The following is a 140,037-nucleotide window of genomic DNA, read 5'->3' on the forward strand; positions in this document are numbered from 1 at the left end:
GGGTCGGGGTGCTGGCCGGGGTCGGGTCGCTGCCCGGGGGTCCCATGCCCAGGGGGGTTGGGGCACTGACTGGGGGGGTCCCATGCCCAGGGTGGTCGGGGTGCTGATTGGGGATCGGGGTGTTGTCTGGGGGTCCCATGCCCAGGGGCGTTGGGGCACTGACTGGGGGGGTCCCATGCCCAGCAGGGTTGGGGTGTTGTCTGGGGGTCCCATGCCCAGGGGCGTTGGGGCACTGACTGGGGGGGTCCCATGCCCAGGGGGGGTCGGGGGGCTTACGGGGTGGGGACGCTGGCCGGGGTTGGGGCGCTGGCCGGGGGTCCCATGCCCAGGGGCGTTGGGGCACTGACTGGGGGGGTCCCATGCCCAGGGGGGTCGGGGGGCTGACGGGGTGGGGACGCTGGCCGGGGTTGGGGCGCTGGCCGGGGGTCCCATGCCCAGGGGCGTTGGGGCACTGACTGGGGGGTCCCATGCCCAGCGGGGTTGGGGTGTTGTCTGGGGGTCCCATGCCCAGGGGGGTTGGGGCACTGACTGGGGGGTCCCATGCCCAGGGGGGTCGGGGGGCTGACTGGGGGTGGGGACGCTGGCTGGGGTTGGGGCACTGGCCGGGGGTCCCATGCCCAGGGGGTCAGGCGCTGCCCCCAGCATCCCGAGTCTCGGCCTGTTTGTCCCGGCTCCCGAGCCCAGGTCGCTGCGTCCCGGGAGCCCGGCGGCCGGTGCCTGGCGGAGCGGGGTGCGGCCAGCGAGCGGCGGCCCCGGCCCGGCGGGGGGGCAGGTCCCTGGGCTGGAGCCGCCCCCCGCCCCCCCAGTGCCGCCTGGCAGCGCCGCAGCCCCCAGCCCGGCTCCCGGTAGCGCCGCGAGGCTCCGCGCAGGTGAGTGCGGGACCCGGCGCCCCGGGGTGGGGGCGCCGGACAGACCGGGGGGGGCGGATGTCCCCGGCGCTAGAACTCGGGGGAAGCGCGGGGGGCGCCCCCCAGCACGGGACACCTCGATAGGTGCGGGGGTCGGGGGCTCACCCCAGCAGCAAGGGGGGATGAGGGAGGTGGGGAGTGAACACTGGCAGTAGGGGGGGTGGGAGGAAGGGGGTGTGCCCCAGAAGCACGGGGGGGCTGGGGAAAGTGTGGGGTGAACGCTGGCAGTAGGGGGAGATTGGGGGAAGGAAGAGGAGGGGGTGTGCCCCAGAAGCACAGGTGGGGGGGGAATTTGGGGGGTGAATGCTGACAGTAGGGGGGTTAGGGGAGGGGGTGTGCCCCAGAAGCACGGGGGGCTGTGGCTGTGTGTGTGGGGTGAAAGCTGGCAGTAGGGGGGATGGAGGAAGGGAGAGGAGGGGGGTGTGCCCCAGAAGCACGGGGGGCTGGGGAATTTGGGGGGTGAACACTGGCAGTAGGGGGGTTAGGGGAGGGGGTGTGCCCCAGAAGCACGGGGGGGCTGTGGCTGTGTGTGGGGGATGAACGCTGGCAGTAGGAGGTGGGGATGGAGGACTGGGGGGTGTGCCCCAGAAGCACGGGGGCTGGGGAATTTGGGGGCTGAATGCTGGCAGTAGGGGGATTAGGGGAGGGGATGTGCCCCAGAAGCACGGGGGGGCTGTGGCTGTATGTGTGGGGTGAACGCTGGCAGTAGGAGGTGGGGATGGAGGAGAGGAGGGGAGGGGATGTGTGCCCCAGAAGCACGGGGGGACTGTGGCTGTATGTGTGGGGTGAACGCTGGCAGTAGGAGGTGGGGATGGAGGAGAGGAGGGGAGGGGGGGTGCCCCAGAAGCACGGGGGGGCTGTGGCTGTATGTGTGGGGTGAACGCTGGCAGTAGGAGGTGGGGATGGAGGAGGGGAGGGGAGGGGGTGTGTGCCCCAGAAGCACGGGGGGGCTGTGGCTGTGTGTGGGGGGTGAACGCTGGCAGTGAGGGGGATGGAGGAAGGGAGAGGAGGGGGTGTGCCCCAGCAGCCCCTCCATCTGCCCCACGGGGAAGGGTTCTCTGCCAGGGCAGCTCCTCGTGGAGCAGCTTCCTAGAAAGTCGTTCCTCCCCGCTAGCCCATGGAGGTGCTGCGGGGTCCCCCCTTGGCCGAGCAGGGAGCCCTGAGTATCCAGGCTCCCCCAGTCGGGATGTGCCAAGGGACACCCTGGGCAGACCCAGGAGCAGTGGCCGGTGCCCTCCCTGCAGCAGGAAAGGGGCAGAGCTGGCTCCTTGGGCGACCTGTGCTCGGCCCCACCTCCAGCAGCTCGGGGTAGGGCCGCTCTGCAAACCCAGGTGTGTTCTGGCCCCGCTAGCAGCACAGACCCAGCAACGCGGCCTGCAGCCTAGGGGCACAAGGCCAAGCCTGCCGGGCAGCCAGGGGTGGACTGGTGACGCTAACCCGCGTCACAAACCCAGACGCCGCGTTAGCCGCCCCGTGCCAAGAACACACCTGGCTTTAGCGAGGCCAGGCCCTGCCAGGTCAGCGTGGGCGGGCAGGCCTCTGCCCCTCGGCCTGACAACCTCGCCCTGGGAGCAGGGTGTGGCTGGGAGGCGGGGGTCACGGCGTCGATGGCACTGTGGGGCTGAGAGCCGGGACCCCGGGAGACGCTCCCTGCTGGGGGAGCTGCCAGGGGAGCCTGCTCGCCGCAGGGCTGTACAGTGCGCTGGGACCTGGGTCTGAGCCCACTGACAGGAGCTGGGCGGTCAGACTTGCCCTCCAGCTGGTGTCTTCCCCAGCGAGTGGGTTGTGCAGGTGTCTGCTGGGGCCGGCTGAGCCCCCGCACCAGTGTCCTCACCCAGCTGCTCCTCCCCCGGCCATGGCCACGGGCCAGGGGGTGCAGCCCCCTCCCCCTGCTGGGTTCCCACCTCCCGGTCGGGTTTTGTCCCGGCTGCCTGGCTCTAGGGCTGATCAGTCGGAGCTGCTGCTGCTCTGACGCCCTTCCCCTAAGGGACCCTGCCACAGCCGCCCTCTGCGGGGCCAGGGGGTCTGTCGCCATGGGGGCGCAGCGGCACCCAGACAGGTGAGTGGATGGCACACCACGGCCTGCCACAGCCACCCTCTGCAGGGCCAGGGGGTCTGTCGCCATGGGGGCGCAGCGGCACCCAGACAGGTGAGTGGATGGCACACCACGGCCTGCCACCCTCTGCGGGGCCAGGGGGTCTGTCGCCATGGGGGTGCAGCGGCACCCAGACAGGTGAGTGGATGGCATACCACGGCCTGCCACAGCCACCCTCTGCAGGGCCAGGGGGTCTGTCGCCATGGGGGCGCAGCGGCACCCAGACAGGTGAGTGGATGGCACACCACGGCCTGCCACCCTCTGCGGGGCCAGGGGGTCTGTCGCCATGGGGGTGCAGCGGCACCCAGGCAGGTGAGTGGATGGCACACCACGGCCTGCCACCCTCTGCGGGGCCAGGGGGTCTGTCGCCATGGGGGCGCAGCGGCACCCAGACAGGTGAGTGGATGGCACACCACGGCCTGCCGCCCTCCCCCCCGACACTGAGAGACAGCGAGGGCTAGTGGGCAGAGCTGGGGCCAGGGACACCTGGGTCCTCTTCCCAGCCCTGCCACTGCCTCCCTCAGCAGGGGGGGCGGCCAGTGTCTGGGAGGGCTGGGAAGGGGCCTGGTGTTCAGGGTAGTGGGCAGGGTGAAGCCACCTAACACCCCCCCCCCGGGCCCCTCTGCAGGGGGGAGACAAACCATGACACTCATTGCTTTCCCTCCAGGGGCTGGCTGCTGCACCAGGAGAAACCGGCCCGAATCCCGCGCCTTCCCAGCATTCCCTGCTCTACCCCTTCGCAGAGGCAGCACGCAGCGCTTGGCTGAGGGGGTCGGATTCTGAACCTGCTTGGCCCTGGAGAGTGAACCCAGCTTTCTTGGTGAGGCCCCCCGGCTCCCCAGGGCCCCCCAGCAGCCTGCATGGCCCCAAGCTCCAGCACGAACGGCTCTGAGCCCCTGGGTGCCGGGGCCAGTGAGTGCCTGGGGTACCTGACTGCTCAGAACCGGTCGGCCCGGAACAGCACCGCGGGGGCCCCCGTGACCCAGCCAGACCCCCGGCACCTCCTGATCAGTGCCCAGCAGCAGGAGCCCGACTACGTGGCCATCCCCGTCACCGTCTTCTACAGCCTGCTCTTCGTCTTCGGGCTCCTGGCCAACGGGCTGAGTGTGCTGACGCTGCTGCGGAGCGGACGCATGAGGGCGAGCGCCGTGCGCTTCTACCTGCTGAGCCTGGCCACGGCCGACGTGCTGATGCTGCTCACCGTGCCGGTGACCCTGTACCGCTACTTCTGGCAGTACTACCCCTGGGCTCTGAGCGACGCCGTCTGCAAGCTCTACTTCATGGCCCGCCAGCTGTGCTGCGCCACCACCAGCTGGACCATCGTCGCCTTCACCACGGAGCGCTACGTGGCCGTCTGCCACCCCATGTGGGCCATCACCGGCCTGCGGCAGTCCCGCATGGCCTACCTGCTGGCCCTCATTTGGCTGCTGGCCCTTGTGAGCTCGGTGCCCCTTACCGTGGTCTACGGGCAGGCGTCAGCCTGCATCCTGGACTACACCTCCACCCGCCGGGAGAAGAGTGTCTTCCTCTCCACCGTCTGCGAGATGCTGGAGCCCGAGCCGTACGTCATCTACAGGAGCATCATCGAAGCGCGCAGTGTCCTCTGCTTCCTGCTCCCCCTGGCTGCCATCGTCACCTTCCACCTTCTCATCTTCTGCCACCTCAGCCAGACCCGCCGGCAGCGGGAGGAGATGGGGCTGACCCACCCCTGCTCCGGGGGCTTCTCCGCGCAGGTCAACCAGCCCCCCGGGAGCCTGCCTCCGTCGGAGAGGAAGGCCCGGCACCTCATGGGTGAGCGACAGCCTCTGAACGGCGCTCAACGCTTCCCTAGCACCTTCCGTCCCAGGGCCCTGCAACATTTCCCAGGTCAGGGCAGGGTCTTCAGCCCATTTCACAGGTGGGGAGGCGGTGGGGGGAAGACCCCACGCTTCCAGACGTGGCCTCTTGTCCCCTGTGACACGTTCTAAGAGGCCAGCTCTGAACACCTGGGGCCTGATTCTCAGAGCTGCCACACACCGGCAGCCCCCGGTCAGCGTCAATGCTCAGCACCTCTGAAAGTCAGGCCCCAGCTGGCCCAGACGAGCCCCAAACTCAGAGGCCACGTTCAGAAAATCCGGGCCTAAGTGACTTGTCGAAGTCACACGAGTCAGTGGCAGAGCCGGGGCTAGATCCAATGTACCAGCGCACCCACGTACCCAGAGCAGCGTCACACCCTGTTTGTTTTATCACGTCGTGTACTGTCCCACGCACTGCACCTGGGCCGGCCTGGGGCCTGGGCCTGGGCCTGGGGTGGTCCGGTGCAGCTGGGGTAGTCCAGTGAGGCTGGGCCGGTCCGGTGGGCCTGGGGCAATGTGGGGGGCCTGGGAGGGTATCCTGCACCTCCTCCCGCCTCTTTGAAAATCTAAACTGTTTTTGAGACTCGTTTTAATCAGTAAAATAAATAATGTGTATTAACGAACTGGAGGAGTGAAAAGCTGCGTAAGTGCGACTGCCACATCCAGTATCCAGGGTGCACCCAGGAGTTAACCAGCCCCACGCGGGGAGAGAAGCCAACCCAATCCATGCTCCTAGCAGAGTCATCCTGACAGCGTCAGCCGCTGACGCACGGTCCCATCTGCCCAGCAGGAAGTGCAGTCCTGACACTGCTGTTCTTAGTGTTGTGGCATGAACGGCGCCGGTCTCAGTCGGGATCAGGCCCATTGCACCCGACTCCGTACAGAGACACAGGGAGCTGTGCTCCCTGCCCCAGGAGCTCACAGTCCACATGCGAAGCCCAATGTACCTGCGCTCTGGCGCTGTGACCAGCGCCTCCGGAACAAACAGACCGTCCTGTCTACACGGTTAGTCAGACCCCTCCAGAAGGCTGAGCAGATGTCTCTGACTCCTTCCATCCGCGCGTTGCGTTCCCGGGTTCTGCTCTGCAGGTGGCTGGCTCACTCAGCGCCCTGCCCGCTAGTGGGATTGCCAATTCCCCGGAGCTCCCTTTGCAGGCAGGAATTCCTGCAGCCACGAATGGAGTCGGGCCCGGCAGCAGCCTCTGTGCCGAGCACAGGGAACACTCTATGCAAACGCTCCCTTGTCGGTGGGCTCATCCCTCCTCGAGGCCGGAGCTGAGCCAAACCACACAGTCCAGTCCCAGCCCTGTCTACTTCCCTCATGGCCTTGCCCAGCCCCTCCATAACCACGGCCCTGGGGCCCGTGCAGCATGTTAGACCTAAATGATTCAATAGGGACCCTGGAATTACATGGCAGGAACCAGAATTAAGGGGCTCTGCTCCCCCAGCCCTCTCTCCCTTACTGCCCCTTCTGCCCAGCCCAGTACAGCAAGCCTGAGCAGCTGGTGAATCAATCCATTCATGGTACGCTGCCCCGGGATTTTCATTGTGCTGCAGGTTTCTGTGTGGTGGTGAGCAACGGCATTGAGCAACGGGGAGGGGCAGGTGGAGCTCTGGGGTATCTGGGCAAGGCTGCTGGGGCATTTGGCACCAAAGGAACGTGTGAGAGTTGATTTGGGGGGTTGGTGCACAGGAGACAGCTGAGGGTCGCAGTGCCGGGAGGGGCTGCATCTCCCCATCCCGCCCTCAGCTGGGCAGGGCACGAGGTGACGTTAAATGTGGAGGAGGAAGGCTGAATTCCTCATTCCCCATCCCAGGAAACTGACTGCAGCTCACGGCCCCTGAGCCCGTATCAGAACGGCCAGACGGGGTCAGGCCAATGGTCCATCCAGCCCAGTGTCCTGTTTCACAGTGGTCAGTGCCAGACACTTCAGAGGAAATGAACAGAACAGGCCAATTATCGAGTGATCCATCCCCTGTTGTCCACTCCCAGCTTCTAGCAGTCAGAGGCTTGGGGTTGCGTCCCTGGCCATCTTTGCTAATAGCCATTGATGGACTTATCCTCCAGGAACTTAGCTAGTTCTTTTTTGAACCTAGTTACACTTTTGGCCTTCACAACATCCCCTGGCAACGAGTTCCCCAGGCCGACTGTTCTTTGTGTGAAGAAATACTTCTTTGTGTGTGTTTGCTTTAGACCTGCTTCCTGTTAATTTCATTGGGTGATCTCTGTTCATGTTATATGAAGGGGTAAATAACACTTCCCTACTCGCTTCCTCCACACCCGTCATGATGAACACTCCCAGTCTTTTTAATCTTTTCTTGTACAGAAGCTGTTCCATCTCCCTGATCATGTTTGTTCCCCTTCTCTGTCCTTTTTTCAATTCTAATATATCTTTTTAGAGATAGAGCCACCAGAACTGCTGTGACGGAGCAGGGAGCGGGGCAGATTTGACCTGGGAATGTTGCATTCATTGGGGATGGGGGACTTCCCTTGCAGGAAGCTACCTGACCTGTAACCTGAGCCAGGAGGGGGGTGGGAGAAGTGACACCTTCTGCCCGGGGAGACTGAACAAAGGGGGCGGGGGAAGAAAGCTGCTGGAGGAGTTTTTAGTTTCAGTTTGGGTTGGGAGGTGCAACACAGGGAACCCCAAGCTGGGGTCTAAGCTCCCTGAACCCACCAGAAGGACTTGATTGAGGGGTCCTGGTTGTACGTAGGGTTGTTTTCAGAGACATCCACAGCAACTCCAAGATCTCTTTCTTGAGTGGTAACAGTTAATTTAAATTTCAGAGTAGCAGCCGTGTTAGTCTGTATCCGCAAAAAGAACAGGAGTACTTGTGGCACCTTAGAGACTAACACATTTATTAGAGCATAAGCTTTCGTGGGCTACAGCCCACTTCTTCGGATGCATATGTTCCATTCTATATGCATAGCTAAGAAGTGGGCTGTAGCCCACGAAAGCTTATGCTCTAATAAATTTGTTAGTCTCTAAGGTGCCACAAGCTAATTTAGACCCCATCATGTTGAATGTATAGTTGGGATTATGTTTTCCGATGTGTATCACTTTGCATTTATCAACACTGAATTTCATCTACTGTTTTGTTGCCCAGTCAGCCAGTTTTGTGAGATCCTTTTGTAGCTCTTCGCAGTCAGTTTAGGACTTAACTATATGAGTAATTTTGGGTACATCTATACTTACCTCCGGTCCGGCGGTAAGCAATCGATCTTCTGGGATCGATTTATCGCATCTTGTCTAGACGCGATAAATCGATCCCGGAAGTGCTCGCCGTCGACGCCAGTACTCCTGCTCCAGGAGAGGAGTACGCAGAGTCGAGGGGGGAGCCTGCCTGCCGCGTGTGGACCCGCGGTAAGTTCGAACTAAGATAGTTCGACTTCAGCTACGTGAATAATGTAGCTAAAGTTGCGTATCTTAGTTCGAAGTGGGGGGTTAGTGTGGACCAGCACTTAGTATCATCTGCAAATTTTGTCACCTCACTGTTCACCCCCTTTTCCAGATCATTTATGAACAGGTGGAACAGCTCTGGTCCCTGAACAGATCCTTGGGGACTCCTTTCCCCGCATTTTTCCATTGTGAAAACTGACCATTTATTCCTAGCCTTTGTTTCCTATCTTTTAACCAGTCACTGATCCGTGAGAGGACCATCCCACTTATCCCATGACTCCTTACTTTGCTTAAGAGCCGTTGGTGAGGGACCTTGCCAAAGGTTTTCTGAAAGTCGAAGTACACTATATCTAGGGCCCCACCAAATTCACGGTCCTAGGAGATAAAAAATCATACATTTCATCATTTCAGCTATTTACATCTGAAATGTCACGGTGTTGTAATCGTAGAGGTCCTGATCCAAAAAGGAGCTGTGGGGGGGGGGTCGCAAGGTTATTGCAGGGGGGTTGCGGTTCTACCACCCTTACTTCCGTGCTGCTGCTGGCGGTGGTGCTGCCTTCAGAGCTGGGCGGCTGGAGAGCTGTGGCTGCTGCTGGCGGTGGTGCTGCCTTCAGAGCTGGGCGGCTGGAGAGCTGTGGCTGCTGCTGGCGGTGGTGCTGCCTTCAGAGCTGGGCGGCGGGAGAGCCGTGGCTGCTGCTGGCCGGGATCCCAGATCTGAAGGCAGCGCCACCGCCAGCAGGAGCCCAGAAGTCAGGGTGGCCTGGTATGGCATTGCCCCCCTTACGTAACATAACAGTCCAGGGTCCAGTCTGCAGGCAATTGGATGGGTTTATTGGGGCTAAACAAGCAAGCATATTTCAAAGCCCGTTACACAGTCGGGCTATCGCTATATGCCGATAGTTTCCTCTTTCCCTCCCCCAACGACTATTCTATATGCCACTAGAACCCCCTCCTTCTCCTGACCCCTAGCTCCGCACGCCGACAGAGCTCCCTCTTCCGCCTCCCTCTTCTTGGCAAATTGAATTATACTTGTAGTGCCCCCACCTGGTACCACCCCTTCCAATACATGGTCATGTTCCAATCTGGGGAGCCTGGGGGTGATAAGACCACCTCTTCTGCACCTGGTGGGAGGGGTAAGGAGTGGGGTTACTTGTGGCCATGGTCACTTTGCAGACTTTGCATCTTCTCTTAACACCTTCCTGCTGCTCCATTAGCCCCTTATCTTTTCTTGTTACTGAAAGGCACGGCTACCGGGTGGAGGGCAGGGGGTCCAGCCTTGTGCTTTCACTTACATACTCTTGCTTGCTTATTTCGCTTGTTTAAAAGCAAGGCCAGAAGCAAGATTATTATTGTTTAGTTTTTATTTTATTTACTTTATATTTTTCTAACAATCCCCAGCGAGATGGTTGAATGTGGAGGCTTAAAATCTCAAGGAACCCTTCAAGATGAAATCCAGTAAACATAAAAAACATTGTAAGAGTAATCTCTCTGTCCATTAGCACTTGGCTGATTTCTGTTGCTTTACATCCCATTTTCCTACTTCTAAAATGTTTTTCTCTTCCCTGTTTCTACATGACATAGTGACACCAGCTATACAGAAAGCATTGTCACATGTACAAAAGAAATACTGAAAAAACAGGGAAATTAAACCGTCTTTCTGATCTCTCTGATATAGCAAGCTGAGGTGTTAATTGTGACAAGAGCAGGTTAAAAATATTCAAGTGGAAATGTGATTTTGAAGTTCATCGTGATGAACAAGGTGTAATTTTTCTCTTCCAGAGCTGTGGTTTCAGGCTCTTTGCAGACTCAGGCAGGTGTCACTGTCTTGGTCACAGTTGGGTCCCTTTTGAAAGTTTTCTTTTAAACCAAAAGGGCAGAGAGAGACATTTTTGTAATGAAATCTGAGTTTGGGGGTGCAATTGTGCATCAGGTTCTAAAAGAGGGACAATGCTATGGTCATTCCATGGCTGCAGAATCCCATTATGCAAGGAGCCCTGTGCCATGCGGCTGGGCATGAATCGCTCTCCTCTCTTCCATGCAGGTGCTGTGGTGGCTGCGTTTTTCTTTTGCAACTTCCCCGACACGGCGTCATCCCTGATGCACCTTTACATTCACAGCTGGAGCACCAGCGTCCTGGTGCTCTACACCTGGCTGAAGACCTACCTCTCACTGCCTCTCTGGTACCTCAACAGTGCCCTGGACCCCCTCCTCTTCTGCATCTCCTCAGCCTCCTTCCGCAACGCCTGCCGCGAGAGCCTCCCCCCACTCCTGCCCTGGATCAGCAAGAAACTGCAAGGCTCCTGTGTCAGGTCGGGAGGGCAAGCGCCCAGGGCTGGAAGATCTTTGTGGACCTTAAATTCCACCAAAGGGGAGCCAAGCAAATCCTCCAGAGACTCTCAGCCCAGTGAGCTACAGCTCCTCTCCTGTGGGAAGAGAGAGGGCCCGTGAACCTCACCCAGCGCAAACCCAGCCTGTGCACAATAGAGAAAGCCGTGCACTATTCACAATGTCCTGGCACAATCGTGTGAGATACCCTGAGGCACATGCATTCGTGCTTGCACACTTTCCCCTCCCCCCGGGTGCTAGGGGATCAAGTGGAGGCTTACTGCAGCACAGATTGCTGCTGGTGTAACAACTGACTAGCTAGCAGTTCCGCTGTTCAGTTGTTGCTCTTGTGTGGAAATCTGTTGCTGAGTTGTTTGTGGCGTGTTTGCTGTTGTGAGGTGCTTCGGTCGCTATTGTGGTGCATGGCTCAGTCTGTGTGGCACAGTGTAGGCTTTGTACCTGCTTGAACTAGTTGTGTATTCTCTTGGTGCTGGGCGGGCTAATGTTTTGGAGGGCTATTGCAACAGGAGAAAGGAACAGACTTTGTGGAAGGCTAGGGCTCCCTCCTTCTCCAGTTAGGGTGTCCCCCAATCTCAGTTTGATCAGGTTTCCTTTGTTCCAAGAACGGATGCAAGATACTGATACGAATCCCAAAATCCTTTGGGACATGGAGTCAACTCCACAAAATAGCACAGAATCCCAGAGCAAACCCTGAGCTCCTTACGCTGCTACCTCCCAGTTCTTACTCAGACACAACTCCCACTGGAGCCTGGAGCCGGTATTTCCAGGTAGGAGAGAATGGATCCCGAAGCCAAAACCCCGGGTGTACACTGGCAAGCTGGGCCTGGAGTCTCCAGCGCGGTCCCTGGATTCTGCGTGGCTCTGAGGCAGCAGGTGGGAAATGTGTCAGGAGCTTAATTTTAATTAAAAATAGAGTTTTTAAATTAAATCTGAAGGTGCACAATCCAATCAGCGGTGTCCTCTGAGTGATTCTGATATTACATTTATTCGATGCTGTCCCCCACGTTAGACGTTTGCAGTGAGAACGCGTAACTCATCGGAGGGGCCGGGGAGCCGCATGTGCGTTTGAGAGACACACAAACACTGGGGCTTTCGGCACGAGGGTAGGAAAGAGGCAGCTGGAGATGGTGAGACTGCACTTTAGCTAAACGACCGGCAGTGAAATAGTTAAAAATATTGACATTGAAATAGTCTTTGGGATTAACACCCCGCGTGAGGCTGATGGAGCAGCCTGCGTTTCTCGGAGCCGCTGCTTCTTGACCAAAACACCGCTGCACTTCACCTGGCTCATGTTTTCAACGTTACCTGTACAGCCAGAAGAGAGCTTGAGACATCATGCTTTGAAATGAAGGCTGAGACTGAGGAACACAGTTCTGTGGCAGGGATGGATCCTGTGGCAAGTCCCACGGGCACAGAATACAAGGTCATATCCACGTGACTTTTTTTTTTTTGCTTAATATTTTAGCTTACTACGGTCAGAGGTTAAACTTCAATGGGGGTTTCCCTGAGTGAGGACTGAGAAAAAACACAGGATCTAATCAGGATCTGGCCTAATAAAAGAGTTGTGTCTGTCTGTCTTGAGGGCTGTACATCAGAATACCAGCTTCTTGTTGCATGTCACGCTTCTGCTTCGGCAGCCCAAAATCAGGTTCGTTTCTTTCTGGCATAATGCATTGCAAACTGCTGCTTCATTCTCTGCCCACTCTCCTCATTCACTGCTAGATTTCTCTTTCCCAGATGGTTTTATTTTCCCAAATGCATCAGCTGCATTTATCCAAGTTGAATCTCATCTGTAAGTCCCTGCCAATATTTCTAACATATGTGACCTTTTGTATAATTTCTCTGTCCTCCATGGCGGATGCAGCTTCTCTCAGTTTTGCATCATCTGGAGATTTTATCACGACTTGCTCCCTTTTTCCGCTCATTTAATAAATAAGATAAGATGAGACCTACCACCCCGCCACGAGGCACCTCACTAGACCCACCTCCAAGTCAGTCCATTGCCACGGTCATTTTATGGCTCTATTATTGTTAGCTATTTGTCGATCAGTTTCTAGTCTATGTGACCATGCTCCTATCCAAGACAGCTGGAATTATTTATTTTAATATGATTTTGTGAATCACCATATCAGGTGCTTTATTAAGGCCAGAAACATGACACCTGCTGCGTTCTTTGTCCAAAGATTGTCCATTCTGTCAAAGACAAAAACAGGTTTTTGGCATGAATTTGTTCTTCCTACACCTCCAGTGTTGTTTATTGCTCATGTTCTGTCAGGGTCTAGGAGCCCAGTTTGCAAAGGTGGTGAGGTTTATGGATCACCGAATCCAACTGGTGATATGGGTGCACAGCACCTCTGAAAATCAGTCCTTAAATGTTGCAAGCCATTGCATACTGAAAACTGCATAGTGGGGTCTCTCCACATGCAGACCTCTGCCTGCATAGGTGTACGTTTGTATGTGTGTTGTCTCGGTGGCATGTTCCTCCCTTTCTCCTGCACTGGAGCTGTGCAGGTTGGGAGGGAGTGGATTCTGGCTGGGCAAGTCATGGAGGTAACCAACATGAGCTAAGGGAACCCCGGAGTGAAGGGCCCAGTTTCCTCAGCAGGGGAACCAAGCCACCATGGCAGGCCAGCTCCCTCTCTGCTCTCCCCTACATCACATAGGCCAGTGGTTCTCAAACTTTTTTTCCGCGGACCACTTGAAAATTGCTGAGGGTCTCGGCGGACCACTTAATGATCTTTCCAAATGTTGTTTGTACCGTTAGCTAACTGTTGTAAAATGCTTTGGATGAAAGCGCTATATAAAAACAGTAATAATAATTAAAAAAAAATTTGTCCTAAAAATAAAAGCTCACAGTCTTACCTTTCTAATGGGATGGATGTGCCCTCTCTCCCCCACCATAGCAGCCCCAGAGGGGGGGTTTCTCCAGCTCTCCCCCACAGTGGCAGCTCCTGAGCTGGGGCTGACAAGGAGCGGGGTTTCTCCCCCACCACAGCAGCCACAGAGCTGAGGCTGGGCAAAGTCGCCTCTTTCTCTGGCTGCTGGAGCCCTGCATGTCCCAAATTTCCCCCACCCCCTCTTCTCACCCCACTGCCCCCTACCCCCTATTCCCCCAAGGCCACCACCTCACCTTAAATGTGTATCTTCTCCAGGGTCCAGGCACCTAATTAGCCATGCCTGTAGGGCTCCACTCATTACGTGGGTGGCCCCTTATTCCCTTGTGTGCGCCCGCCCAGGTGCGTACCTGTCACGGAGTGTGGGGGGACACAAGGCCCTGTACCCCCCTTCCTGCGATTCACCATGACTCTCAGCCAGTCAGTAAAGCAGGTTTATTTAGAAGACAGGAATACAGTCCAAGACAGGTCTTGCAGGCACAGACAACAGGACCCCCCCCCCCCCCCCCCCGGCTAGAATCATAGAATCATAGAATATCAGGGTTGGAAGGGACCTCAGGAGGTATCTAGTCCAACCCCCTGCTCAAAGCAGGAGCAATTCCCAACTAAATCATCCCAGCCAGGGCTTTGTCAAGCCGGGCTTTAAAAACCTCCAAGGAAGGAGATTCCACCACCTCCCTAGGGAACCCATTCCAGTGCTTCACCACCCTCCTAGTGAAATAGTGTTTCCTAATATCCAACCTAAACCTCCCCCACTGCAACTTGAGACCATTGCTCCTTGTTCTGTCATCTGCCACCACTGAGAACAGCCGAGCTCCATACTCTTTGGAACCCCCCTTCAGGTAGTTGAAAGCAGCTATCAAATCCCCCCTCATTCTTCTCTTCTGGAGACTAAACAATCCCAGTTCCCAGTTAGGTCCATCTTGGGGTCCCAGGGGCACCACAGCCCCATTGGGGGAGGCAGAGCCCTGTCTGGGCTCCTTCCATTACCAGCCAGATCCTGAAAACTCTCTCCACAGCCTTTGTTCAGTTTCCTGGGCCAACGTGTCACCTGGCCTCTAATCCCTTCCTGGGTTCTCATGTTACACGCTCAGGTATTCTCCCTCAAGGCCAGTCTCCCATCCCCCAGTGCAGACCGTCCTAGCCAACCTCCCCACTCAGCATTCAAAGACCACATTAAGAACAGTCCCAGTTCATCACGGCACCTTAGAGGGAACTATCCGCAGACCCCCTGAATGGAGCTCGTGGACCACAGTTTAACATAGGCTGGGAGAATGGGTCCCACAGTGACTTCTCCTCTTACTGCTGATCCCCTGGTTTTACTCGGGTAGTCGTTATCCTCCCCAGCCAGACTCTCCTTTCAGCTACTAAGTGAACTGGGAATGAAGTCAGGCCATGCTGGGCTCCGTTACACCCGTGTAAATCTGGAATAACTGCCTTGACGTCAGTGGAACCGCTCTGCAGTTATCTGGGTGGCCCCAGGATAACGAAGGGGGGGAGGGGTTTGGCTCCCCCGGAGGCTGGGGGTACCAGCGGCATCTGAGATCTGGCTCTGACTGGGACTGGTCCCCCCTGTGGTTTGGGCAACCCCTTCCCCCTGCACCCGGCCCCTGGCTGTGCAATGGAGATGAGGACCCCGACACCCTTTGGAGGGGCCCTGGCCTGCCCCTGTGCTGAGGGGTGGGGACCTGAGGTACCCCCCTGCCCCTGGCCACACAGAGGGGCTGGCACGTCCCCACTGCCTCAGCCTGGGAAGCTGTGCAACCCCTACCCCCTTCCCCTCACTGCTGCCTTCCCCCACCCCCTCCTCACGCAGGGCTGCTCCACCCCCACACACGGGGCGTGTCCTCAGCCTGGGGGGCGGGGCCTCCTGACCCCCTCCCACCCAGGAAAACTACAACCCCCAGGATCCTTTGCGCACCCGGCGGCCCCGCCCGGCCAGCGCGCGGGTCGTCTGTTGATTATTCGAACAGGCCAATGGCGGCCCCGCCCTTGGGCGGCCCCGCCCCGGGACGGCGCTCGCTCCAGCCAATCGCTTTGCAGGGGCTGGGGTCCGGAAGGCCAATGGGGAGGCGGAGCGGCAGGTATGAGATGGCGGCGGGCAGCCGAGGGGCCGCTGCGCGGCGGGGCGGCAGGTAGGTGAGAGGCCGGGGGCGGGCGGTCCTGGGTCCGGTCCGGTCAACTCCGCCCCCCCCGGCCTGCCGCGGGGGATCTGTGGGGCCCGGGGGGGGACTCTTCTCCCCCCCTCTTTCAATGCTGGCGGGAGGGGCGGTGGCTGCTGGGGGGGGGTCTGTGGGGCGGGGGGGGGGGGAGAGACTCTTCACCCCCTTTCAATACCCGCGGGGGGGGCGGTGGCTGCTGGGGGGGTCTGTGGGGCGGGGCGGCCACCCCCTTTCAATACCCGCGGGGCCGCCTAGGCCGCTCCCCGCACGCGGGCCCGGGGGCGGGACGGACCAGCCGGTGCTGCCCCCGAGCGCGGCCTCGCGCGGGAACTCGGCGCCCGCCCGCCCGTGTCCCCGCTGGGGGCGGCTCCGCCGTGTTCCCCGGCCCGGCGCGTGGGCCTGCGCCTCGGGGCTCGACACTGACCGTGCTGGGCTGAGCCGACCCCACCCCTGGGGCGCTCTCGCCCCCCTTCCCCGCTGCCTCCCCGCCCTGACTAGGGGTGTGACCAGCCCCTTCCCCTGGCCTGGCCCCGCAGGGGGTGTGCTAACGGCTCGCACTAAACAGCTGTTCCGCCCGTCCTGAGCGCTGACACGCTGCGTGTGTCTACACCGCGGAACTGTGCACAAACCTTCGCATGGGATGTGCCTGAGGAAGCGGGCTGTAGCCCGCGAAAGCGTCTGCTCCAATACAGCTGTTGGCCTCTACGGTGCCACAAGGGCTCCTGTTCTTTTCGCGGATACAGACTGCTCTGAAACACAACACTCTTATCTTTCACAGGGACTTAGAAAAGCTCCCTCCCACACGCACAAGTTTTGCCAAGGCAAGTGGCACTCTGCTGCCGACAAAGCTAACCCTGCTCGTGGGGCGGGAAGTATTTTTGTCGGCGAAAGTGCCAACAAAGAGCGTTTACACACACTGACACAGCCTTGTTGCTAAAAGCTGTGCGGTTTAGACAAGCGCTCGGAGTCCTTTTCCCCAACCGAGGAAGAGCTCTGCGGAGCTTGAAAGCTTGTCTCTCCCGCCAGCACACGTTCATCTAATAAAACAGTGGTTCTTAACCAGGAGTCCAGAGAGGTCTTCCAAGGGGTACATCAACTCATCTAGAGATCTGCCTAGTTTTACAACAGGCTACATAAAACACTAGCAAAGTCAGTACAAACTAACATTTCATACTAACAATATCTTGTTTATACTGTTCTATGTGCTGAAATGTAAGTACAGTGTTTATATTCCATACAATGTATTGTATAATTGTGTGGTAAAAATGAGAATCATCCATTGTTCAGTAATAGTGTGCTGTGCCACTTTTGTGTTTGTGTCTGAGATTGTAAGTGAGTAGTTTTTAAGTGAGGTGACACTTTGGGTATACAGGACAAATCAGACTCCTCATATGGGTACAGTAGTCTGGAAAGGCTGAGAACCACTGCAATAAAAGATTCATTCACCCACCTGGTCTTTCTAATATCCTGAGTCAATACAGCTACACTTACCCTCTGTACAAATAGAGACAGCCCCTGTCCCAGAGAGCTCGTAGTCTAAACAGTCAAGCCAAAGGAGGGAAATACAATTGCTATCCCTATTTGAAGGGAAAACTGAGGCAAGGGGCGTTTAGGTGAGTGGCGTGTGGATCTGCTGGAGGCTTGTGGCAGAGCTCCTGGTTCAGTGCCTCTTGTCTCTCTGAAAATGCCTTCTCTGAGGGCAATCTTGATATCACTCGCCCCCCACCCTGGGCAGTGACACTTACTTAAAATCTAGTATGGAGACAGACTTACTTCAAAAAAAACCCACAACACATTCCTGTCCTGTTGGGCAACCCTCCAGAGCCAAACCCCAGCAGGGTTCTTTCTGCAGTTAATTATATGATGGCATCTAACACCCCCTCCTGTTCTTATCCAGGGCTTTGTTGGGCTTGGACAGCAGGATCCTTGTTCTTCTACACTCCACTACATTGTCTGCTCACAAGAGGGGGTGGGGGAGCATTACTTGCCCACACAATCCAAAGCAGCATCTAGGTGCCTCCATTTACCAGCCTAGATCACTTGTCCTTGTTCCCGTGATCATGTTCGTGTGTAAAATGTCACCCCACATTGTTCATGTCTTTGAAGTGGGTGTGTGTGTCCAGAGGTGCCAATCAGGAACTGAATCCTCATTGGGCTGGGCACTATGTGTGCAGGAAATAACAGGCCTCTGCCCCAAAAGCTTACAGTCTAAGCCAGAGGGTCCCCAAAGTGTGGGGTGCACCCTCTAGGGGGGTATGGAGGAATGTCTGGGGGGTGCAGTGGAGCCCAGGCAACGCTGCCCAGAGGCAGGGAGGGAGCACCACTAAGCCCTCCCTGCTCTGCTCTGGTCCTTCCCCCAGCTGCATCCCCAATTCTGGCCTTGGTGCAGTTCTGCTTCTGGTCGTGGCTCTATTGGCCTGGGACCAATGCTGGGGGCAAAGCAGGGAGTGGAGCCGGACCTGGGCGCTGCCTGGCTGCGGCTCCACTCCCACTCCTGCCCCCATCTCCAGCTTCGGCCCCTGGTTGTGGCCGGGAGCCTTGGCCACTTTACCCCTGTTCCTCCTCTTCTTTCTCCCCCCCCCTTCATCCCCCTGAGCTGCAGCCGCTGCTGTGGGGACACAGATGAGTAAGGGGCAACAGGAGTTTTTAGGGACAGCTGATCTAAGCATATAACCAGTGGGGAAAACAAATGGGGGGAGGACAGGGTAGCACTGAAATGGCTCTTTGATGTTTTAAGTAGCAGTCATACTGAAGTCCCCCAAGTCTTGGTGATGTGACACATTTGGCCTGCATTGCTCCATTCCTGGCTGTAGCTGGGTGTCAGACACTTCTCCCTCCTTAGCAAATAGCCCTGTATTATTTATTTATTTATTTTAGCGGGTTCAGGCAGTTTTCTCTTAGTTACTTTAGAACCTATTCTCATTTGGTTCCTTCTCTGCCCCCCTGGCTCTGGGACTTTGGCTTCTGGAGATGGGTCCCTTTGCTTGCGTCACTCCCATTCTGTTGCTTTCAGGCACTGTCCTTTCTGTGATGCCCTTGCATAGAGCCAGCAAGCACACATCCTGGTTAAATGGCAGAACTGGACCAAACTCGCCGAAACTGTTCACCAGGCACCTTGTGTGTTCCATAGTGTTCTGTTCTCCGGAATCCAGGCTGTCTGTAGGAATCCGCGGGGGGGAGTAACTGGGAGAAAGATGGAGGTTGTCGCAGCCCCTCCATGTGATGGGTTTCCCCAACTGTTTGTGTCAAAGGTGCTTAGCCTGACAGGATCCTCAGCCGATGTAGGTTGCAGCTTTTGTCACGATGACGTTATTTCATTATCTGCACTTGGCAAGAAAGTTGCATCCTTCTCTTCCTGATGCAGAGCCCTCACTCCACTACTCCTGGCCTTTCCCACTTCCTGCTTGGATGAGAGCAGTATGCACTACATGGGGGGCTTCCTCCTCACACCATTCCGAAACTGCAGTTCGGGCAGAATGAGGCAAGCCGCTCGCTAAGAGCACAGCACAGGTGTAATTGGCTGTCAGCCGTCTCCCAAGAGATGTTTTAATGTGTTTGCCTTTGGCTTCCCAGCAAGACCTCCCCTCTCTCCCTGTGTAATGACATGGCAGCTGTGATCCTCTGAGGCAGGAAGTTCTGAGTGGCTCTGGACCTGGCTTCTCCCCTGGGTTTGCCAGAGCTCAGATTTGATCCTGCCATGATTCTGCTTTGCGGGTGGGGTTGGTACCCTGCAGGGGACAGCTGGATTATGGGCTCGCTCATGTGCTTTAGGGTGGGAGAGGCCCTTTGAGGATGGCCCTCCTTAGACTCACTTCTGTCTGGAACTTTTTTAACATGTTTGATTTAATGTGTGTAACTTACTTTGTAAAAGTGCTGAGGGGATTAATGGTAGTGCAGGAATCTGTCAGTGCTCCCTGGGCTTGGTTGAGTGCATGGAAGAGAACTCTGATGCATCCCTCTAGTCGTGGCTCAGTCAGGAAATACATGTTTCAGGGTGGGGGAACCCCCACCAATTTCCAGATTCTGAGGACAGCTTTTTTCCCCCCTGACATCAACTGCCTTGTGTCCATACAAGTTCTTTTTTGATTTTATCTCTTGTCTTATCCTGCTTTCATCCTCTTTGCAAGCAGCATAACATTAGTGTGGAATGAGTATATATTCTGCTATGTGGTTCATGTGGATGCATCCCCATTTAGAATTAACTACATCGCTTCAAGCAGTCCTCTTACTGCTATCCCACTCTACTACTGATACCTAGACTGGCCTGTCTGTTTACCTGTGTGCCCTCCACTGCTCCGGGGTCTCTTGTCTGGATGTCACCTTCCTATTTAAATGCTGTTTGCCGTGGTGTTGAAGCCACATTGATCTCAAGAAATGAGAGATACAAGATAGGTAAGGTCATATCTTTTATTGGACCAACTTCTGTTGGTGTTTGGTTGAAGGTACAGACTTTTAGGTTCTGAAGTTTGTACTTTCCACCAACAGGAGTTGGGCCAATAAAAGATATTACCTTACCTACCTTGTGTGTCTCTCTTTAAATGCTGGTATATGGCCAGGTATGCCCCTTTGTGATTCTACCCTTTGGTAAGTTCACATACCTGGAATCCATTACAGCAGCCATGCCTGTACTTCTGTGTGCTCCTATCTGGAGGTCCTGGGTGTCTTTGCTCTCTGGGGAGAGGAGCATGTCAACTCCCATCTTAACAGCCCTTACCAGGGTGTGAATATCTACAAGTGGCTATTGGAACACATGTGGGGAAAAGGGGCACTCCTGGGACGCACCCCCATGCCCACTGAAACCAAAGCTCAAGCAGAACTATGAAAAAAATAGGGACCAAAACCAAGCCCATCAGTTATGCTCCCGCTACACATGCATACTCAGAGCTGGATTGGATTTTTGCCAGGAGGTCACTGCAGAATCCTGCTATATTGTGGCTGTTTAGAACCGACCACAGACCCTGTGAAGAAATTTCCCCAGAGTTACGATATTTTCAGCACACCTGAGCCAGAGACCCTCCCAGCGATGGTCCCTGAGACCCAGGTGGAGAGCCAGCCGCACACTACTGTGAAGGGAACCTCAACCAGTAAGTATTTCGTGTTGCGTTACAATCAACTGGGCACTGACTGTCTAGGAGGATTTAAGTAACTTTGTCTACCACTTCCCCCCATCCACAAGGCTTGTTACCCGTCAAAGAAAGCTATCAGGTTGGTTTGACATGATTTTGTTCTTATCACTTTATTAGCTTCTAGATGTTGGCAAATTGATTGCTTAAGTATTTGCTCCATTATCTTTCTGGGTACAGAAGTTAGGCTGACGGGTCTGTAATTCCCTGGGTTGGATTTATTACCTTTTTTGTAGATGGGCACTAGATTTTTCCCTTTTTCCAGTCTTTTGGAATCTCTCCCGTCCTCCATGACTTTTCAAAGATAATTGCCAAAGGCTCAGATATCTCCTCGGTCAGCTCCTTGAGTATTCTAGGATGCATTTCATCAGGTGCTGGTGACGTGAAGACATCTAATTTGTCCAAGTAATTTTTAACTTGTTCTTTCCCTATTTTAGCCTCTTCTGATCCTACCTCATTTTCACCGGCATTCACTATGTTAGACGTCCAATCGCCGCCGACCTTCTTGGTGAAAACTGAAACAAAGAAGTCTTTAAGCACCTCTGCCATTTCCATGTTTTCTGTTACTGTTTTTCCCCCTTCATTGAGTAACAGTCCTACCCTGTCCTTGGTCTTCCTCTTGCTTCTAATGTATTCGTAGGATGTTTTCTCGTTACCTTTTATGTCTCTAGCTAGTTTGATCTTGTTTTGTGCCTTGGCCTTTCCAATTTTGTCCTTACATACTTGTGTTATTTGTTTATATTCATTCTTTGTAATTTGACCTAGTTTCCACTTTCTGTAGGACTCTTTTTTGAGTTTTAGATCATTGAAGATCTCCTGGTTAAGCCAGGGTGGTCTCTTGCCATACTTCCTATCTTTCCTACGCAGTGGGATAGTTTGCTCTTGTGCCCTTAATAATGTCTCTCTGAAAAACTGCCAACTGACTTCTATTGGTTTTTCCCCTTAGACTTGCTTCCCATGGGATCTGATCTACCAACTCCCTGAGTTTGCTAACGTCTGCCGCCTTGAAATCCATTGACTTTATTGTGCGGTTCTCCCTCCTACCATTCCTTAGAATCATGAACTCGACCATTTCATGATCACTTTCTCCCAAGCTGCTTTCCACTTTCAAATTCTCAACCAGTTCCTCCCTATTTGTCAAAACCAGATCTAGAACAGCCTCCCCCCAGTAGCTTTCTTCACCTTCTAAAATAAAAAATTGTCTCCAATACAATCCAAGAACTTGTTGGAGAATCTGTGCCCTGTTATTATTTTCCCAACAGATATCTGGGGAGTTGAAGTCCCCCATCACCACCAAGTCTTGCGCTTTGGATGATTTTGTTAGTTGTTTTTAAAAAAAAAAAAAAAAAAAAAAGCCTCCCCACCTCTTCTTCCTGGTTAGGTGGTCTGTAGTAGACCCCTACCATGACATCACCCTTGTTTTTTACCCCTTTTATCTTTACCCAGAGAGTTTCAACAAATCTGTCTCCTATTTCCATCTCAACCTCAGTCCGTGTATACGTTTTTAATATCTAAGGCAACACCTCCTCCCTCTTTTCCCTGGCTGTCCTTCCTGAGCGAACTGTAGCCTTCTATCCCAATATCCCAGCCAAGTGAATTATCCCACCAAGTCTCTGTCATGCCAACTATGTCATAGTTGTGTTTATTTATTGGCATTTTGTGTTCTTCCTGCTTATTCCCCCATACTTCTTGCATTAGTATACAGACATCTAAGATACTGATTTGATTTCCCCCCGAGTTCTGTCTTCTCTCCTTTATCCCTGCTATAACAGCCCATGCTCCCCCCCAAATTGCAAACCTTCTCCCAGGTCTCCATGTTCTGGACTTAGCAGTGGGCTTTGGTCACCTGCCCCCTTCGAACCTAGTTTAAAGCCCTCCTCACGAGGTTAGCAAGTCTGTATCCAAATATGCTCTTTCCCCTTCCTCGATAGGTGGACCCCATATCTCCCCATAACAGCATCCCATGGTTAAGGAAGCTGAAGCCCTCCTGGAGACACCATCTTCACAGATAGGCATTCACCTCCAGGATGACTCTGTCTCTGCCTGGGCCCCTACCCTTGACCGGAAGGATAGAAGAGAAGACCACCTGCGCTCCGAACTCCTTCACCTGTACTCCCAGAGCCCTGTAGTCACTTCTGATCTGCTGAGGGTCACACCTCTCAGTATCATTAGTGCCCACATGGATGAGTAGCGTGGGGTAGTAGTCAGAGGGCCAGATCATTGACAGTCCCTCTGCAATGTCTCTGATACAGGCCCCTGGCAGGAAGCATACCTTCCGGGATGCCATGTCAGGGTGACCGATAGGTGCCTCTGTCCCCCTCAGAAGAGAGTCTCCAACCACCACTACCCTATGTTTCCTCGTGGGAGTGATGTCTGTGATCTTCCCAGCCTTGAGGGTACATGGCTTCTCCTCCTCCACCTTTGGAGGTGATTCCTCATCACCTGTTGCCAGGGCAGCATATTGAGATGTGAGAGGATGGAAACGTGGCCCTGGTTCTCTGCTCATTGGGCTTTTGTCACTCGCCTGCTAATGATTCAGAACAGTGTCTGCACTGACAAGTTTATGCACAAAGATCATTTCCCTGAAATATTGACTCCACTAACCATGGAACAACTGTGCTGGCCCCGACTCCCCTTCCTGTGCTGCTTGAGCCTCCCTCTCCCTCCCAGCAGATCCTCCCCTACTCCAGATGGCAGAACTGCAGTGGGTTTTATTTAATAATAATAATAATAATAATAATTAAAAAAAGCACGGCTGGCTATTTTTAGAAAGAGAAATAGCAATAGAAAACATACTCTGCATCACAGTTTGATCATTGCTCTGAACTTTTAGCTACCTGGCGTCTTCAAACATACACTGGGATGATCTAAATTGGTTAGATATGGCTATCTAGGTATTTCGGAATTGCCCAAATGAGATGTTTCATAAGCAGAGATGTGGCATTTGTGACTAGATAAGGACATGACCATCTTCCTTTGTTTGTGACAATGCACAGCACTGTTAGTCCCTTTGTAGCCAAATGGGTTCAGAGCAATCATTGCAGAAGTCTTGGTGCTAATCAGCAGGTATAAATGAGAATTTACGGCAAATGTACTGAATTTTCCCCTGTTTGTACAGTGCCTTGCACAATGGGGTCCTGGCTGGGGCTAAGGCTCCTAGGTGGTATGGTAATGCATATAATTAATTAGATAATGTGGCCTTTTTCGGGCTTCCTATATAGGCAGTGGTTTCCTTCCATTTCTACACAAGATGAAGCAGCAGCTTCCTGGTTTGTCCATTTGTTTTTGTTTGGTTTTTAAACAACAAACAGCATCCTTCTCCGACTCTTGGGGACATGCCTCAGAGTAACATAATCCAATGTAAGAATAGCCTGCAGAGGTACCCATGCAATTACCAACCTGCTGCTCTCTCCCTACTTAGCAATGGTACAGAGGTCCTGGGGAAGGGGGAAAATAAGGTGGAAAACCTCATACCATCTCTAAGCATGTCCCAGACTGGGAAGAGCATAGGGAAGGGAATTCCAAAATTGGGGTGCAGGGGAGTGACGTTTTATCACTGTTGGCATGGAAACAATACTGGGACAACAACTTGTATTGTTTGTTCTCCTGGCACCTGACACACCACAGCCCTGGTAGAGAGGAGTGTTCTCAATCTCTGAATGCCTGGCAAAAGTCCAAGGGGGGGGAGAGAGAGAGGACATGTGCCTGCCTAGTTTCTGCATACCAGCAAGACAAGAGTGGAGGGAAGCTTTCATGTTCCTGGCTCAGAAGGAGAGGAGGTCAGGAAGCAAAGAACTGCATGGCTGGACCAAGGGACATTCATGAAAACACGCCAAATGTGATACAGACCAGACCAACCTACTAGAGAACATTATTGCTCTCTGCAGCCTGTCAAGGACACTGGGACTCCCCTCTCCCTGAACTCCAAGGGACATGCCATTCCACACCCCTCGACCCCCCCCCCCCCCGAGGAAAGGAGAGCAGTATAAGGCCATGTATGTGTGTTTGTGCCCCTATTGGTGCAAAGATGTATTCTCAGCACTTTGGGCAGGTCTGCCCCTTTTCTATTGGTTTTAACTTTTGCAATGTCAATACAGGGTTTTTATTACAACTTGGCTGAAAAGAAATTTGAGGAGGTCCTGCTCTACCTAAGAACATCCACTCCTACTACCATCATTACACAAAGCATGTTAATGTCCTTGGTTACATTACATTCATTTCCCTCCCCTACACCCTGGTCTCAGAGTGGGAGTACAGCACTTCTCTGACTAGTTAGGGGATTTTGCAGAGGCAGCTTCTCTGGCTTTCACAAAATTCCACAAGTCCTTCTGCTCCCCTGTCCTCACGGAGGCTCTCACAGAGGTTGTGCAAATCATAGCACTTATAAGACAAGGCAGGTATTTCTCGGACGCCCTCTGCCCTTGATATCAGGCACCTCCATCTTCCCTTCAGTCTTCCAAATGCACTCTCCATTGTCATTCTGCAGCTGCTCAGGGGAGAGTCAAACAGCTCCTTTCTCCTAGCAAAGTGTCCACTAAAAATCTTTATCAGCCAGGGGAGCAGAGGGTAAGCAGGGTCTGCCACAATGATTGGAGGAAGCACATCTTTGTCACCACCAATGTCCATTGGTGATCATGGAAGCAAAGTTCCATTTTTCATAAAGATCCTGGTACCATGGACCTTTCCAGACCACCCCACTTTATTTTTGGTGAAGTTCATAGAATCATAGAAGATTAGGGTTGGAATAGACCTCAGGAGGTCATTTAATCCAACCCCAACTAAATCATCCCAGCAAGGGCTTTGTCAAGCTGGGCCTTAAAAACCTCTAAGGAAGGAGATTCGACTACCTCTCTAGGTAACCCATTCCAGTGCTTCACCACCCTCCTAGATTTCCTAATATCCAACCTAGACCTCCTCCACTGCAACTTGAGACCATTGCTGCTTGTTCTGTCATCTGTCTCCATTGAGAACAGCCGAGCTCCATCCCCTTTGGAACCCCACTTCAGGTAGTTGAAGGCTGCTATCAAATCCCCCCTCACTCTTCTGCAGACTAAATAACCCCAGTTCCCTCAGCCTCTTCTCATAAGTCATGTGCCCCAGCCCCTTAATAATTTTTGTTGCCCTCTGCTGGGCTCTCCAATTTGTCCACATCCTTTCTGTAGTGAGGGACCCAAAACTGGATGCATTACTCCCAATGTGGCCTCACCAGTGCCGAATAGAGGAGAATAATCACTTCCCTCGATCTGCTGGCAATGCTCCTACTAAATGCAGACCAATATGCCATTAGCCTTCTTGGTAACAAGGGCACACTGCTGACTCATATCCAGCTTCTCATCCACAGTAATCCCTAGGTCCTTTTCTGCATAACTGCTGCTTAGCCAGTCGGTCCCCAGCCTGTAGCGGTGCATGGGATTCTTCCATCCTGAGTGCAGGACTCTGCCCTTGTCCTTGTTGAACCTCATCAAATTTCTTTTGGCTCAATCCTCCAATTTGTCTAGGTCACTCTGGACCCTATCCCTACCCTCCTGTGTATCTACCTCTCCCCCCCAGTTTAGTGTCATCTGTGAACTTGCTGAGGGTGCAATCCATCCCATCATCCAGATCATGACCTTGTAAACTGGAGTAATAGTAATAGGATGAAATTTAATAGTGAAAAGTGCAAGGTCATGCATTTAGGGATTAATAACAAGAATTTTGGTTATAAATTGGGAACACATCAGTTGGAAGTAACAGAGGGGGAGAAGGACCTCGGAGTATTGGTTGATCACAGGATGACTGAGCCGCCAATGTGATATGGCCGTTAAAAAAGCTAATGCGGTCTTGGGATGCATCAGGTGAGGTATTTCTAGTAAAGATAAGGAGGTGTTAGTACCGTTATACAAGGCACTGGTGAGACCTCCTCTGGAATACTGTGTACAGTTCTGGTCTCTCTTGTTTAAGAAGGATGAATTCAAACTGGAACAGGTGCAGAGAAGGGCTACTAGGATGATCCGAGGAATGGAAAACCTGTCTTATGAAAGGAGACTCAAAGAGCTTGGCTTGTTTAGCCTAACCAAAAGAAGGCTGAGGGGAGATATGATTGCTCTTTATAAATATATCAGAGGGATAAATATCAGGGAGGGAGAAGAATTATTTAAGCTCAGTACCAATGTGGACACAAGAACAAATGGATATAAACTGGATATTAGGAAGTTTAGACTTGAAATTAGACGAAGGTTTCTAACCATCAGAGGAGTGAAGTTCTGGAACAGCCTTCCAAGGGGAGCAGTGGGGGCAAAAGACATATCTGGCTTCAAGACTAAGCTTGATAAGTTTATGGAGGGGATGATATGATGGAATAGCTTAATTTTGGCAATTAATTGATCTTTGATTATTGGCAGGTAAATCTGCCCAATGGTCCGTGATGGGATGTTAGATGGGGTGGGATCTGAGTTACTACAGAGAATTCTTTCCTGGATGCTGGCTGGTGAGTCTTGCCCACATGCTCGGGGTTCAGCTGATCGCCATATTTGGGGTCGGGAAGGAATTTTCCTCCAGGGCAGATTGGCAGAGGCCCTGGGGGTTTTTCACCTTCCTCTGCAGTGTGGGGCACGGGTCACTTGCTGGAGGATTCTCTGCACCTTGAGGTCTTTAAACCACGATTTGAGGACTTCAGTAACTCAGACATAGGTCAGGGGTTTGTTACAGGAGTGGGTGGGTGAGATTCTGTGGTCTGCGTTGTGCAGGAGGTCAGACTAGATGATCATAATGGTCCCTTCTGACCTTAAAGTCGGAGTCTATAACAAAACCAGCCCCAGGACTGACCCCCTGGAGCACTCTGCTTGATGTCGACTGCCAACTAGCCATCGAGCTGTCATGGTGATCAGTCTGTCTGCACCATTAGAGAAATACCCCTTTCTGTTGGTGAATGCCGAGGCCTGATGTGGTGTATTTGGTCTTTTTTGAGGGGGTAGGAAATTACAGGCATGTGGGTCCTATCAATAGCCCCTACATAATCTGGGAACCCTAATCCTATAAATCCATCAACTCCTGTGCATTTCTCAGCTTTGTAACTAAGGCGGCAGCACCCTCTTAGCACCAGTGCAAACCTCCGTGACAGCAGCCCCAGGAGTTGATCTACCAACTCAAAACTGTTTAGCCTACTGATCAATAGCAATTGGGGTGTGTGTGTATGTGTTTGTGCGTGTGTGTTAACATCCAGAGAATGATGGCCACACACTTCTCCATACTGATGGGAACTGGCACGTTGGTGTTCTGCGGCCTCAGCTCTGGCGTGAGCTCTGCCCAGATCTCAAGGACAATAGCATTCCAAATCCTCAAGTTCTGCCCCATTGGTGGTCATTCCAGTTCTGTAGCAATGTCCTGTCCCACCAGTTGGTGCTGGGTGGCCAAACACAAAGGTGGAGTGAAGCTGCTCTAGGACAATGTCATGCAGAAGTAACTACTCGGTTTCTTCTCCTCCAGCAATATCTGCGCAATGTTATGCAATGGCTGTCTCCCAGCTCATTCAAAGCCATCTGGCTGCATGACCGCCAATACATTGGGAGCATCCTGTTGCATCCAGCATGCCTGTCAGGATTGCAGTGCTCAGCAGTGCTTCCTACATGCTGTCTGACAAGTTTGAAAAGGGTGCTGGCCTACTAAGACCAGATGAAATATGGGGTACTAAGAAAGGAATCATGGGAGTTTGAGTGCCAGAATTCCTGTAGGTTCTGGTTGGTATCTCACAATACGCTGCAAGAAAAATCCCAGAATGCATAGAGTCTAGTGCTAGAACATTACACCATGGGATATCTGATTGGCTATTTCAGAAGCAGTGCAGAACGGTGTGGATGCAGTTATTCACATGAGAAGTTGCTTAAACCAGCATAAACAAAGTGGTGGAGGTGTAGTTTCGGGATAGTTATAGCAGAAAAACATACAATATTGTATTGGAAACGCTTTCTCTTGCAGACAAGCTCTGAGCCTGAAGGGGGAGCTGTGAGCAGTCAGTTTTCTTTCAAAGGCTATGTCTGCATAGCTGCTGGAGCCTGTCCCTGCGGCAAGGAAAGGCTCTGGCAGGGTGGAGATGGCAGGCTCTGGTAGCGGACCACCACATTACTAAAACTAGCAGTGTAGATGAGGGAGGTGCTGCTTGGATGTGTAGAAAGCTGGGTAGGGTATAGACTCATAGATTCATAGACTTTAAGGTCAGACGGGACCATTATAATCTTCTAGTCTGACCTTCTGCACAACGCAGGCCACAGAATCTCACCCACCCACTCCTGTAACAAACCCCTGACCTATGTCTGAGCTACTGAAGTCCACAACTTGTGGTTTAAAGACCTCAAGGTGCAGAGAATCCTCCAGCAAGTGACCCATGCCCCACGCTGCAGAGGAAGGTGAAAAACCCCCAGGGCCTCTGCCAATCTGCCCTGGAGGAAAATTCCTTCCCGACCCCCAATATGGGGATCAGCTAAACCAGGGATCGGCAACCTTTCAGAAGTGGTGTGCCGAGTCTTCATTTATTCACTCTGATTTAAGGTTTTGCGTGCCAGTAATCCATTTTAATGTTTTTAGAAGGTCTCTTTCTATAAGTCTATAATATATAACTAAACTATTGTATGTAAAATAAATAAGATTTTTAAAATGTTTAAGAAGCTTCATTTAAAATTAAATTAAAATGCAGAGCCCCCCGACCGGTGGCCAGGACCCAGGCAGTGTGAGTGCCACTGAAAATCAGCTCGCGTGCCGCCTTTGGCACGCGTGCCATAGGTTGCCTACATCTGAGCTAAACCCTGAGCATGTGGGCAAGACTCACCAGCCAGACACCCAGGAAAGAATTCTCTGTAGTAACTCAGATCCCACCCCATCTAACATCCCATCACAGGCCATTGGGCATATTTACCACTAGTAGTGAAAGATCAATTAATTGCCAAAATTAAGCTATCCCATCGTACCATCCCCTCCATAAACTTATCCTGTGGGTTCAGACATGTAGCGCACTCTACTTGCCTAAGCTGTGCCTCGCTGTCTACCCTGCTCTTTATACCTGTGCTTGTTGGGCACGCAGTGTCTGGACTCGATGTGCCACCACAAGTGTAGTCACACCCCGAGAGTGCTAGAACAAACATATTTTCTTTAAAAACTCACAACTTGAATTATTTGTAGAGGTTGCAGCATCGAAGCTATGGAAATCCTGTTCATCCGAGGAATGGCCTCTCTAAGGTGAGAGATTAAATCCTGTGACTGATGCAAACAGCCAGGGTTCTTATGTGCCCTGGTGTATGTGGTGTATATCCCCGTGCTCCGGCTGCCTGCCCCTCCCTTCTGAAGGAGGCAGTGTGTCTCCACATCATTTTGAGCTTGCTTGGCTACTTGCCATTCAATTAGACCAGTGGTCTCCAAACTTTTTTGATCGCGCACCTCCATCAGTAAAAAAAAAAAATTGAGCACACACCCCCTGCCGCGCCGGCTATACCATTTTTGCCAAAGCAAAAAAAAAAAAGGCCGCTCGAACTCCCGCCCTAAGTGTTGAAGCAAAAAAAGCGCTCCTCCTGCTGTGCACCCCCAAGGATCCTCTTGCGCACCCACTTTGGAGACCCCTAAATTAGACAATGAGAGGGAGTGAATGCTACTGTTCCCTGGAAAGAGCCAGTTTGGATGGATGTCTGTGAAAGCAGGATTGGGCCCAAGCCTGCCTCCCAGCTCTGCCTCTCTAAGGGTTTTAATTAGAGCCAGTTACAAAGATTGTGCAGCCCTGAAAGCTGAGGAAATTGATGCTGTTTTTCATTTTTAAATGCAAAATGTTGCACCACAGTGGTATGAAGGGTGAGACTTTCATTGCACAGCAATCTAGGGCAGGGGTCGGCAATGTTTGGCACGTGGCTCGCCAGGGTAAGCACCCTAGCGGGTCGGGCCAGTTTCTTTACCTGCTGACGCGGCAGGTTCGGCCGATCGCGGCCCCCCACTGGCCGCGGTTCGCCGTCCCGGGCCAATGGGGGCGGCAGGAAGCTGCGGCCAGCAGATCCCTCACCTGTGCTGCTTCTCGCCACCCCCATTGGCCTGGGACGGCGAACCGCGGTGAGTGGGGGCCACGATCGGCCGAACCTGCCGCATCAGCAGGTAAATAAACTGGCCCGGCCCACCAGGATGCTTACCCTGGTGAGCCACGTGCCAAACGTTGCCGACCCCTGATCCAGGGAGTCAGAGTTAAGGTTCCCCTAGTAGCATTATCTTTGCCCCATTGCATGGCTACGTTACAATCAGGTTTTTAATTATCTGATTATAGCACATGCATGTGCTGTGTGAACTACATCAGGTTACATAGAAAGGGAGAGTTTAAGCATTAAACAGATTATTCACTGTTCAGTCTGGCTGGAGGAGCAGTACAGTGCACTATGCAGTTCCCTCCCATGTTCCTGTTTTGCCCTTTTCCTTAGACTTTATTGATGTAAAGCAGCTGCCTTTTCCCTCCGGGGGCAAATGGACTTTTAGTAACGTTTTTCAAGAACTAAGTAACTTCTGGGCTCAGACCAAACCTGAGCAACTTCACTCTAAAATGTCAATTTCTTTCAGAAAGTTCTAAGCACCTGAATAGCGGAGGTCAGTGAAAATGCTATGTCAGCCGTAACCAGTCTTGCCATTGCAGTGTTAGTTGATACCCCGCGTTGCTGTAGTTAACGAGCAGATTAAAGCAACAGACAATTTGACTTTCCCAAGTAAGGGCACTTTTCTGTACGTCTCTAGATCCACAGCAGAGTGTGGTCGATGATGCTTGTCAGGTCTGTTTGCTTTAACTGATGAAACTCAATTTGATTATGACCGATTATAGCAATAACTCGACTATTCTAAATTCTGGGACTTTGTAAACTTTTGGGTATTGGCTAAGATGAGTTATTGGGGAAATCTGAAGCCTGTACAACATTTTATCTTTGAAATTAGAGTATCCTAAATAAATGTGAGGAAAGCAGGGCAAGGAAGCATTTTCCATTATGATTTTTGTATATTGTGGTAGACTCTAGAAATACAAGTCGGGGATTGGCACCCCATTGTGCAAGGCATCTGGGACACACAACAGAAAGCTTGTCCCTGTTCCAAGGAACTTATAAATATAATCTATGTAAACATTACTAAATATTTATATTTTAAATGTGTATATAGAAAAATAAGATATTCTATAGCAGGGGTGGCCAACCTGAGCTGGAGAAGGAGCCAAAATCTACCAATGTACATTGCTAAAGAGCCACAGAAATACATCAGAAACCCCCCTATCAACTTCCCCCCAGCGCCTCACGCCCACCGGGAGCCCCGCCAATCAGCGCCTCCCCTTCCCTCCCGATCAGCTGTTTCATTGTGTGCAGGAGGTTCTGGAGGGGGAGGAGTGAGGGCATGGCAGGCTGAGGGGCGGGAAGGGGTGGAGTGGGGTCCGGGCCTGTGGCAGAGCCAGGGGGTTGAGCAGTGAGCACCCCCTGGCACATTGGACAGTTGGCTCCTGTAGCTCCAGCCCCCGAGTTGGTGCCTAGACAAGGAGCTGCATATTAACTTCTGAAGAGCCGCATGTGGCTCCGGAGCCACAGGTTGGCCACCCTGCTCTATAGGAACATAGAAGCCGTGCCTGCGGATGATCAATGTAAACAAAGTGTCTTGGGCCCCGCCAGTGGATTACCCTGACGGGCTGCGTGCGGCCCATGGGCCGCAGGTTGCCCACCATTGCCTTGGACTTTGCTAGTGCACTCCCCTAGCCAGCTTTCATAGTGGCCAGTTGGGCTTTTGGCATAGGTGGTGGTTTGCACTCGTGTGGCGCCTGGCCTAGTGATCTGGCATTGTCCATAAACAACACAAGGGGAATTAACACAAACAAAGGGAGTCAATGTGAGAGAGAGAGAGAGAAGGAAATGCCTCCCTCCCAGGGGGTATCTCAAGGGCTGCGAGTTGCAGGTGGGCTCTCTTCCCAGACCTATCCCCAGCTGAGCTGCGCTTCTCGGCTCCCTGAGCATCTCTTGCAGGTGGGGCAGGGCTGGCTGAGCCCAGAGCAGCTCCTTAACCCTTTGTCCAGTGTGGGGTTTGCATACCTCATCACAGGCCTTCCCAAAACACCCTTGCAATAACTTATTACCCATTCCTATGAACCCATCTGCAGTTCTTCCATTTTCTGCTCCCCGTTCCATGTTTCCCTGGATGCCTGTCCATCTCTGACTGGCACAGCTGGAAACCGCCTCCAATTTCCTATTCCTGGACTTCAATGGGCCTTTTAATTTATAAAGGTCACTTTATTAGTGACCCTTCCTCGCACACACAGATGCCTGGGTATCGTTATTGCTAATCAAAATGCAAATGTAAAGCAGGACCCCATTTCTGCACAGAAATAAAGCCCCCATAGGCATTGCACACAATAAATCTGTTAATCTGCAACACCGCAGAGTGGGTAACCTTCAGACAAAGCCCAGTGCTCCTGCCTGCTATACCCAGGGTAAACAGGGCGACTGGATGTGCCCCACCTACACACAGTTCACAGAACAGCAGCAAAGGGGAGACAGGCATTTGCTCAGACATGTTGTTTCTATTTTCTGCCTTGTTTGCAATTAGGTTTTCTTTCATCTCTGCTTTTATAGACCACTCATCACCATGGTATCTGAGTGCCTTACATCATCTCAAAGTACACAATACAGGAACAAATGGCTTGTTCTCCTTTCCTACTCTCCTCCCCCTAATTACCCCAAGGTTTTAATGTTTGGTTGGGGGGTGGTTTTGTTGTTATGGAGAAAGCTTGGACAAAGCAGTAGGCTCTAATTTTGCTCAGAAGATTCATGGTGAGCCCAGCACCTCCTGGGAGTGAGTCCCACAATTATGGACAAGTTGCAGAAAAAGCTATCAGGCACACAAGTCTCACTCTAGGGGTTAACGGTTCCATTATTTCAGTGGAGAGCAGCTGTTGTCAGAGGTCACAATCATGCAGGGTGAGTTGATCCCTGAGTCAATCCTATGGAGGTCTTTGAAGATCAGGACTAAAGTGAGACCTAAACTATGGTTACTGAGTTTGTGGAAAGAAAGTTTGGGAAGCAAACAAATGGGATAATGTCTCCAGGAAAGAGATGGGATGTGCGACTGAGCATTGCCATTATAGTGGGATACACGAGAAGTAAGTGCTATTGAAGTGCTATTGACTTAATGGAGTTACATGAGTGTAAAATCTGTGTTTGTGAAGTTAGAAGCAAGCCCAGACAATGTAAAGCCAGAGCAGAACGTCAACATGGGTAAATCAGGAATTGAGTGAGAGGAACCATTTGCAAGCAGTGATGGAAGGCATGGAGCACAGACCCTCCTGGCTAGGAGAGGGGTAAAAACTGGGATGCTGGAAGGCCAGAAGGAAGTTAACCACTTGAGTGCTATCTGATGTACCTGGCAGATGGGGAAAAGTTCATCTCCAGTGCTATGCTGTGTACCTCCTACCTAGGTTCTTAATGAAGTGCCAAGGTTCCATCAGAGTCATTGCACAGTGGGAATGCCATAACATTCAGCAGTAAAAGGGTTAAAGTTTGACACAATTAGGCAGAAAATGGAAGAAAGACTCCACATGTAATAAATTAGAAATGTTTAGAACATAGAAGACAAAGGCTAATGAAGGAAACGGTGAAGTCACTAGGAGATATCAAGGGTTGAGAGAGACGCAGACAATACTAAATAGAAAAATGTAATGGATTCTTTGCCTGGGTCCTCACAAAGGAAGATGGGGACACAGACGCCACAAAGGCATATTTTTCTTCAGGGAGGAAGAAGAAATATCTCAGAAAACTGAGATTGTGCCAGAACAAGAATCAAGGAACGAGAATGTCCGGAGACAAAGTTCCAGGGTCAGACAGGTTTCATACCAGATTTCGGGACATGGGGAAGAGGGACAAAAAAAAATGGAAGAACCTGTAGTGGAATGAATCTGTTAGTCTCAAAGGTGCCACAGGACCCTCTGTTGCTTTTTGTAGTGGAATGACTAGAAGATGATGTATTTCACATCCTTTGGTACCTAAATGTGTCTCCTGTATTTAAGAAAGTTCATTAGGGCTTCCCTAAATCAATTTATTATGGCGACATTAGAAATTACTCTAATTTTCATCGGGCATTAACATTATTAATATTGAATTAACAGAGTTAACATGCGTCAGCATGGAAGCATGTCCTCTGGAATGGTGGCCGAAGCATGAAGGGGCATACGGATGTTTAGCATATTTGGCACATAAATACCTTGCAATGCCAGCTACAAAAGTGCCATGCAAATGCCTGATCTCACCCTCTGGTGACATTGTAAATAAGAAGAAGGCAGCATTATCTCACGTAAATGTAAGCAAACTTGTTTGTCTTAGCGATTGGCTGAACAAGAAGTAGGACTGAGTAGATTTGTAGGCTCTAAAGTTTTACATTGTTTTGTTTTTGAGAGCAGTTCTGTAACAAAACAAAACAAATCTACATTTGTAAGTGGCGAACCGCGGCCACTTGGAGTTGCGAGCGGCCGTGCCTGCGGACGGTCAATGTAAACAAACTGTCTCGTGCCCCACCTGCAGATTACCTGACGGGCCGCATGCGGCCCGCAGGTTGTCCATCACTGGTCCAAGGATATGGCTTTAGCATGATTGAGAGACATGGTGACGGCTCTGTAATCACTACAAAATGGAACCATGCTTCAACCCAGACAGGGGACCTAGTGACATGGCTTCACTTGTCGTATAGATGGGTTAAACTGGGGACCATTTGGTAGGTTCCTGTTAGTTACATTACTTAAGCCCAAAGTATCCCTAATTCATATCCCTAGTTTCCGTGCAGATAGAATTGTTTGCCATGAGACTCTGGCTACACTGACCTTTGGGAAGTGACATAATCAGTTTGTCCAGCTTTTCTTTTCACTTTTGTCTCTGCATGACGGCTGATGCCCAGTGTGTGCCTAGGGGGCCCTTCAGACCAAATAATGCGCCCTTGTGTCTTGTAGCATGCGTGGAATTTGCATAGGCTGTGCTGGGGCAGGCGGGTGTCTTTGTTGTTGGAAACAAGGAGCAAGTTCTTTTCTCAGTGTCTTTGCTTCCCAATGCCTCTCCAAAAGCTCTCAGCATTCATGTAAGAGATTTGGTTTTCTATCTGTTTTTGCTTTAGGCATTATTGAATTTACTGAAACTAACCTCTGGAATATGCCTGGTGATCCTGTCGATGGTTCTAGGTTGGAGAGATTTGATTTTAGTGCAGTGGGTTTTCTCTCTGTGAATCTAGAGACGTAATTAGCAGTGAAGGGAGCAGATAGTTTGTGTGGCTTGATGTAGCTGTTAGAAAGTATTTGCATATCTACTGTGTGGGGAACAAAAACTGCTAGTGAGTGAATAACAGAGCAAGGATCATTGCAGGCAGGATAGCTGGGTCTAAATAATAAACCACCTCATAAGGATGGCCGGACTGGGTCAGATCAATGGTCCAGTTAGCACAACATCCTGTCTTCCAACGGTTGCTAGTGCCAGACACTTCAGAGGGAATGAACAAAACAGGACATTGGAATTATCTATCCCCTGTCATCCAGTCCCATCTTCTGATAGCCATAGATTTAAGGAAACCCAGAGCGTGGATTTGCATCCCTGACCATCTTGGCTAATAGCAATTGATGGATCTATCCTCCATTAACTTATCTAATTCTTTTTTGAACCCACTTACCCTTTTGGTCTTTAACATCCCTTGGTAATGAGTTCCTCAGGTTGACTGTGTGTTATGTGAAGAAGTACTTCCTTATGTTTGTTTTTAAACCTGCTGCCTATTAATTTCATTGGTTGATTCCCAGTTCTTGTGTTATGTGATGGGGTAAAAAACATTTTTTTTCTCCACCTCATTCATGATTTTATAGACCACTATCATATCCCCCCTCAGTCGTCTCTTTTCCAAATTTAACAGTCCCAATCTTTTTAATCTCTCCTCCTATGGAAGCTGTTCCATACCCTGATCATTTTTGTTACCTTTTTCTGTACTTTTTCCAATTCTAATATTTTTTGAGATGGGGTGACCAGAACTGCATGCAGTATTCAAGATGTGGGCATACCGTGGATTTATATAGTGGCATTGACATTTTCTGTCTTATTATCTATCTTTTTCCTAATGGTTCCTACCATTCTCTTAGCTTTTTTGACTGCCGCTGCACATGGAGTAGATGTTTTCAGAGAACAATCCATGATGATTCCAAGATCTTTCTCAAGTGGGAACAGCTAATTTAGAGCCCACCATTTCGTATGTATAGTTGGGATTGTGTTTTCCAATGTGCCTTACTTTGCATTTCTCAACATCGAATTTCCTCTGCCGTTTTGTTGCCCAGTCACCTAGTTTTGTGAGATCTCTTTGTAACTCTTCACAGTCAGCAGGAGGACTTGTGTTGGATCAAAGTGGGTTGTTACGGATTTCAGGACAGAGCTCTGGCTCCACATTGTTGGGAAGAATTGGCACTTGTGTGAGGTTTTTAAACCCTTGTAACATTGTGAGTATGGGGAGCTCAATCAGCAGGTGTCTTTGGCAGTTGGTACTGAATTGCTCCATCTTGGTCTTAAGTCCTTGGGTCTCTCAGCCGTTTGTTGCACCTATCAAGTGATACTGGAATCAGTAGCACGCTGCCTAGGCTACCCTACAGAATGCAGCTGTGAACCTCTCACAGCTTGTTACTGAGATGATTCTGCCAGTCTCATCTGCCTTGCATCCTTTCAGTCTCCACTATTCTCTCAAAATAGCCCCCATCACACCTGTGTAGTAGTGACAGCAGAGAGGGTTTCTGTTGGGATTCTCACTCAGCACAAATTGCAGAGTGCTGGCTGCAAGTCCGTGGTTTACAGTGATTCCAGCAAGTGTTTTCCACTGTGGAGTCTAAGTCCCAAGTTCTCTTGTCACTTATTCAGGTCACGTATCCTAGTTATGACACCAGTCCTCCTTCGAGTGCTTGCTCATGTCGATTCCATTCTAGGTGTGCGCGGCCATCGGAGATTTTTGCCTCTAGTGGTATTCATAGGACCTGCTGTGACGACCCTTTGAGTGCCATGCTCATGTGCCAGTATATCAGGCCCGCCAGCCCTACACCCTCTCAGTTCTTTCTTACCGCCCATGGTGGTTGGTTAGAGCGCCTTTCCTTGCTTACCAAGGGCTAGCAGTTTTCATCTTCTGACTTCGTGCCTTTGGGCCTTGTAAATAGTTAATTCTTTAGTAGTTAGTGTTCAGTAGCTGTTGCATGTTCATAGTTGGTAGTAGAGTCCCAGTGGGGACTTTGCCCCGGAGAGAGCATGCCTCAGTCTCCCAGGTTTAAGCCCTACGCAGACTGTAACAGGTCTCTGCCTGTGAGTGACCCCCACAGCAGCTGTCTCAAGTGCTTGGAGGAGGCACACACGAAAGACAAGTGCTATGCATCCGAAGAAGTGAGGTTTTTACTCACGAAAGCTTATGCCCAAATAAATCTGTTAGTCTTTAAGGTGCCACCAGACTCCTTGTTGTTTTTGTATCTGTAAGAACTTTCAGCTCCGCACACAGAAGGAGCAGGATATTCAATTATGGGCTCTCCTCATAGAGTCCAGCCTCCGTCTGGCCGCCAAGCCATCCCGGCAGGATTTGCTGAGCACCTCAGCATCGGTGCGAAGTGCACTGCCAGCACCGACCTCTGCCCAGCACCGTGCCTAAAAAGAAGGTGAGGAAGCATGGCTCCCCGACGCCAGGAAAGAAGAGCCAGGTTTCATTGGGCAAAGGATCCACCTCGGGCCTCCCAGCTACCCTGGAGCCACGCAGTCGGCCTTCTCCCGTCAGAGCCGTTATCCCCATGAAAGGTTCTCCTCCGACTCCTGTGAATGATATCGGACCAACACTCCTGCTGACAACAATGTCCTGGTGTGCTCCCGCACCGCCGACACAGCAAGTGCCGCAGGTTTCGGCAAAGGCTCCCCAAGAGCCAGCTGCTAAAGCTCCTCTGGGAGCGGTGGAGTGCCGCCGATCCCCTGAGACAATGACTTGCTCTCCACCTCCGCGCCACAGGTAACTGGAGCCACTGCCCAGATTGTCTGGGGCTCACCCTTGATCACTGGCACCACGATCACAGTCCCCGTCTTGATGTGGACTGCATAGAGGGAGGCGCCCGCCTCCTTACTACCGGTACCAGTTACCCTCCTGCCAGTCGCCCTCTCTTGATCCCAGTCGCCTACGACGTGGAAGCACTCTCCATTCCATCTCCAGTCCCCCCGGCTCTGACATCGGTCCCCTCGTTCTGGGCACCAGGCTCCAATGACAGTGGTCTCTAAACAGACCCAGGCATTCACAGCCCCACCGTGGTCTCTGAAAGGCAGTTCCTCTGGCACAGAAGGGAGAGTTAGCCCCTCACCTAGACCCCAACGGCGTAAATGGGCGCCCGAGGCCGCATCGGTGCAGTAGCAGCCCGGCCAGTGGCCTTGTTGGAACATGTGGGGAGTGCCGGTCATGGCAATGCCCCTTCGCTCCGCTTGTCTGCCTCCGCCTCGGAGCAGCAGGTGATGGCACCGATGGCACCAAGCTCGATGCAAGAGGCGTGCCCGGAGGCAGAGGAGGCAGTACCCACTCTTAAGAGTTTGATACTCTGATGGAGGAGGGCACCGCGATGGCCAGGTGCTCCTTCCAGATGGCGTGGGATGCGGCGGACTCCCCAGCCAGGGTGGTAGCGTCCGCGGTGGTAATGAGGTGCAGCTCCTGGCTTCAGACCACCGGAGTCTCCCAGGAGATGCAGACCTCCATGCAAGACCTCCCATTCGATGGGAATGGTCTCTTTTCTGACCAGACAGATGTGAGACTCCATGGGCTGAAAGACACCAGGTCCACCCTTTGCTCACTGGGCATGCATACGCCACAGTCGGTGCGCAAGCAGTTCCGGCCACCTCCGCCGCCAAGGTCTTGGCAGCCTTGTCTGGGTTTGGTTGTCGCTGCCTTTCCACCTCCCGCTCACCTGAGCAGCGTGGCCCGGCAAACCATTCTGGAGGTCAGAAGCGAGCACACGAGGCCCCAGTCAATTCCCCAGCTCCACCGTTTTCTTTCTTCAACTGCCTTCACCCCTACCATTCGGCCTGGTTGCGGGTCACCTCGGACTGTTGGGTACTGGACATTAGTATCTCAGGGCTATACCTTGCTGATGTACACCTTCCTGCCAGTGCCATTGATTCACAGGGTCCTTGTGAAAGTCAAGCAAGACAGAGCAAAGATTATCCTGGTGGCCCCTGGGTCAGCACTGGTTCGGCATGTTGCTGAGCCTTTCAGCAGCTGCCCCACTACAACTGCCACATCGGCCGGATCTGCTGTCCCAGAGCCACGGCAGTCTGTTGCACCTGAACCTGGCAGCGCTGCACTTGACAGCTTGGCTACTGCGTGGCTAAGCACGGATGAACGGACACGCTCGACCCGTGTTCAGCAGGTCTTGCTAGGCAGCAGGAAACCCTCCACCAGGACAACCTACCTGGCGAAGTGGAAAAGGTTCACATGTTGGACCTTGGAGTGGTGTATTCGGGCCTCGGAGGCCCCGCTGCAGGATATCCTGGATTATTTGCTGCACCTCAAGGTCCTCCTGGCTGCCATTTCAGCGTTCCATCCTCCGTTCCAAGGCCGGTCTATCTTCGCCCACCATAGGACGGCGTGGGGGTTTTGAAGGGTCTGGAGTGGCTCTATCCTCACTTCCTGGGGCCTGAATCTTGTGCTGTCAAGGCTCATGGGATCTCCCTTTGAGCCTTTGGCTCCCTGCTCTCTCCTGCTTCTCTCCTGGAAGGTTTCATTCCTGGTCACGATAACGTCGGCCCGTAGGGTGTCTGAGATCAGGGCGCTTGCCTCAGAGCCACCCTGTATGGTTTTCTACAAGGACAAGGTCCAGCTGTGCCCACACCTGGCGTTTCTGCCCAAGGTCATTTCCCAATTTCATACTGGCCAGGACATATACTTACCAGTCTTAATTCCAATGCCTCATGCCTCAGATGAGGCATGCAAGCTACACACCTGGGACATCCGGAGGGCGCTGGCCTTCTACATAGCTAGAACAAGCCGTTTCATAAGTCAACGCAGTTGTTCGTTGCAGTGGCAGACAGGATGAAGGGTTGCCCAATGTCTGCTCAGAGGATCTCATCCTGGATCACAGGTTTCAGCCTGCATCCGCCAGCGATAGTGACGGCACGCTCAACTAGGGCACAGGCATCATTGGCAGCCTTCCTGGCACAGGTACCGAGCCAGGAAATCTGTCGAGACGCTACCTGATCGTCCGTCCACACACTCGCGTCTCATTATGCACTGACCCAGCAAGCTCGAGATGACGCTAACTTTGGCAGAGCAGTGCTGCAAGCTGCAAGACTGAACTCTGAGCCCACCTTGATTGATGCTGCTTGTGAGTCGCCTAGAATGGAATCAACATGAGCAAGCACTCGGGGAAAAAACCCAGTTACCTACCTTTTCATAACTGTTGTTCTTCGAGATGTTGCTCACGTCCATTCCATTACCCACTCTCTTGCCCCTCTGTCAGATTTGTCAGCAAGAAGGAACCGAAAAGGCATAGGGTGCCTGATACACCAGCACATGAGAGCGGCACTCAGGGGGGTGCCATGGCTGGCCCTACAGATATCGCTAAGGCAAAAATCTCTGCTGACCACACACGTGGGCGCGTGCACACCTAGAATGGAATGGACATGAGCAACACATCTTGAAGAACAACAGTTATTGAAAAGGTGGGTAACTGTTTTTTCTGCCTTTTAGGTCAAAAATGCTGTAACGAGAAACTGCCTTTGGCAGAAACAACAAGGAGTCTGGTGGCACCTTAAAGACTAACAGATTTATTTGGGCATAAGCTTTCGTGAGTAAAAACCTCACTTCTTCTTTGGCAGGACACTACTGAGAGTATCAATTCAGGACAAATTGCTTAGAGCAGGGCAGTTACATCTCAAGGCTGGGGTTCCTTTACTAGCTGAGGCACACCAAACCAGCCAAACAGAGAGGACTTCAGTTTTACCCCACTGGCTAACCAGAAGTCATACATGCAATTCCATTAGACACTCCAGTTTCCCAGTATCACCACCAGCACTGCTCCTTATGGGGATGGATAGTTATGAAAACCAATACCCCAGTAAAAGAAAAAAGGTTCTCCTGATCACAAAGGACCAAGCCCCAGACCCAGGTCAATATACCAGTCAGATCTTGCCCACAAATCATGCTGTTGCCAATCCTTTAGAATCTAAAACTTAAAGGTTTATTTATAAAAAGAAAGAAATATAGATGAGTTAAAACTGGTTAAATGGAATCAAATACATACAACAATTGCAAAGTTCTTAGTTCAGGCTTGATGGGATTACTGCTGATTTTAAACCAATTAAGTCTCTGGAGTACAAACATCCCAGCTTGGATGGGTCGTTCAGTCCTTTGTTCAGAGCTTCAGTTTCAAGCATAGTTCCTCTAGAGGTCAGAAGCAGGATTGAAGACAAAATGGAGAAGATGCAGCTGCCTTTTATAGTCTCTTGTCATGTGGCCTGTGCTTCCTTTGTTTCAAACACAAGCTGCCCAGCATATGGCTTGAAAGCTTCAGAGTTCTGTCCATAGGCATGTCCCTGCCTGCCTGGCTGAGTCATAAGGTGTATCTGCCTTCTCTCAGGTTTCAGAGTAGCAGCCGTGTTAGTCTGTATCCGCAAAAAGAAGAACAGGAGGACTTGTGTACTTCTGCATCCGAAGAAGTGGGCTGTAGTCCACGAAAGCTTATGCTCTAATACATTTGTTAGTCTCTAAGGTGCCACAAGTACTCCTGTTCTTCTTTCTGCCTTCTCTCAGTAGGTCAGTTGTGTAGCTGATGGTTCTTAATGGGCCGTCAAGCAGGCGAGGCCGTACTGATAACAACCTGTCTGGGGTGTCGCCCAGAAGTATAGCACAAGTTTGAAATACAGGATAGAGCTGTGACAATGCGGTTCTGGCGGAACCCAACTGAGAGTGCCAACTCAGGACAAATTGCTCAAATAGGGCAGTTACAGCCCAAGGCTGGGGTTTTTTCCACCTCTAAGGCAAACCAAACCAGCCAGACTAAGAGGACTTCAGTCTCACCCCACTGGCTAACTGCAAGTCTCACAAGCAATCTCCTTAGACACTCCAGTTTCCCAGTATTACCACCAGTACCACTCGTTATGGGGACAAATGGTTATGAAAACCAATACCCCAGTAAAAGAAAAAGGTTCTCCTGATCCCAAAGGACCAAGCCCCAGACCCAGGTCAATATACAAATCAGATCTTACCCACAAATCACGCTGTTGCCAATCCTTTAGAATCTAAAATCTAAAGGTTTATTCATAAAAGGAAAAAGATAGAGATGAGAGTTAGAATTGGTTAAATGGAATCAATTACATACAGTAATGGCAAAGTTCTTGGTTCAGGCTTGCAGCAGCGATGGAATAAACTGCAGGTTCAAATCAAGTCTCTGGAATACATCCCCCGCTGGGATGGGTCCTCAGTCCTTTGTTCAAAGCTTCAGCTTGTAGCAAAGTTCCTCCAGAGGTATGAAGCAGGATTGAAGACAAGATGGAGATGAGGCATCAGCCTTATATAGTCTTTTCCAGGTGTAAGAACACCTCTTTGTTCTTACTGTGGAAAATTACAACAAAATGGAGTCTGGAGTCACATGGGCCAGTCCCTGCATACTTTGCTGAGTTACAAGGCGTATCTGCCTTCTCTCAATGGGTCCATTGTATAGCTGATGGTCCTTAATGGGCCATCAAGCAGGCTAGGCAGAGCTAACACCAGTTTGTCTGGGATGTCACCCAGCAGCATAGCCTAAGTTTGAAATACAGACAGTATAGAGCCAATATTCATAACTTCAACTACAAAAGTGATACACACATATAGACAGCATAATCATAACCAGTAAACCAGAACCTTGTCTTAGACACCCCATTTGATCCCCTTTATACAAGATTTGCGTGCCACTACAGGACCTTGGTTGCAACAGTGATCTATATGGTCCCAGATTATATCAATAACGTCACAAGAGCCAATACTTATAACATTAGATACAAAATGATACCTGTATACAGATATCATAATCATAACCAGCAAATCATAACCTTTCCATAGACACCCCACTTGACCTCCTTTGTACAAGATTTGGTGCCACTATAGGACCTTGCTTGTAACAATGATCTATACGGTCACAGTTCATGTCAATAACGTCACAGATGCATATAGTTCACATAGTTATTGAAGCTCACAAATAACAGGGAGACAATAGATTGTAGATTGAGGTTACCTTTCTGTGTGTAGTATGGGATTTTTTTTCTGTCTTCTCCATTCGTTGCTATTTGTAATTATTGGTTTACAGCAGAAAAAAATATGTTTAACACTCCCCACTGGGGAATTAAATGTCTGTGCACATTTGGTGCTGTGCTACCAGTTTGAACCTTTGTGAAAGCTAGAGGAAAGTCTTGATATTTGTCTGGATGCTGACTGTCAGAGGTGTATGTGTACCTTGCAGACACCCCGCCTTTGCCTAAATGTAGGGCCCCTCTAGTAATTTGCCATGAGCATGTAGGCAGCGCCTGAGATAAAATCAAGCCAATTCCAACTGCCCTTGTCTTTGGTAAGAGGTGCAGCTAGTGGAGAATCCAGTCCCAGTGTTTAGTCCCTAATCTTGATCTGAGTACATTTGGGCACGCGGTTTCTGTGGGCCTTGCTTTGTATTAAAGATAAAGGTAGTTGCAGGCTGCATTGTAGCATTCCATGCGTGGCTGTGCTTTTGTTACCTGGTGTATATTCTTTGGGGATATGCTCACTGTCACAAGTGACAGTTGCTCTGGTAGTGTGACTAGAGCCTTCAGGTTTAAAGTTTGGTTAATGATTAAAATAGCTGCTTTTGGGGCTTTTTCCCTTTCTCTGAGATTTCTACCCTGAGGCATTTAGTGATCTGAAATCTTGCTGGCAAGGTTCATTAGACAGAGTTGTGAGACAGTTGTACTGTTTTGTGCATCTTGTCTTGGGTACAGTTGTTAATTATAATGTTAAAAAACAAAACCAAGAAGAGCTGTTGTCCCAGCTTCGCTGACGCTACGCATGCTGTTGATTAATAGCAAGCATGGGATAGGCAGTGGTTTTGAAGAACACACTGGCAGCTCCAGTGCGAGTTGATGTCTTTTCCAGCGTGAGGTTGCTCAGGAGGCCTGGGATTTGGGGGGACATTGGCTGTACGAGTGAATTCTGGAGGAAATGTTTTACCACCTGTCTTTTCTTTCCCAGTGATGCCATCTGCAGGTTTGTCATCTGCAATGACTCCTCCCTCCGTGGGCAAACAGTCATCTTCAACCCTGACTTCTTTGTGGAGAAGTTGCGGCATGAGAAGCCTGAAGTCTTCACAGAGCTGGTGGTCAGCAACATCACCAGGCTCATCGACCTGCCAGGAGCAGAGTTGGCCCAGCTGATGGGGGAGGAGGAGCCCAAGCTGCCCGGTGGCATTGGCACAGCCTCTGGATTCTTTCGGTCCCTAATGTCTCTGAAGCGTAAAGGTAGGTAGGCGCTGTGCTCTGCCTGGCAGCTGTCTCCATAGTTTGATGTGGACCATGAAGGTCCTGAATCAGATTCCATTAGCTATACCACATACCACACACTCTCTCTAAGCACTCTTGGGAGCCAGGCATGTTGCATGTGCTCCTTGTTGCATCCACCTGTTGTCGCCTCTTCTGATTGTAAGCTCTTCAGGACTGGGCCTGTCTCTCTGTGTTTATTCATTGCCTGGCATCCTGGGGCTGTCATCCCAGACTAGGAGCCAAACCAAGAGTGCATCTAATTAGCAGTCAGTGAATACAAGGTCGCCCCTTTTATTTCTGCTTGATTTGTGGTGTCTGACCCCCAGGGTAGCTGAAGGGAGATTGTTGCATCTGTTCTCGTCATTCCCAAAGCATCAGCCTTTCTTGAAAAAAGAACAGGAGTACTTGTGGCACCTTAGAGACTAACACATTTATTAGAGCATAAGCTTTCGTGGGCTACAGCCCACTTCTTAGCTATGCATCCGAAGAAGTGGGCAGTAGCCCACGAAAGCTTATGCTCTAATAAATGTGTTAGTCTCTAAGGTGCCACGAGTACTCCTGTTCTTCTTTTTGCGGATACAGACTAACACGGCTGCTACTCTGCAACCAGCCTTTCTTGGGGAAGTCGTCTTATTGAGTATTCAGATTCCTGTTGCTCCCCCAAGTCCCCATGAGAAGGCAGCCCCATTGTGTCAGAGTCAGTACAAACATGTGTGACGACATGCTCCCTGCCCTGAAGAGCTGGCAGTCTGAGAATGAATGAGGTCAGTCTCTAACTGGATGGGTTATATCAGACTTGCACAGGTCTATGCAATCAGTCAAATTGAAGGGGTCCAAGCGCCTTGCTTCTGCCTCTCAGGGTTCTGAGCTTCCATTCAGAACTTGCAGAGTTTTCCTTGGTTTAGTTTTCCAGGCCCAGTAGGCCTTTCATATTAACAACCGGGCGTTACTAAAGGTTGAGAAAATAGAAAGCCAGAGGACCAGTGTGGTGTTGTGTATCTCGGGAGAATACCCTGCAACCCCATGTTCATCTTTATAATATGATTGTGTGGTGTCTAATGCAAAGTTTGTCACGTCGGGTGTCTTCGGAAGGCTCGTGATGCACTGAGCATTGATGTTATAGTAATTCTTGTTACAGCAATGTGTTAGTAAGGTTATAGGTTATTCCTATATATAGTTATGAGGCTGAAAATGTGTCCTCATGGCTTAAAACCAGCCCAGGCAAAAACTCTCCAAGAGCAGAGGGCCAGTCCACACCTCATCAGGGCATGTATGGGACAAACCCAGCCCAGCCTCACAGGAACAAAGGCCACTGGCCTAGGGCTTGTCTACACTGGCAATTAACAGCCAGGGGTATGAACCCCCCCCCCAAGCTCAGCAAGTTGCAGCGCAGTAAAGCGCCAGTGTAAACAGTGCCCCAGCGCTGGGAGCGACCCCCCTTGTTGAGGTGGCACTGTGACCACACAAGGCATGTTAGCGCTGCCATGGCAGACTAGCCGGCAGGCAGCAACAAAGGATCTGTTGGACTCTCGAGTGAGTCACTCCCCTTCCCTTGGCCAGTTTGGGACTACGATGAGGTAATGCTCACCTGACCCTGAAGGGGGGAGTGGGGAGCAAAGCCAAGAGGGAAGAAAGAACATGATAAAAGGGAGAGACGTTTGCCAGGCTCTTCCTCTCTCTTCCACCTCCATCTATAGACACCACCACCAAGCGACTAAAGCGCTGATCAAAGGGCAGAGCCTGGCTGAAGAGTAACCAGCCAGCCTGTGGTGAGAAGCATCTAAGTTTGTAAGGGCACTGAAAGTGTTAAGAGCAGCTTAGAATGTGTTTTGCTTTTATTTCATTTGACCAAATCCGACTTGTTGTGCTTTGACTTATAATCACTAAATCTATCTTTGTCGTTAATAAATCTGTTGGTTTATTCTACCTGAAGCAGTGCGTTTGGTTTGAAGCTTGTCAGACTCCCCTTGGGATAACATGCCTGGCACATATCCATTTCCTTGTTAAATTGACAAACTCATATAAGCTTGCAGCGTCCAGCGGGCACAACTGGACACTGCAAGATGGAGGTTCCTAGGGTTGTGTCTGGGACTGGAGATATCGGCTAGTGTCATTCGGTCGCACAATCCAAAGAGCAGTTTACACGCCAGAGGCTGTGCGTGAACAGCCCAGGGGTGAGGGTTCTCACAGCAGAGCAGGGTAAGGCTGGCTCCCAGAGTCGAGGCTTGGAGTGACCTAGCAGATCACCGGTCTAGATAACACCAGAGGGGAACGTCACAGTGGCATTCTGAGAATGAGGTCAGTCTAACTGGATGGGTTATATCAGACTTGGACAGGTCTATGCAATCAGTCAAATTGAAGGGGTCCAAGCGCCTTGCTTCTGCCTCTCAGGGTTCTGAGCTTCCATTCAGAACTTGCAGTTTTCCTTGGTTTAGTTTCCCAGGCGCGGTAGGCCTTTCATATTAACAACCGGGCGTTACTAAAGGCTGAGAAAATAGAAAGCCAGAGGACCAGCTTTGTTGAGAAACAATAATGCTCAGACTCACCAGGCCTTTACCCAGGTGCCAAACTCTGGGCTGAAGGGAAGAGCCCGTTTCCACTCAGGATTCCTGGAGTTAGGCGCCTAAGCCAGATCAGGGCTTTCTGGCAGAACACAACCAACCAGCGTGAAAGAGAGACCATCCCTTTATAACCAGTAGCTGCAGGGACTTGAACCCAGCTCTTTCACACCCCAGGAAAGGGTCCTAACCATCTGGCTAGTGAGCATTCCGGGCTGGAGCTCTCCTGCTGACGGTGTTTGTACATGTAATTAAACATTCGTTGGGTGAGCAAGAAAGTGAGAGAGATTGACCGCATATACCACGGTCTGGGGACCGACTGCCCCGGGGTGGGGATAAGGCAGGTTTGAGTCCCTGCTCCAAGTCCGGCAGAGTGGAGATAACAAACCTGGGGGTATTACATCTGAGGTGAGTGCCCTAACCACTGTACAGTTGAGTAAAGGGGGAAAATACATGCCTGCTCCCCAAACTCTCGTCCCTGCTGTCTTTTGGGTGGGTTAGTCATGCTCAGCTCATACCTTTTGGATCAGGCCCACAGATGGGGGAATGTCTACTTTGAGAATCCCATCACAGCTTAGGTGTGAGCTAGGGCTTCGGGCAGCTCGGCAGCATCAGGACTTAGGTGGTTTTGCTCGTACCCAGCAGTGGAAACTCAAGCATGTAGGGGACTTGACTGGCAGAAACATAGGTGCCTGGGAAATAGAGGGACCTACAGGTTAAGTGGCAGCTGAGCTGGGGTTCTGTGAATGCCAGTAGGGCCAAAATGTTGGACTTACACGCCTAAGAGGCTGGTAGATGCCCAAGTGCCTTTGTGAATCTAGCCCTTAGTCTTCAAATGTTCTGAGATCTATTTAAATGCTCTGCCTTTTCTCATTGCTAGTTGGCACCCACAGCACAGTCTTGGCACTATGCCCTACTGGACTTGCCAGCCTTTCCAGAAGTATTTCTCTGTTGCCCACGTCACCCACCCACGCGTCAAGGCAGGCCCAGACATTCCTCATAAGTTTTCTCTCTCCCCCCAGCTGGGCAGAAACTAATTAACTCAATCTGTGCACCCCTGATACCCACTTGCCATCAGCCATGGCGTCCCATTTAGACCAGCTGCCTACCGAACCGGCATAGCTGTGGGCTGCTGCTCGCAAGTAGCTGCAGCTGTATCTGTGCCTCATTGCTCTGAATTAACCTTCCTTTGAAGGCAGCGCTGCCTCTTTAAAGCTCTTATGATGATCTCTTGAGAGGAGAGTCGTCAGCCTTTTAAGGAGGTCTTATGAGGCTTCTTCCTTCATTTGTTTGGTGGTTTTATTCATTGGATTCACCTAGAGCAGGAGTGGCCAAACTTACTGACCCTCTGAGCCGCATACAATAATCTTCAGATGTTTGAGAGCCGCAAGACGCACACAACCTGCCCCGTAGGGTGGTGCCTGCTGGGGTGTGGGGCTTCTGCCCCGATGCCCACCTGCTGGTCTAAAGCCCTGAGGCCCCCCTACCTGCAGTGCAGAAGCCTCTAGTCCCATCATCCCACTGCAGGGCAGAAGCCCCGAGCTCCCCCCGGCCAGTCCTGTAAGTGGAGAATGGGGGGGGGGGATTCGTGGGGGGCTCTGGGAGCTGCACTTTAACTGTAAAAGAGCCACATGTGCCTCATGAGCCACAGCTTGGCCATGCCTGGTCTGGAGCATTGATTCTTCTTCGAGTGATTGCTAATGTCTGTTCCAGCTCGGCGTGCGTGTGCCGCGTGCATGGCAGCCGGAAGGGTTTCCCCTAGCAGTACCCGTCGGGTCGGTCCAGGTGCCCCCTGGAGACGCGCTGCTGAATATAGGCCCTGCCGACCCGCCGCCACCTCAGGTCCTGCTTGCCACCTGTGACGGTTAGCCGGAACGCTCGTTCTCTCTTGCTTCGGCAAGCGCTTCTTTAGCAGTCTTGAACTTTTTCTGTAAATAGTTAGTGTTAGTTGTAGTAGTTTTTGTTTGGGGGTACGCCCCCCTCTCCCCGGGGTTTGAACCCTGTGCAGCATGTGGCAAGTCTATGCCCAGGAGTGACCCACACACTTCCTGCTTGAAATGTTTGGGGGAGAGCCACCAAAAGGAACGCCGCAAGATCTGCAGGGGATTTCGTCCTAGGACTCAGAAGGAGAGGGATCAGGGCCTCAAGATCCTTCTGATGGAGGCTGCCTTCCGTCCCCACTTGGGCCCCAGGTCAGGCAAGCCAACGCTGAGCACCTCAACATTGGTGCGCAGTGTGCTGGCACCACCGATACATGAGTTGGCATCGAGGTAGGACTCTGCCAGAGACCCTCGGCACCAGCACAGTTCCCCACATAGGGGATCCATGCAGGGCAGTGGGCAGCACCGTTCGCAATCCCCGGTGCCCCACAAGAAGAGGATACCCAAAAGGGGCCGCTCCCCCATGCCCAAACCGGCACAGAAGTCCGCCACCATGAGAACCATGGCAGGCCATGTGAGTTTGAGTCCTCCAACTAGGGTCCCATCTACTCCTGCCCCAGCATAGGACCAGTCGAGTCTGGGCCCCCAACACTCCCCTCTCCGAGAAGGCCGCAATCTACAGTTACCTTCCGCGCTGGAGGCATTCGAGGCTGCCAAGGACCTCATTGGCTTCACGTCACCGCCTTCCCCTCCTAGGCGAGACAGGACACTGAGCTCCGTCTCAGCAGCACCTGTGAGACCCTCAGTGCCAAGCCAGTGATTGTGCTACGCCAGTCACCATCCCCATGGCACCAATCAGTGGTACCATCCACCAGTGGACGGATGGGGAGCCGCACTGGTCCCCGAGTTCCAGGCACCACTCTCCGGCACCGCTGGGCACCGCTTCTCCATGGTCATCTTACAGTGAGTCCTCGGAGTCAGAAGTGGAGTCCTATAGGTCCAGGAGAAGTAGGCGGTCCAGCTGCTTCATCCAGAGCTGGAGCCTGGTCAGTGGCAGGCTCCCGCCCAGTGGCCTTTCTGGATCCCCTGGGTGTTCCGTCAGAGCCAGAGGTCCCATTCGAGGTCAGTCGGTGGCCTCAGCATCATATGTGCCTCTGACACTTCACCCGGGACAGGACCAATAATTTGCCACGCCAGCACGATCGCGCTGGAAGACCAGGCACTGCGGGATCCCCTGGGTGCTGAGGGCAGAGAACAGGACCTGCTCCCAGCTAGGCCCTTGTCCTCATCTTTTTACATTCCTAATATCCAACCTAGACCTCCCCCACTGCAACTTGAGACCATTGCTCCTTGTTCTGTCATCTGGTACCACTGAGAACAGCCGAGCTCCATCCTCTTTGGAACCCCCTTTCAGGTAGTTGAAAGCAACTATCAAATCCCCCCCTCATTCTTCTCTTCTGCAGACTAAACAATCCCAGTTCCCTCAGCCTCTCCTCATAAGTCATGTGCTCCAGCCCCTTAATCATTTTTGTTGCCCTCCGCTGGACTCTTTCCAATTTTTTCCCACATCCTTCTTGTAGTGTGGGGTACAAAACTGGACACAGTACTCCAGATGAGGCCTCACCAATGTCGAATAGAGGGGAACGATCACATCCCTCGATCTGCTGGCAATGCCCCTACTTATACAGCGACATGTGATGGTCACATAAACACCACCCTATACCGGAAACCTACTGACCGCTATACGTACCTACATGCCTCCAGCTTCCATCCAAGACACATCACACGATCCATTGTCTACAGCCAAGCCCTAAGATACAACCGAATTTGCTCCAACCCCTCAGACAGAGACAAACACCTACAAGATCTTTATCAAGCATTCGTAAAACTACAATACCCACCTGGGGAAGTGAGGAAACAGATTGACAGAGCAAGACGGGTACCCAGAAATCACCTACTGCAGGACAGGCCCAACAAGGACAATAACAGAACACCACTGGCCATCACATACAGCCCCCAGCTAAAACCTCTCCAGCGCATTATCCACGATCTACAACCTATCCTGGAAAATGATCCCTCACTCTCACAGACCTTGGGAGGCAGGCCAGTCCTCGCTTACAGACAACCCCCCAACCTGAAGCAAATACTCACCAACAACTACACACCACACCACAGAAACACCAACCCAGGAACCTATCCCTGTAGCAAACCTCGTTGCCTACTCTGTCCCCATATCTACTCTGGCAACCGCATCAGAGGACCCAACCACATCAGCCACACCATCAGGGGCTCATTCACCTGCACATCCACTAATGTCATATATGCCATCATGTGCCAGCAATGCCCCTCTGCCATGTACATTGGCCAAACGGGACAGTCCCTCCGCAAAAGAATAAATGGACACAAATCGGACATCAGGAATGGTAACATACATAAGCCAGTAAGTGAACACTTCAGTCTCCCTGGTCATTCTATTACAGATTTAAAAGTCACTATCATTGAACAAAAAAACTTCAGAAACAGACTTCAAAGAGAAACAGCAGAACTAAAATTCATTTGCAAATTCAACACCATTAATCTGGGCTTGAATAGGGACTGGGAGTGGCTGGCTCACTACAGAAGCAGCTTTTCCTCTCCTGGAATTGACACCTCCTCATCTATTATTGGGAGTGGACTACATCCACCCTGATTGAATTGGCCCTGTCAACACTGGTTCTCCACTTGTGAAGTAACTCCCTGCTCTCCATGTGTCATTATATAATGCCTGCATCTGGAACTTTCACTCTATGCATCTGAAGAAGTGAGGTTTTTACCCACGAAAGCTTATGCCCAAATAAATCTGTTAGTCTTTAAGGTGCCACCAGACTCCTTGTTGTTTTTATTAATTTCATTAGTTAGGTGACCCCTAATTCTTGAGTTATATAAATAGGACAGTAACACTTCTTTAGTAGCTTTCTCCACACCATTCATGGTTTTTATAGACCTCTACCATCTCAACACCCTTAGTCGTCTCTTTTCCAAGCTGAACAGTCGCAGCCTTTTTAATCTCTCAGATGGCAGCTGGTCCATCCCCTAATCTACCTTTTCCAGTTCTAATGTCTTTTGAGAGAGGGCGACCAGAACTGCAGTATTCAAGGTGTGGGCATACCAGGGATTTATACAGTGGCATTATGATATTTTCTGTTTTATTATTTATCCCTTTCCTAATGGTTTCTAACATTCTGTTAGGTTTTTTTGGACTGAAACTGCACACTGAGCAGATGGTTTTCAGAGAACTATCCACAATGACGCCAAGATCTCTTTCTTGAATGGTAACAGCTGATTTAGACCCCATCATTTTGCATGTAGAGTTGGGATTATGTTTTCCAGTGTGCATTACTTTGCACTTATACAATGCATGGGGAGATTGAAGTGCCTAAGAATGGGATTCTCAGACACCAGCAAGCTGAGGACCTCAGCCTACCCTAGCCAGTAGGGAATGCTAAGGAGACGGGTGAAGCCTCAGTTCCATCCTGACAAGGTAATTAGGTTCCTAACTCAGGGCTGGAGGGAGGCATTTATCTCTGCTTGGGATTCACAGCTGTGAATTTGCCTTCATTTCTTACCCCTCATCAGGGGCAAATCTGTCAGGCTCATGACTGACAATATGGCCTGCATGTTCTGTATCAGCAAACAAGAAGAAGCAAGATTCCCCTCCCTGTGCACCAAAGCAATAATGTTGTGAATCTGGTGTATAGTCCATCAGATCCAAATTTCAGCCATCTACCTCCCTGGTGTTCAGAGCCCCACAGCCGATACTCTCAGCAGGCGCTTCTCCCAGGATTATGAATGGGAGCTGGACTCTCAAATTCTCCATGGTATATTCCAAAATTGGGAATTTCCAAAAATGAACCTCTGCTCTAACTCCAGGACAAGAAATGTCATCAGTTGTGGTCAAGAGGAGGTCTAGGCCGTCACTTTCTGGGAGACGCCTTTCTCCTATTTTGGATGAAGGGACTATTTTGTGCATTTCCTCTAACACTGCTAGTATTGAGTGACACACAAGATCAGACACAACAAAGTCAGGGTTAGTCTTATAGTACCAACCTGGCCGAGACAAGCTTGGTATCCTGACCTGCTTCACCTGTGTCCACCCGATGATCAAGCTTCTGATCATTCCTCAGCTCTTCCAAGATCCAGATCATTTACTTCGCATCAGGGCACGGTTCCTCGATGGGGTTAGAATCTACCTGCTCTGTGAAAGTACAAGTGTTACTCAACAGGAGAAGGAAGTAAAACTGAATTCTTTACCTGCAGAAGTGGAACAGATTCAGTCATTGGTGTCAACGCCACTGGCTCGTGTCTGAATCTTCATCACTTTCAGCTATCCTGGACTTAACTGTTAGACCTAAAGAAACCAGGGTTATCAATTAGCTCGATGAAGGTTCACTTGGCTACAGTATCAGCTTTTCATCCTCTAGTAGAAGGGTTTTCTATATTTGCTAACCCTATGTCTTCATGATTTATTAAGGGTTTGGGGAACCTCTACACTCAAGTTAAGGATCCCTACTGCAACTTGGGACCTCAGCCTAGTACTTAGATGTCTCATGAGACTTGCCCAGTGTTTCAAGACTTATTAAAAATCAGCATTAGCAGTCCAGAGTGCTCCTTGGCCAGCGCTTTTAAAACTCTTGATTGCAGCTCTTGATCTGAACCTGCTTTTTTACAAATATCAAACTTTAGTAGCTGCCTTTTAAAATCCTTTTTAGTTATTGTTGGAATGGAAAGTATTTTATCCATCATCATCATCGTTTATGAATATATCTGGCTTTTTCCCAAAAACAGAACAGAAATATTTATTGAATGTTTGTGCCATTCTTTCATTATTCAATACCATTGTTAGGATTTCTTTTGCTCCTAATATACTTTAAAAAGTCCTCCTTATCATTCTGAATTCTGCTGACCGTAGGTTTCTTCTTGTGTCTTTTTGATTCCCTTTTCAATTTTCTACCTTTCCTAGCTTCCAATTTATATTCATTACTATGAACCTCTCCTTTTTTCCATTTGTTTGTTTTTTAAAAAATATATACTTGCTTTCACTTCCCCTTTAACTCAAATTGTTCACTTGTTTAACTAATTCAGCTTCTTTATCAGTGTTGCTTTTTGAACATGTAATAAAATGTTCTTAGAGTGCCCAGGTAGTCACATTCTTTTATTTAATTTTTTTCTCCCAGTTGATTTGGCTCAATTGTTTTCAGCTTTGTGAAATTGTCCCTTTTAAAGCACCGTGTGTGTGTGTGTGTGTGTCTGTGTCTGTGTGTATATATATAATTTATTTTTTTTACTGGTTAGGACTTTTTTGTTTGCACATTATAAATGTGATCAAGTCACGATCACTTGCACCTAAGCAACCACTAACTTTTAGTTCTGTGATCAATTCCCTTTGATCTATTACTGTCCTTGTTCACCAAGGACCTGATCCAGTTGCTGCGATAGCCAATGGGAGTTGGATCAAGCCCTCAGAGAACAGAGCATTCTTGTTATCTGTAGATGTATTTCTCTGATGAACAAGGTTATTCACCAGCAGCTCTCCCTTTGTTTGAAATTCTAGGCAGATTTCTGTCTTGTCTGTTGACACTGTCCCGTGCTGGAAAGTCTCTCTTCAGATGGAACAATTTTCTGTATTGGTTAAGCAAGAGTGTTTCACTTGAATTTGCTTCTCATCTAAGACTTTCCTTCCATCCAGGCGTCTCCCTGTTCAATCTGTGCGCATCGCTTTTCCTGACTTGCTGAGCGAGGCTTGGGTATTCAGGTTGGCATCTTACACCTGCATTTTGGCTAGTGGCTCCAAGTGAGTGAGATGAGAGCCTCACTGTGGAGACGCCACCCCTCCTTATGGACCTACCTCCGAGCTCCCCACTTCTCCTGGTGATGTCCTTGTCTGCCTTTTGGCACTTTTCACTTCTGTTTACACACGTAGGAGGCCAGGATTGGTTTTCTTTTGGCCACCCTGAAATGGAGCTTATAGAATGCCGGCAATGGGAGTTCTCCAGTCAGGCCACAGCTCCCCTCACCTTCAGTGTTTGTTCCCTGCCCCCCACCTCTCACGACTGCCCCCTGCACGTGCACCAGCCTCACCCTCCCCAGGCACCCAGCAGCATTCTCCTCTGCACTGTCCAATCAGCCCCCGGCGGGGAGGGTGTGTGTGTGTGTGTGTTGTGTTGCTTACACAATGAGAGTCCGCGACACCATCAGGAGCTGTGTTTTAGCAGTGCCCCCTGCCTGTTACAGCCTTGGGCTCTAGCACAGGGGCACTGCCTGGGGGTACCGTGATCCTAGCCACACGGCAAAACAAACTGGGGGACTGCTGCATTGTAACTGAGTCCCAAAGGGTTAATGAGCTCACCGTGTCGAGTTAAACAAGCCACAGTTGGGCCTAATCTAGTCCCCATGGAATTGGAGGGGAAGCTGTGTCTTGTTTAACTTTCCCGCTCCACTAGGGAGCCGGCTCCCAATGGGTCTGGGCTGTAGCTCGCACATCCTGTAAGGTGGAAGTGTCCCTGGTCTGACATGGCTTTCCTTATGGGGGCTCAGGAATACATTGTATTTAGAACATTGGTGAGAATTAATCTGCAGTTGCATTGATATAAACAGCAAATTGATGAAAGCCCCTTGGAGCACAGCCATTGGTTGGGGGTACTTGTGATGTCAGAGCAGTAGGGTTCTCCTCTGACCTTTACCCCAACTCTCTTGGCCACTAATTTCCCAGCAACAGAACCTGCTGCTGGAAATCCTGCTCTCACAGTAGGAAAATGCCTGCTAAGCTCTGTGGCTCCTGCACCCAGAGGTGCCATGCCTGAGTTGCTCCTGTCCCATGTGTGCTGACTGGATCGCTTTGTTCCCCAGATAAAGGGGTGGTGTTTGGCTCCCCGCTGACCGAGGAGGGCATCGCCCAGGTCTCGCAGCTCATCGAATACCTGCACAAGCGTAAGTGACTCTCCGCTCTCATGCCAGCTTGTCATTCCCAGGGTGCATCCTGTTGGGGCCTCTGGGGTTGCTTTGTAGCACAGGGCAGAACACTGGGCTCCAAACTTGAGTGTTTTGCTTGGATTGTGGGCTGGTGCTGTGACCCAGAGTCACCTGTGGCAGCTCCTAGCCCTTCTCTCACCTCTCTGATTTTGCAAGCATTCCTTCTGCCAGAGCTGTAGGGCACATCCTGGGGCCTGGGGGTTGTATATAGCCCACTGAGTAAGGTTTTCTCTATGGGATCCCATACAGGTGGCTAGAAGGGAAATTGGGAGAGGGCTCCTTGTGTCAAAGGTCGGGAGCCCCCTCCTCGTGATGAGTGATCTCTCTCCTACTCCCTGCCGAGCAGATCTGCGAATGGAGGGCTTGTTTCGCGTGCCGGGGAACAGTCTCCGGCAGCAGATCCTGAAGGATGCCCTGAACAGTGGGGTGGATATTGACCTGGAATCGGGGGAGTTTCACCCCAACGATGTGGCCTCTCTGCTGAAGATGTTCCTGGGTGAATTACCAGAGCCCCTGCTGACACACAAGCACTTCCAAGCCCACCTCAAAATTGCAGGTGAGTAGACAAGAGGGGCAGCGATAGACACAAGGGATGGGAGCTGAGCGAGCCTCCTCCAGGGCAGTGTATGTCAACTGGCCACACCCTGGGATGTTCGTCTCTTTCAGCACCTGGGTCTTGTGCCGGGGAGGGAATGACCCCGAGGATGTTTCGGCCCCGGGGGCAGGAGTTAACCATACCCACCTGGGGGATGGGGAGGGTTCCCGGGGGTGATGGAGCCAGGGTAGGCATGTCTGTGGGGGAGGGTTGGGTAACTGGCCAGTATGGACCTAGCTTCCTGGTTACGGAGACCTGTGGGGCTCCAAGTGGCTTCAGCTCCTGCGCCCTGGCTTGCAGGCCTGATGCAGTTTGATGACCAGGGGAACAAGACCAGCGCGCCGGATAAGGAGCGGCAGATCGAAGCCCTGCAGCTGCTCTTCCTGATCCTCCCCCCGCCCAATCGCAGCCTGCTCAAGCTCTTGCTGGACCTGCTCTACCAAACGGCCAAGAAACAGGACAAGAACAAGATGTCTGCCCACAACCTGGCGCTCATGTTCGCACCCCACGTCCTGTGGCCCCGAAATGTAAGCAACTGCAGGGCAGAACAGTGCAGCTGGGAGGGACTCTGGATTACAACAGTAGATGGGCCGTGGGCCAGGACGGGAGGGTGCTGGCCAGGCTGTGTGGGGGGGATAGGAGTGGGAGAGTGGGCGGGGCTGACAGTCAAGCCAGGGGCCTTGGCAGAGCTGTGTTGGGGGACGCTGGTGCCATGGCTGCTGCCTGCCATCTGAGTGACAGCCGTGTATATTGCTTCCTCTTTTTCAATACGTCTGAGAAGTCACCAAACTCCTGCTGTATCTAAGAATTGCCTTGTGAGCGATGCACGTGGCCTGGGGGATGCACCGCAGCCCTTTCTCTGCAGGGCTGAGAGCTTGGGCTGTCCTGGCGCAGGCTTTGGCCCTTGTGCAGTCTGCCGATGGGCATGCTGTGTGTCCAGTGCAATAGAGGGACAGGAACGTCCCCGGGGAGTCTGGCAGCACCGCCTGCCCCCTCCCCTTCTAATGCTCGTGCTTGGCCTTCGTCCCCTCGCCAGGTGACCGCAAATGACCTGCAGGAGAATATCACAAAGCTGAATGACGGCGTGGCCTTCATGATCAAACACTCGCAGAAACTCTTCAAGGTCAGTGCGCCCCACGGGGGCCTCTACCCCTGCTCTCCCTGTCGCTTCCACATGCCCTTCCTGGAGGGGCTCACAGGGTGCTGTGGCTGGCTGGTGACGCTGCCTGTGCTCTCCTGAGAGGGGGTAGCTGAGAAGTGCCAAGCCAGTGACCCAGCAGAAGCGAAGTGCACAGGTGTGCGATGCCCGAACTTGGCCTCTTCCTCCTTTGCTGGTTGACAGCACCCTCTGCAGGCCAGTTCAGGCACTGGCTTTGGCAGGCTCTGAAGCATGTTTGTTTCATAGGGGACGTTCACAAAGGCCATTTCTGGGGATCTTAGGGTCCCTGTGTACAGGAGAATATCTCCTGGGGCTCTCCCATGGTGAGTGCTGGTAGGAGTTGAATCTGTATGCAGGTGGGATGCCCTCGGTCTCCTAGATACTCATGCCCATGGCGAAGCCTCTCCCAGGGCTGCGGCTGAGCTGGTAGGCTGTGAGCGGAGGAGAGGCCCAGCACTGCACGCTCCAGGTGCAGGGTGGGTTAGTGGGACATTGCTGAGGGGCTCTCTGTCCCAGTCCAGGTTCTCTCGGGGAGGATCGAGTTCATTTGCAGGGTAGCCTGTGTCTTGGCCATGCAGCACACTTGCCAGTCACGCTAAGGGTCTCCAAGGCCTGGAGCTGCCGCTTTCAGGAAAGCAGTTCTCAGCATGCCCACTTTCTCTCTGCAAGGCCCCACCATCTCTAGGTGAGCATTTCCTCCTCTCTTAGTCAGGCTCCGGCTCGGGGTGCCCATGGCTGGGGGAGTTGTTTGCAAATGGAGAAAGCACTTGAGACCCTTTTCAGGGTACGTTGGGCTGGCCGTACTCTGTGTTCCACTGGGGTTGGTTTCGTGTCCCAGCAGAAGTGCATTGTACCACAATCACTGTCCCTGCATGGACAGAGAAAAGCGCTAGTGAAGCCACTGGCTCCTTGAGTGCGGAGGGGCCGGTGGGGTGTGCAGCGTGGTGCAGGGCCCATGGGAAATGCCAGCTCTCGTCTGTGCTCACTGTCTGCCTTCCCTTCCTGCCCAGGCTCCGGCATACGTTCGAGAGTGTGCCAGGCTGCACTACCTGGGGTCCAGAGTGCACGCTTCAAAGGTGAGGACAGCAGATGAGTGGCTGCCCACGGGGAAGGGGCAGGTGCTGGGAGGAAAGTGTCACTCTGGTGCTGTGCAGAGGGCTTTACAAGTGAGAGAAGCTGAAAACTGAAACCGTGCCAAGAACAGGCTCTGCCCAGAGACGGGAGGGGGAGCTGCCATGGGACCATGACTCAGGATCACCCGGGTGATGGCACTGGAGGGAGGAGCTGGAGCATAGACACCATGGCAGCCCCCAGATCTAACACCAGGCCTATTCTCTGTCCCCAGGCACCGTATGTGTAGTGACTAGGTACTACTTCACTGGGCTGCTGCGTTCAAACCAACCTGAGCCGTTCACATTAACCACCGGGCTCCGGCCATTCTTGGTCCGGGACCTGCACACGCTGCTGCAGCAGCGAGGGGGGCTTGAAGATCAGACCCTCCACTAGATGGGGGAAGAGAATTTCTCCTCTCGCTCTCCAGCAAACCAGTCCTTCCCCTCTAGCTGAAGGAACTGGAATGATGCACTGGAGGGAGAGCTGCACCAAGCCCATCTCAGCCTGGGGGAGCTGCTGCCCTGTGGTGTCCAGGGGACGGGAGGAGCCAGTGGAAGTCACCTTCTCACTGCCGCCCCTGTGTTTGGCACAGCTCGGACCGTTGCTGCACAGCAGTGGGAATGGAGTGGGACCAAGTCTTGCACGGGAGCTGGCACAGCTCTTCCTGCGGGCCCTCAGACACTGGCTGGCTTGGGTTTTGTAACGAGTCGCGTCGCTCCCTGGGATCGAGCATGCCCACTCTGTGGAGCGCAGCAGGCTGGCACTAGGGCAGGGAGTGACGTGGGAACATGACCGTGCCCCTCTGAACTTTCCCAGGACGACCTGGATTTGCTGACATCGGCTGGGTCCAAGGAACTCCAGCCCCTGAAGTCTCAGAAGCGGAGCAGGCTGGATCCTTCCCACCGGGAGGAGACGCAGCAGCGCACGGAGGAGGCGCTGAAGGAGCTCTTCCACCACATCCACAGCATGCCAGACTCTGCGAAGAAGAAAAAGCTCATCCGGCAGGTAGTGTTCAGGGACCGGGGGCTCGTCCGCGGGAGCACACCACTGGCTGCAGGCTCCCAGAGGCAGGGCTCGCCCACAAAGCCACCCACAGATCCTGAGCATGTGTGGGGGTTGGAGTGCTGTGGCCTGGAGCTGAGCCGGATAGCTGGGGGGTGACTGGAAGATAGTGTAGTTGTTGGTTTAACGCCTGACATGGTGCCCTGCGTGTTCTCTCTAGTTCCATAAGCATCCTGGCACTCTCACTCCTGGGCCCGATGCGCCGACACCCCCGGTCCAGAGGCGTACCCGCTCCCGCTCCTTCAGCGGCCTCATTAAGGTAACTGCAGCTCCCCGTCAGAGCGCTGTCTGCTGTGGGTCTCTGGTCACAGTCCCTCTCTGGCCCTGCCCACTGCCCTTTCCTATGCTTTGGGGAGCTCCCAAGTCTTCTCTCAGGCCTGGCTCTTTGCAGCATGTTGGGATGGTCCGGCTTAGTGAAGCCCCCTGCTCAGGTGCAGCGGTCGGAAGAGTAAACCAAGTGTTGAGGTGCCTGAGGAAAGGGGTAGAAAACAAAACTGAGACTGTTCCAATCCTCTGCATCAGCCCCGGGGCGTACGCGTGTGCGTACAGGTCACCTGGCTCCAGAACAGCTTAGAGGGGCCCAGGAACAGGCGACAAGCTCTGGAGGGACTGAAAAGCCTGGGACCGTTTACTAGAGAGAGGGGCCAGGAGAGGGATATGAAATACTGAATGGTGCAGAGAAAACAGCCTGTGCTCTAGTTACCCTGCGTAATGGCAGGGCAATGCTATCCGGAGACAACACATGTAAATCATAGGGTTAGAAGGGACGGCAAGGGTCATCTAGTCCAGTGGTTCTCAACCTTTGTGATACCAGGGACTGGCTTGCTGCCTTCCCAACCTGTGTCAGGGAGATCTCCGGGACCGGCGCCGGTCCACAGACTGGTCGTTGAGAAACACTGAGCTGGTCTAACACCTAGCTGAGATTCAGGATTTGTTGTGTCTAACCCATCCCAGAGAGATGGCTGTCTAGCCTCCTTCGGAAACCTCCAGCGAAGCAGCTTCTACGACCTCCCTAGGCAGGCTGTGCCATTGGTCTACTGCTCTTATCGTTTCTGAGATTTAATTTAAATGTAAAACTGCTAAGACCTTTCTACACCGTGCATAACCAGTTGGGGAACTCACTGCCCCAGGCTGTCATAGCTAGTAAGAGATGGGACTAGCTGCTTCTCCAGATAATCAGCACGTCTGCAGGTATGTTAGAAAGAGTAACAATAATGTCGCTGTGAGGATAGAAACATCCTGCACCAGGGCATGAGGCAGCCACCACTTGACAGCTGGGGAAAGAAACTTCCCTCGTGGTGGGTAACTCCCCAGTTCCCTCCGGGGTGTTTCACACCTTCCTCTGGACAGCTTGTGTCAGTCACTGTCAGAGACAGGATGTCGGGCGAAATGGGCCCATTCTGGTCTCAGGCCCAGTGTTTGTGCCCAGGCAAAGTGAAGCGAGTGTCTTTCATCCTTCTGTGACAATCAGTCTGATGACTGCCAGAGAGATATGTTAGCCCTAGAATGATAAAGACCCTTTTTCTTACCAGCTGAGAAGGGGTTACCTCAGGTCAGTTCAGGACACCAGAGTCCAATTAAGGGCTGCTGGAGACCTTTACAAACCCCTCCTCTGGTGAGAGAGGGAGTGGAGAGCTGAATGCCTGTTTAGGGGAAGAACTGACATCCCAGGGCCTATAACAGGACAACACCCCCCAGCAAGGGGGCAGGGGAAGGTTTGTTTGTGTTTGTAAATTGGTTTCTCTTTGTTCGGTGGAGGAGCGCTCCTAGGGCCTGCCCCGAGGCCTATCTCCAAAATCCTGATAAGTAAACCCCAGGGGGAAGAGAAACACTGTCCCAAGTGTGGCTGCTTTACCCCAGGCCCCGCCACCGCCAGAGGGGGAAGTGCTGGGAGGAGGTGCCCTGCCACACCTTTCTTTGAGCAAACCTTGTTGGGTCGGATTTCAGGTTGGTCCTGTTTGCGGGGAGTCTTTTGCTTCTTCCAGCTGCTGGCCATGAGGCTGTGATTTCAACCCAGAATCCGCATCCTGTCCCAGCGCTCCCTTCCCCGCTTAAGGCCTCTCTCAGCACTTACCAACAACCCTCTCTTCTTTCTAACTCAGAGGAGGATGCTGGGGAACCCACTGATCTTGGAAAGGAAAAGCAGAGATTCCACACCGGAATCAGAGCGAGCCAGCAAAGAGAACCTCCACCTGGTAAGAGCTGTGCCTGGGGCTGCGTGTGCTGCCTGGAGGGGAGGTGGTACATGGGACTTCGCTTCACCGAGGGAGTGTTGGCTGCGCTCTGCCGGAGTCTGGGCCTGTGGATGATCTGTCTGCAATCAGACACGAGGCCAGAAGATGCCATTCTGGGGACAGCCCTTTGTGCAACCCAAGGCTTGGAATGGAGACAGCCCTGGAGTTCAGTGCTGGTTCTCACCTGGGCGGTGCGCCTCTGGCTCCAGTCGTGCTGTGGAAGTTCTCTCCTGGCTTCTCTGCCCTCCATAGTTTATCCCATTATATCAGCCTCGCTCTCTCACTCCTCCTAAAGCTGCTTCTCCCACTTCCCCCGGACCTTGCCATAGTGCTCTCTGAGAGACTGAGCTGAAGATTCATGTTAGGAGCACAGGACCTCCTGGCCATGGAGTCCAGTCCCTGATATCGCAGGGAAGCCCTGTCAGATTGTCCCCATCATTGACTTATCAAGCTCCATCTTCAAACTAGTAGGTTGTTTGCTCCACTGCTCCTACTGGGAGGTTGCTCCAGATTGCTTCCCTGTGAGGGTTAGAAACCACCTTCTCATTTCAGCCTTAGCTCCATTTGTTCTGGTGCCAGCAGTGTCCTTTAGCTGTAGCAGCTCTTCTCCCTCCCAGGGTATTTATAGAGAGCAACTGATCCCCTCTCAGCCTGCACTGTGCTAGGCTGAACAAGCCACCGTCTTCCAGTCTCCTCTCGGAAGCTCGCTCTCCGTTCCCTGATCATCCTAGGAGCCCTTCTCTGCACCGTTCCAATTTGAATTCAGATTATTTTCATATTGGCCTCCAGGCCAGCCCTGCATCTTTCCTCTCACTCCGTCAGTGCCAGGCCCAGGTCGGTTTGATGGGTTAATCTAGACTAACCAGCAGCTAAAGGCAAAGGCATCTGCTCCCTGTACAGGAGATCATTGTCCTTTGGGCGGTAACACCATGTCCAGTGCCAGTCAGGGTGAATTTGGACTTGGGTAAGAGACCAACCATCTACTTAGCATGGTCTGCTTGCAAGGAAGAACTCGGAGTGTCAGTTCATCCCCAGCCTGTCCCTGCTCCCTCTGAGCCTTCTGCCTCTCACCATTTAAACTGTGTCCAGTTACAGAGACCGCCTGAATCTCCAGCAAGTCATGGCACCCGAGCAAAGTTGAAATTGTCTGAGGGCAGGAAAGAGGTGAGAAATTCTGCACACATGTCCTCCACACCACTCCAGCACATGTAAACCCCTGCAGCCCATTGCATTCTAAATTGTGGTCTGTGCCTGCCTTCATCTTGAATATGGGCACGAGGCCTGCAGGATGACAGATCCCAGCACGCAATGCTCCATCTCGGTTTAAGTGGCCGGATCATTGCGTCCCAGGAGCTGCAGTGCCCTGGGTCTTTCTCTCTGTGTCAAAGATGAGGGTTGCTGCGGCCTGCTGTGTGCTTGGCCTCTTTGGAAGTCAGGGAGGGGGTGTCTCGCGCTGGGCTTCCAAACGTCGTCACCCAGAATGAGAGGGGAGGAGTGAACATCTTGACTAGGTGCAGCTGTCAGGCTGCCTGCGAGCAGCTGGTGTGGTGCTTTGGAATGTGCTGGGCCTGCTCTAGGGCCTGGTTAAAAGCCCCCTGGGAAGGGAGTTCATCCCAGGGCTGAATGGCAGTCCCAGCCAGGCACTTCCCAGGACTGTGCTGTCAGGAAACACACGCTGTCTGAAACTTGCTGGGCTGGCAGCGGGTGTCCGAGGGAGGGACAGAGTGACAGGAGCAGCAGCATGGTGATGGTAGAGATGAGGCCTGCTAGGAGATAGGTGCTGGCTTGGCGGGTCCTAGAGGAGGAGAAAGGAGGGCGACCAGTTACTGACCCTGTAGGGATTGTTCATACAGTGTGCCAGCTCGTAGGAGACGCTGAATAGCTGAGAGACCCACCACTGGGGCTGCCCCGAGACCTGGGCTTGCGGGGAGAGAAACACGACTCCTTCACGCTCAGTTATACTCCGCGTTTCGGTCATATTAACTGCTGTAATTCCTCTGGCCCAGGACTCCCGTAAACATCTGCAGGCCCTTGCGCCTTCCACCAAGGAGCCGTCCGTCTGAGCAGCCAGGCACCAGCCCGTGTGTGCGGCAGACGTCTGGACTTGTAAGCTGTGAATAATGCCTGCTGCATCTCAAGCTGTGAGAGGACCGAGTGCCGCAGCCTCCAGCGATCCCTCTAACCCAGCTCACCGGGGCTTGGCTTGCAACGGGGCCTGCTGCGAGCATAGTGAGGACTCTGACTTCTTTCTGTTAATATGGGCAAACCACTATCTAACCAAGCACCTGCAGGGTGTCTGACCCTGGGTCTGAGGAAGGGCCGGAGAGCCCGTTGGAAGAAGGCAGGAGCTTTGTATTCACTGGTTTTGTTCAGTGCTCCGGGTTCTCGCTCTCTGAGCTTTTAACACGTTTGTCTTGTTTTTACCCCCTGCCTCCCATCAACAACCAGAAAGGTCAGCCACGTCCCGGCAGCTAACTCTGTCTTGCTAGCTCTTGTGCAGTGGTCTCTCCTTGCGGGTATCGATGAGGGGGGATCCCCAACCCCAGGGGTCATTTCCGCCTTCCTGACAGGCTGCATGCTGGCTTGGCCATGTCAGCCCCTGGGCAGCTGCAGGGATGTGGGGAATGGCAGCGGGAGGAGGGGAAGTGGGGGGTGACATCTTCATGTCAAATGGCGAAGAAGCAGATTCCAGAATAAACTCTCGTCATCTTGATGTTAACAGAGCCCCTTAGCCACAGTCCCTGCTACTTACAGGATAGTCTGTAGAAAGCGCACCGTGAAACCAGCCCCGGGAACAGACTGCGTGGTCTCTAACTAAAGGTCAGACATAATTATAGAGGGATACTTTAAAGTGCTTGTTTAAGCAAGGGCCGTGTCTCGTGCTGGAAGGCAGGTTTCACTGCGGCTGGAGTGGATTGTGTTTCCATGTACCTGTCACCCCCCTTTGCTGTGCTTCCTCTCCCATCATGGCTGATTGCCAAGACCGTTGAGGCATCGGAAGGTCTGTCTCCTTTCTAATCAGCTGCCGGCTGCCTGACGCATTCAGCATTGCTTGTCACCTCCTGGCTGTTTCCATGGTCGAGGTCTCTGGAGGACAAGTAGGGGACAGCTCTATCGAGGAGGTGCTGAGCCAGGCAGAAGCTCTCGACTGTGAAATGGGGTTGGAGGGGGGCAGACAGGTTGTCTGGGGCTAACATGGCGGTGTGACCTCCCATGGTTCAGAAGCAGGTGGCCATGGCAGCCAGGCAGAGCCCACATGGGAGCTGTGCAGGGGCGAGGGTGTTGCTTGGTGGGTGCTGGAAGCTGGCGGCAGCTTTCCAAGTGATGGCTGGAGGTAGGTTTGCCAGGCCCAGTGCCCGGGGATACGTATCTCCCTCTGCCAGTGGTACCGAAGACTGGCCTGCAGGCTGTGTTTTGTAACCAGTATGCTGATCACATACACCTTTAAGACTGGCAGGGACTTCAGACTGCCTGAACAATCCGTTAGCAAGCTGTCCCCTGAGGTGCGGGAGGAGACTGGATCTCGGCTCAGAGCCGCAGAAACGGGATGAAATCACCTCGGCGCAGAATAAGCCCCAGTCGCAGCTGGTCACTGGCAGCTGTCTGGCTCATTAAGCTGAAGTGCTCTGCTAAGCCGATACCTCGGCCACATGTCTGTTTGCGAGCACTGTGGTAGATGGAGATACACAAGATCACCACTGTGAAGTAAAGATTTAATCAGTAGGGGAGCCAGCTAAACACTTCTCAGCCCTCCTAGATGGAGCAAATAATCACTGCAATCCAATTATAATTGTCTCCTAATCTTCAAGAGTCAGCAGGGGTAGAACTCCATCCATGGCAGATTCTCCATGTCTGAGGAGTAGTGACATGAGGTGTGAACAGAGACCTGGGCACTGATGTGAGTCCAGCTCTAGGCAAGGGGCAGAGCTGTGCGTGCAGGTCCCTAACCCCGGTTTGTCCAGTGTCCGAGAAGTAGCATGCCCAGTGGGAAAGGCACTGCTAGTGGAGGTCGGGGACTGAGCTGGAGTTCTGTTCCTGGTGCTGCCACGCAACGGGCACGTGACTTGCCTAGGACACCCCACACAGTGGCAGAGGTGGGTATGGCCAGACTCCCAGTCCCCTCTTTGGATCCCTAAACCCTGCCAACAGAGTGTCAATTGGAGGTACTGGATTTGTGTGTTAATCTAAAATAACTCCACCCCTCCACCCCCCCCCCCCCCCTTTAATGAAGCAGTGAGTCACTTTACTGATAAAGGCTCAAAACTGCTTCACGTTCACAGGCAGCTACGAGGAAAAGTGGGTTTTTAGCTCCCCTTCAAATGTTCCCGAAGCGGTGCCACGCATGGGGCTCTGTCTGGCATACAGAGAGGAGCAGCCTCTCCTTACCTGGCTCAAGGACATGCTGTGTCTTTGTGTTTAGCCTCGTTTTCCAGCTAGGAGAGGTTTGTCTCTGTCCTTCCCAGCTGAACAGCATTAGCCCTGCATTCTGCATGGCTCACATACCCCCCACCCTTTGGCTGCAGTACCGAAGTGGGGGGGCTTGAAGGTCCTGGGGAAGGATGAGGCCCATGCCTGCCCTCATTTCTAATCAATGAATACTGGGGTCCCAGCATGCTCTCCTCCATCGGATCCTTCATCCTCCATGGCCCGCCCCTCCCAGAGACAGCTGACACATGGCCTTGGGGCTCTGGACAGTCTGGGCACTTGCCAGGTAACCCTTTGGGATCCCGACTGGCCTGGCTCAGTTCCACCAGGGGCTGCTTGGCATTGCTGTGGGGGCCAGGCTTGCCCCAGCCCTGCCGTGGGCTGCCTCTGTCCCGTGACGTTATTTGGAACAGCTCAGTCACAGGAAGGGGTTTCTCGACCAGCGCTCTGGCCGGGGAGAGTCCAGAGAGGGAGTAAGGACATGGCTTGTGTGTCCAGTGCGGTGTCCACCAGCACGTAGAGCCGGGGCTCGTATTGCTGCGAGGCCGTGCCGGGGTAAATGGGACCCGTACAGACCCCCACCAGGAGCCCTTTTGTAAATAGCCTGTATCCAAATACACGGCTGGGCGGACGGATACCTCCGCCTATCAGCAGATGAGCTGACAGTTATTGCACCAAGCAAGCAGCATTGTGTGCGTGGGGCCCTGGAGCGAGCACTAGGAGGTGCTGCTGGCAGGTGAGCTCCCCCAGAGAACGAGAGCAGCAGTGATGCTGGAAAGCCTGATGGGGCGCTAGGGCCTGTGAGGAGACGTGTGCGTGCCCCTGCCCTGAATGGTGACCCTGGGAAAGCACAACCCTCCTGAATGCGCCCCCCAGCCCCCATTCAAACACTCCACGGAGCCAGAGACCCACTGAACAGCCAGCGTGGTCCTTGTGCGGGGGCAGCCCCTTCACTGGAGCCTGGTGCTATTCCGGTCCAGGTCATTGGCCACTCCCCTCTACCCAGTGAGACAGGCCAGGTGCCCGGTTAGTGCCTCCCTCCAGCCTCTGCTCCTAGCCTCAGTCCTTGCGCAGGGGCACTGCCTGTCTCCTAGCTCCCCAGGGAAGGAGGGCAGAGTTCAGGCTCCTGACAGATCCCAGCTTGGCCTGGCTATTAACTGGGTTACTTCTCGCTGGCCCCAGTGCAGGGTTTCTGGATTCCACAGAAATACTGTTAGTTCTACCGGGACTTTGTCGGTGGGGATTTCAGTGCAGGACACAAGGGATCAGAGCCCCGCTGGCAGCACCCTCTGTCCTGTGGGCAGAGGGGGTTAGTGGTGTGTCTCTGGGCGTTGCCAGCCCAGCTGCAGAGGCCACAGGAGCTGCCAGAAACCACTGGGTGCCAACTCGTCACTTATGGGCACAGGGGCTGGAGTAGCTACGGAGCACCCCCAGCCTGGGCTGAGCTGGGAGTGGCTCCGCTGTTGAAGCGGCCTCGCGAGCCCGGCCCCGGAGCCCAGGCATTCGGTGTCATTTTTAATCTCTGTCCTTATTTATACGTGCGTGTATGATCAGTCTGGTGTCTCCTCTCCATGCCTTAACGGGGAGTTCCCATATTAAAGGCTTGTTAGCGCTCTACACTCAGTGGCTTATTCTCGGCTTCACTAGGTCACCTCCTGCTGTTCAGTGAGGATTTGGGGGTGGGTTTGTTTGCTGCGGGGTGGGGGCATAGCTGTTTACCAAGCCAGTCCCTTCATCTGGTCTTGTCAGCTGGGCATGGGCGGGGTGACTCGGGCAGCACTGACCCTGCGGGATGGTGGAGGGGAGGAGGCGTATCAGAATGGCCAGACTGGGTCAGACCAAAGGTCCATCTAGCCCAGTATCTTGTCTTCCAACAGTGGCCAGTGCCAGGTGCCCCAGAGGGAATGAACAGAACAGGGAATCATCAAGTGATCCATCCCCTGCCACCCATTCCCAGCCTCTGGCAAACAGAGGCTAGGGACACCATCCCTAGAGGCACTGTGAAGCCACGCTCCTACCCATTTGGGGTCTTTAAAGGTTTCCTGCAAGCAGCAGGGGTCCCCCACACATGCTGATGGAGTGTTCCTTCAGCTGGCCTCCATAAGCACCCCGCCACTTTTAATCCGGGTGGATGAAAATCAGAGTTTTTAATTTAAATCTTTTTTTTAAAAATGTAAACTATTTTTTTTAAATGTGTACTCTGCTCATTCTTTGCTTTCTGCCCATTTCATCGTCTTAAATAGCTGAAGTGGATGTTTTGTGCTTGTTTAATTCGTTTCCTGATTCTTAGTAGAATTTTGGATTCTAGAGTCTTTTTTTCTGCCAAGAACCTTCACACTTAAAATGTTCCTCTGGGCTGTAAAAGACCAACCCAGGGCCTCATTAATGTCCTTGTTGTGAGAAGAGCTCGGACACAAACTGGAGAAGCAGACAGCCTGTGTACCATTTGCAACCACCACTCCCTTCCCGTACCGTGAGCCTCTACCAGGCAAGAGAGCTGTAATGCTTCGCCCAGGCTGCCCTCCGTCATTGGAGCTGGCGGTCTGGAACCAGGGGTCCTGTGCTCCTAAATCTGAAACGTCTACCCCCTGCTACCCAAAGATGGCCTGTGTTGAAAAACAGGCCCCCGGGACTTTATTTGTGTATTGGAAATGGAACTCCCTTCGCAGTGTTAACCCTGACGCATCTGGGTTCGAAGTGACAGCGATTTTATGCCACAAAGAGGTTTTTCATAAAAATACAGATTGAGCTGCTGATACTGCAAACACTTAGGCCCGTGCTTCCGCTTACCCAGCCGAGCCGGGGCACTGAAGTCCTGGGCCTGGGCGTGAGGAAAGGTACAGGAATTGCGGCCTTCGTTTCCAATATTTTGGTTTTTGCCAATAGTAGTTTTGTAAATTCAGATGAGATACCCAGCCCGTACTTGCACTGGGGGGAAAAACCCACTTCATAATACACTTTTAACAGCACAAATTGTCAAATTAGTTTTACGAAACCGCAACCTCATTGAAATCAATGATTAAAATCGCCTTGAATCACTTCACCCTGGTTTCAATTTGACGTGTGGTTTTCATTTAATCTCTTCTACGGTCATGTGGTGTTGCTGGGAGCTGTCAAACAGCTGCTATGTTTCACCCCAGCACTGGCTGCATTGCGTGGATTGGAGACAGGATTATATCTATAAAATCATTTTTACAGCGTAGTTTGCCTGGAACAAATGATAATTTTGGCTGGGTGAATCTCATCCCCTTGGTAATGGGCATTGGATTTTGTGCTGGGGCTGCTAAATGGTGTATGAAGATAGATGCAGACAGCTCTGGGCTGTGTTCCCATGGAATTCGGAGCCTGGTCTGGGATTCCGATGTCTGGCTGGCAGCTCGTCTGCGGGACCCCATCTCTGAGGCTGCATGGGACTCCATCCTGCTTTGATCCTCTCTTAGCTGGAGGGGGTGTTCCGGGGTTCTGGGAGTTTAATTCCGGGGCTAGTCTCTGTGCGGAGGCCAGCTGGAAGCTGTGCCCAGCATTACGCTCAGCCGGTGCTGGGCTCCATGGTGGCACCTCTCAGCGGGAACTTCGCAGGGGCTGAGTTTAGTGCAAACCATTAATATCAAATGCAGACTGGGGAGCAGTGTGGGCTGAGACGCTTAGCCAGCCAGTCAGGGCCTCCTCCTCCCAGACGCTCAGGCATTGGGCCTACCTCGAGTGCTCAGGTCTCTCCTCCCCGCCTGGGGGCCCAGGGCCATGCTGGGGATGGGGAGAAGGGGGACTCGGAGCCCCTCGCTGTTTGGCAGTAGGCAGAGCTGCAGCTGGCTGGGCCTGGCCCGATGTTCGCTTTGCCACTGGCGTCAATGGGAACAGGCGCAGGCTTGTCATGAGGATAGAGTTCTGGCCTTGCTGGTTAATTTCTCTTTCTCTTCCATGGCTCGGGACTGTCTCCCTCCAGTGTCAGAGACTGGTCTGTGCCTTGCTGGGGGAGGAGGAAGCCGCCTGGCAGCCTGAGGCTGGCATTGCCCCAGCCGGGTGCATCTGAATCATGGAGCAACTTGCAAAGGACTTTGCCCCGGCCTATTTCGCACGGTGCCCCAGGAGCTGGCTGTGTGAGCGGCGTTTTCCAACCTCCCACTGCCAGATGTCCAGGGAGAGTGTCTGTGATTCTGCTTCTCCCAGGGCTTTCAGTTAACAGCGAAGACACTGCTTGTGCTGCCCCTTAGCCCTGCGAAGCCCAGCCAGTCCCAGCAGGGCGCAGATGGAGGGGGAATAAGGGGGGGAAACGGGGACAAGATCCAGTTAAAAAGTAATGTACAGGGGGTGGTGCTGTGCCTATCCCACTAATACCCTCCCGCATGAAAAGGGAAGAATTAAAACCCACCGTTCCTGCCCCCTCTGGGGGCAGCTTGTTCCAGCCTGGCCTGGCCTGGCTCATCTCAGGAGTCAGCCTCCCTCCATGTGTCACGGCATAAAGTTCCCTTCCTGGGGCTCGTTGCCGTGTTTGGAGTTGTGATGCTGGGAGGGAAGGTGGAGTTCTTCGAGTGATTGCTCATATCGATTCCAAGGAGTGCGTGTTGTGTGCACGGTCGTTGGAACGTTTTCCCTTAGCAGCTCCTGTCGGTCGGCTGTGGAGCCCTCTGGAGTGGCGCCTTCATGGCGCTGAATATACGACCCTGCCGCCCTGGCCCCTCCTCAGTTCCTTCGTACGGCCAGTGACAGTCGTTGGAACCGCGGCCGCATGCCTAGCAAGTGCTTCCCTTCGCGTACTTTCTGATACTGGTAGTTTAGTTCTTAGTTAGTGGCTATAGTGATAGACAAGGTTGGGGAGTGGGTTTTTTTCCTCCAATCCCTAGCCCCTTCCCCCTTGGGCTCTGGGACATGCCGCGAGCCCAGGGGTTCAAACCCTGCGGAGTCTGCAGCAAACCTATGCCAACGAGCGACCCCCCACAACTCGTGTCTGAAGTGCCTGGGGGAAGCGCACCAATCAGACAAGTGCAAAATCTGCAGAGCTTCCCGCCCCAGGACGAAAACGGAGCGAGACTTCCGACTGAAGCAATTGCGGATGGAATCTGCTCTTCTTCGGCCCCAGCCTGCCGCGGACCGTCAGGACCCGGCACCGAGCGCGTCTGTACGGAGCGCCCTGGCCTGTGACGTGGTGCCGAGGAAGGACTCTAACCTAAGACATCCTCGGCACTGGTGCTCCCCGGCACTGCTCCCACTCACCAGTGCCTCACAAGCGGCATAGGAAGACCGAGGGGGCGCTCCCTGGTGCCAAAGACAGCGGGACCAGCAGACACATCACTAGTGCGTCCCGCAAAGGAGCACTCGGCACCAAAACAGCAGGAGTTGGCACCGTTGAGTTCGGTTCCCCTGAGGGGACCGGCGAGTCCAGTGCCTGGCGACTCCCCGGAGCAGTGCCAGGTGGAGAAGCTAGAACTGCCCTTCACCCCGGACACTTTTGAGGCTGCCAGGGATCTTGTTGCCATGATGGCACCACAGCCCCCAGCGGTCAGGGACAATTCTCCGGCTCCGTCTAGAGGCAAGCCGGCCATGCTGAGGAGGTCACCATCGCCAGTCCAGCACCGTTCGCGCCGACGCTGCTCCCGATCACTGTTGGCAAGACACCGTTCTCCGGCACTGGGTTCTGGGCATGGCACCAGCAGGGCGACGCTCCCCTTCCCCGGCACCGCGGGAGGAGCAGCACTAGACCCTCGGCACTGGCACCGGATTCCCGGCACGGTCACCTCAGCTCTGGTCCCCCGTATCATCACTTCGACACTGGTCCCCAGCACAATACCCTTCAGCACCACCGTGGTCATCATGGTCAAGATCGGTCTCGTCTGACTCTGATGGAGATTTCTCTTCCCGCCGCAGCGGTTTTCCACAGGGATAAGGTGCAGCTCAGGCCTGGCCCGGCCTTTCTTCCTAGGGTTGTCACTTTTCCAGACTAGCCAAGACATTTTCCTGCCTGTTTTTATCCTAAGCCCCTGTGACGAACTGGGACTGTTCTTGCTGGGGTGTGTGAATGCTGACAGGGGAGTGTGACTAGGATGGTCTGCATCGGGGGATGGGAGCCGGCCCAAGGGAACATACCTGAGCTTGTAACATGAGAACCCAGGAGGGGGTTGGAGGTCAGATGACTCCGGGGCCCGGGAAACTGAACAAAGGCTGTGGGAGGGGTCGCTGAAGGCAGAGTGCTGGAAGCAGGCTGGAAGGAGGCTGGAGAGATGGCTGGGAGGCAGAGATGGCTCTGACCCCCCCCCCCCCAAGGGGGTGGGCTGGCATGCCCTGGGACCCCAAGCTGGACCTAACTGAGGGGGGCCCTGTTGTCTGTGCCTGCAAGACCTGTCTTGGACTGTATTCCTGTCATCCAAATAAACCTTCTGCTTTACTGGCTGGCTGAGAGTCATGGTGAATCGCAGGAAGCCGGGGGTGCAGGGCCCTGAGTTCCCCAATACTCCGTGACAACTGGTGGCAGCGGTGGGATCTACTGCACCCCGTGGACGGCGCTTCCTGCAGTAAGTGACTGGGGAGCAGTAAAACGAAGGGGGATTGACGGGGACCAGGCGTGCTGGAGAGTGAGAGAGAGACAGTCATTACCCCTGGGAGTGTGTGACCAGCGAGAAGGACTTTTGCAGTAACAGGGTCCCCCGGGGGGATCGCAGCGAGTGGTCCCAGGGGCGGAGGAGTCTGCAGCTCGACCCTGGCAGAGAGGTGGTGACCTCGAGAAGGGCTGGCACACTAGGGGTCTCCCTGGGAACTGTGGGGAGCTGTGAGCACACAGGCCGGTTAGTGGCCAGCAGGAAGATGTATGCCAAGCGGCTTAAGAGCGACCTGGTGGAGCTGTGCAAGCAGAGGCGGCTGCGCGTTGGGAGGCTCACCAAAGAACAGCTCATTGCCCAGCTGGAGGCGGAAGATCGCGGGAATGAACTGCTCCCTGTGTCTCAGGGAAGCAGCCTGGCAAATGCAGCGCAGGCACCAGTGTCTGTCCCAGCTGGGAGTGGTCAGCCGGCTGCTGAGGGCTTCCCGAGACCCCTCCTTCCTATGCCTAGGGGAAGGGTGGGGAGGAGCCCAGCAAATACCGAAGGCGCCGTGACCCCCCCAGCCAGCAGGGGGTCCCCCCGGCGAAGCCCGCCGGCCAGCAGAGGAGCCTCCCGGCGACGTTCGGCATCCGGGGAGCGGAATTGGCTGGAATGGGAGAAAGAGCTAAAACTGAGGGAGCTGGAGGATCGTGAACAACAGAGACAGCATGAAGAGAAACAGCATCAGCGTGAACGGGAGGAGAATGAGAGACAAAGACAGCATGAACTGGAACTGGCGAGACTGAGGGGCAGCGAACCCCCGGCTGCGGTGAGTGAGGGGGGACCCAGGACTGCACGGAGCTTTGATAAGTGCATCATGGCCCCATACAAGGAGGGGGAGGACATGGATGACTTCCTGGAGGCCTTTGAGACGGCCTGCGAGCTGCACCGGGTGGATCCCGCGGACAGACTCCGGGTCCTTACCCCCTTACTGGACCCCAAATCCGTGGCATTGTACCGCCAACTGGGAGAGGCAGAGAAAGGGGACTACGAACTATTCAAAAAGGCCCTGCTACGTGAGTTTGGGCTGACTCCTGAGATGTACCGGGGAAGGTTCCGGAGTCAAGATAAAACCCCTGAGATCTCATATCTGCAACTAGCCGTCCGCATGGAAAGATACGCCAGCAAGTGGGCTGGTGGGGCCCAGACGAAGGAGGACCTGATTAAACTGCTGGTACTGGAGCAACTGTATGAGCGGTGCCCATCCGACCTGAGGCTGTGGTTGGTGGACAGAAAGCCAGAGAACCCGCGACACGCCGGGCAGCTGGCTGATGAGTTTGTAAAGAGCCGGTCAGGGGGTGGCAGGGAGGAGCCCCAAAGGAACAGGCCCGCCGTGATGCAGAGAGAGAGTCACCCTGGGACCTCCCAAAGAGGGAATATGGGGAATCCCCTCCCACGGGGAATGCCCAGCGTCAGGGACAACCGACCGGCTCGAGGGGACCCACAGGACATGAGCTGCTATTACTGCGGCCGAAGAGGCCACGTTCGGGCCCAGTGCCCCAAGCTCAAGGACAGACTGAGCAGACCGAACCCGCATAGGGTTAACTTGGTAGAGGCCCAGACGGACGAGGGGCAGGCTTCTCACGCAAGAGGGGCTGGCAGCTTATCAACTGCTCAAGAGAGAGAAGGGCCCCAGGCCAGCTCCTCTAGGGGGCTGGATGCCCCAGACTCAGGGTTTTTGGTTTATACGGTGGGCGCGGGGCTGTCCCTCCGGAGAGAGTACCTTGTTCCCCTGGAGGTGGATGGGAGGAAGGTCAAGGGATACTGGGATACGGGCGCAGAGGTGACGCTGGCCCGGCCCGAGGTGGTGGCCCCAGATCAGGTGGTGCCCAACTCCTACCTGACCCTGACGGGGGTGGGCGGAACACCAGTCAAAGTGCCCGTGGCAAGGGTACACCTGAAGTGGGGGGCCAAGGAGGGCCCCAAGGATGTGGGGGTACACCCGTATCTGCCCACTGAGGTATTGATGGGGGGGGACCTGGAGAACTGGCCAAGCAACCCCCAAAAGGCACTGGTTGTGACCCGCAGTCAGAGCCGGCGAGGGGCCCTGCGCCCTGGCCTTGGGGGGGGTGCCTTGCCTGAGGCGCAGGACCCTAACCTGGTGGGGAGGGAACGCCCAGGGACGCGGCTCAGGGAGGCTGCAGCTTCGGACCCAGCGGGCGAGAAAGAGCAGGTGGCCATCCCTGTCCCAGCTGCTGAGTTCCAGGCCGAGTTACAGAGAGACCCCTCCTTGCGGAAGATAAGGGACCTGGCCGACCTCAATGCGGTACAGACCATGGAACGAGGTGGCCGGAAAAGGTTCCTGTGGGAGAAGGGGTTCCTGTACCGAGAATGGGCTCCCCCAGGGAAAATGGAGTCAGGGGGGATCAGGAGGCAGCTGGTGGTACCCCAGAAGTATCGCCGCCAGCTGCTGTGCCGGGCCCATGACATTCCCCTCTCAGGGCACCAGGGAACCTGGCGTACCCAGCAGAGGCTGCTACGGAGCTTTTACTGGCCTGGGGTCTTTGTTACTGTCCGACAGTACTGCGGATCCTGTGACCCCTGTCAGAGGGGGAGGAAGGCCTGGGACAAGGGGAAAACAGCCTTAGGACCCTTGCCCAGCATAGAGGAGCCTTTCCGGAGGGTGGCCAAGGTTAAAAGGGCGGCTCTAAACCAAGAGAGCCCAAAGCACAGACCTCCAGACTGGAGCGCTGGGAGAAGACCACAGCCCAGTTGGAACCCCAGAGGTATGGGGGTGGGAAAAGGGCACAGGCCGCATAAACCTTCCCACATGCGAACTGCGAGTGCCATCAAGCACCCCCGACCTAAGGGGGGGCGTGGAACGGAAGGGGCCTGGTGTAATTCTCACCAAGGAACTGGAGGGATGCGGGGGCATCCATGGGAACGGGGGTAGGTTCGAACTTCCCCGGGTCACTGGCTAAAGTGACCCTGCTCAGTTCGGTCTCGAAGGGGGGAGAGATGTGACGAACTGGGACTGTTCTTGCTGGGGTGTGTGAATGCTGACAGGGGAGTGTGACTAGGATGGTCTGCATCGGGGGATGGGAGCCGGCCCAAGGGAACATACCTGAGCTTGTAACATGAGAACCCAGGAGGGGGTTGGAGGTCAGATGACTCCGGGGCCCGGGAAACTGAACAAAGGCTGTGGGAGGGGTCGCTGAAGGCAGAGTGCTGGAAGCAGGCTGGAAGGAGGCTGGAGAGATGGCTGGGAGGCAGAGATGGCTCTGACCCCCCCCCCCCCAAGGGGGTGGGCTGGCATGCCCTGGGACCCCAAGCTGGACCTAACTGAGGGGGGCCCTGTTGTCTGTGCCTGCAAGACCTGTCTTGGACTGTATTCCTGTCATCCAAATAAACCTTCTGCTTTACTGGCTGGCTGAGAGTCATGGTGAATCGCAGGAAGCCGGGGGTGCAGGGCCCTGAGTTCCCCAATACTCCGTGACAGCCCCATGCAAGGAGCCAGGAGCAGAGGCTGCGTTCCCTGGATGGTTGACGGGCACTCGCCTTCTCCATCGAGCGCACTAGGCCGTTCCGGAAGTCGAACCGGCTGTTCGTAGCGGTGGCGGGTCGGATGAAAGGGCTCCCGGTCTCATCTCAAAGAATATCCTCCTGGATCCCGTCCTGCATCCGCACGTGCTACGAGCTGGCCAAGGGCCCAGCCCCGGCTCTTACTGCGCACGCCACGAGTGCCCAGGCCTCAGCGGCGTTCCTGGCCCAGGCCCCAGTACGAGAAATCTGCAGGGCAGCGACCTGGCCCTCAGTGCGTACGTTCCGGACGATGGCGGAGTGAGAGGTGCACGCCAGAGACGCCGCGGCTTTCAGCAGAGCGGTGCTGCAATCAGCGATTCCATAACTCCGACCCCACCGCCTGCGTCAGGCGTGGGAGTCACTTAATTGGAATCGATATGAACAATCCCTCGAAGAAGAGAAAACAGTTCCTCCCCTCTCATAACTCTTGTTCTTCGAGGTGTGTTGCTCCCCCTTCCCCTCGTCAGAGTAGCCGGCAAGGAGGGAGTGAGGTGGGACCGGGTCGGCAGGGGCCTATGTTCAGTGCCGTGAAGGTGCCACTCCAGGGGCTCCACGGCCGACCCGAGGGAGCTGCTAAGGGAAACGTTCCAACGAGTGTGCACATGGCGCAGACAGCTCATTGGACTGGACGTGAGCAACGCGTCTTGTTGAGTAACCGTTTCTTCCCGTCACCCTGAATCGGGCTGGGTGTGCGATTGTACGTGTGTATGCGGGTGTGACAGAGTGAGCGAGACCCCACACACTTCCCTATGGGGATGGGCCTGACTTTCTGCAAAATGCTGCCTTACGAAATTGAAATTCAGAGCCGGTTCTTCACCATGCCCCGGGGAGGGAGCAGCCAGGGGCCCTCCTCTGGAGGGTACCTGTGTAAAATCCATCTGCTCCCGGCTGGACCACACCGCTCCATCACACGGCCTTTCTACCGCGGGGCCACCAGGGGGAGCTAGAGCAGAGCAAACGAGCCCCCCGGGCCCAGAGGGTCGTCCCCATGTGGGGCAGGCTGGGGGGATACGAGGGGCAGGGCTCAGGCCCTAGCCGCTCGCTCTGACGTGGGTTAGTGTCTGGGGGCCCGGCAGGGCAGGGAGGGAGGGAGTTTGGGCTGTGAATAAAACAGAAATGCAAAGAGCACGTGGAGGCGAGGACCCCTGCTTTCCCCTGCACGGGCCGTGCGGCTGGGCGCGGATCGCTGCCCCCGAGGGCACAGTCCCTTTAGCCGCCCCTTGCAGTAAAGCAGCCTGGCGATTCTCCCCCCGACGGGCCTGCTGCTCCCGGCAGGGAGAGCGGCTGCAGCCTGGATCCTCCCTGATCTTAGCAAAGGGCTCGCCCCGGAGCCGTGGACTCTGGGCTACTGTAGCACCAGCCTGAGGGGTGGGGGCCATGGCAGGACCTTTTGTTGGACAACGGGGCTGGAGACAATCCCAACACTTCACTCCCTGGCTCAGAGCCCGCTGGTGTGAACCTGCAGACTCCACTTGAGCCCAGGTGCTTGGCTGATTTCCAGCAGCCGAGGGTCAGGCCCGTCCCCCGGATCTCAGGGCTTTGCAAAGGCAGCTGAACAGCGCTGGCCTCACTCACTCCAGGACAGTGGGACGCTGGAAATCGGGTCAGGTTCCAGGAGGGGACCAGTTCAGCAACCCCTGGAGCTCACGAGTGCCCTGGGCCAGGCTGCTGCTGGACGAACAGGACCCTGCATGTAACCCCAGCCTCTCTGCTGCAGTCTGCCTGGCCCGTCTGTAACTGGTGAGTCCCTGATGCTCCTAGCGACCGCAGCGGAGCTCCCCGGGACCCTGGCTCCGCCTGGAGCCAAATGACCTGGGTCCAGGCCGGTTTGCTCCGTAGCTCAGTGTGCCTGGAGGTCACTAAGCACAGGCCAGCTTGGCTTAACGACTGAGCTGTGGGGCATCTCTGGGTAGGGGGCCCCAGGGGATGGCCGCTGCCCCCCTGGTCTGAGGGGATACCCGAGGTTGCTAGGAGCTACGTTGAGGTCCAAGGCAAAGACACCCTCGCAGGATTGCAAGCGACAGGCTCGTGGCTGGCTGGGCCATGCAGCTTGTAGAACGGGATGTAGGCAGTCAGGCCAGTGGGTCAGAACAGGAGGGTCGGAGACGGCGTCCGTAGGCAGGGGTGGGGTGTAGGAGCAGGGATCCGGACAAGGCAGGGCCTGAGAGTCAGGCAGGAACGCAGGGTCTAATGGAGCAGCCGGCCAAGGAGTCACATGGGTGTCAAGACAACTTCCTGTGCCTCCTTCTGGCTTAAATAGTGAGCCGTGGCCAGACCTCCCCTCCCACTGGGAGCTTCCTGGGTGGCTCTGGGGGTCCACCAGCCCACACTCCCTGCTGGTACCCGGGGTCCCTTGCATGGTGTCCCATGGCGAGCAGGGAAATCCTGACCCTTGCCCTGTGGCGGGTTCGAGGTGACCGTCCACGGGTGACAGCAGCAGCTCCGTGCTGCTGGCTCCAGCCTGGGCGCTTTGCTCCCTGTTCACCCTGCACTGGCCTCCCCTCTAGCCTTCCCCTGGCTGGTGCCCTGCTCACCCTTCCTGACTCCTGCAAAGACACAGGCTGGCATGGTCCGTGCCCACTGCCCGTGCGGTGCAGAGCCCAGCTCCCACGGGCCCGGGGCTCTGCAGTTCCTCCGTCTGGACCCCCGAATCGAATCTCTCTTCAACGGCCATCAGCTCTGCCCCTTGGCGATGCAGACGCCTGCAGAGCTCCAGCCCTGGGCTCCCGGCGGCAGGGCCTGACACAGGCTAGCGGAGCTCAGCACAGCAGCCTGTCCGCGCCTGGCTCCCCTCCACGGGATCTCTGGGGACAACGGGAGCCGGCGTCAGCGGTGACGCTACCGCCTCACCTGCTGCCAAGAGGAGTCCCAAGGCCGCTCCGCGGTGGCAGGCTCGGCCCGTGAGCAGATCCTCACACGGGGAGGGGGCTCCAGTGATGGGGCCGCTGGCTGGTCCCCGGGGCTCTGCAGGGAGCCCAGGTGTTAGATCTTTGTCGGCTCCCTCCAGCGCCGCCTGGTAGAACCCCGAGCCAGGGTGCTGCCGACAGGGCAGCTCCTGTCCACCCCCGTTGCATCCCTTTGGGGGGCACGGGACCTGCCTTCTGCACAGCTGGGGCCCTGTTGGGTTGGTTGCAGGAGCCTCCGGTCCTGGGCACCACAGCCCCCAGCCACCCCCGCAAGCGAAGAGCCCTTGGCCCTAGTGGCCTGGTCCAGGTCTGAGTGGACAATGACGTCCACGTCTAAAGCTCTCCCAGAGCGTCCATGGGGTGCTGAGCAGCTGGGGACGCTGCTGTCTCCCTCCAGAGGGACCTGCCGGGGCCGAGCTCGCTGCCTGTCCAGCGTGGGGCTCGCTCTGCAGAGCCCTGGGGAACTCGGGACGGGGGACACGGCATCAGTGGCCGTTACGGGGGCAAGAAGCCGCCTCGGGACCCGCGTGAGAACTCCATACCGCTGGCGGCTGGGCGAGGAACTGGGCCCCTCCAGAGCGAAGCAGGGGCCGTGCAGCACCCGCTGGCTGGCTGGCGGCTTCCAGACCTTCCCGTGGGAACAGGGCTTGGCTGGCTTCCTAGAGCTCCTGCCCTTTGGGCCCCCACGGGGCCGGGAAGCCCCCTTTGGCCCCTGCACTGAGACTCCACCTCCGGCTCTGTCATGTTGTGGGGGTTCAGAGCAGCGAGGGGTTGTGTCACCACCTGCCCTGTAGCCCTGGGTGCCTAAGATGGTCTGCGACTGTGGCTCACAGCCCAGACCTCAGCAGCCAAGGGCCAAGGCCCAGCACGGCTCCCCCCTGCCTGGGAGCATGAGCCGGGAGGAACACATCAGCCACTAGATGCCACTGGTGCTCTCCTTGTTACTCAGCAGCGGGGACATTTCTGGGGGACCCCCTGGCTGCTCCCCTCGTTTGGTATGAGCCAGATCCAGCCATGTCAGGGAACGACAGGGCCCCCCCCGGGACACAGCACCCTGCCGGACCCATCCCTTTGGCAGGGCACCCTTCCTGCTCCGTGGTGCCCATCCCTCCCGCTGGGCGTGGAGAGCCCTTCCCAGGACGGAGCAGACGCACGGGGCTGGCTCCTGGTGCTTCCACAGGCACCCAGGAAACAAAGGGCCTGGATTCCTGTGATGGCAGCTGGCGACGAGGGCAGGGAGCCGGGCAGGCTGGTTGTGCCAGGGCCTGTGCTGCACCAGAGGTTTAGCACATGGGAACCCCCTTCAGGGATTGGAGCCACTTGTGGCGGTTGAGATGCCAGCCCTTGGCAGAACGGCACCCAGGAGGGGCCCGTGACGGTGACGGAGGGGTGCCCAGGGCAGGGACTGACATGGAGACATTTCCAGCAAACTCTCAAAAACACTCAAGGAATATTTCCAGTAAGTTTCACTAAACTTAAAAATGCCCCCACGGCATCCAGGCCAGCAGCTGGGCAGAGCCGATCAGGCTGGGACGTTGTGGGGAGGGGGAGAGGGACCCAGCCCCATTAAGCACCTGCTTTTGTAACATCAGAGCCTGCCACTGCTGTGAGAAAGGAAATTGTCCCCCTCGCCGCTGCCCCAGGAGGCGGAGATCTGCTGCGATCCCTTGTAGAATGTCCCTGGCGAGCGGCTCGGGGCAGGAGGCTGGGATGCTGGCCAGACCCATCAATGGGGCCGGGTTCCGGGTGGAGGGACTGTGACGTTCTCCTGGGGCTGCCGGGCCCAGGTCTTGCCATCCCAACGCCAGTCGCAAGCTCACAACCGTCGCTTGGGGGTAAGTGCAGAGTAAGCACAACTGGCACACGATTTATCGGTTCCCTCCCAGCGCTGGACCAGCCTCCAGATAGCAATAAATACGGAGCAAAGACGGGCTCTTGTATCTGGTGCATCTTCATGAATAAAGCCACGGCAGCCCCTCTGTGTCCCTGGGCCGAGTGGCTCTTTGTTGTTAAAACAAATAAAAGGAAGTTCTTCGTCACACAGTCAACTTGTGGAACTCCTTGCCTGAGGAAGTTATGAAGGCTCGGACTAGAACAGTGTTTAAAAGAGAACTGGATAAATTCATGGAGGTGAAGTCCATTAATGGCTATTAGCCAGGAGGGGTAAGGAATGGTGTCCCTAGCCTCTGTTTGTCAGAGGGTGGAGATGGATGGCAGGAGAGAGATCACTTGATCATTGCCTGTTAGGTTCATTCCCTCTGGGGCACCTGGCATTGCCCACTGTCGGCAGACAGGATACTGGGCTAGATGGACCTTTGGTCTGACCCGGTACGGCCGTTCTTATGTTCATGTTAGATGGGTTCCCAGCTCAGGGATGCTGGCACAAACGGGAATCGAAATGAGGCTAACAGGCTCCCAGACAAACTCCTTTCAAAGCAGAGCAGAATGTGTCTGCTCGTCCCAGGGCCTGGGTCATCAGCGGAACCCACCGGGCGGCATGGTGTGACTGCAGAGAGGCTGCTGTTTATGGCACTGCAGAGAAATGCATTGACTGCACTTGCCAGCAGCAAATGGAGAGTTTAGTCTATTAAACGGTAAATTATCCTTCTAACATGTCTTCATTGAAGAGGATTAATGCATGGCTGCAGGGGTCCCTTCGCCTGGACGTAGTGACCTCAATCTTCCATCAGTGGGGCTTTCCCCAGATAGACCTGTTCGCCACGCGATGCAAGAGGAAGTGTCAGTGATTCTGTTCCTTCCTGACTCACAGCCCGGGCTCCATCGCGGACCCGTTCCTCCTCCCACGGGGAGGCCATCTCCTAGATGCGTTCCTGCCTGTCCCTCTCATTCACAAGGCGCTCCAAGATTCTCAGGGACCGAGCTTTGGTGATACTGATAGTGCCAGCCTGGCCCTGCCAGCACTGGTTCACATCACTCCTGGAAATGTCCATGGAAACCCCGTCACCCTGCTGCTCTTCCAGGACCTAATCACGCAGGACCGAACCTCGAATCGCTCCACCTCATGGCATGGAAGCTCCATGGCTGAATGCACGGGAGCTCTCCTGCTCTGATCAAGTCAGACACATCCTCCTTGGCAGCAGGAAACCCTCCACAAGAGCCACCTACCTTGCCAAATGGAAGAGATTTTCAATCTGGTCGGAGCAGCTCCTCCCGTCTCCGACGCTTGCCTCGGTGCCCCTTAGACTGGACTATCTCCTGCACCTCAAGCAGCAGGGACCGTCCATGTCATCAGTAAGCGTTCACGTGGCCGCCATCTTGGGCGCAGAGGGACGCTCGGTCTTTGCTAACCCAATGGTCATCCGCTTCCTTAAAGGTCTCTACAGGCTATATCCGCAGGTCCGGCAGCCGGTCCCGGCTTGGGACTCCAAGCTGGTCCTTTCCAGACTCATGGGACCGCCCTTTGACCGTTTGGCGATGTGCTCCCTGCTCTCTCTCATACAAGGTTCCTGGTGGCGATAACCTCGGCCAGGAGGTGTCTGAGTTCAGGGCTCTAACATTACAGCCCCCTTACACGGTGTTCCATAAGGACAAGGTTCGGCTCAGGCCACACCCGGCTTTCCTCCCAAAGGTTGTCTCCCAGTTTCACGTCAACGAGGACATCTTTCTCCCGATATTCGACCCGAAGCCGCACTCCAGCACCAGGGAGCAGAGGTTCCGCTCATTGGATGTCTGCAGCGTGCTAGCCTTCTACAGCGAGAGGCTGAAGCCATTCTGAAACTCGGTGCGGTTATTCGTGGCAGTGGTGGACAGGATGGATCACGTCCTGCATCCGTGAGTGCTACAACCTGGTGACAGTGCCCGCTGCTCCGATCGCCATGCACTCCACCAGGGCGCAGGCCTCAGCAGCGTTCCTGGCATCTGCAGGGCGGCGACGTGGTCCTCCATCCACACTTTCACCACGCGCTGTGCCGTCACCCAGCAGGCCAGAGACGATGCAGCCTTCGGACGAGCTGTGCTCCAATCAGTGGACGACTCCGACCCCACCTCCTGAACTTGGGCTTGGGAGTCATCTGGTTGGAATCGACATGAACAAGCACTCGAAGAAAAAAATGGTTACTCACCGTCTCGTAACATGAGTTCGAGTTGTGGTGTTCACGTTCATTCCAATATCCACCATCCCACCCCTCTGTTGGAGCAGCCGGTTAGAAGGAACTGAGGGGGTGGCGGGTTGGCAGAGCTCTATATTGGGCACCATGAAGGCGCAACTCCAGGGGAGCCCAAGCCGACCCTACAGTTGCTGCTAAGAGAAAAATCTTCCAGCTCATGTGCACATGCTCTCGCGCGCACACATACACACCTGATTGGAATGGACGTGAACAGCACGTATCGAAGAACAACAGTTACGAGAAGGCGAGAACCGTTTTTTCCACTATCCCCTCGGCCAGACCCCACCCCCCCCTTAGAGGTCCCTCTTTATACCCCAATACAAACACGTTACGTATTATCCCCTGCCGTGGCGAGGTGCCACCCATCGCCTTGTGCCTGTTGGTTCAATCAAAACACCTCTACCCATCGTACTGTCACCTTGACATTTTGAAGCTGGGTCAGCAGGTCCCTCTTGTCTCTGGGGAGCGCCCTTGTATCATTCCTGGTCTCGGGGCGGGCTGGTCCTGCCTTTCTGGAACGTGTTTGCGTGAATGTTCTGTACCTAGCAATTCGTAGCCACCTGTGTTTCTGCCCCGTTCCTTACAAGCAGGCAGAGCCTGACTTCTGCTCACTTTAAAATTGAGATAATAGAATATCAGGGTTGGAAGAGACCTCAGGAGGTTTCTAATCTAACCCCCTGTTTAAAGTAGGGTTACCATACGTCCTCTTTTTCCCAGACATGTCCGGCTTTTCGGCACTCAAACCCCCGTCCGGGGGGAATTGCCAAAAAGCCGAACATGTCCGGGAAAATGGCAGCTCTGCTCCTCCCCGACTCTTCGGCTCTGTTTAAGAGCCGGGCTGCCCGAGCGCTACCGGCTTCGGGCAGCCCCGTGCCTCCAGACCCTGCGCCGCCGGAACCCGGGAGGGGAAGTGCCCGGCTGGGGGCGCAGGGTCCAGAGGCATAGGGGCTGCCCAAAGCCCGAGCGCTACAGGCTTCACGGTTTGCCGGGCAGCCCCCAGACCCTGCGCTTCCCCTCCCGGGCGCTTCCCCTCCCGGGCTCCAGCTGCACTGGGGAAGCGCCGGCTGGGGGCACAGGGTCTGGGGGCTACCCAGCAAACCCTGAAGCCAGTAGCACTGGGGCAGCCCTTTCCCCCTGGCTGGGAGTGGAAGGGAGGAGGGGGCGGAGTTAGGGTGGGGAAGGGGCGGGGCTAGGGGTGGAGAAATGGGCGGGGCCAGGGCCCGTGGAGGGTCCTCTTTTTTTATTTTTGAGATATGGTAACCCTAGTTTAAAGCAGGACCAATCCCCAGACAGATTTTTACCCCAGTTCCCTAAATGGGCCCCCACAAAGATTGAACTCACAACTCTGGGTTAAGCAGGCCAATGCTCAAACCACTGAGCTACACCTTTGCTTTACATCAGCAAAGCATGACCACTACTTTAGTTCAGGCCTCACACCAGGCCTCTGAGACGAGGGCTTATGTCTCAGGCTCGCTTTCTACTACAGTTCCCAGCTCCCAGACCAGGCCCTTCCTGTGTTCGCTCTTCTCAAAATAACCAGCTGTAGCAACACACTCCTACTTGTGTAGTGTCTGTCCACATAGGATAACAGCCTTCTACCCCTCCTAGCTATGGAGTCTCTCCTTCAGCCCCCTCAGCACACCTGCCCTCCAGAGGGCGAGGTAGCAGCTGCCAATGGATGCCAGCCCTACGTAAGTCGGTTCTTACAGGGGTGCCATCACCGGAGCCTCTGGGCGCCTGCGCAAACCGTGCATTTACCCTCCCAGCGTCGGTGAGCCCAGGTTCCAGCGGGGAGCTGAGGCCCAGAGATTAAGTGACTCACCCAAGGACACCCAGGAGTCTGTCACAGAGCTGGGAACACGAGGCCCAGCCCAGCGCCTGACCCCTTCTTCCCCAGCCGCTCCTGCCCTGCTGAGCGGCTCCCTGGGCGGTTGCTGCAGCCCCGGTGCTTTCCTGAGCTCCTGGCATGGCAGCGTCTGGACCCATGTGCCAGGTCTCGCTCTGTTGCTGCAGGGACAGACTGGCCGGGGGCCCATTCACCCACACATCGGGAGGGCGCTCCCTGGCTGAGTGACTCTGGCAATGGCTCTGCCCCCACCCTGGTCCTGCTGCCAGGTTCACCTGGACAGGGAACCCCGAATGGCTGGGGGAGCTGGCTTCCCTCTCTCACCTGCTGGGCCAGGACCCCTCTGTCTGAGCAAGGGCTGGCCCAGGCAGGATGGCCCTAGGCCAGGGGCTCTGGGGCGTGGAGGATACATTCAGCAGCGAGAGACGGTAGAGCCCATGGGGCTCCCACAGCACCCGGCCCTCCTTGAGGTCCCCTTCTGTGCCAGCTGGGACACTTCCTTGAGCGACCGCTCGGCTTTCCTCCTCCCTGGGGCCAGCTCAGCCTGGGGCCCTGCCAGCGCCGGAGCAGCTCCCAGAGGCTGGGAACAAGCGCTGCTTCCCTAAGGTCATGGCTTCTGAGTAGCAACAAGAAACCCCCCTTTCATGCGTCTGGGCCTCGGCTCCCTTCCAGCGCTGGGGCCAGAGGAAGGAGATGTCACAGACAGACGGATGAGGAGCCTGTAACCGAGGCCTGGGGGGAGGATGCTGTGGTGGGCCAAGCGTGTGTCCCGGCTGCCCTCCCCGGAGCTGGCGCAGATGTGTGTCTGGAGGAGCGCTGGCTTGGGGAGCTACGTGGGGAGCACCCGCCGCTCAGCCTCTGCGGAGTATCCGCTTTGCCACCCCCCAGCCCAAGGAGCAGGGGCAAAGGAACAGCAGGGGGGGCGGGAGGGAAGAGATGCAGGAAGAAAGAGGAGCCCCTTTCAGGGCTCCATCCTGCGCCCCTGGAGTTAATGGCACGACTCCAATGGGACCAGGATCAGGCCCATCTTGGGGCAGGGACTGTGTGTTGGTAAAAGGCCGAGCTCTCATGGGGTCTGGAGGGAAGGAGATTTGGGGGGGGAGGTTGGCATGGTGCCTCTGACACACACTAGGTGCTGCCCAGACTGCTGGGAAGAGCCGGTCCTGGGGGTTAGCATTATGCAGCAGCCAGGAAATAACCACTGACTGCAGAGTCCCGCGAGGCAGCGCCCTGACCTAGGTAAGAAACCAGAGGGGAAGGAAGCCCCCCCGCAGGGGAGCGAGGAAAGGGATGGTACAGGGGGAGGGTTAATGTACCGCCCCTCCTAGGGTGACCAGACACCAAATGTGAAAAATCAGGACAGAGGGTGGGGGGGGTAATAGGAGCCTATATAGGAAAAAGACCCAAACATTGGGACTGTCCCTATAAAATCAGGACATCTGGTCACCCTAGCCCCTCTGTCACTGTAACTCTCCCTCTACACTGTCAGAGCCCTGCTCCGAATCCACATCTGGCCCCAGGCGCTTGCATGGAGACTAATGGGGCCCCAGCCTTGTCTCTTCAGCGGCATCTGTTTTCTGGGGCGATACGCTTAGAATGGAGCGGATCATTCACGGCAGCTGCTCTCGTTCTGTCAGCAAACACTCCTGATTTTATCCTGAACCTCACAATGTTGGGTGTTTTTCTTACAGCCCCAGCTTCGGGAGTCCTGGGGTTCTGAGAGACTCTCAGCTTTCACTGAAATAATGGACGTTTCCAGCCCTTCTGCTGGAGGAGAAAAGCTTGGAAGTGACATCCCCGAGGCTGTAAGAGCAGCAGGTGAACAGAAAGAACCCCATTGCTTACTGTGTAAGATCGCATGAGTTTGAAGCCAGTCTTTTGGGAGGGTCGGCAGCAGTCAAAAAAGCGAACAGAATGTTGGGAACCATTAAGAAAGGGAGAGATGAGAAGACAGAGAATATCAGATTGCCTCTATATAAATCCATGGTACACCCACACCTCAAATGCTGCGTGCAGATGTGGTTGTCCCATCTCAGAAAGGATAGATTGGAATTGGAAAAGGTTCAGAAATGGGCAACAAAAATGATGAGAGGTCTGGCGCGGCTTCTGTATGAGGAGAAATTAACAAGGCTGGGCCTATTCAGCTTGGAAAAGAGACGACTAAGGGGGGATATGATCGAGGTCTATAAAATCATGACTGGTGTGGAGAAAGTGAACAGGGAAGTGTTATTTACTCCTTCTCATAACACAAGAACTAGGGGTCACCAAATGAAATTAATAGGCAGCAGGGTTAAAACAAACAAAAGGAAGTATTTCTTCACACAACACCCAGTCAAGCTGGGGAACTCCTTGCCAGAGGATGTTGTGAAGGCCGAGACTATAACAGGTTTCAAAAAAGAACTAGATTAGTTCATGGAGGCTTGGTCCATCAATGGCTATTAACCAGGATGGACAGGGATGGCGTCCCTAGTCTCTGTTTGCCAGAGGCTGGGAATGGGCGACAGGGGATGGATCACTTGATGATTCCCTGTTCTGTTCATTCCCTCTGGGGCACCTGGCATTGGCCGCTGTCAGAAGACAGGACACTGGGCTGGATGGACCTTTGGCCTGACCCAGTCTGGCCGTTCTTATGACTCAGGATTACTGGCACTGGCCACACTGGCATTGGGTGGTTTTTGCCTCCTTTCTTGTGAACTGAGAGTTTTTCGTTTGTTGAAATCATTCCCCAGGTAACCGCATCAGGAAATACTGTGTGTGTGGATGGTGCCGCTGCATAGATTCGAAACTCAGTCCCCGGGCACCAGGCATGTGACACTGTTTCTGTTCCCTGATTGGAGGAGACAGGCTTTTGGTTCAGTTTATTGAGGCCAGCTGCAGAGCTGAGATTCAGCCCTGAGTCTCCCCAAAGTTGGGGTGGTCAGATCTGGGGTTCCAGCATGGACTTAATGTGATCCCCCTCTGGGAGCTGCATCCCCCCCCCCCCCGGACTAATTTCTACATCCAGACACTAACCAGAGACCCGGATTCGTTCCCTGCTCCACCACAGACTTCCTGTGTAGCTTCGGGGGAGTGAACAGAGCTAACGGAACGGGCAGAAAGGGCTAGATCATTAGTGAATATCCTAATGCCAGTGTAGGAATCCCTGGTACACCCATGCCGTGAACGCGGCCTGCAGCTCTGCTCACCCCATCTCAAAAAAGATCTATTAGAATTGGGAAAGACACACAGAAGGGCAACAAAGATGATGAGGGGGATGGAACAGCTTCTGTACAAGGAGAGATTAAAAAGACTAGTACAGGTCAGCTGGGAAAAGAGACACCTAAGGAGGGGTGGGGGGATTTGATAGAGGGCTATAAAATCATGACTGGTGTGGAGAAAGTGAATAGGGAAGTGTTATTTACCCCTTCACATAACACAGGAACCAGGGTCATCCAATGAAATTAATAGGCAGCAGGGTTAAAACAAACAAAAGGAAGTATTTTTTCACACAAGGCACAGTCAACCTGTGGAACTCCTTGCCAGAGGATGTTGTGAAGGCCGAGACTATAACAGCGTTCAAAAAAAGAACTAGATTAGTTCAGGGAGGTTAGGTCCATCAATGGCTATTAGCCAGGATGGACAGGGATGGTGTCCCTAGCCTCTGTTTGCCAGAAGCTGGGAATGGGCGACAGGGGATGGATCACTGGATGATTTCCTGTTCTGTTCATTCCCTCTGGGGCACCTGGCATTGGCCACAGTCAGAGATGGGATACGGAGCTCGATGGACCTTTGGTCTGACCCAGCCTGGCCGCTCTTATGAGCCTCTGAACCTGTGTGCGCCTTGGTGCCATCTGTACGGTGAGGATCACAGCCGGGGCCATGGGGCTAGATCCATTAATGGTTGGGCGTTGGGCAGTGCTCAGATACCGAGCTGATAGGGGCTAGAAAAGGACTTGAGCCGGCTAGTTCAGGGGCCGGAGTCCAGGGTGGCAGCTCTGTCCCTTTGTCCCAAGCAGGCTGGACTCGTCTCCCCGCTGGAGCCCGTCCAAGTCCAACTGCTTCTGAAGTGACTTGAGCTCCCTTTGCTCTTCCCGCGGAGGAACTTGACTTCGTGGACCCGGAGCCGTGGGCTGGGCCGGGCGGACGCCGGAGCCACCAGAGGGACACAGCCCAGCCCTCCCGGAGCCCCCCGGAGCCGCTCTGCTCAGCAGCTGCGGGGCCACGCCAGGCGCTTTGCCAGGTGGCTCCTGGCAGAGCTGATGCTGTTCCCAGGCCAGGCCATGACCTTTGGCACCCGGCACCCTGGCCCCAGCAGGGCCAGGCTCTGCACACACCATGACCCCCCATGTGGTGGGGCGGGGGGGCTGAACCCCCTGCTCCGACTAGAGCCTCGGGGGTGCCCCCTCCCCTCCTGCAGCCCCTCAGCCGCATGTGCCCCAGGCCGGGCCCGATCCGGCGGAGGGGGCCGTTCCTTTGTGTGCGCGCCGGGGCGCTGCGCCCCGCGGCGAGGGGCCGGCGCTGGGGGAGGAGCCGGCCGGGGCTGGGGGTTGTGTCTGCGATTGATGGATGGGGAGTGGGGGGGCGCGGAGCTCTGCGCTCAGACGCAGCCGGCTGCTGGCTGGGGAGGGCGCTCGGCGGCGGCGCAGCTCCGAGCCCGGTCCCGGTTCCCGGTCCCCGGCATGGCCCCGCAGGGCAGGTGGCTGCGAGCCGGCGTCTGGCTGCTGGCCTGGGCGGCTGCGTGCGGGGTGCGGGCCACCGGCTGCCCCGCGCTCTGCACCTGCAGCGGCACCACCGTGGACTGTCACGGCACCGGGCTCCGGGGCGTCCCCAAAAACATCCCCCGCAACACGGAGCGATTGTGAGTACGGACCCCCCCCCCCGCCCAGCAGAGACCCCCGCGCTGCCCCTTGCCCCCAGGCAGCCCCGGGGCGGGGGGCCTGGGCTCCTGCTTTGGTAGCTGGCGTCACAGCTACTCACCCGGCCCCCCATGTGTGGGGTAGGGCCGGGCTTGACCACCCCCCATGTGTGGGGTAGGGCCGGGGCCGGGCTCCCCCCCGTGTGTGGGGTAGGGCTGGGATCGACCTCCCGCCCCATGTGTGGGGTAGAGCCGGGGCCGGGCTCCCCCCCATGGGTGGCGTAGGTCTGGGATCGACCCCCCCCCATTTGTGGGGTAGGGCCGGGCTCGACCTCCCCCCCATGTGTGGGGTAGGGCCGGGGCCGGGCTCGACCCCCCTCATGTGTGGGATAGGGCTGGGATCGACCTCCCCCCCCGTGTGTGGGGTAGGGCCGGGCTCCCCCCATGGGTGGGGCGGGGCGGGGGCCGGTTGCCGGGAGGGCCGGGGAAGGCGCCGTGCAGCGGGTTTGCAGGGACCCCCGCGGGGTGACAGTCCCGGCGCGGGGCGCACAAAAGGGGGCGGGGGGGGGCAGACAGGGATTTTTGTCTTGAAGCTCTTGAGCCAGCCTCCAATTGTCTTTGTTACGGAGCTGGGGGGGGGGGGGGCTGCGTCTGTGGCTCCGCGCGTGGGGCTGTGGGATGGAATCGGAGCGGGACCCCTCCGCGCACACGCGTGGATCTCCGCACTCTCTCCAGCCGGGCCGCTGTGTCATGCGGAGCCCGCCTGGGACGTCTGGCTTTCGGGGCTCCCGCCGGTGTCCGTCCCACGGGGCTGGCTGGGGGACGGGGTCACGGGCTCCCCACAGACCCACGCGGCTCCGATTAAACTTTCCTCCTATTAAATCCCCGCGGCCCAGCGCGGGGCGCATTGTCCGCTCCGGGGCGCACGGCCGAGGCGGGGCTTCGCCAGGGACCCCCAGCCCCAGCCGGGCGGCTCCGCCTGGGACATGGGGACCCCCCGGTGACAGGGCAGCCGGGCGGAGCAGTGGCTGGGGCCGCCCCCCAGTCTAGACGAGCCCGGAGCCGGGGGCGAGGGGGATGCCCGGTCTGAAACGGCAAAGCCCGGCCGGGAGCGTCCCCGAGAGCCGGGCCCGGCTCCGCGGGGCAGGACGTGGGGCTCGTGTCCGGAGGGAGCGGGGCGAGCCCCAGCGAGCCAGCGTCGCCCTTTGTCCTCGGGGAGTTTCCCCGGCACCTCCGGAGGACGCCCCCCGGCGGTCCGGCCTGCCCCCCCCCTTCTCCAGCACAGCGCTGGGTTCTCTGGAGGGGTGTTCGCTGGGCAAGCCACGGCAGAGAAGGGGCAGGGCTGGGTCTGCTGAGGGTTGTGAGTCTGCACCCCAGTCACCTGCTGTCTCCCCCCCCACCCCAGCTCTCTGGGACCCCCCCCCCCATCCTGACCGGTGGCTCCGGTGCAAATTCCACCCTGGGCTCCTGCAGCTCTGCTGGTCTGTTTGAGGGTCCAGCCCTGGGCCCCTAGCCAGGATCTGAACCCCAGTGGGAGGGAGGCGGCGGCTGGAGCATGAATTCTCTGCTTGGCCAGTTACCATCCTAGACCTGGTGTGCTGCAGGGTTACGCTGCGGACTGCCTCCGGCTGGCGGCCGGCTCAGCTGCTCCCACTTAGCCAGGTGGCCGGGCAACCCCACCAGGGGACCCAAGTCTGTTCCAGGCGGAGATGAGGTGTCATTTGTATTGAATGCACCAGGGTAAGCCCTGCCCTGGGGTGAGCCAATGGAGCTCTGCTGGGGATGACTCTGGCAAGCGTGGCAGGAGAGTTGTAAAGTGGGTGAAACATAAGAACCGCCAGACTAGGTCAGCCGAAAGGTCCATCCAGCCCAGTGTCCTGTCTTCCGACAGCGGCCAGTGCCAGGTGCCCCAGAGGGAATGAACAGAACAGGGCAGTTATCAAGTGATCCATCCCCTGTCACCCATTCCCAGCCTCTGGCAAACAGAGGCTAGGGCCACCATCCCTGCCCCTCCTGGCTAATAGCCATTGATGGACCTGTCCTCCAGGAACTGATCTAGTTCTTTTTTGAACCCTGTTATAGTCTTTGCCTCACAACATCCTCTGGCAGAGCTCTGTAGGCTGACGGTGAGTGCGCTGGGTGAAGAAATACTTCCTTGTGTTCGTTTTAAACCTGCTGCTTTCATTTGGTGACCCCTAGTTTCTTGTGCATCAGCTCCGGGTGCCAGGCTCCCAGGAAATGGGTGTCTTGGGGCATCTCAACGGCTCCACAGCTCCTCTGGGCAGTCCCTCTGCTCCTTGGCCACCTGTGGCTGACCCAGTGACGGGAGACATGGCTGCTTTAGTTAATCTTCTCTGCATTGCACAAGGCAGACACCACCCTGGCCTATCAGCTCTCTCTGTCTCCATGCACAGCCAGTCCTGCCGCATTGGCACAGAGTCTGGGCTGGGGGGGGGGTGCACGTTTCTGGCCCCAGAATTACAGCTTTGGTGTAAGAGTCGTATTACATGTCTAGCCTTGGCACTTGATCCCAATACAGGGGTGGGCCATGGTGTCTGCAGGCCGTGGGAAAGAGCAGCTCTGGGAGCTACCTCCACACCTTAGAATGGAGTGATAACCCTGGAACCTAATGATGGCAGTGGCATAAGTGTCATGGTTGTTAACATTTTAGCAGGAATGTCTAGTTACTCTTTCAGGTGTGCGTGGCCCCTATGAGTCCTTGCTGGGGTGTGTGCTCTTCCCGTGACTTCCCACCTGTCTGCAGAGGCAGCACCTGTCTGGGAACTCACCAGCTCAGGTGCAGAGCCAGCTCCCCGGGGCATCACAGGCTGGCTCTGTCACTGGGTGCAGGGCTTTGTTGTTAACGGGCTCAGATCTGCAGCAGGAACAAAGGAAGGGCTGTGTGCGGAGGGGCTTGGAGTGTGAATGGCTGCAGAGAGATGCCCCAGCATGCCCTGGGTGGCTACAGGACCTTTTTATCAAAGGCTCCAGAGGTGATCCCAGCAATTACAGGCCAGTAAGTCTAACTTCAGTGACAGGAAAACTGGTTGAAACAAAATCATCAGATACATAGATGAACATAATTTGTTGGGGAAGAGTCAACATGGTTTTTGTAAAGGGAAATCATGCCTCACCAATCTACTAGAATTCTTTGAGGGGGTCATCAAGGGTGATCCAGTGGATATAGTGTACTCAGATTTTCAGAAAACCTTTGACAAGGTCCCTCAGCAAAGGCTCTTAAGCAAAGTAAGCTGCCATGGGATAAGAGAGAAGGTCCTCTCATGGATCAGTGACTGGTCAAACGATAGGAAATAAAGGGTAGGAATAAATGGTCAGTTTTCAGAATGGAGAGAGGTAAATAGTGGTGTCCCCCAGGGGTCTGTACTGGGACCAATCCTATTTAACATATTCATAAATGATCTGGGGAAACGGGGAAACAGTGAGGTGGCAAAGTTTACAGATGATACAAAACTACTCCAGATAGTTAAGTCCCAGGCAGACTGCGAAGAGTTACAAAAGGATCTCACAAAACTGGGTGACTGGGCAACAAAATGGCAGATGAAATTCAGTGTTGATAAATGCAAAGTAATGCACATTGGAAAACATAATCCCGACTCTACATACAATATGAAGAGGTCTAAATTAGCTGTTACCACTCAGGAAAGAGATCTTGGAATCACCATGGATAGTTCTCTGAAAACATCCACTCAGTGTGCAGCAGAAGTGAACAGAATGTTGGAACCATTAGGAAAGGGAGGGAGAATAAACCAGAAAATATCATAATGCCACCATAGAAATCCGGGGCATGCACGAATACTGCGTGGAGTTCTGGTCGCTCCATCTCAAACATGATATATTCTAATTGGAAAAAGTACAGAGCAGGGCAACAAAAATGCTTAGGGGGATGGAACAGCTCTGGTATGAGGAGAGATTGAAAAGACGGGCTGTTCAGCTTGGAAAAGAGACGACTAAGGGGGGGATGTGATCGAGGTCTATAAACTCATGACTGGTGTGGAGGAAGTGAATAGGGAGGTGTTATTTACTCCTTCACATAACACATGAACCAGGGGTCGCCCAATGAAATTAATAGGCAGCAGGTTTAAAACAAATACAAGGAAATACTTCACACAACACACAGTCAACCTGTGGAACTCCTCGCCAGGGGGTGTTGAAGGCCAAAAGTATAACTGGCTTCAGAAAAGAATGAAATCAGTTCCTGGAGGGCAGATCCATCACTGGCTATTAGCCAAAATGGACAGGGATGCAGCCCCATGCTCTGTGTGTCATTAGCCTCTGTTTGCCAGAAGCTGGGAATGGGCGACAAGGGATGGGTCACTGGATGATTCCCTGTTCTGTTCATTCCCTCTGGGGCACCTGGCACTGCCCTGTTAGAAGACAGGACCCTGGGCTAGCTGGGCTCAGCACGGCCGGCCTGATGAGGCTTGTACAGGCCCATGGAGCGCACTCGGTGAGAGACCCATGCTGGACCGGCGCCCTCATTACCAGTCCTTCCCCAGACCAAGTCATTTACTGGGATTGAGCCTAATTAGGTCAGGGGCCTGTCAGGAATCCCAGCCAGCCTCTGCGCCTGCCCCGTGTGAGCGCAGCCCCGCGGCCCTGCCAGCGCCCAGCGTGTCAGCCGCCCGGCAGGGCACCTCTTTAATGGGATTTTCTCTTCCCCTCGGAGCAGTGATGATGACACTGCGCGGTGACAGGGCTGCCGCGAGCTGTGGACACAGGGAAGCTCTAATGACCGAACCACCTTTTCCTAAACCTTCGGGCAGGGGGCGCGGGGCTGGGTTTGCACAGACACTCAGGTCTGCCACAGCCCCAGGCTCGTCCCTCTGGGAGCTTGGCAGGGTCTGTTCTCTAGCCCCCGCCCGTCCGTGCGCTCGGAGCAGCGCGTGAAGCTGACAGCCCCTGTGGGCTGGGGGCACCTGCCAGCTCCCAGAGGGGACCCCTGTTGGCAGTTCATGTCGCAGCCGGCCGCTGTGACTGAGTCTGGAGGGGTCCGCGAGCCCCTCTCACTGCCTGCTGCAGCTCGAGGAGAGTCCCGGGGGTGCTCTGCTTGTCAGGTCTGGGAGTGGCAGGGGGAAGTTGAGGCAGGGAGGCCCTGATGTGTGGGTCTGGGGGGGCATGCTCCCCGTCAGCACTCTACCCAGCACGCTACACTTTCAGGTCGGGGGGCTACTTTCATTCGGTGCCTGCTTCCCATAATCGATGGGCACTTCGGGTTTAATTAGCGGGTAACGAACTAGGCCAGATTGCCCCAGCCTTGCTCAAGGCAAGTAGCCCTGTGTTCCCCAGGTACCCTTCTCACCTCTCCCAGGAAGGCCCTTCGGGTATTGCTTCCCTGATGTTGTGTCATGAGCCAGTCTGCAGCCTCTTGTCCTGGTGTCCTGGCATTTCATGGCCCGTTGGTCCCTTTGTTCTCTTGGGGGAGCCCTTAGCCTCACTCGGCTCTAGGATCTAATGCCGGAGCCGTTTCGCTGGACTGATCCCCGGCTGTAGGCAGCGGAGCCACATGGGTTTAGCCCCGCTGGAGATCTGGGCCGGTGACTTGCCTTTTCCCTAGCAGAGTTGTGAATTCTCCCGAGCTTTCTGTCTTGGACTCCTGCCATCTGGTCCGGACCCAGCTGAGCCAGGAGCTGCGGCCGCGGGAGGGTGGAGAGCCGTGCCTGCCTTGTGAGAGCAGGTGTGTTTCTAAGCCCTGTGTGCGCCTCCTGCCCGCTGCTGTGTAGAGACATGTGCGCCTAGTAATGTTAATTGGGGCTCAGGGACGGGCGTTCGTTAAGCTGCCCAGCGCCGCCGCCGCGTGGCTCTATTCCATCTCCCTCACCTTTGCGGAAAAGAAAGTTACTTTCCCGGGGCGCTTCTTGTCTGACTTCCCCAGCGTCCCATGGGGCAGGGACCAGGGTCTACTCTGCGTTTGTGCAGTCTAGCGCAGCAGGGTCCTAGGCACGACCATGATACAAATCCTCATAAATACTGAGCTCAGTGGGGGCTGCAGATGGTCAGCACCGCTGAGAATCAGCCCCATGTGTGTCTAGCAGACCCCCCTCCACCCGGCCCCGGCTGCGCTGTTCCATTCCCTCTGCCCCCGTCCAGTGCCTCCGGAGTGTGTGAAATCCTTCCCGTTTGCCGGCCCCTCGCCTCCGCAGCCCAGGAGCGCGTGTGGCTCTTGTGGATTGGCAGTGGCTTTGCCGGGTGCAAGGTGGGTTGTCACCTGCACACATTGGGAAATGAGAGACCTGGGCGCCGGAGGCCTGTGATGTGCAGGAGGTCAGACTAGATGATCATGATGGTCCCCTCGCAGTCTGTGAGCATCAGACAAAGGGGGGCTAGAAGGCCAGACTGGCTCAAGTTGACTTTCGGGTGTCACGTTGCTCTCTCCACAAGCAGGGCTGCTCCACGCCGGCTATGCTGGCACCACGGACCGGTGCTGTGCTGGGTAGGAGCTCGCCTGGACAGGATGGCAGAGTTCAGGCAGCCTCAGAGCCTCTTCATCCTGCCCCAGGACTGAAAGGCCGAGTGGCCTGTGAATCAGCCTCTGGAGATGAATGCGAGAGGTTTCCATTGCGGAGGAAAGGACGCCTCGGAATCTTGAATTGAGATTTGCAAGGCGGCCTCCTGGCAGCACTGCAGGACAGGCTGCAGGACCCGGCCTTTGCCGACGGGCCTGGCAGGCAGCCTCAGCATGACCGTGTCTAACCGCTTTGGGAGCTGCCCGGCGTCTGGGCTGCTGTAGAACATTGTGGACAGATGGGGACGTTTTCCTGGCCTCTTAATTTTTGTTCTTTGAGATCTTCTGCGGAAAGCCACGCCGCTTCTGTCCGAGCAGGGCGCTGACCATTGGCCAGAGAATCCAGGCGGGTTCCGACCCACCCTCACGTTGCTGCTGGGATTTGCTGGTGATTGTTGATCACGTCCGCCTGATTTTTGGATTTGGTTTTGCTTTTGAAGTGTTCAGCTGTTGGCTCAGAGGCGGCCAGACGCTTACATGGGAGGGCAGGACATAGATTGATCGCTTTTAAGGCCAGAAGGGCCCATTGTGATAATCTATGCAGGCCTCCTGCCGAGGGCAGGCCGGAGATCTGCCTGAGTCCATTCCTGTTTCAAGTCCAGTCGCTGGGGTTGAACTAGAGCATGACTTCTAGAAAAACATCCCATCCTGATTTAAACCTTTCCCGCGATGGAGACGCCCCCCCAGCCCGTGGTCCGCTCTTCCTGGGGTGATGCCCCCCAGCACGCCTCATTTCCGGTCTGAAATTGTCTACTGAGCTTTCAGCCACTGGGTCTTGTTATAACTTTTCCTGCTGGATTGAAGAGCCCTGTACGATCACATTTCTGTTCCCCAGGTAGGTATTTATAGTGTGGGACCACCTCGCCCCTTCGCCGTCTCTTTGTTCAGCTAAGGAGACTGAGCTCCGTGAATCTCTCGCTGCAAGGCGGATTGCACAACCCTTTCCTCATTCTCGTTGCTCTTCTTTCAATTCTTCTTCAGTTGTGGACACCAGAACTGTTCAGCTGATTCTCCACCACGACCCCAAATCTTTGTCAGAGTCGTGGCTTCCCCGGACAGCGTCCCCCACCCTGTAAGTGTGGCCTGCGTTCCTCATTCCTACATGTATGACTTTGCATTTAGTCCCATTACAACACACATAGTTTGCTTGCACCCAGCTTCCCACGGATCCGGATTGTATCCGTGACCTCCGCGTTATGTACCGCTTCCCCCGTCGTCGTGTCCTCTGCAGACTTCCTCAGGCCTGGGTCACTGATCAAACTGTTAACGAGCCCGGGGCTAAGAACCCTTCAGGACCCCCCTGGAACCTGACGGGCTCGATGAGGATCCCCCGTTTTGAGACCTCTCAACCGGCAGCTGTTCAGCCGGTCCGTGTGTGCCGTGTCGTTCCAGGGACGCTGGGCGGTACCGCGGTACGGCAGCACTGCTACCTGGGCACCAGACTTGTAACCTCATCACACAGTGATGTCAAGGTAGTCAGACAGCAGCACCAGTCTTAGCGGTCGGTCTCCGCCGGCTGGTTGGGGAGAGCTGTCGTCAGCAGCGTCGGGGCTGGCGCAGGACAGCTCGAAGGAGGAAATTTCCCCTTTCTCTCTGGGACCCGGTGAAGGGCTTGTAGCCAGCTGCCAAGGATCCTCTTGCTCTAGGCAAGCGCAGAGAGAGCTGGCGCTGGGCCCGCTCGCTGGACACGGGGATGCACTGCGTGAGTGCAGCGAATTGCCCCCGGGGTATTTGCTGCCCAAGAGGATGGAGGCGCTCAGCGCGGTGTCTGCCCGGGGGGGACAGAGGGAGATGCAGACGATGACTGGAGCCCTGTGGCTGTTCGTGGGAGTGCACACGCCAGCGCCACTGGAGCTGCCTCTCCTCACGTGGCCTCGATGGACAGACTAGGAGAGCAGCTTCCAGCCGAGCGAGTGCCCAGCGTGGCTCCGCTCCCCGGGCCGAACTGCCCTCTGGAGCCCCAGGGTCGCGGGCTGCGCCGGCTGTGCCATGGGCAGGGCTCTCTCTGGAAGCCAGGCTGCTGTCCGTGGATTCCCTTGGAGTCCTCCTCAGGACTGAGCAAATTTGCAATTCTATTCCAGTTTCTCCCTTCAGCTCCTTCCAAGGCAGATGCTGTCTATATATCGCCATGGCAACGCTGGGCCTCTCTCCCCATGGAATTGCGAGCTGGAAAAATATTAGTTTAAAAAACGATGTCGTGTTTGTATTGACTGGAGCTGAGGCTGGTAGCGGAGAATCTATTGTCCCCACATTGGGAAAAGTCACCGGTAAGAGACATTAAAGCCTCTTGGATTGGCCCCGGGTGGCCACTTTTCACGCCAAGCAGCATTGGTTTCCCGGGAAAGTCTGATCCATCCTGGGTTTATTGCACCGTTTCAAATACATATTTTTGTCTTAAATGTGCTGCTGCGTTGTTTCCCCCGGAGTGGGGCTCCTCTGAGCCGATACAGAGCTTGGGAGCGAGAATTGTCTGCACTTGTAATCGCTTGGCCTGTACAATCACTTCAAAACGTGGCTGTTATTTAGGCTCTTGTCTGTCTGCTGCTTCCCCGTACCGCACGCCCAGCCCTTGGCACGGTCTCGCTGCAATTCTCACCAGGGGCAGCACCCGGGCCCTCTGGCTCCAAAAGCACAGGAGCTGAGAGAGAATCCCCATCCGCAGTAGAGGGGCAGTGATGTCCGGTGGAACAGTTCAGAGTCCGTCCAGCAGGGGGTGTTACTGTTTAGTATTTGTAGGCCCCCATTGGGCCGTGTGCTGGACAAACACAGAACAGAAAGTCCCTGCCCCAAAGAGCTGGCAATTTAAGTGTAAGACGAGAGATGACAAGTGGATCAGATGGAGGAGTAGCAGGAAACAATGAGAGCCTCAGTCGGTGTGGGCGGGCGAGGGGCTCGGCGCGGGTGGGTGGGCGGCGGGCTCGGGGCGGGCAGGAGGCTCGGCGTGGGCAGGTGGGCGGCGGGCTCGGCGTGGGCAGGGGGCTCGGCGCGGGCGGGCGGGCAGGGGGCTCGGCGTGGGCAGGGGGCTTGGTGCGGGCGGCCGAACCATTGCTGAGTTTTGTGCAGACATTGCGGCAAAGGAGAGTTTTGAGGAGGGATTCGAAGGAGGACAATGAGGTGGCTTTGCCGATGTTTACAGGGAGCTTCTCCCAGGTGCGAGGGGCAGCCGGGGAGGAAACACACAGGTGCTTGTTTGACAGTGTGACAAGAGGGTTCATGCACGTACACACACACACACACACACTCCAGCCAGCTCATTACAGTATTTGCATTTACTTCTAATTTCATGCTCCCTTTCCTTCAGCGTTTTCTCCGTTTCTGTTTCCCCCGAAGCTGGGAAGCAGCGGGGGGCGAGGCAGTCTCTGCCTGGTGTGTAATGAAGTGTCAGGGCTGCAGCGTCTCATGGAGGCCACGCAGGATGGAGCAGGCGAGCGTTCGGCGAGCGCGATGCGACGTGGGAAATCACAGAGCTCTGCGCCGGTTCCTGGGTGAGCGGGCAGTATATAGAGACTGCCCCGAAGGAAGAGAAGCCCACCTTTGGGAGGGGTTTAGTCTGGCCAGGGCCAGGCTCATCGCTAGGAGCAGAGGAGCGTAAAGCGAGGGGGAAGGGGATGTGCGTGGCTGGGGGAGAACGGCGAGATGGAAAGGCTGGAACAGAGTCTGCATCCCCGAGTGGGGCCCAATCCTGCCTGGTTCTGTGCCCTTCCGAGGGGTGCTCAGCACCGCCAGCTTAAATGGGGCCCTGCCTTTTTAACTCTCTGTAACCGAGCTTTCCTAAAGCCAAGGGGCCATAGAAACATTCCCAAGGATTCAAAGAACAAGGAATAGAGCTGGTTGAATGCCAGCAAGTGGCTCTTCCCCTGCAGGGTCTGAAACCCAGATTGTTGCTAAGAAGCTGAAAGTGCGACCGACTCTAAAGCAAGGGCCGACGGGCTCCCTGGATCCCTCTGTCCCAGCCGGGAGAGACGCTGTAAGTGACGCGTTGGATTTCTCCCAGCGTTAACGTCAAGGGCCCATTGGTAACACAGGCAGGGGCAGGGGTTTGACGAGAACGTGGCTGTTCAGTTCACGGTGTTGCTTTAAATGAGAAGATAAATCGTGTGAGACAGAGACCCCTCGTGGTGTAAATCAGGGTAGTTCTCTTGCACCCCCTGAGGATCTGGCCCAGACCCTGGCCTGTGGCCGGGGCCATTTCAGGCTTCCTGAGGCTTTGCTGAGAATCTCTTTCACGGCGTGAATTCTGGATGCAAACGCAGCTCCAGACAGCAGAGGCAGTGCCCCTGGGGACAGAGGCGCTGCTAGGAATGGGTAGATCAGAAAAAGAGAAATGAATTTTTCAGGCCACTGGGCTCTGAAAGCGGAGGAATACAAGCTCTCCGCGCCGACGGCAAGAGCAGCGATGGAGCCGGAGCTTGGCAAAGCGAGGATGAGTCACCAGGCTGGGGACTGGAGTAGAAACGGGGTCTCTTGGTTCCCTAACCGGGGCAGGGAGGAGGGGGCAAAGCTGGGAGATGTGGGGATTCAGGAGAGCAAAGGGATGTGGATCATTCAAGAACCCCCATATCTGGGTGCCGAGGCTTCCCGCAGGAGTCAGTCCCAGCAGCCTTTGGGGCTGCAGATCCCTGCCGCTCCTAAACCGGGGGTGCAGGAGTCCTGCTTCGCCCCATTGCCATAGCAACTGAGTACCTCCTAATCTTCCGTGTGCTCTCCGGACGCCCCCTGCGAGGCAGGGACGTGCTGCTGCTCTCGCCTTGCCGACAGGGGGTGGGGCAGAGAGACTAAGCGATGTGCCCAAGGTCACACAGGCAGTCTGTGGCAGAGCTGAGAACAGAAGCCAGCTCTGAGTGCCATGGTAGTGCTCTAACCACTGGGCTATCCTTCCCCTGTATCTGGGAAACAGGCGTGGCAAAGGCAGTAACTGCAGAACTCAAATCTTTAGTGTGTCCAGCTGGACTAGTGGACGGAGCACAGGGCTGGTCGTCAGGACTCATGGGTTCTGTTCCTATCTGCCAGTCATTGTGCAGCTGGACAAAGTCATTTCCCTGCTCCGTGCCTCAGTTTCCCCATCTTTCGAATGGGGATAATGACATTCAGCCATTATTGTATTAAATCAAGGGCTTTGAAATCGGAGGATGACAAAGAACTCCTCTGTGTCTGTGCAAAGCCCACCCAGGGGGAGGAAGGGCTAAGAGCTGGGGCACGAACCCCCCAGAGGTAAGTGAGAAAAGCATAAAACTCTCCTGTTCCCCAGGACTAGTTTCCCAAGCCGGGCTGCTTGTGAGGCGTAGAAGTTTATTGTGGTGTCAGCCTGGTTTAATACTCTCTTCCGGCCTGTCCTCTGCTCCCCAGCGTTCACTGGCTGCTCCGCCTTCTGCTAGGGGCTAGTTAATCGTCGGCCGCTCTACTGTGAGCCCCAGGAAAGGGCTCCGCTCCTTGGCTTGCTCCCAGGAGGCACCTGGCCGGCTGGCCTTCGCTGATGGCAGCCTTCATCCCCTGTGCCTGTGTGAGCTGCAGGCGGGTGCCCTGGGAGAGCTGGGCCAACTGCTGCATGGAAGCTCCTCCTTGCCAGCACTCGCTAGGGATGGCACCTCCTCAGCGTGCGGGATAGGCACAGGGCTCCCCTGGCGGCATCGGGCAGGGCTGGGCCGACGCAGGCAGTGACGTTCCAGAAGCCGACTGGGCTTGGGGAGGTTTTCAGAATGCAATGGAAGGAGTTTGTGAAGTTGCAGCTGCTCAGGCATCATCATCGAGTCGTGGTGTCACCCAGCCGCAGGCAGGGACTAGGCCCAGGGCGCCAGGCACTGCACGCACATCTCACGAGAGGAGCTGGCAATCGAAGTGGAAGCAGGAGGGTGTCCTAGGCAGGTAGAGAGTGGCTGGGGGTGAGGAGCACCCGGTAACAATGGACTGGCCGGGCAGATGGGCCGTTGCAGCCCCAGTCGAAGCGAGAACCACGTGATCACGTCTGACGGGTGACGGATTAAGCCCCAGATCTGTCACAACATGCCTCTGAAATGGCAGCCCCGTATGCTGGTGCCCGCACTCTGCATTGGCACGTACCGATCGGGTCGTGAGACGTCGCACCACTTCCACCTGCTGTCACGGAGTGTTGGGGGACTCAGGGCCCTGCACCCCCGGCTTCCTGCGATTCACCATGACTCTCAGCCAGCCAGTAAAGCAGAAGGTTTATTTGGATGACAGGAATACAGTCCAAGACGGGTCTTGCAGGCACAGACAACAGGGCCCCCCTTAGTTAGGTCCAGCTTGGGGTCCCAGGGCATGCCAGCCCACCCCCCTTGGGGGGGTCAGAGCCATCTCTGCCTCCCAGCCATCTCTCCAGCCTCCTTCCAGCCTGCTTCCAGCCCTCTGGCTTCAGCGACCCCTCCCACAGCCTTTGTTCAGTTTCCCGGGCCCCGGAGTCATCTGACCTCCAACCCCCTCCTGGGTTCTCATGTTACAAGCTCAGGTATGTTCCCTTGGGCCGGCTCCCATCCCCCGATGCAGACCATCCTAGTCACACTCCCCTGTCAGCATTCACACACCACAGTAAGAACAGTCCCAGTTCGTCACATCTCTCCCCCCTTCGAGACCGAACTGAGCGGGGTCACTTTAGCCAGTGACCTGGGGAAGTTCGAACCTACCCCCGTTCCCATGGATGCCCCCGCATCCCTCCAGTTCCTTGGTGGGAGTTACACCAGGCCCCTTCCGTTCCACGCCCCCCCTTAGGTCGGGGGTGCTTGATGGCACTCGCAGTTCGCATGTGGGAAGGTTTATGCGGCCTGTGCCCTTTTCCCACCCCCATACCTCTGGGGTTCCAACTGGGCTGTGGTCTTCTCCCAGCGCTCCAGTCTGGAGGTCTGTGCTTTGGGCTCTCTTGGTTTAGAGCCGCCCTTTTAACCTTGGCCACCCTCTGGAAAGGATCCTTTATGCTGGGCAAGGGTCCTAAAGCTGTTTTCCCCTTGTCCCAGGCCTTCCTCCCCCTCTGACAGGGGTCACAGGATCCGCAGTACTGTCGGACAGTAACAAAGACCCCAGGCCAGTAAAAGCTCCGTAGCAGCCTCTGCTGGGTACGCCAGGTTCCCTGGTGCCCTGAGAGGGGAATGTCATGGGCCCGGCACAGCAGCTGGCGGCGATACTTCTGGGGTACCACCAGCTGCCTCCTGATCCCCCCTGACTCCATTTTCCCTGGGGGAGCCCATTCTCGGTACAGGAACCCCTTCTCCCACAGGAACCTTTTCCGGCCACCTCGTTCCATGGTCTGTACCGCATTGAGGTCGGCCAGGTCCCTTATCTTCCGCAAGGAGGGGTCTCTCTGTAACTCGGCCTGGAACTCAGCAGCTGGGACAGGGATGGCCACCTGCTCTTTCTCGCCCGCTGGGTCCGAAGCTGCAGCCTCCCTGAGCCGCGTCCCTGGGCGTTCCCTCCCCACCAGGTTAGGGTCCTGCGCCTCAGGCAAGGCACCCCCCCCAAGGCCAGGGCGCAGGGCCCCTCGCCGGCTCTGACTGCGGGTCACAACCAGTGCCTTTTGGGGGTTGCTTGGCCAGTTCTCCAGGTCCCCCCCCATCAACACCTCAGTGGGCAAATGGTGGTGCACTCCCACGTCCTTGGGGCCCTCCTTGGCCCCCCATTTCAGGTGTACCCTCGCTACGGGAACCTTGAATGGGGTCCCGCCCACCCCGGTCAGGGTCAGGAAGGTGTTGGGCACCACCCGATCTGGGGCCACCACCTCGGGCCGGGCCAGTGTCACCTCTGCGCCCGTGTCCCAGTAACCATAAACTTTCTTCCCATCCACCTCCAGGGGAACAAGGCACTCGCTCCGCAGGGACAGCCCCGCGCCAACCCTGTAAACGGAGAACTTTGAATCCGGAGCATCTGGCCCTCCAGAGAAGCTGGCCGGGGGCCCTTCTCTCTCTTGAGCAGTTGATAAGCTGCCAGCCCCTCTTGCGTGGGAAGCCTGCCCCTCGTCCGTCTGGGCCTCTACCAAGTTAACCCGGTGCGGGTTCGGTCTGCTCAGTCTGTCCTTGAGCTTGGGGCACTGGGCCCGAACGTGGCCTCTTCGGCCGCAGTAATAGCAGCTCAGGTCCCGTGGGTCCCCTCGAGCCGGTCGGTTGTCCCTGACGCTGGGCCTTCCCCGTGGGAGGGGATTCCCCATATTCTCCCTTTGGGAGGTCCCAGGGTGACTCTCTCTCTGCATCGCGGCGGGCCTGTTCCTTTGGGGCTCCTCCCTGCCACCCCCTGACCGGCTCTTTACAAACTCATCAGCCAGCTGCCCGGCGTGTCGTGGGTTCTCTGGCTTTCTGTCCACCAACCACAGCCTCAGGTCGGATGGGCACCGCCCATACAGTTGCTCCAGTACCAGCAGTTTAATCAGGTCCTCCTTCGTCTGGGCCCCACCAGCCCACTTGCTGGCGTATCTTTCCATGCGGACGGCTAGTTGCAAATAGGAGATCTCAGGGTTTTTATCTTGACTCCGGAACCTTTCCCGGTACATCTCAGGAGTCAGCCCAAACTCTCGTAGCAGGGCCTTTTTGAATAGTTCGTAGTCCCCTTTCTCTGCCTCTCCCAGTTGGCGGTACAATGCCACGGATTTGGGGTCCAGTAAGGGGGTAAGGACCCGGAGTCTGTCCGCGGGGTCCACCCGGTGCAGCTCGCAGGCCGTCTCAAAGGCCTCCAGGAAGTCATCCATGTCCTCCCCCTCCTTGTATGGGGCCATGATGCACTTATCAAAGCTCCGTGCAGTCCTGGGTCCCCCCTCACTCACCGCAGCCGGGGGTTTGCTGCCCTTCAATCTCGCCAGTTCCAGTTCACGCTGATGCTGTCTCTCATTCTCCTGTCTCTGTCTCTCATTCTCCTCCCGTTCACGCTGATGCTGTCTCTCTTTCTCCTCCCGTTCATGCTGACGCTGTCTCTCTTCATGCTGTCTCTGTCGTTCACGATCCTCCAGCTCTCTCAGTTTTAGCTCTTTCTCCCATTCCAGCCAATTCCGCTCCCCGGATGCCGAACGTCGCCGGGAGGATCCTCTGCTGGCCGGCGGGCTTCGCCGGGGGGACCCCCTGCTGGCCGGGGGGGTCACGGCGCCTTCGGTATTTGCTGGGCTCCTCCCCACCCTTCCCCTAGGCATAGGAAGGAGGGGTCTCGGGAAGCCCTCAGCAGCCGGCTGACCACTCCCAGCTGGGACAGACACTGGTGCCTGCGCTGCATTTGCCAGGCTGCTTCCCTGAGACACAGGGATCAGTTCATTCGCGCGATCTTCCGCCTCCAGCTGGGCAATGAGCTGTTCTTTGGTGAGCCTCCCAACGCGCAGCCGCCTCTGCTTGCACAGCTCCACCAGGTCGCTCTTAAGCCGCTTGGCATACATCTTCCTGCTGGCCACTCACCGGCCTGTGTGCTCACAGCTCCCCACAGTTCCCAGGGGGCCCCCTAGTGTGCCAGCCCTTCTCGAGGTCACCGCCTCTCAGCCAGGGTCGAGCTGCAGACTCCTCCGCCCCTGGGACCACTCGCTGCGATCCCCCCGGGGGACCCTGTTACTGCAAAAGTCCTTCTCGCTGGTCACACACTCCCAGGGGTAATAACCGTCTCTCTCTCACTCTTCAGCAGGCCTGGTCCCCGTCAATCCCCCTTCGTTTTACTGCTCCCCAGTCACTTACTGCAGGAAGCGCCGTCCACGGGGTGCAGTAGATCCCACCGCTGCCACCAGTTGTCACGGAGTGTTGGGGGACTCAGGGCCCTGCACCCCCGGCTTCCTGCGATTCACCATGACTCTCAGCCAGCCAGTAAAGCAGAAGGTTTATTTGGATGACAGGAATACAGTCCAAGACGGGTCTTGCAGGCACAGACAACAGGGCCCCCCTTAGTTAGGTCCAGCTTGGGGTCCCAGGGCATGCCAGCCCACCCCCCTTGGGGGGGTCAGAGCCATCTCTGCCTCCCAGCCATCTCTCCAGCCTCCTTCCAGCCTGCTTCCAGCCCTCTGGCTTCAGCGACCCCTCCCACAGCCTTTGTTCAGTTTCCCGGGCCCCGGAGTCATCTGACCTCCAACCCCCTCCTGGGTTCTCATGTTACAAGCTCAGGTATGTTCCCTTGGGCCGGCTCCCATCCCCCGATGCAGACCATCCTAGTCACACTCCCCTGTCAGCATTCACACACCACAGTAAGAACAGTCCCAGTTCGTCACACCTGCAAAGGCAGGTTTTTCATTCCACGCCCGTGTCTGGGGCAATTTCAGAGGCTGAATCAAGGCCGGCTGCATGTGTGGCCCCGAGAGCCCCAAATCGATCGGGCATTGCTGCAAGAAAGCAAAACTAAATGGGTCAACACGGTGGCAAGAGCCAAGTGTGTGCCAGCCCCTGTCGTGGTGGGCACACTCGGCATTCCTGGGCTTCGGGCATGCACTGCCAGGAATTATGGACGATCGGATCGCCGTGCCTGCCTTGCGCCGCTTTCCCCATCCATCAAGTCCCTAGGGAATAGATTTGATTGTGACCGTGTCTAATTATCCTTCACCGTTTCCATTCCATTCAGTTGCTACAGGGTGAGCCAGCCCCCAAACCCTCCAAGCGGCTGGGGCAAAATCCAGCAAACCCACAAGGAACTGTACGCCAATAAACCGCAGGGTGTGACCTGCTACCGTGGTAACAAAGGGCTCATTCATTTGAACTGATTTTACCAAGGGATGTGGGGGATTTGCCATCACCTGACGTCTTCACATGGAGCTTGGGCATTTCTGTCTCAGCCGTGTCCTCGCTCAGCCGCCAGTTCTGGGCTGAAGGCAGGAAGCGCTGGGGCTGTGTTATATGGGAGGTCAGGCAAGAGGCGCGTAATGGTTGCCTCTGGCCTTTACCTCTAGGAACGACAAGGAAGAGCAAGTTATTGGTGTTATTTCCCAGCCAAGGAGATACGAGCAGGTGCCCACACAGGCCTCGGGATGCGCCGGTGAGCTCTGGTAGCTGCATGGTACGCGGCCAAGGAGGTATTTTTTACTCTGCTGGAATAGGGCAGCAAGGCAAAGGGTTAGCTACTGAGCAGCAAGAATTTCAGAGGCCTGGGCCTGACAGGCTGTAATTTAGTATCTGAGGCACCGGGGGGGAGAAAGTGGCGTGAAGTGAAATCACAGCGTTGTTGTCTTGGCAGCATTCGAAACACGCTTTCACCTGCTGCTGATTCCCCTCTGGGCTCGAAGGCTGCCGTTCCCCTGAACAAAGAGGTGAGGGGAGTCTGATGGGATGATGGTCAGGTCAGTGTGCAGCTGTGAGCACGGCCCAGCCCCCGAACACGCTGCAAACGGGGTGGTAGCTGCTGCACGAGGCTGGAGATGCTTAAAGTGGTCTGGGAGAAATGGGGGGATCTGTCATCAGGTGGGAGCTACAGGTCTGGGAAGACAGTGCTGACAGCACGCCCCTTAGTGCCGCGGCTCGAGGAAAACACGGGGTCTGTGGCCGGGCCTGCGACCCCTTGCAGATCACCCCTCCCCCCCCAACACACACACACACACACACACACACACACACACACACACACACACACACACTTCAATCGCTGGCTTTCGGAGGGACGATTGAGCACCATGAATGCCTCATGGTTCCTGGCGCTGGAGAGGGCCGTGCTGCCCCTGACTCACTGCACACGCCGTGCTCCCTGGTTTCTCTCGCCCCCTGCTCAAAATCTAGACCTGAAATATCTCCTAAATTACCCCAAATGCCCTGCAGTGTCCGCGGTGACTGAGGCTGACGCTTTCTGTTTCACACTCTGGAGCGGGGGCTCTCAGCCTCTCCAGACTATGGTCCCCCCCCTTCAGGAATCTGACTTCTCCCCAAGTTTCACCTCACAAAGCGACCTGCTTACAAAATCAGACCTACAAATACAAGTGTCCAGCGCACTGTTCCTGAAACATTGCCGACTTTCTCATTTTTACCATCTAATTCTCCATACATCGATTGGACTAGAAATACTGCACGTACATTTCAGTGTCTAGTATATGGAGCAGTATGAACAAGTCAGGGTCTGGATGAACTTTTAGTTTGTACTGACTTCCCTAGTGCTTTTTATGTCGCCTGCTGTAAGACTAGGCAAATCTCTAGACGAGTTGCTGAACCCCCGGCAGACCTCTCCGTAGCCCAGGGGTGCGCGTATCCTGCTTGAGAACCGCTGCTCTGGAGGCAGTTGGGGCTAGGGGCTAGGCCTACAGTGCACCCAGTTCCTCCGTGTGGCACTGACCAGCTGCTTGCCTTTGGTCCAGGCACGTCTCCCGTCAGAGCCTCTGCCTTCCCGTCTGGAGGTAATGGCTCCAGCCTCCCTCCCCGCAGGCCGGGGTCAGTGAAGTGCTTTGCTAGCCTTGCGTTGTTGTTATCAGAGATTCCGAGGCCGAAGGGCCCATTGTGATCATCTCCTCTGACCTGCTGTGAAACACGGGCCAGAGACCTGCCCCGCAGTAATTCCAGAGCAGAGCTTCGAAAAACATCCCGTCTGGATTTAACAACGGCCGGTGATGGAGAATCTACCTGGCCCTGCGTAAATTGTCCCAGTGGTTAATTACTGTCACCATTACAAATGTACGCCTGGTTTCTAGTCTTAGTATGTCTGGCTTCAGCGTCCAGCCATTGGACCATGCTCGACCTTTCTCAGCTAGACTCCAGAGCCCGACAGTAAATATTCGTTCCCCATGTAGGTGCTTATAGACTGCGAGCAAGTCAGCTCTTAACCATCTCCTTGTTAAGCTAATTACACTGAGCTCCTGAGTCTGTCACTATCAGGCAGGTTTCCTAATCCTTTAATCATTCCCGTGGCTCTTCTCTGACCCCTCTCCAATCTACCCACATCCTCCTTGAACTGTGGACACCAGAACTGGGCGCAGGATTCCAGCAGCAGTCGCACCAGTGCCAAATCCAGAGGTAAAATAACCTCTCTGCTCCTACTCAAGTCTCCTGTTTATGCTCCTGGGATCACATGAGCTCTTTTGGCCACAGCATCACACTGGGAGCTTGTGTTCAGCTGATTATCCACCATGACCCCCAAGTGTTTTCCAGAGTCACTGCTCCCCCGGGTAGAGTCCTCCATCCTGTAAATGTGGCTGACGCTCTTCGTTCTTAGATGTGTACCATATTAGCCGTAGTAAAACGCATATTGTTTGCTTGCACCCAGCTTACCGAGTGATCCGGGTCGCTCTGAATCAGTGACGGGCCATCTGCAAACGTCAGTGATGACGTGTGTTTTCTTCCAGGTAAAAATGTTAAAGAGCCGAGGGCCAAGAACCGATCCCCGCGGGACCTCACTGGAAACACGCCCGCTCGATGAGTCCCCATTTGGAGACCGATCAGTTAACCAGTTTTTAACCTGTTTAATGTGCGCCAGGTCATTTTATAGTGTTCTAGTTTTTTAATCAAAATGTCCTATGGCACCAAGTCAAACACCTTACAGAAGTCTAAGTCTATTACGGCAAAACGATCACCTTTATCAACAAAAGTTGTAAACTCATTAGAAAACACTATCAAGTTAGTTTGACAGGATCTATTTGCCATAAACCCATGTTGATTTGCATTAATTACATCACCCTCCTTTAGCTCTTTATTAATTGAGTCCCGTATTGGCCACTCCATTTATCTTGCCTGGGATCGATGTCAGGCTGACAGGCCTATAATTACCCAAGGCATCCGATTTACCCTTTTAGAAATTGGCACAACATTAGCTTTCTTCCAGTCGTCTGGAACTTCCCCAGTGCTCCACGACTTATTGAAAATCAACATTAACGGACCAGTGAGCTCTTCAAAGCTCTTGGATGCAAGTTGTCTGACCTGCTGCTTTAAGAATGTCTGACTTTAGTAGCTTCTGTTTAACATCCTCCAGAGATACTAATGGAATGGAAAGAGTGTTGTTATCACTATATGAAGACACTGCTTCATCTGGCTTTACCCCCAAATACAGAACAGAAATACTTACTGAACACTTCTGCCTTTTCTGCATTATTGATAATTCTACCATTTCCATCTAGTAATGGACCAGTACCATTGTCAGGATTCTTTTTGTTCCTAATATATTCAAAAAACTCCTTCTTGTTGTCCTCAAGTCTGCTGGCCGTATATGTCACCTTGTGTCTCTTGGTTTCCCTTATCAATTTTCTACAATGCCTAACTTCTGATTTATATTCATTACTATCAACTTCGCCTTTCTTCCATTTGTTATATATTATTTTTATTCTTTTACGTCTGCCTTCACTTCCCCTCTAACCTAGGTTGTCTTTTTAACCAGCACAGCCTTCTTCCTCGATTGTGGCTTTTTGGTCATCTAGTCAAGTGTTCTTAAACGATTTCCGGTTATTCACATTTTTCGGATTAAATTCTTCCTCCCAGCTGATTTGGCTCACAATCGTTTTCAGCTTTGTGAAATGGGCCCCGTTAAAGAACCAAATGTATCTATGTTACTTGTCTAGACTTTATTCGGCTTACACATTATAAATGTGACCGTCATGATCACTTGTGCCTAGGCTACCATTCATTTTTAGGTCTGGGATCCGTGCGTCTTTATCTGTTAGGACAAGGTCTACCACAGAATTCACCCACGTTGGCTGCAACTCTTTCTGAGTTAGGAGATTGTCAGTTAGAAAGTTTAGAAACTCCATGGATATTTTAGTCCTGGCTGCATGATACCTCCAGCATATGTCACTCTCACCGATCGCACAGCTCTTCTTCCTACACACTGTAGGGAGGTGTGGAAGGAGCAGACACCAACTAGGACCGTCTCTGGTCTCTGTCTGTTAGGACATTGATCCATAAGCAGGCAGGATAATTTTCTTCCAAGATATCAGTGACTCGGAACAGGTGACGTAATTTTTGATGTACAGTCCCCTGGCCTAAGAGTGTGGGGCAGAACGAGCCCGTTGGATCAGACAAATCACTCTAAAGGTGCTAACGATCTAAGAGGATCTGTCAATGCCGCATAGTTGCAAATTACACAGTATTGAAAAACCTGGGGTGGGACACCACCAATGTCCTGCGTCCTTGGTGAGTGGGCTGAGCAGGGGCCGAGCTGGGTGTGACGCGGGGGCCTGGAGCCCAGGGAGTAGGAGAGGACTGGGACTCTTGTCTTTCAGAGTGGGAGCCTGCCATTTGCTTGGTGCGTGTGCGTGCAGCGCCTGGGACAGTGGGGCCCTGTTGGCTTATGTATTCCAGCCATATCAATGTTACAGCAGTTTAAAATGAGGTCCTGATAGGTGGGAGTCTGAACCCCAAGAAACCTGTAACCCAGGAACCCCACATTTGCACCATTAACTCTACCCCTGCTTCTGATGTGGCACAATCTGCATCCATGGGTGTATTTTAGAGCACTTTGGAAAATCGGCACTCAGACATAAAGCTCTGCCTATAGTGCGTGCGTGTGCATGTGTGTGCGTGTGCGTGCGTGTGCGTGCGTGCGTGTTTCCTTCCTTTCAGCCCTGAGTCAGCTTGGGGCAGTCGATCAGGTATCTCTGAACTCTGTTTGCCCATCTCTGTGCACCATGCCCTGGGCTCACAGCCTTGCTGGATTGCCGCTGGGGCCCTGTCGTGCCAGGGGATGAGCAGCCTCTGAGTGCTCAGCGCCTCTGGAGTTCCTCCCCTCCTGGCAGGATCGGGCCCTTGTCCCCGGGGCAGGGGGAGGAGAAAGCAGGGGAATCCAAATGTCTCTGCCCGCCTGGTGCCTAGGCTTGGCCTGCTGGGAGCTGGCTGTGCTGCTGGGTTTCAGTTTAATCAGCAGGGCCGGGAGCGTCTATTCATTCCCACCGAGGCATTCATCAGTGTCCTAGTAACCTGCCCCCCAGCCCCCTCGCACTCAGGCGCACACGGCTCCATAATGGAAGGAGCCAGGCAATCTCAGCAGCTGAATGGGATTTTGAGCTGTGTAATTATGAGACTATGCCGGTCGAGTTGGAACTCATTAGCCATTATCAGCCATTTCAGCAGCACAATGCCACCACCCCAGGCTGCGCGGCTTCAGTGTCTGGACACGCTGCCGAGGTGCTGGAGGCCGTCCTGCCTCTGACCTCGGCCCTCCCTCGGGCCCCACGCTGCGTAGGGACCCCAAGGGCAGGGCCTGGCGCTGCCAGGGGTGCGTTCCCTCGAAATGGCTGCAAAGGAGCCTCTGCCGGCTCCCGGTGTGGGGAGCAACAGGCAATGAATCTAGTCTCCATTCCCCTCTGTATGGGAGAGGCCAGATCCCACGCTGCGCTGCCTGGTCCGAGAGCGCAGGCCCCGCAGTACGGGCCCGGTCTGAGATCGCAGGCCCGGTCTGAGGGCACAGGCCCCGCAGCAGGGACCCCACTGCGCTGGCCGGTCCCAGGGTGCAGGCCCCAGTACGGACCCTGCTGCACTGGCCAGTCCGAGAGTGCAGGCCCCGCGCTATGGACTCCGTGGTGCTGGCCCGGTCCGAGATCGCAGGCCCTGCGGTATGGACTCCGTGGTGCTGGCCCGGTCTGAGATCGCAGGCCCTGCGGTATGGACTCCGTGGTGCTGGCCCGGTCCGAGATCGCAGGCCCCGCGGTATGGACTCCGTGGTGCTGGCCCGGTCTGAGATCGCAGGCCCCGCGCTATGGACTCCGTGGTGCTGGCCCGGTCTGAGATCGCAGGCCCTGCGCTATGGACTCCGTGGTGCTGGCCCGGTCCGAGATCGCAGGCCCTGCGGTATGGACTCCGTGGTGCTGGCCCGGTCCGAGATCGCAGGCCCTGCGGTAGATTGAAAGTGCCTGATGTGCTGCACCCAGTGTGAGTGCACAGACTTGGCTGCCCAAACCCTGTGCTGAAGGATCTGGCCCCAGGCCCCCCTGCCCTGACCCCGGCTCTTGGGGCCCCTCTGCCCCAACCCTGGCCCCAGGCCCCCCAGCTCTCAGGGACCCCCTGCCCTGACCCCAGCTCTCAGCACTCAGCAAGTGGGGGCTGAGCAGAGCGGTTCTTCGTGTCTGAGTTGGGAAGGAGGCGCTTTGCTCACTGCCCTGCGCACGCACGGCTCCTGGTACATTCAGGGCATGGCCACGCTGCCGGCGCTTTTGAGCTGCGGCTCGCGCTGGCACTCGGGCTCTAAGCTCTCCCTCCCCCCCCCCAGGCTTCAGAGCCCGAGTGCCGGCCTGAGCCGCAGCATCGACACGGCTGTGTCTAAGCGCGGCAGCACCAGCCCAGCGCGTTTGCCAGCCTGGCTCAGTGCTCGCTGCCGGGGCTGTGGAGACGTCCCCCGAGAGAGCCTGCTGCAGACTGGCAGAGTGGGGGGCTGATTTCTAAGGGCTGCCCCCCCCCCCGCCATGGCTCCATCACCCCAGTACACCTGGGCGCTTGCCGATCAGGAATTCCCGAGTCCATTGGCTCCCTGCGCAGCCAAGTTCTGTGCGTCCCCATATGCTTGATGTGGCCAGTTTGGGGCGCCCTGCAGCTGTTCTACCAGCCAGGTGGGGCAGAGCCATTGAGTGCAGGTGTCGCAGGGTGCTGCCCCCCAGGGGGAGGCAGGGAGATCGGAGCCTGGGGCCCCGGTTTGCTCCTTTGCTCTGGGTGAGGCCCCAAAGGCCAGGAATAGCTGGGATACGATGCACCTTGACCCCCTTTGATAGCCTGGGGGATGGGGCCATGCAAGGGTCGGGAGTAGCGGGCCGGGGATGACGTAGCCCCCAGGCTGGTTATAGTGCACGAGGGGGGACCTGTAACTGGGGCGGGCTGTGCCCTGCTTGCAGTGATTGCAGTGGGGCAGATGTGACTCATTAGATGCCACCTTGCCTGGCAGGGAGGTGAGAGTAGCCAGGGGAACTGGAGTTCGTGTAGTGTTATCCAGGAGTGCCCTCACTGGCAGGGAGACACTGACCCTCAGGGATCGTGGGAGGTTTCCTGGCATTGGGTGCGGGCTTCTCCGCGGGCAGACACACAGCGGCCATCTCTGCACCAGGAGCCAGCCAGCCTTCCCTGTCCCCCTAATCCCCAGTGGGGTGTTTAAAGGGCTCCCGAGACAAAGGGCCCGGTCCTGGCTTAGGTGTGTACCTACCGCTCCTGCCAGTGGGACTGGGCTCTTGGGGTAGGGTCGCTTCCCTCTACCCACAGTTCTAGCTCAGCAGGACCTGTCTGGCGCTTCCTTCTCCGGGGTGTCAGTCACACCAAAATGGTGGCCGTATTAATTGATGCAGTGGCTAATGACAAATAATTTGCATGCAGAAGGCCTTTCCCGCCAGACTGTAGCAGCTCACTGGGGGTTCGATTTTGGGCCTAGCAAAGACGATTTTGTCTGTGCAGCCCCCTGGTTCTCCGGGCGGTGCTGAGAACGGACCCCCCCCTTCTCTGCGTTGTGTGTGTCTCAGCCCGAGCCAGGCTGGGTGGGTGTTTGTCTGTCGCTGCCCCTCATTCCCACACCCTCCTGACACCTGGGAATGAATCAGCGCAGCCTCCGGACTTCAGGCTTGCAGCTCCCCTGGGAGTTCTGGCTGGCTCTGAGCCCCACGGCTTTTGTGGGTGAAACCTGACTCCGGAAGAAACAATGGGGTTTGTGTTAGTGTCTCCTGCGTGGGAAACTTGAAACGCGGTTTATTTTCCAAACCGACGTTTCTGGGAGCTGCTTTGATACCGCTGAAAACAAACCTAGGGCAGTGGGCTGGGTCTGTGGGGGTGGAGGGGGGGAGCGCAGGGCTCCAAAAGACCACAGTGTGTGTGGGGGAAGGGAAAGGCTTCCATTGACTGGCTGCCAGCCTCAGGTGCAGACGTTCCAGGGGTCCGGGCGGCTCTCGTTCCAGGAGAGCTGGGTGAGGCTGAGAGCAAGGTGCGACGTGACTCGGGTTTTGTGCCGTGGTGTAAACCTGGCTCTCGGCTGCAGATGGGCACGTTGGGGGGTTCAGAAACCTCCGTGGCTCCGTGCGTTTGGATCTCTGCAGACGCTGGATCTTTGCTGGGACGGCGTTCCAGGGCTTTGCGCACATACAGTGGGCACTGGGCAGCTGTCGCTGGTCCTGAGCCGTTCATTGCTTTGGTGGCAGCGATGTTATCCCTCCCACCCAGAGAGCAGCGTGTGTGTCTGCGCGGGGGGGGCTGCCCCTGCCCACCCTGCATTCAATGCCATTGAAGGGCACAGATTAAAAACTAATACGTGGCAATGCTTTTGCACACGGCCCACAAGGAGCCTGTGGAACTTGCTGCTACAAGATCTCACTGAGGCCAAGAGCCAAGCGCCGGCCATTGGCCTGGATAATGGGTGTGACGCGACATCCCACATTCCTTACGGACATATGCTGATGATATGAACATGACATAACTGAGAGAGACTTTTATGCCAGGTGGCTCAGGTGAGATATCCTTGGAAAGGTTCTGATTTACTGAATGCTCCTCCTCTCCATGGCCTGTCTGCCCAAGAAGAAAAACTGAAGGCAAGGGAGAGTCCAGCCTGAGACGGGGTCTAGTCTGAAAAGGAATAGAACTGGAACTCTGAACCACAGAAACTTTGTAACCTGCCCACAACAATATCTAGGGCAGTGATTCCCAGACTTTTGTCCTGGTGACCCCTTTCACTTAGCAAGCCTCTGAGTGTGACCCCCCCTATAAATTAAAAACACTTGTTTATATATTTAACACCATTATAAATGCTGGAGGCAAAGCGCGGTGTGGGGTGGGGGCTGACAGCTCATGACCCCCCATGTAATAACCTCGCAACCCCCTGAGGGGTCCCAACCCCCAGTTTGAGAACCCCTGGTCTAGGGTGAGAAATACTATTTGTAACTGATTTCTTTAGTGAAACTAGCTTAGTTTGCCTGTTTGGTTTCATTTGCTTAGTAATCGGCTTTGTTCTGTTTGTTACCCCTTTTATCACTTAAAATCTGCCTTTTATAGTAAACAACATTTGTTATTAAACCCAGTTTCTGTAATTTCTAGCTGGGGGGAGGGGCAAGAAGTGTGCACACCTCTCTCCACCTTGAGGGAGGGGGTGAATTTCATAGTCTCTCTTTGGGTCTGCACTCCAAGGGAGCTGGACGTCTGAGTGCTGGAGCAAGTCCCTGAAGCTGAGTGTGCCCAAAGCTGATCTGTGGCTGGGGGTGGCCCAGCCTGTGTGTGGGTTAGAGAAGGTGTTTAGAGCCTGGCTCAGCCAGACAGGTTAAGGGGGCCCAGGCTGGCAGAACAGGTAGACTCGGGTATCTCAGCACATCAGGCAGCTTCCCCAGGGGTCCAACGCGTCACAGTGGGAACAGCCAAAGCCAGACTAACAGCTGGGGTGTTGAGAAGGGCTGTAAACCCCCCTGCTTTGGGGCATGAGCTGACCATTAACAACTGGCCATTTGCAGGGTCCTCGCCCCTTCCTGGCCAGCAGCTGGCGCTGGCCGGTGTCAGAGCCAGGAGTGCTGCCTGTTTCCAGGTCCATGGAGAAGCCCGGTTCAATCTAGCTGTCGTCTGGCACCTGCCTGCCTCTGGGGGAGCTCAGCCCTCCCCGGGCGCTGGCTGCGGGAGCCCAGGGCTCCAACCCTGCCGTACATCCGCCCCCGTTCGCTGACCGTCCCTTCTTCTCTCCTCAGGGAACTGAACGGGAACAACATCACCCGGATCAACAGGAACGACTTCTCGGGGTTGAAGCAGCTGCGTGTCCTGTGAGTCCCCTGGCCCGAGCGCTTGCAGTGTCTGTGCCGGGGATGGGGGGGCTGCCTGGGGGGGAGAGGCCTGCCCGGGCCGGGGCTGACCCAGATGGGACTCTGCCTTGGGAGGCTGGTGCTGCTAAATCCCAGGCTAAGAGCGCACTGGGGCAAGAGGGGGAGGGGAACCCGCGCTCACCATAGGGCCCCTGCTGTCGGAAACACGGTTTAAAGGGGGGGGGGTCAGAGGTCATTGGCCTCCTTGGTGACTTGGGCTGGGAGGCAGGCGACTCCTCTGACGGTAAAGGGGGCTGGGATGAAAGGAACAGTGAGCGTGTGCCTGAGGGTCCTGCTCCACATGACTGACCGGGCCACGCCCCGGGGTCTGCTGCCTGGACCCCAGTATCCCAGAGGGACTTGGGCCCTCGCCCTCCGGCTGGCTCACTGCCGGCAAGGCCTGCGTGCCCTCCACGGGCGTGGAAACCGAGTGATGGAAATGGATGCTGCTGGGAGCCAGGCCCGAGCTCTTAGCCGGGAGCTGCTCCGACGGCGCTGAACACCAACGCGGTGCCGAGGAGGAGACGTGTGACACCCGTGGGCTAGGGGGCTCCCGGCTCAGTGACCTGGGAGCCCGGCACCATGGCGGGTGCTGGAGGGTGGCCGCGAGTGGCCTAGCTGGGACGCCGGTAGGTGTCTGAACAAAGCAGCCCTTTCCCTGGCTAACTCCCAGCGACGCTGACGGGAGGTGGCCGGGGTCCCTATGACGGTGGCCCCTGCTCCAAGGGAGCATGGCAGGGCCTCGGCCCCCCGACATGGGCCATTGCACCCCTGGAATGAGCATGCCTTGCCCAGCCAGTCCCCGGGCAGGTCCCCAAGCTCTGGTGCGGGGGCTTCCCGTGGATTCCCGGCGAGTGAGCGCGCTGCCCCCGTGCGTCTCGGCTCTGACCTGTTCTCTCTGCCTCCCTTTTCCAGGCAGCTGATGGAAAACCAGATCAACGCGGTGGAGCGGGGAGCGTTTGACGACATGAAGGAGCTGGAGCGGCTGTGAGTGCCTGGGCGCTGCGGGACAGGAAGGGGGAGAGGGGAATGGCCGCTACTGCTGCAGACAGCAGAAGGGTCGGTGGTCCCGCGAGCTGCTGGGGGGGCCAGTGGCTGTGCTATCGCGGGGGGGGGATTTGGGTGCAGCCCACTGCTCTCCCTGTGCTGGCAGGGCCTGGCACTGCACTCATGCCCTGGAGAAGAGAGAGCACCTGACTGCTCTGAGCAGCCTGAGCAAAGACCCTTGTGGGGATGGGAGGGGCTAAAGAGAATGGGGTGGGGGTCTGGAGCAGACCCTGGTCCATCCCTGCTCTCCAGTACAGGTCAGGTGCCAGCAGGATAATCAGTGGGGCAGGACTCCTGTGGGAGTGGTTGAGGTCAGACCCCGTTTGAGAGCAGGGCATGGCAGTGTCTCGGCGGGGCGCGGTGCCGGGGGACGGGCCCTGCTCTCTCGCTAACACAGACAGATGGCTGGAGGACAAACCGTTTTATACCCCAGCCGCGGAGCTGCCCGCCGTTTGCACTCAGACGCGTCCCAATCTGCTCCTTTTCCCTCGGGGATCCAAATAACTCCTCAGCGATGTGCTTAACGCGTCTGCGTGCCAATCAGCCAGGAGCGCAGCTGGGACCTCGCCTAGCAGCTCCTTCAGTGCACTGCAAAGCCTGCCCCAGCAGGTAGGTCAGCAGACACCCGGAAGAGAGGGACCCAGCCGCTCTCTTCCGGGAAGCAGAGTCAGGCCTGCTCAGGGCTGGACTGGGCAGCCTCCAAGGCGCACACACGCGTGCTGATGACTCAGGAGCGGACGTTCATCTCGAATCAGAACTGACTCATGTTCCCGCAGGGCGCCGGGCTGCAGAGTGGGGCCTGCGGCTCAGTGGGGGCGCTGTCCCCTCTTGGCGTCCGCCTGCACAGAAAGAAAACCCCGTGGCAGCATGGCTCAGCCTCAGAGCCTGGGTCGACTCACTACAGGGCTAAAAGTAACAGTGTGGACCTTCCTGCTTGGGCTGAACCTCGGGCTCTGAGGCCTCCCGCTTTCGGGTTCCAGAGCCCTGGGCCCAGCCCGAGCGGGAACATCTGCCCTGCTATTTTTAGCCCCGTAGTGTGAGCCTAAGTCAGCTGATCTGGGCTCTGAGACTTGCAGCCGCGCATCTTGTTTCGCGGTGTAGACCTAACTGAGGGCTGAACCCAGTGTCACAGTGGAGTGGTCTCCTTCACTTTCTGTCCTAAACAGCTGCTTGTCTTGCCCCAGAGGTGGCTGCATTTAACGGTGGAGGAAATCCGATACAACCAATACTAATATTGTGTATGTAAAGTACTGCGAACGAGGGCGATACCCGTTCTAGTTCAGTCGTTGCTAAATGAAGAGACTCTGCAAACTGAGAACCTGCCTCGTCCAAGCCGATGGGGCAGCGGGTTACCAGGCAAAGCCGCAGCTGATACTGTCTGTGCAATCCTCTGTAAGTGGCCCCAGCTCTGAGCCTGGGCCGCACATGTAGTTGCACAGGGAGAGTAATTAACCGTCGGAGCAGTTTACCAAGAGCTGTGGTGGATTCTCCAGCACTGGCCATTTTAAAATCAAGCTGGGATGTTTTGCTGAACAATATGCTTTTGGTCAGGAGTCAGTGGGCTGGAGCAGGGTGTACAGTGGGGGGCTGAGAGCCATTGAACCAGACGGGAACCCCTGGATATAGTGGAAACCACTTCCAGCCAGGGGGTGCGGCAGCCCCCCGTACCCCTAGACCCAGCACCTGTGTTAGGAGTTAGTGTGGACATTCTATTGTTGGTGCTATCCAGGGGTCAGACTAGGTCAGTGGTTCTCAACCTGTTGGCCATTGCAAGCCGCCTGTGGAGCGCTCTGTGTTACACGGGCCGCATCCACACAATAGATATCCTGCCTGTATGGCCCTGCAGATGTCACATGGGCTGCAGCGCTGTGCTGATTGGGCCGTGGGTTGAGAACCAATGGACCGATCACCAGGGTCTGCTTTAGACACATCACTGCAATGCTCCTGTGTGGCCGCTGCTCTCGCACTGAAACCAGCGTCCAGGCAAGGAAACAAAGTCAGTTTCTAAACCAGTTCCGTTAAACCAGGGCGACTTCTGTGCATAGACAAGGCCCCCGCTCAGCCGTCGTGCGCCGCCAGGACGTCTCAGCAAAGGGGTGGGGGGGTGTAACTCCCGCAGCAGGGAGTAAGGCTTCGTGCTGTCGACTCAGAGGAAAGCCGCAGCAAAGGGTAGGGTTGAGCGCTGGTGGGTAGGAAGTACAGAGCGTGGAGGACTGGGGCTTTGGTGAAGAAGGAGCCGAGCAGACGCTGAGCGACAGGCTGAATTTAACTGCCCTTTGCTGGAGTCCGCTAGAGCTGGCAGGAGACCGCCTTGCCTTGGGCTGCGCTGCACCAAAGCTCGGGCCTGGCTGTGCTGACCACGATTTCAGTGCGAGCTGCTGAAAATCAGGCCACATACTTAGGTACCTAAAGGTGGACTTAGGAGTCCAACTTCCGGGGCCCATTGTCAAAAATCTCTTAGTGCCTAGAGACTCCTGGGCAGGGTGTCCCACACACCCCTCGGCTAGCTATGGACTAAGAAGACTAACTGCTAAGGAGACGGGTGGTTCTCAGTGGAGAGAATGTGAGCAACGCCCTGATTTTGGCCCAGTAACGCTGTAGTTACTCTGTAAGGGGAAGGTTAACGTCTATGAGAGACCCTGTATGGGCCCCCCCAGCATTCCTCTCTCACTGGAGCCATCCCTGCATCCAGTCCCAGGGGTTCGGAGCCGGGCACTGCGGCTCCTTGTTGGGCTGGGATCGTTGCCTTCCTCCTTGAAAAGGTGACTCCCTGTAACCCTTTCTCTCCCTTTCCCCAGACGGATGAATCGGAACCAGCTGCACACACTGCCGGAGCTTCTGTTCCAGAACAACCAGGCCCTGTCGCGACTGTGAGTACCTCTCTTATCGCGCGCGGTTCCATCCTCTGCCTTTGGACGGCTCAGACAGCGAGGGGGCCCCGGCTCGCCACACAGAGCCGGGCGTGTCGGCGCGGCGACCTCTCCCGGTGGGAATGTAGCACAGTTCTAGGGTTAGATCCAGCGTTCTCGGCGCTGCACTGGGGTTAACTGGGGTTTTATCCGAAGGGGAACTAACTGGGATGTGAGGAAACCTGTTTAATTGGAGTGACGTAAATTCATTACCCGACGTCTGCAGCATGAAAAGAAATCAGCCGTGGAAGAGCTGAAGGATCAGCATCTTTAAAGGCTGTTCAATGTTATTAAAGAAATGAGCAGTGCCTAACAAACTGGCTGGCTGAGCAGTGTTAGTATTGGGACATGCAGGTTTGTCTGTGCTAATGTGAAATTTAAAGGAACACAAACACCCCAGGGCCCTGTCCAGCTGGAGTCCCAGAGACCTTGAAATGTGACCCTTTTACACATGAAGCGAGGCTGTGAGCTCTGGTTTCTCCCATACCTTTCCTATGTCTTTCCTTTGGCTCCCCTTGTGGGCCTGATTCTAAACTCACTTATACTGGTGTAACCCCATCGACTTGGACAGAGCTACGTTGGATTTACCCTGCTGTCTGTGAGAGATGAACCATCATGGCGAGCCCTAAGCAGGGGGTGGAGGCCAGCAGCAAAGCCCATCTTTGTGTGAAACACCTTGCTGATTCTGGTAGAGCGGCGTGTGCTGTGTGAAGCGTCAGTCTGCACGGATGGGATATCTGAGCTGCTGTGTTGATTGCAGCCGAGCTAGACTTGCTCCCGAAGGTGGGGCTGCTGGTTTTCAATTTGTGCCGCCATGCTGAACTCCAGCTGGCATTCTAGGAGCTGGTTTCTGGGCGTGGCACGTTCTGGCTGGCTAGCAAGGCAGCTGGGTTGGAAACCGGTGTTTCTTTGGGCCTTAGAGAAGCGTGGCGGTGGAGGAACTGGGAGGAGAGGGCTGAGGTATTGGGGTGCAAAGCCAAGTGTCAGACATGGGTTTCTCCTGGCTGTCATGGAGCAGTTTGGTAGGGGAACTTTCCCCAGTAGTGCCGGGAGCTCTGTTGTGCCTGGAGAGCATTTCCTTGCGTGTGTATATCCTGGTGTGTAGGGGGGAGCCCTTTTGCCTGGGGTGCGAGCTGGAGGAGACGCTACTGCTGGATGCTGCGGGCTGGCAGTGCTGGAAGTGCTTTCTCCGGCTCAGCGGCACGCTTGTCTTGGAGTCCAAAGTCTCCATTGTGCGCCTTGTTTCCCAGGATGGTGGTTTGTTGGTGCAGCGTGTCTCTGGGTTGCACGACTTGTGAGTGGCTGGTATCGTCGGGAGCCCGCGCAGGCTGGGCCTGAGCTCTGAGGATTAAGAATGGAATTTGTAGCACGTGTCGTTGCGTGAATCTTTCTGGAGTGCCTTTGCCCCTTGGTTCTTGCTGGGCAGGGACCGGCTGAGAAGGCAGCATGTGCTCTACGGAGACAGCCGTCTGTGCGTTCAGCGCTTGCCAAGAGCCGGGGCAGGACAGAGCTGGAACCTCTCTCTCTCTTGGGGGGGATGTTCTCAGGGCCCCTTTTGGGTGGCCGCTGGGTGGCCGGGGTGTGACCGACATCTGCCGTGGTTCCTTTTTCCACTTCTGTTCTGTGTGTGCACAGAGAGGGGAAGTGAGAGGTGCCAAGTGCGTTCTGGGTGCTGGGCTGGGCCACTATCTAACCCCTCCGCCTGCACATTCAGCCTCATTCCAGGGGTGCTGAAGGACTGGGGGATGCAGCCGCACTGCTGTTCTCTCCGTGCGGGCGACCTGCAGCCTGGGAGGGCGTGCTGGCCCCGAGAGAGCTGAGTTCCCTTGTTTGGTGTCTCCTTAATTATCTCTTCACCCTTCCCGTCCCCAGACCGGCTTGTGAAGTGTGCCTGGCCCAAGGGGAGGCGGGCGATGGTGGAGGGAAGGTGAAAGCAAGGAGGCAGCTGCTAATAAAACAATAATGAATGCAAAGGCAGCAGTAACCTTCAGTCACTAATTAGCGCGTCGGGATGCATCTGGATCTGAGGCAGGGACTGCACAGCCTTTCAGTAGAAGGAAACAGGCCCTTGTCTGATGGAAGTGTGTGGGGTGGGGGAGACGGGACGGGAGCCACCGAAGGGGCTGGGGCTCTGGGGGCGCTGCGCCTGGTGCAGGAGAGGTGCCGGGGCAGACCCGCCACGGGGCTGTGTGTTATTTGTATGGCTCCCGTGGTGGTGGTGGGATGCTGGGGGCGAGGGGAGCTGGGTTTCCCTCGGCACCGCGCCCTGGCGAGCGTTCCCCGAAGTGTCTGAACAGGCCCTGGGCAGGCGGATTCCTGCCACTCGGTGCCCAGCGGGTCCCATGGCTGCTCTGGCCTGCGTTGGAGGGGGCACGCTGGGCAGCGGGTCCTGACAAGGGGCATCTCCAGAGGGGCCTGCGAAGGAGCAGCCTGGCTCGCTCCGAGCCCAGCGCTGGCCCCTGTTGTTAGGGGCTCCCCCGGGGACGGGGAGAAAATGCGTCAGGCCATTTCTCAGCACAGGCCGGGCCCTGCTCCCCTCCAGGTGCGGAGGCTGGGGGGAGGGGGCGAGGGGAAGTGGCTGGAAGATTGTTTCCTCCGCTTTGTGTGTGAGAGAAAAGGACAAGAGACGGGGTGGCCTGTGCCAAGCACCCTGAAAAGGGCCCGTTTCTGAGGCAGCCGTTACTATGGCACCAGATGACTTGATCTGGCGCTTTGCCATTGGTCAGCGACTGAGCTCCCATTAGCTCCTTTACCTCGGAAACGCCATGAGCGGTTGGCGGAGGGTTTGATCCCCCAGCCGGATTCTCTTCCCAGGCGAGTTTCAGGCCTGCGGATGTCCCGGGGGTCAGTCCATGCTGGTCCCCACCCCGTGCAGAGCTCAACCCCCCGTCTCCCCAGCCTGAGAACACGCTGATTCTTACCCCTGCTCTGGCTGGAATAACCCCCATGCCCCAGGGGCTGATACAGACTTGGTGCAACAAAACAGAGGCAGCGTTGCTCAGACACCCGGCCCTGAGCGCTGTGTAAGTGCCCAGAGGGACAGCGAGTCCCCGTAATGCTGCTAATAGAATCAAGCCAGGCCGGGGCTGTGGGGAATGCTGGAGAACCGGAGCTTCGATGAGACCTAGTTAGTGTTTTTCCCCGATTTGATTTGTATTGCAGCCAAGATGAGCAGAAGGTTAGACGGGAGTCAGGAGCCGGAGTTCTAGCGGCTAGGAGAAGGGAGAGGAGTGTGGCTGTACATTACAAGGGAGCTTGTATACGGGCCTTGCCTCTCTCTTTTTACAGATCTTCTATCTGTCCGTCCAGCCTGTGTCCAGCACCGTGGTATCTGGGCACCTCCTGTGTAAAGTCAATAGCCCTGGGGGCTCCACGGAGCGTCTGCCACGTCTCATTTTTGAGGGTGAAAATTCTGCTTGAGGAAGAGTTTGTGCTTTTTAAACTGTTGTGAATTTTCTTGTGGCGGGTTGGTTTGTCCCCGGGCTGTGGTTGTCGGGGCGGTTTGGCCGTTGTGGGTGGCTGGGTTCTCGGTACCATTCTTGTGGGGGGAAAGTCTTTTAACAACGCGATTACAAATTCTAAATAATAATCATCCCCTTGTCTCCATCCAACTTCCACGGCAAATGTAAACACCAGATGCTAATAGGATTGTGGGCAACAGCCTGGCTGGAATGTAAGTTGGCTGTCTCTAGAGGCGGGGGTTCGAGGGCGGATGAGTCACACAGTACGGACCTAGACTCTTTCTAGGTGCACCCCGTAGCTTAGAGCAGTTTCCTTTGGTGCTGCTGACCCAGTGATCTCCTTCAGCAGCTGGACCGGTTTGGACTTTGTGTGAGTGGGAAGAGTGGGCTAGTGGACGGGGCACTGGGCTGGGGCCCAGGCTCCCTGAGAGGCCTCAGGCGAGTCACTTCCTCTAGCCTATGTCTCAGTTCTCAGGTGTAAAGCCGTGATAATAGTTCCTGCCTCACAGGGATGTGCGAGGATAGAGCCCATGAATGAGTGTGAGGAGCTGTCACACTAGGGGGCTGAGGGCCAGGAAAGCACCTAGACTGACGGCTCGGCAGCGCTGCAGGGCAGGCTTTGTTGGCACAGCCAGTAGGTTTGGAATAAGCTCCTTTGCCCGCCAGAGAGCTGGTCCCAAGAGTCCATTCACAAATGTATTGTAAAGGGTTAAAACCAGCCTGGGGCTGCCAGCTTGGAGTGTGTGAAACGGTGGATCAGTGCCCAAAATTGGCATATGTAATGGCAGCTGATAATGCACCCTTCCAATTAATTATGGATTGGCATTTCCCTTGGTCTCAGCTCTGCGGTGGTGGAGCATGAGGAAGGGCCGTCCTGCTTCAAAGGCTCCTATTACATAAAAAGAAAAAACAATTAAGGTAACGAGTGTAAACCGTGAACATTTTCATTTTAACCTGTGCTGGGTTTTAATACCAGGCTCTGAAATAAAATCCCATCAGCGGGATACAGATGTGGGGTGGCCCCCGCGGGGTCTGGGATGGCGAGAGCTGTCACGGCTCCCTCTCTGTCTCTTCACGGTGTGATTATTTATAGTCCATGCTGGTGTGCACAGAGCTGTGCAGACAGCTGAGAAGGGACCATCCCTGCCTTGAACAGCTCCTGGTCTAACGTGCAAGTGTCCGGACAAAGGGGGGTGCAGGAGGGATGCAAATGGGTGGCAGGGACAGCTTGAAATCCTTTCTGACCTTGCTTTGTGTGGTGTGGCAGCTCTTAGCCCTTGGCCTGTTTCTGCTCTGGCCTCCCTGTTCTTTTGTTGTTTGTTCCAACCGTTTCCTTTCTGAGTGTGTTTTAGCCCTTTCCTGGTGGGGAAATGGCAGTTGCCAGGACTCTCTGAAATGTTGTTTTTTGGAACTGTGACTATGCCTGGATCCTGACTTTCCAGCTATCCCGGCTGCTCTTTGATGGTCCGAACGGCGCTAACTCCACGGTCTCTGTGCTGGCGTTTGTATCCCAAGCGGGGCGTGAGCTCAGGCGCGCTGAGCAGAGCGCTGTTGCTTGTCCTGTGTCTAATCCTTCGCCGAGTGAAGTGCTGCGGGGTCCGTGAAGGAGGAAGGTGTGTGTGAAACCAAACACTCCCTTGCTGTAGGGTGTATTTCATAACAATTGCTGTCCTCGTTAGGAGCTGGTACGTTCCAGCAGTAACCGTGGAGCTCCGAGGATTGGAGGGTATTCCAGGAAGGGTCTGGGACGTGTCTGCAGTGCTGTAATCCTGAATCCAGAGACACCGGGCCAGAGTCTGCTTCTCTACACTGGTGTCAGTCCAGAGAAACTGCGCTCTCTGTCTGTTAAATTACTCTGGATTTACTCTGCCGTGGCTGCCAGCCGAGCCTGTCCCGTGCCCTGCAGTGTGAAGTGCAAGCCCAGGTGGGTGCGGGGTGTGACTGGTCCCTGCAGGGCTGAGCGCATGGGGCGCACTCAGTGCTCCAGTGTCTGTGCAGCCTGGAGCTCCAGAGGGAACTGGGGATTCCCTTTGCTGGGATTCCCACCCGGGCAGCAGAACGGGCTAGTGACCTGGGCACAGTCAGGAAGGCAGCGGCTGACTGAGTGGGAGACTGCCCGGGGCTCCTGTCAGCCATTTCCCGTAGGGTGCCGCCTTGCCCTGGCGCTCCCGGATCCGCACTGCTCCCGAGCGGGAGACTCTGGGTTTCAATGAGAGGGGCTGAGAGGGGAGCGGGTCCCAGAGCAGAGCTGGTCTATGTGCAGAGTCGCACTGGTTTACCTGGAGGGGAGATTTAAAGTGGATTTAGTCCAGCCAGTGCCAAGGGCCACGCAGATGCGCTTAGCTCCCTGTACATGTGTCTCGGGCGATGCGGCTATAGCTTAGCTAGGAACAGGTTTAAGTTAAACTGAAATAAGCCCGTCTTGAACCGAATCTAGAGTGTCAGCAGGGGACTTTGCACCAATGTAACTAGAAACTGGTGCAGCCTGAGTGTGCGGACAAGGCGGTACGGCCCCTCCCCTCCCCGACCTGTCTGCCCTGCACAGCAGGCGCGGGGTTGTGTTGTCTCAGGCTGCCCAGCAGGGCAGGTGGTGGCTGGGCAGGGAGATCTCCTGTGGGGAGCCTTGTGCGTCGGGTTGTGGCTGTTCCGTTGGGGCTGGCGCCTTTGATAAATGAAGGGAGCTGAGCCGGCTCTGCTGGGCTTGGGCGATAGTGCTACAGAACCCATCCGCGTTCCCCGCGCTGCCCTACCACTGAGCCTCGGCCCGCCCTGCAGAGACCCCCGGGCAGGCAAGGGCCAGCAAGAGCCAGTCATGGCGTGGCTGCTTTCGCCAGAACTCCTAGGGCACTGCCCAGCTCTCAGACTGCAGCAAGGTCAGTCTCACCTGGCGGGGGTGCCGCTTGCTGCCCTAGAGGTGCCCGGCTCCGATTGCTTCTCACCTGAGCCCTGCAATCCCCAGCACCTCGCTGGAGCTGTGGAGAGAGAGGCCGGTCTGAGTGCAGAAATGGGTTCTGGCTCGTGTGTCAGCAGGGACCACTGCGCAAATGTATTGCCTGCAAAGAGCGATAGGCGCGTGGGAGGGCCAGGTAGCGGGGCTCAGCTAGGAGAGCGGGGAGGAGGCTGAGGGTAGCTGCTCAGGAGAGACGCGGCTTGGCATGAGAGCTGCCGAGAGAGGGAACATAATGCTCTTGGATCGCTGGAAATTCCCAAAATCTGAGCAGGGACTAAACCTGCTTTTGTGCTGCCCGGGGGGTTTCCTCTCCCATGGCTGGCTCAGCCCTCAGTTCCACTGCAGAGTAATGCCATTCACGGCATGGAGTCTGGCCCTCCGTCTCTGCCCGGGGAACAGAGCCGGCTCCAGGGTTTCTGCCGCCCCAACCGGCGCAAAAAAAAAAGCCGCGATCGCGATCTGCGGCGGCAAATTCGGCGGGAGGTCCTTCGCTCCGAGCGGGAGTGAGGGACCGTCCGCCGAATTGCCGCCGAACAGCTGGATGTGCCGCCCCTCTCCGGAGTGGCTGCCCCAAGCACCTGCTTGGCAAACTGGTGCCGGAGCCGGCCCTGCTGGGGAGGGATCGCTGAGAGCAGAGGGCACTTCGAGATCCAGCGCTTGGAAGCTGAAGCTAGATAAATTCAGACTTAAAATGCAGCACGCGTTTTTAAGGGTGAGAGACACGAGCCATAGAAACGACATACCTGGGGCCAGGTGGATTCTGTGTCACGTGGCAGTGTTAAATCGTGGGTAAGGCACCCGCGCTAGCTCAGCCTACAGCTGTGGGCTGGGGAAGGTGCTGTGGCTTGTGCCCTGCAGGGCCAGGCCGAAGGCTCCGTACGGTCCCCTCTGGCCTGGACATCTGTGACTCTTCATTGCCATGTTAGTAAAGCAACGAGGCAGGGAGATGCTGGCCGTGCAGCGCTCCCCACTGTACGGTGGGTCTTGAAGCCCTTCCCAAACCGCCCCCCAGAGCCCCGGGAGAGTGAGCGGGAGGAACAGCTGGGAACCTGAGGCACGCAGTGGGGGCACACGCTGGCGAGGGTCGGAGCCTGACAGAGCCCAGCTCTGCTGACTCCCAGGCCGGAGTATCCAATCACAATCCACTCTTGTGGCATGTTATGGTCTGAAAGCCCATTAGTGACTCGGCTCCGTGCTGCAAAGAGCGTTTCTCCGTCCCCGTCATGGAGGGGATTGGAATTGGCTCAGAGCCTCTGACCTGACCTGAACTCTGGGAACGACAGGCAAGAACCAGCGGAGACGAGCTCAGAATGCGGGCGCAGGGGCCTCACTCACCCCGACCTCTCGACAGGCAGGACGGTCGGCTCCCCAAGCCCCACTCCCAGCTCCCCTGAACTGCTGGGAATGGCCAGGGCCATTGGCTTTCCCAGCCCTTCCCCCTGTACTGCTGGGGACAGCCCAGGCTGATGGCTCCCTGCTGGATACTGGTCAGGGCCAACGCCACCCCGGCCTGGGTTCAGCCGTGTTCTCTGATGAGCCATTTCTTGGAATTAAGACTAAGGTGTCTCTCCCAGACTCCCGCGGGGTGGTTGCCCGGTGCCCTGGGCCTGGCCATGTGCTCTGCTCAGGCCTCAGCTGAGAAGGCGGGGGCACCTGTCTGATGCTACAGGACCCTCCCTCGGACAGGGTCCCACGAGGGCCTGCCTTGTCAGGCTGGGGTGGGGCAGACAACGATCAGGTCTGGGGCAGGGCAAGCGCAGGGAGAGGTTGGATATCCAGCGGCTCGTTTCCTGAATTGACATGAACGGAGGCCGATGAGTGCCTCGCTGCTCTGGTCTGCCCCCTGCCCACGGCGCTGTACTCTGCGCTTGTCCCCTGCCTTCTTTCTGGCCAGCCCCAGCTGCATGTGGGGACAAAGCCGCTGCTAACGGGGTGGCCCAAATCCTTTGTGTCCGTGCCAAGGTGTGAGGCAGGGAAGGATCCGGGGGCAGAAGAGCCCCAGAATAGCTGGCAGAAAGAGCCAGGCAGGCAAGTCAGTGCGTTGTGCTCCCTTGTTTACATCTCTGCCGGAACCAGGGGCTAACTCATTAATCGGCCCCGGTGGCTGGAAATGGGGCGATCTGAGATTTCACTGGAGAACGCGCGACCTCGCCGACCCCTTCACAAACTGGGTTTAATTAAACTGTCAGCGCTGGACGGAAGAACAAAGACCCTGCGGTTTCCCCTCCTAATGCAGTCGGGAGGACGGGGTCTCCCGCGAAATGCAGAGCTGTTAAAAATGGATCTTTCTTTCCATCAAGGAAAATTACCAAGGCAGGAAGGTGACCCTGGCTCTCAGGCTGGGCTCTGCACAGCTAAACACATTTACATTCGCTCCCCACGCACGCGGTTCCCAGCCCCCATCACGCATCCGTCAGGCTGAAAGGCAAGAAGGGAGAGGGGGGCTGGAGGCTTTTCCCCAGCTTTTCTGAGAGCGCCTGATCCCAGGCCTGTGAGTGTTTTTCCAGTGGCTCCCAGAATCCTGCACTGGGAAGGGGTTGTGGGATATTTCTTAGAACTGCCCTGGATTTCTTCTTTCTCTGCTTCCCCACCCTGCCTTTAAACCTCTCTCCAGAAATTGCTTCCCTCTAGCAGCTGCCACCAGGCACTGTGATAGAGAGAGATGGGGAAAAGGCCACAACAGCAGAGCGAGAACGTATGGTGGCGGCTAAATACGGCAGGAACAGTGTCAGGGAGGCAGGCGCGTGGGATGGAAAACTGGTAGCCAGAGGTGTTAAGAAATACTATAAATAAGGGGATGTTAAAAGGAAAAGCAAGCAAAGGGCCGGGGGAGGAGGAAAGCAATATGATCAGATGCCGCTAGCAATCCAGCAGCAGATGGTCCTGCAATGGCTGGGAGACAGAACCGCTCTGTCAGAGGACGCTACCGCAGGGAGCTGTGAACTCAAGGTCAGTGTGAGAACACATGTAGGATGGGGACAGACGGCTTAGGGAGGGCATGTTCCAAAGTGGTTCCTGAGTTTGGGGGTGAACCTGAGACATCTTGGGGGTGTTGGAGCCCAGCGCCCAGGAACAGGGGCCCTTCCCGGTGTCTGAAGTGGGGCCGCCAGCCTCCCCGGGCACTGTCAAAATGTCAGCCTCCACGTACCGGTCAGCAGGAGCAAGTAAAAGCCGCCGTCAGCTCTGCCGAGAGTGGGCGGCTCGGTTAGCCACCACTCGCCGGCCCGGTCCGGCACAGGTCTGAGAGCAGACAGCTGAGAGTGAGGAAATATGGACCAGTCTTCAAAAAGAAGACATGGCCCGTCAGTTTGCCGAAGCTCTGTGCCAGCCTAGGGATCTGCTCCTGCTACCAGTGAGTCAATACAAAACTCCCAGGCGGTTCGGGGGCCAGGCAAGCCAGCCGCGCCCTGTCACCAGAGAACAGTAGCGGTGCTTCCGGATTATGCGGATCGGGAATGGTAGCGTGGTGAGTGGTGCAGTACCAGCGGTGCCCTGCCGGGGTCGCTGCTGGGCTCGGGTTATTTGATGGAATCGAGCTGCAGACGGCCTGCAGCCGGATGTCTTGTGGCCACGGGAGGCTAGTGGAGTCAGACATTGAGACTAGAGCGAGATTCATTGCGGGTTTAACTCTTACGCCAGGACTGAATGGGACCCAGTTGTGTTTAGACGAGCAGGCAAAGACTCAGTGATGGGACAAGTGCAAAGGATCCCTCCCCGCAGAACAACGCTCTGATGGGCCGGCGCAGCGGGAGGCTGCTCATTGATTAGTAACAAAGCAAGGTGGCCGTCGCTGCCTGAGTCTGCCACTCAGGTGGGCTGTGTCCATGCCAGGGGCAGCTTGGGAGTCCCGAGCAGCGAGGGCTCCTCTCCCCAATTCCCTGGGGGGACCAGTGCTACAAAACGGAGGTGATTGATCAAAGAGAGCCAAGAGCAAACACGTGTCAGCGCAGTGCTGGGGTCCAGACTTTAAACACAGCCCAGTCGGGAAATCCAAGGGTTGGGTTCCCCCCGGAGTCATAGCCCCTTTCTCTCCCCACGGACCCCACTTTGTGTTAGCGTCCAAACGGTTAGATTTGTGCTTTACAGTGAAATAGCCTGTTCTCCAGTAACCCTAGCGCTCGGCTGCCCTGACTGTGGGTTCGTCTCCCAGAAGAAATGAGGGAAAGCCTGTCGCTTGGGTAATTTAACACGAGACGAGACAACGCCTCCCCCAGGAGAACAGACTGCTGGGCACAAGCCTGCACTGACCCCTGGGGAAATTAACATGATGGGACTTGAGATACCTTTCCCATTTCCAGCTCTATCATTTACCATCCGTGAAAGGGTTTCTATTCCAGAGCCGTCCCCTCTGGCGTCAGGGCCCCTTAGCTGCCGGATTGCTCCCTCCTCCGGTCCCTGAGCTGCCGCGGCGTGACGGCAGGCAGCTTGGGCGTGCGGGGTGGACCCCGCTAGAGGTTTCTGTGTCTCTGGTTGGGTATGGTGGGCTCTGATACCCCCCCATCCCTCCACCCAGTGGCCCCAGCCCCTGCCTCACGGCTCGTGCATGACCCCTGTGCCGCGGAAGTGCCGATTGGGACAGGAATGCCATGCCTGCACTCAGCTGCCGGCGGGGCATTTCCTGGGTGCCAGAGGGGCTGGGGGCAGCTGTGATCAGAAGCACCTGGGACTGTTTGGCAGTTGGAAAGCAGGTGGACACCTGAAGCAGCCTCTCCCCACCTTTCTTGGAGGTCTGGATATGAGCGACGTGGCATGTCTCCCAGCAGCGTGGCAGTGCTTCCCCGTGAATCCAGGCCGTTCAGGGAGGGGCAGAGGTCTCTGCCTCCTCCCACGGTTGGCACTGGTGGCTGTTGCCCATCTGGAGGAGGCCTGCATGGAGAAGGGCAACTCCATAGCTCCTAGAGAGGCAACAGCCCCTGGTCAGTGCTATCCAAGGGGACTGAGAATGGCCAGCTGCCAGCCTTGGCCAGCCAGAAGGAAGGTCTGGAACCGAGGCGGTGAATAGGAGGGGTGCCGCAGGTCGGGGCGGAGGGGCATTGCAGAGCCAGAGGTGGTGACTGGGAGCAGGGCCTGTTTGGACTCTGCATCTGTCTGTAGCAGGGACCAGAAGAGCTGCTGTGTGAAGTGCTCACCTCGCCTGGGTTCCCGCACCCTTCTTCCAGCACCTCCGCTGGGAGCCCCGGCACCGTTCCCCCCTGCCCGGGAGAGCCTGTGTCTCTCCTTCCCTTTGAAGGGGAGTCCAGGGACTAGCCGTGACCAGCATAAACCCTGCCTTATCTCTGAGACTCGCCCCGAGCAGCCTGTCATCGAATTGTTCCCTGCCCGTTCGGCCGCAGCGTGGACTTGGAGAGCTTGCCTCGGGTCTGCCGCCTGTCCTATCCCAGCGTTCGCATCGCTGACATCAGCGGGGCGCCATCTGATTTACACCTGGGTCAGTACACGCGCACACTGCCAGCTCCACGTGCACCCAGACACCCTCCTGCAACCCAGAGGCCTGGTGCACGCTTACACATGTCCCCCTGCCCCGCTGATCTCATTACAGCCTCGGCAGGAGGCTGCGGAACTCGCCCAAGGTGACAGCTCGTTAAAATCCAGCTGATGATCTTCAGCCTTTGTTGGCTGACTGGAATCTCTGCCCCTTGGTTTGGTTTGTTCGGCCCCAGGGCCTGGCTCCTGTACCAGGCCCCCTCCCCTGCACCGCCCACAACACATACACGGTGAGGCTTGTAAAACGAAGTCGTTGACACCTGGCTGCCAGCCTATGAGCCAGACTTGGCATCTGGCTACGCTTTGGTTTCCTCTGGCCTGATTCTCCACTGCCCTTCCCTCCTGTAGCCTGCCCTCCGCCCCAGTCTTCGCACATAGGCTGAGCAGTGAGTGGATTTCCCAATGGAAGTCATTGACTTGAGCCCCCCCCCGAGACAAGTGTGTCAAGCGCTGGGAAAGGTTAGCTAGAGCTTCGTCTGCCAGTGACTGGGGCAATTGCCCAGGACTCGCTGCTGGCCTCGTCCCTGCTGCGGCTCCACCAGTGGGAGCAATGCTGGGAGTGTGGTGGTAAACCAGGGACTGATCAGGATGCCCGAGTCCTTTCTCCATTAGTGCTCCCGCCATCGCTGCCCCCCGAGGGGGGTGAGGGATTCCCCCAAATAGATTCCCAGTGGAGCCGCAGCCCTCGCTGGGTGCATGCTGCATGGCCGGAGGTCCTAGAACCCTTACGGGGGAGCCTGGAGTTCTTCTCTTCCTGTGTCCGTTTCCCCACCAAGCCTCACAGACGCCTGCTCTGACGCCCAGGTCTGTAGGCACACCAGGTCCCTCGAACGCCCGTAGCCTGGGCCTGGCGGGGGGCTGGGTTCTCCACTCTCAGCTGTGAGAGGCAGGAATTGGGGTTCTCCATGCGCTCGCGCTGCTGGTAGCGGGGGACATTCCCTTTGCGCAGGTGCGCCGGACTCCACACGGGCTGGAGGAAGGAATCACGGGGCTGGGGCTGTGCCGGAGGTCTGAACCTCTCTGAAGGAGGCAGGGCAGTGCCAGGCCAAGGGTTCCTATTCGTTGTTTGCTGAGGGCCGGGGAGGTGCGTGGACCAGTCTGAGTCACGGGCCCTGCCCTGAGGAGCTCACCACCTGAGCCCTGCTCTGGGACCGGAAAGCCCTCGGGTTCTGGGAGACGGGTCACTGGCCCCTGTTCTGGGGTCCGTTGGCTGAGCTGTGGAGGGGGATGCAGGTGGCTGTCTAGGCCGGGCTCTCCTCAGCCTGGCTTGTGTGCCCGTGATGTTCGCTCTGGAGCAGTGTGCCTGGCACAGATTGTCTGCCGCGGTGTGCCCCCACCGTCAGTCTCTCCCTCTTCCCCGCCAGGGCAAGGGGGCTCCTCGGCAGCCGGGCTGCGCTTGCCCTTTGCAGGGGGTGCCAGGTGCTGCACCCCGACAAAGGCCCCTCTGTCAGTGGCAGAGAGAGCCTGGCCGGAAGGTGTTCACCGAATACCAATCAGGGGGAGGGGGTGTTTGAGTCCCCCTCTGCCTGCTCTGCTGGGCGGGGGGGCGGTGGCGTTACGCTCTGAGAATGTAGCCCCCCCCACCCCCCCGGGTGTCTGCCTCCAGAGGGGAGGCTCCGCACAAGCCCAGAGGAACAAAGAGTCACTGTGGCTGGTGACAGCTCCAAGGAACTGCAGGGAGACAAATGAGGCACTGATAGGTGGGGAGGTTACCTAGGAAAAGAGGGGGCAGCCGAGTGGCAGAGCGTCGGGCAGGCCGGGAGCCAGGCCGAGCAGCGCCGGAGGGAGGAGCGCCACGCAGACGGGTGGGAGCATTGCGGCCAGGCCTGGAGGAGAAAGGGCTGATCCAAGGGGAAGCAGAGACCCCAGGGAGGAGCCCCAGGGCTACAGCCTGGCCGCAGTGGGGCAGGCTCTGGAGACGTGGGCCCCAGAGATTGGCAGTCGCCCGCTGTCCTGGAGTCAGGCCTGCGGTTCAGAGTCGTCAACTGCTTGCTCCTTCCCCGGGCCGCCTCCCCTGTCCCTGTACGAGGTGTGGGGCACTCAGCTAGAGTTAGCCCCTGCCCCATGGCCCAGCCAGCTACTGGGGAACTGTAGGGAAGAAGAGGTGGCTTTGGGACCGCTGTTCCCTGGACCCGGGGCCGGTCCCAGAGGTCACTGGAGCAGGGCCAGGCCCCCTCCCTGCTAACCAGAGATCTCCGCAGTCTGACACTGTCCTGAACCCCTAGGCTGGAGCTGGCATGTGCTGCTCTGGGACTAAAGCCTGGGCCTGGGCCGTGGGGCCTGGCTGCAGTTCCCAGAGGCCGTGTCTTACCCAGGCTCATTGTAGAGGAGCAAACCAGGGTCGCCAGCGCTCACAGGTTGGTTGTAAAGCCCCAACTCCTGAATCAGGTGGTTCCACAGGGAGCTCCGCTTTCACTCAGAAAACGTTTCTAGTTCTCATGGTTGTGGAGAAAAGTCTGAAATGGGATTCTACAGGCGCAGAAGCCAGAAAGCAAATAGCAAAAGACCCCCCCCCACCCCCTCTTTTTTTAAAAGTCTCGTGACTTTTTTAAGCCAGTCTCATGACTTTAAGGTGCCACCAGACTCCTTGTTGTTTTTGTAGATACAGACGAACACGGCTACCCCCTGATACTTGATCTCATGACTTTTGAAGGCCTGGACCTTAATGCCACTTAATGCCTGTGCGTCTCACCGCACAAACCGGCGCACAAGCTAAACGCTAGGGGACTCTCCAAAGTCTTGTCTGAACAGTTTTTCCCACTGTAGTGCCCACCAGCCCCGGCCCTGTCCCTGGTTAGAGTCTGAGATGGGCCCACCCCACAGATCTGGGGTCCAAATCTGAACCCTCCCTGAGTCGGGGGCATTTGGCTCTGGGGGTTTGTTTTGGTCCATTGTCCATTTGGTGCATTTTGGGTGTCAGAAAAGAAAGACTGTGGCTGAGTCGGCTTGGAGATACCCCTCCCCCGCCCTCTCACACAATGGTGTAATTAATACGGCACAGGCTTGAGCCCTTAGGTGTTCATTAGCCTCCAGTGTTTCCTCAGCACTGGGCAGGCTGGGGCCCTATATCCCCTACCGTGGCCAACTGCCCCCGTGCCTGCTTTACTTGGGGCGGCTACACGGGAGAGATTACGCCGCGTGGGTGCACTAGGCTGCTCTAAGCCGCCGGGAGAGAGCTCGCCCGGGTCACTTGTGTCGCTGAGGGGAGGGGTTTATTCACCCCCGAGCGCCAGACGTTACGCCGACGTAAGAACAAGTGCACACAAGGTTGTGACAAGGAGGAGGGAGGTAAATTGTTCTCGTTAACCTTTGAGGATTGGACAAGAAGCAATGGGCTTAAATTGCAGCAAGGGAGGTTTAAGTTGGACATTGGGAAAAACTTCCTAACTGTCAGGGTGGCTAAGCACTGGGATAAATTGCCCAGGGAGGTTGTGGAATCTGGAGGTGTTTAAGAGCAGGTTGGACAAACCCCTGTCAGGGATGGGCTAGATAATACTTTGTCCTGCTGTGAGTGCAGGGGCTGGACTAGCCGACCTCTCGAGGTCCCTCCCAGTCCTACGATTCTGTGATTCTAAGCTGTAGTGTAGACATAGCTTCAGAGATCCCACACGCTTTCCTTGTCCTCTCTCTGTTTGTCTTTCTGTAATTGGTAAGTGATTTGGGGCAGGGACTTGCGTTTGTTCATGTCTGGAAAGTACCCAGCACGTTGTGGGCACTGCTGAAAACAAACGGTTAATAATCAGGAATGTGTGATTATGATGGTTCTAGCGCTAGTCAGAACGTTTGGATTTGGATCGAGCTCTGAGGCAAAAAAAGAAAAGAAAAAAAGTTGGCTTCAGTTTTCGGTTCAGCTGCACGTCCAACAAGCATCCACTACCCCTCGTATTTTGTACCATCATTTGCACCGTTTAAATGGCACCTACTCGCCCCTGGGTTCCCTTTTCATTCCAACAAATGGATATTTGCAGCTCACAAGACAATCAACAGCAAGTAGAAGCTTAATTTTCCTAACGCTGGGGCAGCACTACTGAATACTGAGCTGTTCAAACATGAAGGAACTCTTTTGTCTCCCCAAATCCCCTTTCAGCTCCTCCCATACATTACAGAATGTTTGCCCACCTAGGCGCCATTCCACCAAAAGAGTTAAACAAAGAGCTAATCCTTTGTTTATCGATGTCAGTAGCAGAATAAAAACACCTTCTCTCTTTGGTTTTTTCCAGTTCAGATAGTTAAAAAAAAAGGAAGGATTCCTGTCCTTCAGTAATTGGAGTATAGGAAATGGAGAGACAAGGCAATCGTCTGCCAACTCATTACGTATGCCCAGGCAGCCAGCAGACAGGGGAATTTGCAGAGCCTTCTGATTAAACTTCATTTACGATGCACTTTGTACTGCCTCACCTGCCCACTGATCTCTCACCAGCGAGAATACTTCTAACAAGCCAAACCCAGCAGTGCTTCAAGCAGCCCCCTTTTGAAACAGCCTCTCCGAGGAAATGTCTCCTCCCCCCGTGTCCTCCAGATGGCAAATTTGTCTCCATAAATTCCACCAGGATGAGGAGGATTCAGGCTTGCCCCTGTGCCGTGTGGAGCTCTTCAGAGTTGGGACTGGGTCTGACAATGGGTTTGTTGCAGTGTCCTGTGCCGGGGGTGTGTGGGGGGGCAGTCCTGATTCAGGCTTTAGGGCATGACCGTAATATACATAATAATCTCCAGTACATCACAGCCATTGGGGCTAGAACTGTGCTCTCTATCCCATCCAAAATCCCACTTCTCTGTGGCTCTGGATATTATGAACTATCAGACCTCACAAATAAAACTGCCGTGATAATTTTCCTCCCATCCCTAGGCAGACCTGGGCCGTTCCGAATCCTGGTGCTAAGTGAGCGTGAAGCCCTGTGCGGAGGGATGCAAGAAATAAAACCGGTGCAATTTTTAAAAAATCCCTCTGAGCCCTTCTTTCAGACTGGCTTTCCTGCCACGCGTGGCGCGGGCTGAGTGCGGCATGATGTGGAGGCCAGTGGGACTTGCTCAGGAGCTCTGCAGCCACGCCACGCTTGCTGGGAGTATTAATCCTTTGTAGGACAGTGGTGCCTGGAGATCCCAGCGGAGGACAGGGCTGCGTCCCAGTGGGTGCTGTCTATTCCATAGAGTCCTGCCCGGCAGAGCGTACGGGCTGGAGAGACGCGCCACTGAAAGGATGAATTATTATCCCTAGTTCGCATGTGGGAGCTGAGGCCAGAGAGATGCAGGGACTTGCCCTAGGTTATAGAGGGCGGCTGTGACAGAGCTGGGAACTGAGTCTCCCTGGGTGCCTTTAATCACGGGAGCAGCCTTCTGCCTCAACCCAGGCCAGTAGCTGGGCTCTCTTGGTACGGTGTTACTCTCACACGTTCCTGTGACTGATTGCTCCCTTTGCTGCAGATGCTCTCCTTCCTTTGGCCTTAGGGACTGCGCTCACCGGCCCCCCTCCTACCTCGCTGACCTCCTCTGTTGGCTCTCTGTTCTCCCCTCCCCTGCTGTCTGTCGGCTCCAGCCCAGCTCCATCCCTGGCCCTCCTCCCTTGGCACCGCTAACCGGCTGTTCTCCCTCCGTGCCGACCACTTACATGGTTTGGGTGCCTGTCTGTGCTGCCCCATGGGGCCTTGCGCAGAATCCGCCAGGTGCCGTCGCGTTTTCCCCCATTAGCTGAACCACGGCTCCCTCTTCTGCAAAACTCCGTCTGCCCACACCAGCAGCAGACATGCTGCCAGCTCCCTTACCCGTCTGTGGGCAGAGCCTCCTGGGCAGCACCGCGGGGAGGTGGGGCCGGCAGCGACACAGGGAAGTAAGGGATGTTGTTACCACCCAGACACAGATGTGGGCCCACGTTGTGCTGTCCAGTCCCTACATCGGTTGGGGCCAGACTGCTTCTAAGCCGGTAGCTAGACAGACGAGCTATGGAGGAAGTGGATCCATT

The 140,037-nt window shown here is 55.4% G+C and overlaps 3 protein-coding genes across 6 annotated transcripts in view; all 3 read left to right on the forward strand.

The window, feature by feature from the left end:
* The first annotated feature begins 746 nt into the window (after window positions 1-746).
* On the forward strand, window positions 747-12,934 carry LOC101931839 (neurotensin receptor type 1-like). Its single transcript, XM_065552751.1, has 3 exons — window positions 747-869; window positions 3,671-4,794; window positions 10,281-12,934. The coding sequence occupies exons 2-3, from the start codon at window positions 3,864-3,866 to the stop codon at window positions 10,685-10,687; spliced, it is 1,338 nt and encodes a 445-aa protein (XP_065408823.1). The 5' UTR covers window positions 747-869; window positions 3,671-3,863; the 3' UTR covers window positions 10,688-12,934.
* Window positions 12,935-15,404: 2,470 nt separating this feature from the next.
* Window positions 15,405-69,472, forward strand: ARHGAP19 (Rho GTPase activating protein 19). 4 transcript variants are annotated; one of them, XM_024100434.3, is made up of 12 exons: window positions 15,405-15,563; window positions 44,990-45,255; window positions 56,600-56,680; window positions 57,069-57,278; window positions 57,618-57,844; window positions 58,354-58,440; window positions 59,487-59,552; window positions 60,406-60,594; window positions 60,812-60,910; window positions 62,754-62,846; window positions 63,975-64,049; window positions 64,892-69,472. In XM_024100434.3, exons 1-12 carry the CDS (start codon window positions 15,457-15,459, stop codon window positions 64,946-64,948), a joined length of 1,557 nt encoding a protein of 518 aa, XP_023956202.3. In that variant the 5' UTR covers window positions 15,405-15,456; the 3' UTR covers window positions 64,949-69,472. The 4 variants fall into 4 exon arrangements, with proteins under 4 accessions (XP_023956202.3, XP_023956199.2, XP_023956201.1 ...); XM_024100431.3 differs by having other exon boundaries at window positions 15,412-15,614; XM_024100433.3 differs by having other exon boundaries at window positions 15,515-15,618.
* A 21,334-nt stretch (window positions 69,473-90,806) lies between these two features.
* Window positions 90,807-140,037, forward strand: part of LOC101943921 (slit homolog 1 protein-like) — a 98,390-nt gene continuing 49,159 nt past the window's right edge. Inside the window, exons 1-4 of the mRNA XM_065552752.1 lie at window positions 90,807-91,117; window positions 118,120-118,191; window positions 119,146-119,217; window positions 122,076-122,147. Coding sequence (XP_065408824.1) covers window positions 90,822-91,117; window positions 118,120-118,191; window positions 119,146-119,217; window positions 122,076-122,147 — 512 coding nt within the window. The 5' untranslated portion in view covers window positions 90,807-90,821. The remainder of the gene's footprint in view (window positions 91,118-118,119; window positions 118,192-119,145; window positions 119,218-122,075; window positions 122,148-140,037) is intronic.

The sequence above is a fragment of the Chrysemys picta genome, chromosome 7, assembly GCF_011386835.1.
Source record: "Chrysemys picta bellii isolate R12L10 chromosome 7, ASM1138683v2, whole genome shotgun sequence".
Taxonomy (NCBI): Eukaryota; Metazoa; Chordata; order Testudines; family Emydidae; genus Chrysemys; species Chrysemys picta.

Coding starts and splice junctions, on each gene's coding strand:
- ARHGAP19 (XM_024100431.3), top strand. CDS start 15,457: ATGGCGGCCCCGCCCTTGGGCGGCCCCGCCCCGGGACGGCGCTCGCTC. Junction 57,279..57,617: donor AGCCCACCTCAAAATTGCAG/GTGAGTAGACAA, acceptor CCTGGCTTGCAG/GCCTGATGCAGTTTGATGAC. Junction 62,847..63,974: donor GCAAAGAGAACCTCCACCTG/GTAAGAGCTGTG, acceptor AACTGTGTCCAG/TTACAGAGACCGCCTGAATC.
- LOC101931839 (XM_065552751.1), top strand. CDS start 3,864: ATGGCCCCAAGCTCCAGCACGAACGGCTCTGAGCCCCTGGGTGCCGGG. Junction 4,795..10,280: donor GAAGGCCCGGCACCTCATGG/GTGAGCGACAGC, acceptor TCTTCCATGCAG/GTGCTGTGGTGGCTGCGTTT.